We start from the raw sequence: 144179 nt of genomic DNA, 5'->3' as shown, positions 1-144179 counted from the left end.
TTTTCTGATTTTTTTTTGTGATCAGCAAGGGTTTGAACCCAGCCCGAGCGGATGGGATGAAAGTCTCCTCAGAAGTGTGAGTGTTGGAATTCAAGGGAGTTCAGGGACTGTTTAACCCACAGTGTGAAGCATCTTAACTGGAACACATTGGGTGGGCTCAGACCGGCCACATGTATGATTGGTGTCGCACTGGTTGTCACACAGCTTGCTTTACTGAGGTTGGGCTCAGCGACATTGCCAGAGTATTTAAAGGGGAAACTTTGCTCTGCACCTACCCCTAAGAACAACTACTTGCATTTCTATAGCACCTTCAACATAGTAAAATGTCCCAAGGAGCTCCCAAGAGTCTTGATGGGATGCTGCAGAATGGAATTTACCCAGAACTTGACCTGCAGTATGTGCAACTTATAATAGAATGGCCGACGTCACTGCTGTTGGAGAATCCCAGAAGTGGTACTGGATGGCTGGGATCCTGTTGTTGGCAGATTACGCTTTGGGTGGAATGGCAGAGGAAAATCTACCTCTACAATATCTACATAAATAAAAAATATTGTCCATAGTTCACCGCTGAGTCTCACAGATCTGATTGGTCAATGTTAACTGTTATGTATGCAACACCTTGTAACCAGCATTCTACCGCCACCAGAGAGCACATCTGTTGGAGTCCCAAGGGATCCCAGCATACCTTGGGAGCACTGCATATAAGCAGGCCTCCCATGCTGTGCCGGCACTCTGGAGTCAGAATAAAGAGACTAAGGTCACACTTACTCAAGTCTACAGTACTCAGTCACATTGCGGCAATGCAATACTTGCTCTCAACTGAACAATGCACCCAGGGAGGCACCGCTAAGTTTGTGGTCATGGCCCTCCAAACCATGGTCTAGGATCCACGTTGACTTCACTGGCCCATTTCTAGGCAAAATGTTTTTGGTTGTTGTGGATGCTTATTCAAAATGGATTGAGTGTGTAATAATGTCTGTAAGCACGTCCACTGCCACCATCGAAAGCCTACGAGCCATGTTTGCCACACACAGCCTGCCTGATGTCCTTGTCAGCGACAATGGGCCGTGCTTCACCAGTGCTGAATTCAAGAAATTCATGATCCGCAATGGGATCAAGCACGTCACATCTGTCCCGTTCAAGCCCGCATCTAACGGCCAGCAGAACAGGCAGTCCAAACCATCAAGCAAAGCTTGAAATGCTTGTCGGAAGGCTTCCTGTAAACCTGCCTGTCCCGAGTCCTGCTCAGCTACCGTAGAAGACCCCACTCACTCACCGGGGTTCCCCCTGCTGAACTGCTCATGAAAAGGGCACTCAAAACAAGGCTCTCTCTAGTCCACCCTGATCTCCATGATCATGTCGAGGGCAGGCGGCATCAACAAAGCATGTATCATGATCGCGCAAATTTGTCACGCGATATTGAAGTCAATGACGCTGTATTTGTACTCAACTATGGACATGGTCCCAAATGGCTTGCTGGCATTGTCATAGACAAACAAGGGAGTAGGGTGTTTGAGGTCAAACTTGCAAATGGACTAACTTGCAGAAAGCATTTGGACCAAACCAAACTGCGATTCACAGACAGCCACAAGCAACCACCAACTTCGACCCTCCGATACACACACAAGTGGCAACCGACATCACGGTTGACCATGAAACTGAACTCATCATCCCCAGCAGCCCAGCAAGGCCAGTTGCGCAGCAGCCCAACGAAGGCCCAACCAACTCACCTGTACCTGAATTTGCACTGAAACGATCGACTAGGGAGCGGAAAGCCCCAGGTCGTCTCACCCTGTAAATAAGTATAATATTGACGTTGAGGGGGGAATGATGTTGTGTATGCAACACCTTATAACCAGGGCACATCTGTTGGAGTCCCAAGGGATCCCAGCATCCCTTGGGAGCACTGTATAGAAGCAGGCCTCCCATGCTGTGCCGGCACTCTGGAGTCAGAATAAAGAGACTAAGGTCACACTTACTCAAGTCTACAGTACTCAGTCACATTGCTTTATTTGAGACATAACATTAACCATGTATCCATTAATGCTGCATTGTTTACATGATTACGATAGACAATTTGACTGACTCTCCGCCTGAAAATCAATCCAGGGTCTTGTCTTAAAAGCACTGAGACCCAAAGCGAAGAGATAGTTGACCCCCTTCTTCTCTGAGGTATTGGCGACTGGTAAAATCCATCTATTTGGAGGGAGACTAAAATAATTGCCCACCTGAAGCAATACATGTGAAGTCTCCAGCTACCACCTGATCCCCTTACTTTGTACTTGTTATAAAGTGCTGGAGAGGCTAGTACTCCACAGACTAGCCCCCATCATCGAGCCAACCATTCCTGAGGAGCAAGTGGGCTTCAGAGCAGCCGTAACCGCTGCGAGCAAGTTCTAGCTTTAACAACGCACATCGACGCAAGCTTCCAGCGCCAGCTCAAGACCACCGTAGCACTCGTGGACCTGTTGGTGACGTATGGCACAGTATGGAAGCAGGGCTGCTTTTCAATCTCTCCGCCATTTTACCCCGCACAACAACGATCCATCTTCTCAACTCCATGCTTAACAACCGACGCTTCCGTGTGTACTCTGGCACCCAGAAGAGCAGATATAGGACATTGGACATTGAACTCCCCACAGGGTTCTGTCCTGGAACCCGTGTCATTCAATGTTTACACCAGTGATCAGCCCGAAACAGAGTCCCGTAAGTTCGTATACACTGATGACATTGCCTTGGCCACGCAAAACACAAATCACTGAGGAGACCCTGACCAGTGATTTACAGAAGATGGAGGCCTACTTCCACCGATGCCGACTCCGGCCAAACCCGCAAAAGACCGTCACTTCGACTTTCCACCTCAACACCCATCGACCAAACCAAGCCTTGAAAGTCTCTTTTTGCAACGCAGAGGTGAACCATGCGAAAAAAACCTCCTATTTAGGAGTCACGTTTCATCACACCCTGTAATCTAGACAATATCTCCAGGATCTTGGGAAGAAACTAAAGAGTAGGGTCAATTTGATCCAGAAACTCGCCGGATCCGCATGGGCGGCAGACGTTCAAACCCTCCGTACGGCCGCACTCGCCCTGGTATACTCTACAGCGGAGTACTGCTCTCCGGCATAGCTATCAAGTCCGCATGTCAAATCCGTTCCTGTCCAGCTGAATTCTACTATGAGAATTATCACTGGTACGCTTTATATAAGAACATAAGAAATAGGAACAGGAGTAGGTCATATGGCCCCTCGAGCCTGCTCTGCCATTCATGGCTGATCTGATCATGGTCTCAGCTCCACTTCCCTGCCCACTCCCCATAACCCCTTATCCCCCTATCGTTTAAGAAATTGTCTATTTCTGTCTTAAATTTATTCAATGTCCCAGCTTCCACAGCTCTCTGAGGCAGCGAATTCCACAGATTTACAGAAATTCCAGGAAATTTCTCCTAATCTCAGTTTTAAATGGGCGGCCCCTTATTCTAAGATTATGCCCTCTAGTTCTAGTCTCCCCCCAACACTGGAAACATCCTCTCTGCATCCACCTTGTCAAGCCCCCTCATAATCTTATACGATAAGATCACCTCTCATTCTTCTGAATTCCAATAAGTAGAGACCCAACCTACTCAATCTTTCCTCATAAGTCAATCCCCTCATCTCCGGAATCAATCTAGTGAACCTTCTCTGAACTGCCTGCAAAGCAAGTATATCCTTTCGTAAATATGGAAACCAAAACTGCATGCAGTATTCCAGGTGTGGCCTCACCAATACCTTATATAGCTGTAGCAAGACTTCCCTGTTTTTATACTCCATCCCCTTTGCAATAAAGGCCAAGATACCATTGGCCTTCCTGATCACTTGCTGTACCTGTATACTATTCTTTTGTGTTTCATGCACAAATACCCCCAGGTCCCGCTGTACTGCAGCACTTTGAAATCTTTTTCCATTTAAATAATAACTTGCTCTTTGATTTTTTTTTCTGCCAAAGTGCATGACCTCACACTTTCCAACATTATACTCCATCTGCCAAATTTTTGCCCACTCACTTTTATCGGCACCAACAGCTTGGCTCCCCATGCTTGCAAACATTGCACCACCACACCTATGCCGCGAACATGCAGTCTCCAGAGAATACATCCGCTATACCAACAAAGACATGATGATCCAGGCCGACTTGAACAACCTACCACCAACCCGTTTGGACTGTCGACAAAGCCCTTCAGCGATCTCCTCTCAGCCTTGATGAATGATGGCAAAATGCGACATACGGAATGGATTCCTTATCGAGGACCCCACAGTACAACCTGAAGGATCAAACCTTCCTCGCAAACTGGACAACCATCAACCACTTCAGAACTGGTCATGGTGGTCAGAAGATGAAAGCATCCCCATCATGTGACTGTGGAGCTCCTAATCAGACCCTGGAGCATATCATTGAGCACTGCCCTCAGAGGAAATTCGTAGGCAGCCTACAAAATATCCACGCTGTTACACCGGAAGCTTTGGTCTGGATATCTGACTTAGACATTGACATTTGATTTGCTACTACTGTATGAAAGAAATCCTGGGCCAGGATTCTGCCTGCATGCTCCATTCCACCCCTTCCCCTGACTCCTCATTCTCCAAGAGAAAACCCTAACACCCAGTCTGCCTTAGCATTGCCAGCCCTCCAGAGTTGTTCTCGAGTCTCCAGGCATTAAAGTTTAATCTCACGGACGCTGCTGATAGCAACCCAGGAGAAAATTTATCGGGGCATTAAAAAGAGCTGACATGTGTTTTAAAAATTTTCTTTGAACACTTAAATTCATTGGCTATAAAAATTTTGCTGATATGAAAAGCGGTGTTTGACTGATAGTCAAAAAACATCCAATTGTGTAAAAGAGTCTGTTCACATTCCAATTGGCGCGGGAAGACAGTGCGTCTCGAGGATGGACATGTTGGGCCACTAATGGTGGAAGCATGGTGGGGGGGGGGGTGCTGGTTAGAGCCGGCAGGTCATGTGATGAAATTTCCTGTAATGTGTCTGTACTGTTTCTGTCAGTGTCGCGTAAGGCGAGCGATAACTCTGATTCTCCAGCTAGCTTCAACACTACACCAAGAAATATGGCTAAAGGTCAGAGCTTCAGAATCCAAATCCTTTATTAATAAATGCAGTTTAAAATTGTTGATAAAGAATAAAGACACATCTAGAATTCTTGTAATACAATAATAACAATTGAATAAAAACAGCAATAAAGAGAAGTTACTTATCTCTTACTGTACGTCAAAGATAAAATACAATAATTTCAGAACGTTTGATAAGGAGCAGTTACTTACATAACTGTACTTCTGGGAAGGTTTGCAACTACAGAAGATTCGTTTCTGATTAACAAAAGTTACAGATAGTTCTAGCTAAAATGGAGGCAGCGCCATGCTTTTTTCTATCTCTCTCTCCCTGTCTTTCTGCCTGTTTGTGTCCAATCGGAAAATGCCACCCAGTGGCGGGAATATATCATGACAGCTACGGTGGTGACAATCAGTCAAGAAGCTCCAACCATTACAATGTCAAACTGGAGTCAGCAATCCTGCCCCCTCTGAGCTCGACTTCAGGCTCCAGATTCCATTCCAAATCTAAGGCCACTCCTCAGGGTGAAGCCCCTAGCTCCATCCAAGCCTAAAATCAAGGCTAAATGCCAGACTCCATCCTAATAGTTCATTCACAGCCTGAGGGCCTTGTTGTCTCCTAGCCCCCTGGCCCCAGTGTTAAGAGCCTGACGAGGCCAGGACATCATCTTCAACGTGCGACTTCAAGCAGGGGTGACACACTGATGTGCTTAAACACAACTTACACCACTGCTGTGGCTATTTGCCAAGAACACAAAGAAAGGATTGCCAGAACACTTCGTCATGAAGGTAAGAGCCTCCAGGTCAGAAATAATAATTAGGCAGTGCTCAGGTTCAGGGCCCCTGTCACTCACAGCGCCAACAGCAACTGCCACTAATTAATGGTGGCATTCATTACTAAAGCATCAACAGCAGCAAAGTAATTAGCCATTGATTGCCATGCATCTCCGTGGCCAGTGAATGTTAATATTCATCTCATTCCCAATTGATATTGCAGTTGCTTGGTCTCTTAAGTGCTGTGCATAATGATCGTTGTTTTTAAGACAAGCACTCACCAGTCTTGTCTAAGGAACTTCAGCAGAAATGGAAATGCCACAGATGGAGAATAGCTGCCAGTTTACTTTACAGCAGTCCTGAGAGGTCAGGCTATATTTACCCATCAGTGCAACCACCTCTGTCCAAACATTACATCGTATTCGATGCAGCACCTGTCACAGCATTTCAACTTACTCCTGCTAAATTCTGTTTCATAATTAGCTGGGAGGGAGAGTGGGGGCGGTGCGCTGCAGGCCTTCTCTGCTAAACTGAAGAGAATGTGATCACAGAGCCTCACTTGTAGTGAGGTGTGTGGGTAAAGCCTGACTGTTCACCTTGACTCAAAGGCTGTTCCTCTGGGTCCTGCAGGCAACCCAGTGAAAGGCAGTGGAGCATGGACCTTATGGCGGTGAATGAAACTGTGAGGGAGATGCCGTCTTTTGGGCGAGACGTTAAACCGAGGGCCCCGTCTGCCCACTCAGGTGGACGTAAAAGATCCCGCGGCACTTTTTCGAAGAAGAGCGTGGGAGTTTATTCCCAGTGTCCTGGCCAATATTTATCCCTCAATCAACATAACAAAAAACTGATTATCTGGTTATTATCACATTGTGGTTTGTGGGAGCTTGCTGTGCGCAAATTGGCTGACGCGTTTCCTACATTACAACAGTAACTACACTCCAAAAGTACTTCATTGGCTGTAAAGCACTTTGAGACATCCGGCGGTGGTGAAAGGTGCTATATAAATGCAAGTCTTTCTTCTTTCTTTCTTTTTAACTGCATTTTTATAATGCCCCTCAATGCAGCTGGTAATGTCTGTGGGTAATGGAAGGGCCTCACTTTTTAAAGATAATAACTGAGTCCAGGGCAATCGTATACTTCTACCATAAAATCAAGTATGTGGTCGGTCAATGTTTGTGCTACAGGAGGGAACCGAGAGTTACGGTGAGACAACAATATTTATATAGCACCTTTACCGTAGTTAAAAAGTCCCAAGATGATTCACAAAGGGTCATCAAACAATGTTTGACACTGAGCCACATAAGGAGATATTGGGACAGATGATCAAAAGCTTTGTCCAAGAGGTAGTTTTTAAGGAGCATCTTAAAGGAGGAGAGAGAGAGCGGTGGAGAGGCGGAGAGGTTGCGAGAGGGAATTCCATCCTAGGCAGCTGAAGGTACGGCTACCAATGGCGGACAGGTAGAGCTGCTCCTTACTAAGGTGTCCTGGGCCTGCTCAGTCAGCTCCATTCTGAGAGCACAGTGGGCGGAGGCATGTCCTTCAAACAAAACTATGGGCTCAATTTCCCCCAGTGATTTGCGCCATTTTTTTGGCGCGTGCCGCTTTTTTGGGCCTAAATTTAAAAATCCAAGTTTCCCCAAAGATTGTGCACCAGCGTAACTCAGTTACAATTTTTTTAGGTTAGTTTTTTTTGCGTCATAAGGGGGTGTAACCTGATGTCTGCGCCAGTTTTTCACTTTATGCAAATTTGGCCAATTTACAATTCTCTTCGGATGGCGTATGTGACCATTCCCAAACAATCTTCTGGCACTTAAGAAAAACCAGCGCACATCAAAAGATCGGCGCAGAAAGACGCCATTGTTTTTCGGCGAAGTTTTGGAGGGAATCAAGAACAAGTAAACATGCATCATCAAGCTTACATTTTTCCAACTGAAAAAGCAGAAAACGGAAATTTCGTGCAATTCTTTAATCTTGGATTTTTAAAAAAGAGCCACACCACCACTGAACATCTCCAAACCGGGCTCGAGGGTCGGAGCGTCAACCGGCAGAATCAATCCCTCGCCCGGACACAGGAGGTCGGGACTCGGCTTCAAAAGATGCCCAGGAGGTGTGGGGGATGGAATCCGAACTGAAGGCATGAGAAGCTTTACACTATGCCACTATGCAGCAAGCAACATCAAATGAAGCCCGGGTGAGGGGGTGTCCTGATTTAAGCAAGCCCATTGCGCATGCTCAGACCTAGGTGTGGTCCATACTAAGGCGTCGACCTTGTCCTGCCAGCTGTTTTGAGCTTCTTGCAAAGGTACAATTTAATTATGGGGGCAATACTGACAATGCCATAACTCATGCAAGCCTTCTGCATTATGGGGCTGCGGAGGACACAATTGATTCGACGTCATCGCATGCGGGACCTCACAGCACGTAGGACGGCCTTACCCACGTCGGGTATATCGAGACAGGCGATCATACCTGCACCTGAGCGATGCAGACTGTGTAAGAAGGCTGAATTTCTGCAAAGAAGTTGTAACTGAGATCTGTGAGTTGGTAAAATCCCTAGAAGGACTGCTTTGTCAGTTGAAGTGAAGGTTACAGCTGCACTTTCATTTTATGCATCTGGATCATTCCAGGCTACAACTGGGGATGTGTGCACCATTTCTCAACATGCAACACATATCTGCATTCGGCAGGTGACTGCTGCACTATATGCCCGGAGGAATGACTACATAAAGTTCCCCATGACCGCCTAGGCAATGTGTGAAAGGGCTGTGGGCTTCTCCAGGATGGCTGGCTTCCCAAAGGTACAGGGCTGCATTGATTATAACCACATCACCTTGCGAGCACCTTTGGAGGATTCCGAGATGTATAGGAACAGAAAAGACTTCCAATCTGTGAATGTGCAGCTCATGTGTGATGACATGCATCGCATCATGTCAGTTGATACAAGATACCCTGGGAGCACCCATGATGTGTTCATCCTACGCGAGAGCATTATAACTGCTATGTTTCAGCAGCAGCTAGAAGGGCAGAGCTGGCTGCTGGGGAACAAAGGGTATGGCCTCGCCACCTGGCTCATAATGCCACTTCGCGTAACCCGGACGGAAGCTGACCAGGAATACAACATGTCGCACACTGCGATGTGCAGCATAATAGAGAGGACCATTGGCATCTTGAAACAGCGTTTGTGATGCCTGATCCATTCTGGAGGCTACTTGCAATACTCCCCTGAGATTGTTGGGCAGTTCACTGTTGTATGCTGCATGCTGCATAACTTAGCCATCATGAGGCAGCAGCAACTGTAGTAGAAGACCCACCTGAGGTCAGAGTGGTTGATAATGATGAGGACGATGCAGACGATAAGGAGGAGGATGAGGACGAGGAAGCCATGCAACTACCTGAACCCAGAGCACGATGGCGGAGGAGGGAGGGTCGTTGCCCCTTCAATGATTGCTCGAGCCTTGCGCCAGCAGCCCATCCATAAACGCTTTACTGCCCGAAGGCTCAGCGACAACTATTCCACATGGACCATGTTTACAGTTTGGATCTGTTCCGTAATGTGTTGAGTTAATGGAGCAAATAATGGGAATGATTCTTCTTTACTTCAAAAAGTTGTGTCAATAATGGAACAAATAATGGAAATGATTCAGTTATAATTTAAAATATATTTTATTCAAAACTTTAACAAACACTTGTTTGTATTTAACTTTAATAAAAATATTCTTGCATCAAACTTCAAAGTTTTCAGTTAAGATCACTTACAAACTCTAAAATCACTTCCAAACTTTTAAACTTGCAAATTTACATAACCTACAAAATGTTTTAAATTTGAGAACAGTTACAACAATAATAATAACAACAACAGCAGCAAAGAAAGGCTGCACCCATCTCTCCACCACCTTATTCTAAGACCGTCCGCTGCGCTTGGTCTTATTGACTCCACCCCTGCCCGCAGGCGATGATGCAGCGTTTCTCGGGTTGGCACCAAGCTTATTCTTTCGGACATCTTGGGAGATGTGCATTTCTTGATGGGGGAGTGGGAGGCGCGGGGGCGGGGGAGGGTGCGGGGGGGGGGGGGCGGGGGTGGCAGCCGATATTGTGGAAGGCCCGGCTTGGGGCTCTTCAGAGGCTGGTCTGGGGATTGGAGTGGGAGAGTCAGTTGACTCAATGGGCGCGGGGACTGGGCGTGTTCCCTTATTGCAGTAGCTAACTCCACCATTCCCTCCCTCATGTGCCCTGACAGTGTCTCAGCCACCTGCAACATTCCCTCCCTCATGTGCACTGACATTGTATCCGCTGCCTGAGATATTCCCTCCCTCATGTTCCCGGACACTGTTCCCATTTCTCGTGAGAGTGTTGTTACTTCTCCCGACCTCATCACCCACCCCGCTGATGGTGTCCAGGAGTGACCGTGTCAAGTCAATGATCTCCGCACTCATTGCCATCATCTGAACCACATCTGTTAGATCCTGCAACTCAGGAGCGCGCTGTCGAGCTCTCCTTCCCCTCCTCACCCTGGGTGTGGCTCGCTGCATCCCACTGGGACCCGCAGCCTGGGACGGTGGGGCTCTGGTGTGCCTCACTGCACCCCATTGGGACCCGCAACCTCGGACTGTGGGAAACCATGGAATGTCCCAGCAACACTCGCACCGCTCAGGAAAGGGGCTGGCACCTCAATGGGCGGCACCTGCATCTCCTCCAAAGTGAGTATAACAGTGGGGGCTTCATCCATCACCTCCCCCTCACCCCCACGCTCTTGATCTGGAAGGTGGGATTGGAAGATGTTCTCCTCTTCAGGCTCGTCCACATCTGAATCTTCTTCAGCATCGGCTTCAGCCTCGTCAGGGTTGACCTCAAATTCTGCAAAATATAACAGAACAGACAAATGGTTAGCAGCAGAGTGGGGGGGGGGGGATGGGGCAGGGTGGCATGAGTAGGCTCACACAGTGCAGGCTCATTTGAAGGACCACGTTGAATGATAACACATTACATCAACCGAAGCGTAGCTGACGGAGACCTCCCCATGAACCGAAGCATAGCTAGCCCGCACAGTACTTAACATTTAGCAAAGCCAGGACTTACCCTCTCCCTCGAGTGTGGGCCCAGCTTGTGCAGTGGTGGTTGCTTTTCTCCAGGCAGGACCCATCAAAGCAGCGCCCCTCTCTTCCAAAGGTGTCGGCGGGTGCAGATTTGCCGGGCCTCCTCCTGTTCGTGTTCTTTCCCTTTTGTTGTGTGCCACCTTCCTCTGCAAAGATGAAAATATAACTTTTTAGAGAGGGTGTCTTTCTGCCGGGTGGGACATCTATAGATGGTCACATTTACAATTGTAATTCCATTGAATAAATGAAAATATTACTTACACTAACTACTTGACCAAGGTCCTGCCACTTTTTGCACTGGCCTCCAGACCTCAGGGTGGTCACCGTTGCACAGTAAACTCAAGTTGGTTCCAGCGTTTCTTCATTTCTTTTGGTGAAACTTTTATGTGACCTCTGCTGGTGTCCAGCTCGTGCCATCTGGCCTCAATTATAGTAACCAGGGCCTCCACTTCAATCTGTGAGAAATTCTTGGTCCTTGATGCATTGCATCTTGTATTGCAGCTCCGATTTTTCCAATGATAATTAAAGTTCTCACACACAGCTGGCTCTTTAAAAATGACCGAATTGCAGACCGGGAGCTGCACTGGGCATGCACGCCCATAGCAATCACGTCAAAAACCTCCCTTTCCTTTCCGCGCCTGCGCAGAAGTGGGTCCATCGTTAGGTTTCACCACCGGAAGCAACGCCAATTTCAAAAAATAGAATGGGGAAAGTTGCGACTTATTTTTTTGGAGTAGTCGGGGCCCAAAAAAAAGGCACAGCTCTGGCAATACGCCATAAAACGGCATTGGGGAAAATTGAGCCCGTAATACATCCCCGCCCTGGGGTTTGAGTTAGTGAATGTACTAACTCATGAGCAACAGGTTTTCAGATAAATGTGGGCCTGAAACTCCTACTTCTGTGGGCAGACGGACTGTCCTTGGAGAAGGGCCAAGTTGGACAGTGACAGTCGGCTGCTCCTGAGTGGGCAGGCTCACTGCCACCTTCTCGAGGGCAATGAGGGGTGGGCAATAAATGCCAGACTGGCCAGCGACGCCCACATCCCCATGGTGATTGCCATTGGGTCAAAGGTCAGGGATCTGATCGTGGAAGTCGTTGTGAGGGACTCCATTGTGGCCTCAGCACAAACTCACAACCAAGGGAAACTGCCAAGGCAGAGTGACGAATGCCCTTTGTATTACAAATGATCAGGCTAGGATGCAGAGGAAGATTTGCCACAAAAATGGATGAGGCGTTCGTATGCTAATATCAGCAACAGTCAATCCGAGGCTATAAATTCTGCACCCTCCAGTGGACAGGAATGGTAAATACTGCGTTGTGCACTGTGAGTAGCACCACTGCCAAATACAATCAGATGCAGCCATTAACAAACAAATGTTTATTAAAACTGACATTAATTAAGGGGAAGTGCACTCTGTTGGATTGTCACAGTATCAGAACTGTAACAAAATGTTACACAGCGTAATTGGTTTAGTGATCATCATTTATAGTGATCATCATTTATAGTAATCATTTGCCTGTAATGTTCAAACTGTTCTCACCAAGGCTGCACCTCATATGTCTCTGTTTCTGATTAGTGCAATTTGGTTGTATTAATCAGATTAATGGTACTGTGACTCTAATCAAATTTGTAAGAGGACTTTTGATGGAGTGGATGGGCAGAGACTGTTTCCAAGGTGTAATGTCTGTAAGCTTGTAATGTTTGTAGCTCCACACTGTGGATGTAGACGTATTGTGTACTGCAAGTGCAGGGTTAATAATAAACAGAACCAGGCAGATTTCCGGAGGCTTCCGAGAGAGCTGCCTGCCATGCTGGAAGCTGTGTGTGCTGTGCTCTATGAAGATATCACATTTGGCGGCGAGATGGGATATTTTTCGGATGATTTAAAGCTTAAATTTTGTTGGTGAAGGATTCAGCCAGCCGACAGAGAGACTTTGGAAGTTTCCATCTTTGGAAAAAAGCTACAAAATCCGAGGTAAAATACAGCACACAGTGTGAACAGCTAGACATTAAAATGGCAGGTGTATTGGGACATTTGGGTGAATATAGACATGATCGGGAACATTTTAAAGCATATGTGGATCGGCGAGAATTGTATTTCATTGCAAATAACATAATCGAAGTTCCAGACAATGCAGTCCAGAATCAGGCTGTGTTGGAACGTAAGAAAGCAATCTTCTTATCGGAGGCAGGTCCGGCATTCTATGACACTCTTGTAAATCTGCTTGTGCCTGATGAGCCAAAAGACACAATGCTTAAAGAGATTTTAATGAAGCTGGAGCAGCACTATAACCTCAAACCGTTCGAAATTAGTGAAAGCTATCGTTTCGGGATTCGGAATCAAAAAGCTGATGAAAGTATCAGTGATTACATCATTGCATTAAAGAAGCTATCGATGCACTCTAATTTTGGAAACTTTCAAAACCAAGCATTACGGGTTCGTTTTGTTTGTGGGGTGAAAAATGATGCAATCAGAAGGAAGTTATTCACAACGGATGACTTGACTTTTGAGATTGCTTGTCAGACAGCGAGGTCAATGGGCATGGCCGAACAATATTCCTGAGAATTAAATAATGATTACGGTTGTCAGTCAACCGAGGTAAATTACCTGCAAGTTCAAAGTAAAAGACGGGCATGGCCGAAAGTCTCAGAAACTTGAAAATCTACCAGAGCGTCGAAGTCGTGCTATTGGTGCCTGGGACAACACATTGCTCAAAGTTCTCCATACATGAAGGCAGAGTGTTTCTTCTGCAGAAAAGCTGGGCATATTGCGAAGGCATGCCGACGGAAGGGTAAACCAATTTTTAAAGCTATGAGTCCAGCGTTCAAAGCTATGATTAGAAACCCAAAGAGACTACATAGCATGGAAGAACAACAACAGGACGAGGAGATGTTAGAGTTACACGTCATCAGGAACACAAGGTTAACAAACAGTGATTCGGAAAACATCAAAATCCACATAAATGTTGCGGGATTCAAGATACCAATGGAAATTGACACAGTTGCATCCATGAGTGTCGTACCGGGAGTCACTATATCGCGACAAATTGCGCGATTTTCAACTGCAGAAATCCAAGATAGAGCTGCAAGGCTACTCGGGAGAGAAAATTCCTGTGGTAGGTCGTGTCACCGTACCAGTGAAATATAATGATCAATTTCAGAACTTGCCTCTCTTAGTATTGAAAGGAGACAAGTCTGCCTTACTAGGAAGAAATTAGTTGAGCTCACTGAAGCTGGATTGGAGTCAGATTTTCTGTGTGGAAGCAAGAATTTCATCAACGGATGAGGTTATCAAGCAGTATCCGATGGTGTTCTGCGAAATGGGCAGTCCAATCCAAGGCTTCAAGGCGAGTGTCAGGGTACAGAAGGACACTAGATCGGTTTACAACAGGTCACGTTCTGTACCATGTGCATTAAGGAGAAAGTTGAGCAAGAACTCAAAAGACTAGAGACTGAGAACATTATTTGTAAGATCGATCGATGTAATTGGACTACACCCATTGTTGTTGTACCTAAGTCCGATGGTAAGGTAAGATTGTGTGGTGATTATAAAGTAACCGTAAGCCAGGTTCTAGAGGGTAATGTCCCCAATACATTGCTGAATATAGAAGATTTGTTCACAACACTGACAGCTGGTCAGATCTTCTCAAAACTGGATCTTACGAATGCCTACTTACAGCTTGAACTAGATGAGGAGTCCAAGTCATGTTTGACTATAAATACTCATCTAGGCCTTCTTCAATTTAATAGGCTACCGTTTGGAGTGTCTTCCACCCCTGCCATATTCCAAGGGGTGATTAACCAGATCTTGCAAGGTATTGAAGGGGTAGTATGTTATTTGAATGACATACTAATTTCAGCACCAAATAGGCAAATTCATAATAACATATTGAATGAAGTCCTTAAATGGCTAGAGAAGCACAGAGTACGAGTGTCTGCTCGTAAGTGTGAGTTATTTAAAAACTCAGTAGAGTACTTAGGGTACAGAGTAGACAAAGATGGGTTACATCCAACCATGGAAAAATTGGATGCAATTAGAAATGCACCCACTCCCAGGAATGTCACTGAACTTCGTTCATTCTTGGGTGTTTTAAACTATTATGGGAAGTTCCCACCAAATTTGGCTACAGTATTACATCCACTGAATGAACTTTTGAAAAAACAGGTCCATTGGAAGTGGTCGAAAGAATACGATACAGCATTCAAGGAGTGTAAAAGCAAATTGGTAGAGAGCACCATATTAGTTCACTATGACATATTTAAGGAGATTAAGCTAGCATGTGATGCCTCTCCGTATGGAGATGGGGCAGTAATCTCTCATGTATTAAGTAGTGGGGAGGAGAGACCAATTGCTTTTGCTTCACGCACTCTCAGTGCCAGTGAGAGTAATTATGCGCAAATTGAAAGGGAAGCTTTGGCATTAATTTTTGGGGTCAAGAAGTTTCACAAATACTTGTATGGTCATAAGTTTACCATCGTTACGGACCATAAGCCCCTAACAGCAATCTTCCATCCAAAGTCCCCAGTTCCAACATCAGCTGCAGCCCGAATGCAGTGATGGGCTTTGATTTTGTCAGCGTATATATATGATATTGAATACAGAAGATCAGCTGATCACAGTAATGTTGATGCAATGTCTAGATTGCCTTCCCCATCACAGGTTACACCTGATAGGGAAGAAGTGTTTTATTTTTCATACATTGATGAACTGCCAGTCACAGCCGAAGAGATTGGTAGAGCAACCAAACGTGACCCAGTGATGTCAAAGGTGTAGGATTATTTTGCAAATGGATGGCCAAACCAGGTAACAGATAAAGATATTCATCCATTCTTCAGTCGATAAAGATTGTATCATGTGGGGTGCAAGAGTGGTTATACCAAATAAATTCAGGTCCAAATTATTAAGAGACCTCCATGACCAACACCTGGGAATGTGCTTGACCAAGAGTTTTGCACGCAGTTATTTATGGTGGCCAGGTCTTGATAAAGATATAGAGTACATCGTGAGTCAGTGTATGACATGTCAATCGGTAAGCAAGCAACCATCACCAGTACCATTACAGCCATGGGAATGGCCTCCCAGGGTGTGGCAAAGGCTACATATTGATTTTGCTGAGTTAGATGGACAACAATTGTTCATTGTAATTCAAAGTGGGTTGAGGTGTTTCCAATGTGGAAAATAACAACAAGTAAAACATTGGACATTTTACGAAAATTATTTTCTTCATTTGGTCTCCCTGCAGAAATTGTTTCGGATAATGGACCACAATTTCGTTCAGAAGAATTTGCACAATTCACAAGCAAAAATGGTGTGAAACATACCAAGGTTCCACCATACCGTCCTGCTTTGAATGGTGCAGCAGAGCGCACTGTACAAATTGTAAAACGTGCCCTCAAAAAACAAATGTTAGATCCAAATCCAAGGAAACGACAGTTGTCATTGGATTACAAATTGGCTAATTTTTTGATTACATATCAAAATACTCCTCATACAACTACTGGTAGAACACCAGCAGAGTTGTTTCTCAAACGACAGCCATGAACCAGATTCTTGTTGTTAAAGCCAAATTTGGCACAGTCCGTAGAAGAGACACAATTAAGACAGAAAGAGAATCATGATAGAGATAGAGTAAAAGAGAGAAGTGTGAAATTAAACCAGAAGGTGAGAGTGAAGAACCATCACCATAAATGGATAAAGTGGTTACTAGGAAGAGTGGTGAAGATATGTGGTCCTCGCACATATTTGGTAAAGATGTTTAATAATGGACAGGTTAGGTTTGTTCATATTGATCATATTTTACCTACAGACATGGAAGGAGTTGAAGGTGGGAATGATTCAATTGTTTTTGATTCATCAGATAGTTTTGATACACCAGTAGCAAATCCTAAATCCAATGTACTGGAAACAAATCCAGGAGAGAATCAGAATGAAAGTCGAGTCCAAGTCCGGAAAACAAAGAGCCTGAAGTTAGAGTGAGTTCAAATGAAAATCAAGGAAATTCCATGGAGGAAAACGTTTCTCAGGATGAGCCTCGAATGAGTGTGAAATCGACACCATGTTTGGAAGGTTCTGTTTGAGAGCGAAGGTATCCTCTTCGAAACAGAAAACAAGTGGTAAAGATAAATTTGTAAATATGCAAAAAAATAAGTTTATATCCTGTGTTATGTATAAATATGAAAGTTATGTATGATGTTTGTTCTAATAACTTCTTCATTAAGGAGGGAGAAGTGTAATGTCTGTAAGCTTGTAATGTTTGTAGCGCCACACTATGGATGTGGACGTATTGTGTACTGCAAGTGCAGGGTTAATAATAAACAGAACCAGGCAGATTTCCGGAGGCTTCCAAGAGAGCTGCCTGCCATGTTGGAAGCTGTGTGTGCTTGTGCTCTGTGAATATATCACACAAGGGCAACAGAGTCGGGAACCAGAGGACACAGATTTAAAATAATAAAAATCAGGGTGGGAAAATGCTGAGAATGTTTTTAACACAGTGAGTTGCTATGATCAGAAATGCACTGCCTGAAACTGGAGATGGGGAGGGGTGATTGCGTGGAACCAGATTCAATAGTAACTTTCAAAACGGAATTGGATATATTACTTGAAAAGGAAACATTTCTAGGGCTGTAGGGACTGAACAGGGTAGTCGGATTAATTAGATAACTCTTTCAATGAGTTGGAACAGACACCTTGGGCTGGATACTTATTTCTGCTCCTTCCTGAATTTTCATCACTCTACCATTGTCAGCCATGTCTTCAGCTGCCTGGGCCTTTAGCTTTAGAACTCCCTCCTTGAACCTCTCTGCCTCTCTAGCTCTCTCTCCTCCTTTAAGAATGTCCTTGAAACCTGCCTCACCTGTCCTTTTATCTCCTAATGTGGGTCGGTGCCAAATTTTGTTTGATAACGCTCCTGTGAAGCAGCTTGGCATGTTTTACTCTGTTAAATGTATGTCTATTTGTTTACTGTGTCTACGCTCCTTAAATTCTGTCCTTTTGGACATCCTTCATTATAACTGCTCAACCATCGGTGGCTGTGCCTTCAGCTGCTTGGGTGCTAAGCTCTGGAACTTGCTCCTTAAACCTCTCCGCCTCTCGACCTCTCTTTCCTCCTTTAAGACGCTCCTTAAAACCTACCTCTTTAACCAAGCTTTTGGTCATCTGCCTTCATTTCTTCTTTTGTGGCTTGGGGTCGAACTTATCTGTTTTGCCTTGTAACACTGTTGTGAAGCGCCTTGGGATGTTTTACTACATTAAAGGCACTATATAAATAAAAGTTATTATCAAATGTGCTATTTAAATGTAAGCTGCTGTTGTTGATTCTTTGATTCTATTCGGGGAGATTTTCCCACTCTGTGCCAGAAATCTGTTTGCTGGGAGATTTGGGCTCACGGGACGCCTGCTTTTAAAGTGCTGGTTAGAAAATCATGCGCAAGCACATTCACAATTTCTGATATGCGAGCTCAGCAGGTGAGGATTACTCGTCGGAAGTGTGAAGTTGAACAATTAGCTCTGCAGTCTCATGTTCCAGCGCAAGGGAAACAGCTTGTTCGTCCACACTCACTCTGCAAATAATCATTGAAGTTCTTTCCTGATTTGGAACGCTAGGCCTGCTGAACTGAAGCTCGCAGAAACTGGCTGCCAGTTTTCAACCTGGTCTCTTCCAGCTGAAAGGTTAGCTGCTTTTATATTGTACGAGGCTCGGGCTGCTGCTTTCTGATGCACAGGTCTCATACAGTCGGGGGAAACAACGCAAATCTCTCGGATTCACTCTCCTAATGCTGGGGCCTCGGAATTCTGATCGCGTCCAAGGCAGAATTCCCAGACTGTGGCCAGAAAATGGGGTGGAGCTTGTTCCCATTGGAATTCCCTCCTGTATTTTTCCTGTAGCGTTTTCCAATGGACATATCTTCCACCTCCCCCACCCCACTACCAACCCTCCAGGTCAAGAGGGCATCCATGGCTTCTGGAATTATGCCCAGCATACCCTTATAAAAAGAAAGAAAGATGTTATGTATGTAAACTTTACAAGTGTGTAAGACTTGCCACCAGGTGGCGCACCTGTGGGAGACCCAAGCGTCACCTGCACAGCCCCGGGCAAGCAGGTATCAAAGGCAGTCTACCATGCTGCCTCCCCACTCTGGAGTTACATTAAAGAAATCAAGGTCACAACAGTTTGAGCTTACAGCATACAGTCTTGTGGAGTTATTCTGAACATAACAAAAGACTTGCATTTATATAGTGCCTTTCACGACCACCAGACGTCTCATAGCACTTTACAGCCAATGAAGTACTTTTGGAGTCTAGTCACTGTTGTAGTGTGGGAAACCCAGCAGCTAACTTGTGCACAGCACGCTCCCACAAACAGCAATGTGATAATGACCAGATAATCTGTTTTTTTGATATGTTGATTGAGGGATAAATATTGTCCCAGGACACCAGGGATAACTCCACTGCTCTTCTTCGAAATGGTGCCGTGGGATTTTTTTATGTCCACCTGAGAGGGCAGACGGGGCTTCGGTTTAATGTCTAATCTAAAAGACGGCACCTCTGACAGTGCTGCGCTTTCTCAGCACTGCAGTGGAGCATCTGCCTAGAATTAGGTGTTCAAATCCCTGGAGTGGGACTTGAACCCACAACCTTCTGACACAGGGGTGAGTGTGCTACCCACTGAGCCATGGCTGACACAGTAAGACATATGACTTATATGACATATAAGGACTCTGGGGAAATAATGCCAACTGAGAGATGCTGTTTGTATTATGTCTGTACCTATGAATGACTCCACGAGGCAATGTGATGTACTCAAACTGCAGTAACCTTGGTCCTTTACTCGTAACTCCAGAGTGAGGCAGCCGCATGGTAGCTCCCCTTTTATGCAGCCACTGCCACCAGGGCAGGAAACCCCGGTCTCCACCAGTTGCACCCTCTAGTGGTGCCAGCATAGTATATACACTGTGTAAACCTTATTGATGGTAAACAGGTCTCCATCTTATGCAACTATACAGTGACTACACAGAGAGTATATCTATAGTCTGTATATATAATATCACTCTCCCCCAAGTCCTTTGTGCCAATTACCTTTGCACTATGTGCTCTTGCTTAGCTCTCCCCAGACTTAAGTGCCAATAGCCCTTGCACCTTGGCTGTGCTTTGGCTTGGCTCTCTCTCTGTTAACCCCCAAGTCCTTTTGTCACAACGTTGGGTAGTGGTTACCAGTTTGGATGGTTTGATGATGCAGTGGAGGTTCCAGTGGGTTCTGGGTGTGATCCATGTGTGTGTCCATGGCTACATATATCCATTTTCCCCTCCCCCCTACCACAGCGCGATCATGCAGCTGGCCCGTTACATTAACATACAGGATCAGACGCAGTGCAAGTGCAAAGTTACAGTTTGTATCGTGACACCTTGGTTCAGTGACTTACATTCGTTACGGTCATGCGCCAGGATTGGGTAGATTGCATTCATGGTTCAGTCATGGTCAGTACTGAGGTAGCAGTGCAGGTATGTGAGGTCGCTAGTTCCAGAGCAACCGGACGGGGTCCTGGTCGTCTGATGGTGGGGCAGTGCCCCCTGCTAGCGGGGAGGGCTTGGATCGCTCACCTTGCCACGACTCAGGGCCTTTGCCGCTGCCTAGTGGTGGGCAGAGCCACAGATGTGTGTGGCCTCCCTGTCCTTCTTTGAGGGCTGCAGAATCTTCTGCCTGCTCTCTAACGGTGTTGGGAACCTGGCTGTTCCAGGTCCCATTTGGGGAACTCGTTGGTTCCTTTCGCTCCCGGACATGGCCGAGGTAATGACTGGGTCTGGGGGCTGCGCCGTGTCCACCCGGGGGGTGGGCAATGATGGCCGACTGCACGTATTGGCGCCATTTTCGTTTCCAGGACCGTGGTGAATAGTGCCATCGGGTGCCTGCAGCGTGGGATAGACCTGGGGCAGGGTATCAGGATCAGTGCCTTCACCCTCCTGAGGTCGCTGGCCAGTAACTCGTGGGGTCTCCTGGGGCAGGGCATCAGGATCAGCGCCTTTATCCTCCCGAATTCACTCGTTTGCTACTTTTGGGGCCACTCTATTCCCGACATCTCGCGACATTCTTAATCGGTTCGTTACATTGGTTGCCATGCATACAATGTCTCTTTAAGTTCAGTTGGTTACAGGTCTCCTTTAAGAGAACCCTGCCACATAAGAACATAAGAACATAAGAATTAGGAGCAGGAGTAGGCCATCTAGCCCCTCGAGCCTGCTCCGCCATTCAAAAAGATCATGGCTGATCTGGCCGTGGACTCAGCTCCACTTACCCGCCCGCTCCCCATAACCCTTAATTCCCTTATTGGTTAAAAATTTATCTATTTGTGATTTGAATACATTCAATGAGCTAGCCTCAACTGCTTCCCTGGGCAGAGAATTCCACAGATTCAGAACCCTCTGGGAGAAGAAATTCCTTCTCAACTCGGTTTTAAATTGGCTCCCCCGTATTTTGAGGCTGTGGCCCCTAGTTCTAGTCTCCCCGACCAGTGGAAACAACCTCTCTGCCTCTATCTTGTCTATCCCTTTCATTATTTTAAATGTTTCTATAAGATCACCCCTCATCCTTCTGAACTCCAATGAGTAAAGACCCAGTCTACTCAATCTATCATCATACGGTAACCCTCTCATCTCCAGAATCAGCCTAGTGAATCGTCTCTGTACCCCCTCCAAAGCTAGTATATCCTTCCTTAAGTAAGGTGACCAAAACTGCACGCAGTACTCCAGGTGCGGCCTCACCAATACCCTGTACAGTTGCAGCAGGACTTCCCTGCTTTTGTACTCCATCTCTCTCGCAATGAAGACCAACATTCCATTCGCCTTCCTGATTACCTGCTGCACCTGCAAACTAACTTTTTGGGATTCATGCACAAGGACCCCAGGTCCCTCTGCACCCCAGCATGTTGTAATTTCTCCCCATTCAAATAATATTCCCTTTTACTGTTTTTTTTCCCAAGGTGGATGACCTCACATTTTCCGACATTGTATTCCATCTGCCAAACCTTAGCCCATTCGCTTAACCTATCTAAATCTCTTTGCAGCCTCTCTGTGTCCTCTACACAACCCGCTTTCCCACTAATGCCACGCCACGCTGCACCTCGCTGCAGCAGGGACGCCATCTTGCCTCTGTCCTCGAGGTCAACTGCCTTGATCCTTCTCTCCCCCGATTCTGCCACAAATGCAAGAAGAGTGCCTGTGAATTCGATCTTCCTCCCCAGGAGTCCTGCCACTGGAGCCGGGAAGGCACTTTTTGCTCGTCCCTGTCGGATCATTGCCAGGCAGTCATGATGGACAGTCTGTGCCTCAGGTCCTGCGCTGGTCTGTTCTCTGGTGCCTGGCCCAAGCGAAGGTGAGGTTTTGCTCTGTCTCTGAGCACGGGGGACGTCGATTGCTGGAGTGGTCTTCCCATTTCCACTGGATCTTCACCATTCACCTTCTTCCGAGTAGCGTTGGACCATCACCTGCAACAATCCACAGAGGTAACTTGTGCACCACGCCATTATGTATTACACTTACATCTGCACTACCAAGGACTGGGATCAACTCCTTGGTGAAGGTGCACAACTTTTCCTGTACTGGAACCAGCTCAGGTCGATTTTCGTTCCATAGCCTCTCAAAGGCATCCTGGCTCATCACTGACTGGCTCACCCCCGTGTCCACTTCCATAAAGACTGGAACGCCGTTTATCTTGACTTCCATCTTCACTGGAGGACAATCGGTGGTGCAGGTATACACTCCATACACTTCTTCTTGGGGCTGAGCTGCCTCTCTGGCCAAATCATCATACTCCCCACTGGATTCAAAGTCATCTACCGGCTCCTCTGTGAGTTGTATTTCTTTTACACATATGCTGGAGGTGGCCCTTCGTGTTACAGGCTTTGCATATGTTCTCAACAAACTGACACTGGTGAGCCCTATGGTTTCCTCTGCTTTGCCAGCATGGTGCTACTCGATTAGCACTCCTCGGCGGACTCTGAGTTCTGGAACCCTGAGGTCTGTGCTCTCTGCCCTGGGCAGAGCAACGTTCTACAGTCTTGCCTGTGAAAGGCACCATTCTGTGTACAGTACTTGCCGGGTTTGAGACAACACGATGAATAATTTGCTTGGTGCCGCAGGTCGGGATCATGAACGCCTGACTGATGCTGATGGTCTTCTGCAGGTTGACTGTGGTGTCGGCAGATAATAGCTTGTGAAGGAGGCCCTCGTGGCCAATTCCTATAACGAAGATGTCTCGCAATGCTTCGTTGAGGTGCGTGCCGAAATCACATGGTGCCGCAAGTCTCCTGAGGTCGGCAGCATATTTTGCAATCTCCTGGCCCTCAGGTCTGCGGTGAGTGTCGAATCTGTGCCTGGCCGTGAGGATGCTCTGTTTTGGTTTAAGTTGGTCACAATTAGTTCAGTCAGCTTATCGTATGTCTTATCCTTGGCCATCATGGGTGCCAGCAAGTCCCTGATGAGGCGGTAGACCTCGGGCCCACAACTGGTCAGCAGTATAGCCTTGCGCTTCTCCGCCGATGCGTCCATCTCCCCTGCCAGGTCGTTTGCCACAAAATATTGCTCGAGCCTTTCTGTGAAAGCATCCCAATACTCGCCCTCTGCAAAGTCTTTTAGTATGCCAAAGGTAGTCATAATCGCATGAAAGTCCGTATTCTCGTCGCCAATTATTATGTCTGTAATGTACTTATGAATGACATGAGGCAATGTGATGTACTCAAACTGTAGTGACCTTGGTCCTTTATTCGTAACTCCAGAGTGAGGCAGCTGCATGGTGGCTCCCCTTTTATACAGCCCCTGCCACCAGGACAGGAAACCCCGGTCTCCACCAGTTGCACCCTCTACTGGTGCTAGCATCTATATACACAGTGTAAACCTTATTGATAGTACATCAGGTAAACAGGTCTCCATCTTATGCAACTATACAGTGACTACACAGAGAGTATATCTATAGTCTGCATATATAACAGTTTGTTGCCCTGAGACCCCATAAAAGGCTCCACAACTGTTGATGCTACATGTAATTGAATTTGGAGGAGATTAATTACATTTCAAAAATGCCCCCATACTCCGCGAGATGCTGAAGAGTTGGGTTCTCCGTGGACCTGCTCTGATCCATCGTCACAGCATGGCATTGCTTCAATGTGCCAGCCAGCAGATGATGAGTCCTTACTGATGCGATGCTCCTGCCCGGTGTATGTAAATGATGCCACCCCCCCCCTGTAATACAGGATGAGGTCTGGGACTCTCCACTTGGGTGGACATAGGAGTCTGCCAACACTCATTTGGCAGTGGAACGTCCCGAGTGGGATTTTGGGAGCTGGGCCTTCTTTGTCGCCAGTCTCAGTGAACCCCACAAGATTACTCTGGTGGTGCCAAGGCAGATTCCCAGCAGAACTCCTGGACAGTGGGTGGAAAATGGAGTGTGCGACCCACACATCAGAAGCTGGCAATGCCAGCATGGTACTTAACCCAACATAAAAACATCTTCGGAGTTACTCAAAGCTTGAGTCCCGATGATTTGCCTCTCCCCGCCTGGCCACCCGATGGACCCTCCTCAGAGGGACATAAGCAAGGTCTCTTTGGGGCATGAGATGGCTCCAAGATGCTTAATCCAGTACCTGAGCCAGGCAAGGATTGAAGTACTCATCATCATCATACCCTCATAGGCAGTCCCTCGAATCGAGGATGACTAGCTTCCACGTCAAAAAGTTCACAGGTGTTTCAATGAAGGACCTAAAATTCCAGGTCCCGAACTAAATCTTAAAGGGTGGAAGAAGCCTGTGCGTGGATTTTTTTAACGTGTGGTGACCGTTGCACACCAGCCACCACACGGGCTTGACAGAGCTAGGTCTTGGTCCAGTAGCAAGGATTAACCAAGATGACTGGAGACCAGCTCCGCTGCACGGACCTAGTGAGCACACATATCACAGTGTGGGCTGGCCCGTGCTGCCCCTGGGCCCTCACCTCTCCTGGGCCCAGAACTCACGCCTCTCCTGGGTCCTGATCACGTCCCTCTACAATCTCTCGCCGCTCCTTCGCCCTGACCTCGCCGGTCCTGCTGTACCTGTTCACACTCCAATCACCGACCTGGACCTTGGTGATGTACCTTTTCACTGCTGTGCTCTCCTGCTCCAGCACATGCTGCTCCCTGGAGTGGTATGCCTCCACGCTGCTCCTTCCACTCCCCGGCCTGCTCCGATGGTGCTCGCAGGCCAGGGGCCGCGCAGACTGTTGTCCAGCACGAAGTGACTCAAGGGCACTGTTGGTTGATAAGCCAGACTGGCATTTGGGAGAGGTGAACGACAGTAGGCTGAAAGGCCTTCTCTCATCCCTGAGTGTCCTCATGTCTCATGGATATTGACAGACTGTCCTCTGAAATTCAACTTGTGTGGTTGCAGGCTTTATCGCGTGGGCTGTCCGTTATACACCCAGCACAATGTTCAGTTCTGCTGAAGTCAGTATCACGCCGGGTATAAGCTGGGCGGCCTGATGTGACACCGTTGGCCTTTCGCTACGGCCCAGGACGGATTTCTACCCCTTGGAGGCCAGCATTGTGCTCCCCACTGACTCTAAGCTAAGAAACACATTTACTGCTCAGGGTGTGTTCCGCGCAGTTACTTTCTAACCAATGTCCCCATGAAGTGAATCGTCTCTGTACCCCCTCCAAAGCTAGTATATCCTTCCTTAAGTAAGGTGACCAAAACTGCACGCAGTACTCCAGGTGCGGCCTCACCAATACCCTGTACAGTTGCAGCAGGACCTCCCTGCTTTTGTACTCCATCCCTCTCGCAATGAAGGCCAAAATTCCATTTGCCTTCCTGATTACCTGCTGCACCTGCAAACTAACTTTTTGGGATTCATGCACAAGGACCCCCAGGTCCCTCTGCACCGCAGCATGTTGTAATTTCTCCCCATTCAAATAATATTCCCTTTTACTGTTTTTTTTTCCAAGGTGGATGACCTCACATTTTCCGACATTGTATTCCATCTGCCAAACCTTAGCCCATTCGCTTAACCTATCTAAATCTCTTTGTAGCCTCTCTGTGTCCTCTACACAACCCGCTTTCCCACTAATCTTTGTGTCATCTGCAAATTTTGTTACACTACACTCTGTCCCCTCTTCCAGGTCATCTGTGTATATTGTAAACAGTTGTGGTCCCAGCACCCCACTAACCACAGATTTCCAGCCTGAAAAGGACCCATTTATCCCGACTCTCTGCTTTCTGTTTTCCAGCCAATTCTCGATCCATGTTGTTGAACAGGTATTTAGGGCAGCTCACTTTTTTGAGAAACATTAAAGTTTTCATTACCTCACAGACACCGAGGTCAGCAGTGCACTTCTGGGATATTTGCAACTGCCAGAACTGGTTTTAAGAGCAATGAACAAATTGACAGCAGTGGGTAAAAGTGTGCAGCTCTCTGATCGGGAGAGTGCAAGAGTTTAAGCACGCTGTCCACACATTTATTTTTTGCTGTGAAGGCTTTGAAGGATCTCGGCCCAATCACGCTTTCCCCTGGATATCTTTCTGCACCCTTTAACGATCTGCCGGCACGAGAACAACATGGCTGCACAGCCATGGTGATGGGCACTGCATCGTGGCAACATGTCGCACAAGAAATAGAACGTGGGCAGCATGGTGGCACAAGGTGGCTGTGTCATATAGTGGTATATGGCAGCATGGTGGCAGAGTTATGAAGCAGCATTGTATCATCATGCCAGCACAGGAGCATAGGAACAGGAGGAGGCCATTCAGCCCCTCAAGCCTGTTCTGCCATTCAATTAGATTATGATCTGTACCTCAACTCCAATTACCTGTCTTTGCTTCACATCCCTTGATACCCTCACCAAACAAAAATGTAGCGATCTCGGGCGTGAAACTTTCAATCGACTCAGCATCCACGTTCTTTTGGGAAAGAAAGTTGCAGATTTCCACGACCCCTTGTGCGAACAAACGCTTCCCAATTTCACTCCGAACTAATTTTAAGTTTGTGCCCTGTTGTTCTGGACTAAACCATCAAAGGAAATACTGACGTTCTGGGCCCTTGCGAAGTTTCTACAGACCCGGGACGGCATTGGAAAAGCCGGTTTTCAGCGTGCAATGCGCATGCGCTGAAAACCGGCTTTTCCGATCTGTCAAGCTGGAGCTTGACATTTGCATGGGCAAGATTGCGGGATTTACCCATATCTTGCCCAGCAAATGTCCTCAAAATTCTTGCGCCTGATAGAAGCAGGCGCATTGCCTACTTTTACAGGCGAAAGAGTTTAAAAACATATCAAAAACATGATTAAAATAACATATTTATGTTAAAACCCTGCCCACTCAGAATAATGTTATTTTAAACCCTAACCCTAACTTTTTTTTAAAATCGGCAAATTTTTTTCTTTAAAAAACATTTATAACAACTTTAATTTCTATTAGTGTATTATGTGAGGTGCTTTTTAAATGTTTTATGTAGTGTTTGTGCGTTTTGGGGTTTTCTCATTCACAGTAATAGTAACTTACGAATCTCCTATTACTATGAATGAGAAAATACTTATCTGTGATTGGGTGTCCAGGCCCACATGACTCCTGCGGACGCCCCAACGTGAACGCGCTGCGACGCGCAGTCACGAGAGGCCTCCGGACCGTGATCTCAAGTGGGCACAACAGCGTAAGGTGAGTGCGCCTTTTCTGTCCTTTCTACAGTGGTTTGCCCACGGGAAGGCCTCGAGAGGAATTTCTGGGCCATTTTCTCTACACCGACCCTATTGAATCCCTTTATCACTTTAAATACCACAATTTCAACACCCCTCAACCTTTTAAACTCAAGGGAATACAAGCCAAGTTTATGCAACCTGTTCCTCACAGGCACAGTGGTGGTGGAGTCACGGAGCGGTCCACGGGGCAATGTGATAGGGAGGTCATGACATGGTCCACGGACAGCACAGTGTTGGAATTACAGAGCACTGGAATGTCCCTCAAACATAGCGAATTCTCATTCTCAACTGTCCTATAGTTGAGGAGTGATTGAGGTCAAGTCCCTCCCCATCCTATCCTCATCCAACATCCCCACACATACTCTGGAGGACATAGACAGACTGGTAAAATGGGAAGACACATTGGGTAAATTTCATTGAATGCAGAGAAGCGTGAAGCGGTACATTTTGGTTGGAAGAATGAGGAGAGGCAATATGCACTAGATGGTACAATTTTAAAGATGATGGAGGAACCCAGAGACCTACATAGGGACATACATCTTTGAAGGTGGCAGAACAAGCTGAGAAGGCTGTTAAAATAGCATGTGGGATCCTTGGATTTATTAATAGAGGAATAGAGTACAAAAGCAAGGAAGTCATGCTAAACCGTTATAAAACACAGGTCAGGCATTAGCTGGAGTATTGTGTTCAATTCTGGGCACATCCCTTTCGGAAGGATGTCAAGACCTTGGAGAGGGTGCAGAAGAGTCAATTGGTTCCAGGGATGAGGGACTTCAGTGATGCGGAGAGACTGGACAAGCTGGAGTTGTTTTCCTTGGAGCAAAGAAGGCTAAGAGGAGATTTGATGGAGGTGTTCAAAATCATGAATGGTTTTGATAGAGTAACTAAGGCGAAACTGTTTCTAGTGACGGAAGGGTCGGTAACCAGGGGACACAGATTTAAGGTACACGGCAAAAGATCTAGAGGTGAGATGAGGAAACATTTTTTTTACGCAGAAAGTTGCGATCTGGAATGCGCCGCCTGAAAGGGTGGTGGAAGCAGATTCAATAGTAACTTTCAAAAGGGAACGAGATAAATACTTGAAGAGAAAATCATTACAGGGCTATGGGGAAAGGGCAGGGTAGTGGGATTAATTGGATATCTCTACCAAAGAGTTGGCACAGGCACGATAGGGCAAATTGTCCCCCTCTTGATATATCATTCTATGATTCAATACTTCCAGCAGGAGTCACAAGATAGTGAAGGAGAACGGATACTAAGGTCAATTGTAGCACCTTTACATTTGTTCAACTAGCTCATGACAGACCAGGGATTGAACCTGAGGCCTTGCTATTCTGTAAGGCTTAGTACAATTCAGGGCACAGTATTTATCCAATAAAAACCAGCTGGCTAACCTAGTGTTCTAAACTACTTCCTGATTTACTGTCAAAGATAAAAATCCTGACTTATACTGGAGCAGCATTCCTGATGTGACATTTACTGTTATTATTATTGCATGCAGCACTGCAAACTATCATTATATTTATTGAAATTCAGTAACTTAAAAAAATCATTATCAATCATTATTATTAAATCTATGCTTCTATGAATTTCACTTTAAAAATTGATTTTAAAACATTGCTTCATTCTTCACCGGTGGGATAAAATGACTCTCTTACCTCAGGGCATCAATAAGTTAACTGTGCTGCAGAGTTCTGATATTGGGTTGCTTTCTACGCCAAGGTTAAAAGCATGATTGAAGTAAGCTAGCCAGAATGTAGAGGAACTCATCATAATGGAGACTCAGATGATGGCAAAACAAACATAAGCGAGCAAATCACTGAACTACTGAGCATACTTTGAGGTACAAAGGTCACTGAGCTAACAGTTGTACTGTTAGATACAATGATCACTGAGCTAACAGATCTACAGTTAGATACACAGGTCACTGAGCTCACATGTGTACTGTTAGATACAATGATCACTGAACTAACAGGTGTACTGGCTATCAAGGGAAATCAGGGATAGTATTAAAGCCAAGGAAGTGGCATACAAATACAGAAATAGCAGCGAACCCGGAGACTGGGAGAAATTTAGAACTCACCAGAGGAGGACAAAAGGTTTGATTAGGGCAGGGAAAATAGAGTACGAGAGGAAGCTTGCAGGGAACATTAAAATGGACTGCAAAAGCTTCGATAGATATGTAAAGAGAAAAAGGCTAGTAAAGACAAATGTAGGTCCCCTGCAGTCAGAATCAGGGGATGTCATAACTGGGAACAAAGAAATGGCAGACCAATTGAACAAGTACTTTGGTTCGGTATTCACTAAGGAGGACACAAACAACCTTCCGGATATAAAAGGGGTCAGAGGGTCTAGTAAGAAGGAGGAACTGAGGGAAATCCTTATTAGTCGGGAAATTGTGTTGGGGAAATTGATGGGATTGAAGGCCGATAAATCCCCAGGGCCTGATGGTCTGCAACCCAGAGTACTTAAGGACCCCAAGAAAGAATGCAAAAGGCAGGAGGCAACAGAGCTGAGTAGCACTGGGGTAAGTGTAAACCACAAGGTGATAGGAAGGGACAATATGTATGAATATAAAGAGGCTGCAGGAGGGGTCAAAACTAAAAATCATGGTTTAAAAACTAGTATTAAAACACTCTACCTAAACTCACGCAGCATTCGAAATAAAGTAAATGAGTTGACGGCACAAATGATTACAAATGGGTATGATTTGGTGGCCATTACAGAAATGTGGTTGCAGGGGGGCCAAGACTGAGAATTAAACATACAGGGGTATCTGACAATTCGGAAGGATAGACAAGAAGGGAAAGGAGGTGGGGTAGCTCTGTTAATAAAGGATGATATCAGGACAGCTGTGAGAGATGATATTGGCTCCAATGATCAAAATGTTGAATCATTGTGGGTGGAGATTAAAGATAGTAAGGGGAATAATTCACTGGTGGGCGTAGTTTATAGGCCAGCAAATAATAACTTCACGGTTGGGCAGACAATAATCAAAGGAATAATGGAGAAATGTGAAAAAGGAATGGCAGTAATCATGGGGGATTTTAACCTATATATCTATTGGTCAAATCAAATCGCACGGGGTAGCCTGGAGGAGGAATTTATAGAATGCATACGGGATTGTTTCTTAAAACAGTATGTTACAGAACCGACAAGGGAGCAAGCTATCTTAGATCTGGTCCTGTGTAATGAGTCAGGAATAATAAACGATCCCTAGTAAAAGATCCTCTCGGAATGAGTGATCACAGTATGGTTGAATTTGTAATACAGATTGAGGGTGAGGAAGTAGTGTCTAAAACGAGCGCAATATGCTTAAACAAAGGGGACTACAGTGGGATGAGGGCAGAGTTGGCTAAAGTAGACTGGGAACACAGATTGAGGAACAATTGAGCACAATTGAGGAACAGTGGAGGACTTTTAAGGAGCTCTTTCAACGTGGTCAACAAAAATATATTCCAGTGAAAAAGAAGGGTGGTAAGAGAAGGAGATAACGAGCCGTGGATAACCAAGGAAATAAAGGAGAGTATCAAATTAAAAACCAATGCATATAAGGTGGCCAAGGTTAGTGGGAAACTAGAAAATTGGGAAAATTTTAAACGACAGCAAAGAATGACTAAGAAAGCAATAAAGAAAGGAAAGATAGATTACGAAAGTAAACTTGCGCAAAACATAAAAAGAGATAGAAAAAGCTTTTACAGATATATAAAACGGAAAAGAATGACTAAAGTAAATGTTGGTCCCTTAGAAGATGAGAAGGGGGATTTAATAATGGGAAATGTGGAAATGGCTGAGACCTTAAACAATTATTTTGCTTCGGTCTTCACAGTGGAAGGCACAAAAACCATGCCAAAAATTGCTGGTCACGGGAATGTGGGAAGGGAGGACCTTGAGACAATCACTATCACTAGGGAGGTAGTGCTGGACAGGCTAATGGGACTCAAGGTAGACAAGTCCCCTGGTCTGATGAAATGCATCCCAGGGTATTAAAAGAGATGGCGGAAGTTATAGCAGATGCATTCGTTATAATCTACCAAAATTCTCTCGACTCTGGGGAGGTACCAGTGGATTGGAAAGCAGCTAATGTAACGCCTCTGTTTAAAAAAGGGGGCAGACAAAAGGCAGGTAACTATAGGCCGGTTAGTTTAACATCTGTAATGGGGAAAATGCTTGAAGCTATCATTAAGGAAGAAATAGCGGGACATTGAGATAGGAATACTGCAATCAAGCAAACGCAACATGGATTCATGAAGGGGAAGTCATGTTTAACTAATTTACTGGAATTCTTTGAGGATCTAACAAGCATAGTGGATAGAGGTGTGCCGATGGATGTGGTGTATTTAGATTTCCAAAAGGCAATCGTAAAGGTGCCACACAAAAGGTTACTGCAGAAGATAAAGGTATGCGGAGTCAGAGGAAATGTATTAGCATGGATCAAGAATTGGCTGGCTAACAGAAAGCAGAGAGTCGGGATAAATGGGTCCTTTTCGGGTTGGAAATCAGTGGTTAGTGGGGTGCCACAGGGATCGGTGCTGGACCACAACTGTTTACAATATACATAGATGACTTGGAAGAGGGGACAGAGTGTAGTGTAACAACATTTTCAGATGACACAAAGATTAGTGGGAAATCGGGTTGTGTAGAGGACACAGAGAGGCTGCAAAGAAATTTAGATAGGTTAAGCGAATGGGCTAAGGTTTGGCAGATGGAATACAATGTCGGAAAATGTGAGGTCATCCACCTTGGGAAAAAAAACAGTAAAAGGGAATATTATTTGAATGGGGAGAAATTACAACATGCTGTGGTGCAGAGGGACCTGGGGGTCCTTGTGCATGAATCCCAAAAAGTTAGTTTGCAGATGCAGCAGGTAATCAGGAAGGCGAATGGAATGTTGGACTTCATTGCGAGAGGGATGGAGTACAAAAGCAGGGAGGTCCTGCGGCAACTGTATCGGGGATTGGTGAGGCCGCACCTGGAGTACTGCGTGCAGTTTTGGTCACCTCACTTAAGGAAGGATATACTAGCCTTGGAGGGGGTCCAGAGACGATTCACTGGGCTGATTCCGGAGATGAGGGGGTTACCTTATGATGATAGATTGAGTAGACTGGGTCTTTACTCGTTGGAGTTCAGAAGGATGAGGGGTGATCTTATAGAAACATTTAAAATCATGAAAGGGATAGACAAGATAGAGGCAGAGAGGTTGTTTCCACTGGTCGGGGAGACTAGAATTGGGGGCACAGCCTCAAAATACGGGGGAGCCAATTTAAAACCGAGTTGAGAAGGAATTTCTTCCCCCGGAGGGTTGTGAATCTGTGGAAATCTCTGCCCAAGGAAGCAGTTGAGGCTAGCTCATTGAATGTATTCAAATCACAGATAGATAGATTTTTAACCAATAAGGGAATTAAGGGTTACGGGAAGCGGGCGGGTAAGTGGAGCTGAGTCCACGGCCAGATCAGCCATGATCATTTTGAATGGCGGAGCAGGCTCGAAGGTAGATGGCCGACTCCTGTTCCTAATTCTTATGTATTCTTATGTTATGTTCTTATGGCCTTGGAAATAGCGGATGCATTGACAGTCATTTTCCAACATTCCATAGACTCTTGATCAGTTCCTATGGAGTGGAGGGTAGCCAATGTAACTCCACTTTTTAAAAAAGGAGAGATAAAACAGGGAATTATAGACCGGTCAGCCTGACAACGGGTAGTGGGTAAATTGATGGAATCAATTGTAAGGATATCATCGCAGCGCATTTGGAAAGAGGTGTCATGATAGGTCCAAGTCAGCATGGATTTGTGAAAGGGAAATCATGCTTGACAAATCTTCTAGAATTTTTTGAGGATGTTTCCAGTAGAGTGGACAAGGGAGAACCAGTTGATATGGTGTATTTGGACTTTCAGAAGGCTTTCGATAAGGTCCCACACAAGAGATTAATGTGCAAAGTTAAAGTAAATGGGATTGGGGGTAGTGTGCTGACGTGGATTGAGAACTGGTTGGCAGGCAGGAAGCAAAGAGTAGGAGTAAATGGGTACTTTTCAGAATGGCAGGCAGTGACTAGTGGGGTGCCGCAGGACTCAGTGCTGGGACCCCAGCTATTTACAATATACATCAATGATTTAAATGAAGGAATTGAGTGTAATATCTCCAAGTTTGCAGATGAGTCTAAGCTGGGTGGTGGTGTGAGCTGTGAGGAGGATGCTCAGAGGCTGCAGGGTGACTTGGACAGGTTAGGTGAGTGGGCAAATGCATGGCAGATGCAGTATATTGTGGATAAATGTGAGGTTATCCACTTTGGTGGCAAAAACAGGAAGGCAGAATGGCGGCAGATTAGGAAAAGGGGAGGTGCAACGAGATCTGGGTGTCATGATGTATCAGTCATTGAAAGTTGGCATGCAGGTACAGCAGGCGGTGAAGAAGGCAAATGCTATATTGGCCTTCATAGCTAGGGGATTTGAGTATGGGAGCAGGGAGGTCTTGCTGCAGCTGTACAGGGCCTTGGTGAGGCCTCACCTGGAATATTGTGTTCAGTTTTGGTCTCCTAATCTGAGGAAGAATGTTCTTGCTGTTGAGGGAATGCAGCGAAGGTTCACCAGACTGATTCCCGGGATGGCAGGACTGACATATGAGGAGAGACTGGATCGACTGGGCCTGTATTCACTGGAATTTAGAAGGATGAGAGGGGATCTCACAGAAACATATAAAATTCTGGCGGGACTGGGCAGATTAGATGCAGGAAGAATTTTCCCGATGATGGGGAAGTCCAGAACCATGGGACACAGTCTAAGAATAAGGGGTAAGCCATTTAGGACTGACATGTGGAGAAACGTCTTCACTCAGAGAGTTGTTAACCTGTGGAATTCTCTCCCGCAGAGAGTTATTGATGCCAGTTCGTTGGATATATTCAAGAGTGAGTTAGAAATGGCCCTTATGGCTAAAGGGATAAAGGGGTATGGAGAGAAAGCAGGAAAGGGGTACTGAGGTGAATGATCAGCCATGATCTTTTTGAATGGTGGTACAGGCTCAAAGGGCCGAATGGCCTACTCCTGCCCTTATTTTCTATGTTTCTATGTTTCTATGTATTAGATACATGGGTCACTGAGCAAACAGGTGTACTATTAGATACACAAGTCACTGAGCAAACAGTTGTACTATTAGATACACAATCACTGAGCTAATTGGTGTACTATTAGATGGACAGGTCACTGAGCTAACAGGTGTACTGTTAGATACACAGGTCACTGAGCAAACAGGTGTACTATTAGATACACAGGTCACTGAGCTAACAGGTGTACTATTAGATACACAGGTCACTGAGCTAACAGGTGTACTGTTAGATACACAGGTCACTGAGCTAACAGGTGTACTATTAGATACACAGGTCACTGAGCAAACAGGTGTACTATTAGATACAATGATCACTGAGTTAACAGGTGTACTATTAGATACACAGGTAACTGAGCGAACAGGTGTACTATTCGATACACAGGTCACATGAGCAAAGAGGTGTACTATTAGATACACAGGTCAATGAGCTAACAGGTTTACTATTAGATACACAGGTAACTGAGCTAACAGGTGTACTATTAGATACACAGGTCACTGAGCAAATAGGTGTACTATTAGATACACAATCACTGAGCTAACTGTTGTACTATTAGATACACAGGTCACATGAGCAAAGAGGTGTACTATTAGATACACGGGTAACTGAGCTAACAGGTGTACTATTAGATACACAATCGCTGAGTTAACAGGTGTACTATTAGATACACAGGTAACTGAGCTAACAGGTGTACTATTAGATACACAAGTCACTGAGCTAACAACTTTACTATTAGATACAACGAACACTGAGCTAACAGGTGTACTGTTAGCTAGACAGGTCACTGATTTAACAGGTGTACTATTAGATACATAGGTCACTGAGCTAACAGGTGTACTATTAGATACAATGATCACTGAGCTAACAGGTGTACTATTAGATACAATGATCACTGAGCTAACAGGTGTACTATTAGATACACAGGTCACTGAGCTAACAGGTGTACTATTAGATACACAGGTCACTGAGCTAACATGTGTACTATTAGATACATCGGTCACTGAGCTAACAGGTGTACTATTAGATACAACGATCACTGAGCTAACAAGTATACTATTCGATACAACGATCACTGAGCTAACAGGTGTACTATTAGATACAACGATCACTGAGCTAACAGGTGTACTATTAGATACAACGATCACTGAGCAAACAGGTGTACTATTAGATACACAGGTCACTGAGCAAACAGGTGTACTATTAGATACACAGGTCACTGAGCTAACAGGTGTACTATTAGATACACAATCACTGAGCTAACTGGTGTACTATTAGATACACATGTCACATGAGCAAAGAGGTGTACTATTAGATACACAGGTCACTGAGCTAACAGGTGTACTATTAGATACACAGGTAACTGAGCTAACAGGTGCACTATTAGATACACAATCACTGAGTTAACAGGTGTACTATTAGATACACAGGTAACTGATCTAACAGGTGTACTATTAGATACACAAGTCACTGAGCTAACAGCTTTACTATTAGATACAACGAACACTGAGCTAACAGGTGTACTGTTAGCTAGACAGGTCACTGATTTAACTGGTGTACTATTAGATACATAGGTCACTGAGCTAACAGGTGTACTATTAGATACATAGGTCACTGAGCTAACAGGTGTACTATTAGATACAATGATCACTGAGCTAACAGGTGTACTATTAGATACAATGATCACTGAGCTAACAGGTGTACTATTAGATACACAGGTCACTGAGCTAACAGGTGTACTATTAGATACACAGGTCACTGAGCTAACATGTGTACTATTAGATACATAGGTCACTGAGCTAACAGGTGTACTATTAGATACAATGATCACTGAGCTAACAGGTGTACTATTAGATACAACGATCACTGAGCTAACAGGTGTACTAGAAACATAGAAACATAGAAAATAGGTGCAGGAGTAGGCCATTCGGCCCTTCTAGCCTGCACCGCCATTCAATGAGTTCATGGCTGAACATGCAACTTCAGTACCCCATTCCTGCTTTCTCACCATACCCCTTGATTCCCCTAGTAGTAAGGACGACATCTAACTCCTTTTTGAATATATTTAGTGAATTGGCCTCAACAACTTTCTGTGGTAGAGAATTCCACAGGTTCACTACTCTCTGGGTGAAGAAATTCCTCCTCATCTCGGTCCTAAATGGCTTCCCCCTTATCCTTAGACTGTGTCCCCTGGTTCTGGACTTCCCCAACATTGGGAACATTCTTCCTGCATACAAGCCCAGTTGATCCAGTCTTTCTTGATAGGTCAGTCCCGCCATCCCGGGAATCAGTCTGGTGAACCTTCGCTGCACTCCCTCAATAGCAAGAATGTCCTTCCTCAGGTTAGGAGACCAAAACTGTACACAATACTCCAGGTGTGGCCTCACCAAGGCCCTGTACAATTGTAGCAACACCTCCCTGCCCTTGTACTCAAATTCCCTCGCTATGAAGGCCAACATGCCATTTGCTTTCTTAACCGCCTGCTGTACCTGCATGCCAACCTTCAATGACTGATGTACCATGACACCCAGGTCTCTTTGCACCTGCCCTTTTCCTAATCTGTCACCATTCAGATAATAGTCTGTCTCTCTGTTTTTACCACCAAAGTGGATAACCTCACAATAATCCACATTATACTTCATCTGCCATGCATTTGCCCACTCACCTAACCTATCCAAGTCGTTCTGCAGCCTCATAGAATCCTCCTTGCAGCTCACACTGCCACCCAACTTAGTGTCATCCGCAAATTTGGAGATACTACATTTAATCCCCTCGTCTAAATCATTAATGTACAGTGTAAACAGCTGGGGCCCCAGCACAGAACCTTGCGGTACCCCACTAGTCACTGCCTGCCATTCTGAAAAGTACCCGTTTACTCCTACTCTTTGCTTCCTGTCTGACAACCAGTTCTCAATCCATGTCAGCACACTACCCCCAATCCCATGTGCTTTAACTTTGCACATTAATCTCTTGTGTGGGACCTTGTCGAAAGCCTTCTGAAAGTCCAAATATACCACATCAACTGGTTCTCCCTTGTCCACTCTACTGGAAACATCCTCAAAAAATTCCAGAAGATTTGTCAAGCATGATTTCCCTTTCACAAATCCATGCTGACTTGGACCTAACATATTACCTCTTTCCAAATGCACTGCTATGACATCCTTAATAATTGATTCCATCATTTTACCCACTACCGATGTCAGGCTGACCGGTCTGTAATTCCCTGTTTTCTCTCTCCCTCCTTTTTTAAAAAGTGAGGTTACATTGGCTACCCTCCACTCCATAGGAACTGATCCAGAGTCAATGGAATGTTGGAAAATGACTGTCAATGCATCCACTATTTCCAAGGCCACCTCCTTAAGTACTCTGGGATGCAGTCCATCAGGCCCTGGGGATTTATCGGCCTTCAATCCCATCAATTTCCCCAACACAATTTCCCGACTAATAAGGATTTCCCTAAGTTCCTCCTCCTTACTAGACCCTCCGACCCCTTTTATATCCGGAAGGTTGTTTGTGTCCCCTCAGTGAATACCGAACCAAAGTACTTGTTCAATTGGTCCGCCATTTCTTTGTTCCCCGTTATGACTTCCCCTGATTCTGACTGCAGGGGACCTACGTTTGTCTTTACTAACCTTTTTCTCTACATATCTATAGAAACTTTTGCAATCCGTCTTAATGTTCCCTGCAAGCTTCTTCTCGTACTCCATTTTCCCTGCCCTAATCAAATCCTTTGTCCTATAGGTGTACTATTAGATACACAGGTAACTGAGCTAACAGGTGTACTATTAGATACACAGGTCACTGAGCAAACAGGTGTACTATTAGATACACAGGTCACATGAGCAAAGAGGTGTACTATTAGATACACAGGTCACTGAGCTAACAGGTTTACTATTAGATACACAGGTAACTGAGCTAACAGGTGTACTATTAGATACACAGGTCACTGAGCAAACAGGTGTACTATTAGATACACAATCACTGAGCTAACTGGTGTACTATTAGATACACAGGTCACATGAGCAAAGAGATGTACTATTAGATACACAGGTCACTGAGCTAACAGGTGTACTATTAGATACACAGGTAACTGAGCTAACAGGTGTACTATTAGATACACAATCACTGAGTTAACAGGTGTACTATTAGATACACAGGTAACTGAGCTAACAGGTGTACTATTAGATACACAAGTCACTGAGCTAACAGCTTTACTATTAGATACAACGGACACTGAGCTAACAGGTGTACTGTTAGCTAGACAGGTCTCTGATTTAACAGGTGTACTGTTAGATACATAGGTCACTGAGCTAACAGGTGTACTATTAGATACAATGATCACTGAGCTAACAGGTGTACTATTAGATACAATGATCACTGAGCTAACAGGTGTACTATTAGATACACAGGTCACTGAGCTAACAGGTGTACTATTAGATACACAGGTCACTGAGCTAACATGTGTACTATTAGATAAATAGGTCACTGAGCTAACAGGTGTACTATTAGATACAACGATCACTGAGCTAACAAGTATACTATTAGATACAACGATCACTGAGCTAACAGGTGTACTATTAGATACAACGATCACTGAGCTAACAGTTGTAATGTTAGATACAACGATCACTGAGCTAACATGTGTACTATGCTTGACAAATCCTGCGTGACAATTATTCTGGATTTTTTTGAGGATGTAACTAGTAGATTGGACAAGGGAGAAGCAGTCGATGTGGTGTATTTGGACTTTCAAAAGGCTTTTGACAAGGTCCCACACAATAGATTGGTGTGCAAAATTAAAACATATGATATTGGGGGTAATGCACTGACGTGGATAGAGGACTTGTTGGCAGACAGGAAGTGGAGAGTCAGGATAAACGGGTCCTTTTCAGAATGGCAGGCAGTGACTAGTGGGGTGCCGCAGGGCTCAGAGCTGGGACCCCAGCTCTTTACAATATACATTAATGATTTAGATGAAGGAATTGAGTGTAATATCTTCAAGTTTGCAGATGACACTAAGCTGGGTGGTGGTGTGAGCTATGAGGAGGACGCTAAGCGGCTGCAGAGTGACTTGGACAAGTTATGTGAGTGGGAAAATACATGGCAGATGCAGTATAATGTGGATAAATGTGAGGTTATCCACTTTGGTGGCAAAAACATGAAGGCAGAATATTATCTGAATGGTGGCAGGTTAGGAAAAGGGGTGGTGCAACGAGACCTGGGTGTCATGCCACATCAGTCATTGAAGGTTGGCATGCAGGTACAGCAGGCGGTGAAGAAGGCAAATGGTATGTTGGCCTTCATAGCTAGGGGATTTGAGTATAGGAGCAGGGAGGTCTTACTGCAGCTGTACAGGGCCTTGGTGAGGCCTCACCTGGAATATTGTCTTCAGTTTTGGTCTCCTAATCTGAGGAAGTGCAGATAAGGTTCACCAGACTGATTCCTGGGATGGCAGGACTAACATATGATGAGAGACTGGATCGACAAGGCCTGTATTCACTGGAGTTTAAAAGGATGAGAGGAGATCTCATAGAAACATATAAAACACTGATGGAACTGGACACGTTAGATGCAGGAAGAATGTTCCCGATGTTGGGGAAGTCCAAAACGACAGTCTAAAGATAAGTGGTAAGCCATTTAAGACTGAGATGAGGAGAAACTTCTTCACTGAGCAAACAGGTGCACTGTTAGATACAATGTTCGCTGAGCTAACAGGTGTACTCTTAGATACAACGATCACTGAGCTAATAGGTGTACTATTAGATACACAGGTCACTGAGCTAACAGGTGTACTATTAGATACACAGGTCACTGAGCTAACAGGTGTACTATTAGATACAACGATCACTGAGCTAACAGGTGTACTATTCGATACAACGATCACTGAGCTAACAGGTGTACTATTCGATACAACGATCACTGAGCTAACAGGTGTACTATTCGATACAATGATCACTGAGCTAACAGGTGTACTATTCGATACAATGATCACTGAGCTAACAGGTGTACTATTAGATACAATGATCACTGAGCTAACAGGTGTACTATTAGATACAATGATCACTGAGCTAACAGGTGTACTATTAGATTCAACGATCACTGAGCTAACAGGTGTACTATTAGATACACAGGTCACTGAGCTAACAGGTGTACTATTAGATACAACGATCACTGAACTAACAGGTGTACTATTAGATGCAACAATCACTGAGCTAACAGGTGTACTATTCGATACAATGATCACTGAGCTAACAGGTGTACTGTTAGATACAATGATCACTGATCTAACAGGTGTACTATTAGATACACAGGTCACTGAGCTAACAGGTGTACTATTAGATACACAGGTCACTGAGCTAACAGGTGTACTATTAGATACACAGGTCACTGAGCTAACAGGTGTACTGTTAGATACAACAATCACTGAGCTAACAGGTGTACTATTAGATACAATGATCACTAAGCTAACAGGTGTACTATTCGATACAACGATCACTGAGCTAACAGGTGTACTATTAGATACAATGATCACTGAGCTAACAGGTGTACTATTAGATACAACGATCACTGAGCTAACAGGTGTACTATTAGATACAACGATCACTGAGCTAACAGTTGTAATGTTAGATGCAACGATCACTGAGCTAACAGGTGTACTATTAGATACACAGGTCACTGAGATTATCGGTGTACTATTCGATACAACGATCACTGAGCTAACAGGTGTACTATTAGATACAAAGGTCTCGAAGTTCAGCTGTTTGGCGCCACCATTAGCACCAGAGACGGGCATTAAGGTGCCGCTAAACACCTCCTGCATGGAGCACCACATTATCTGCTCGCGCCGTGACCTTCAGTGAAGGTTGAGCTGCGGTGCTGGCAGTTCGCGCTGCGCTCACTAGCCGGGCCCACTTGGTGACATCACCGAGTGTGCAACACCGCCTTGGTCCCATGTTTGGAAAATTTACTGTTTTGCCTGCGCTAGTGGCTGACACTGACACCGGTAGAGGAAAGTTGTCGGTCCAGCAGGGGAAAGCAGTCGGTCCCGGTGTGATTTTGTCCGCAGTGCAAGGTAAGTGATGACATTGCAGTTTTGCTACTTCTATTTATTTGATGTAGCAGAGGGGCAATGTGGTGATGTTTTTTGAAATTTTCACATGGATTTTTTTCTTTAGCTCCTGGCACTAGGTGTCCTAGGCCCAACTATCTTCAGCTGCTTCATCAATGACCTTCCCTCCATCATAAGATCAGAAATGGGGATGTTCGCTGATGACTGCACAATGTGCAGTTCCATTCACACAGATAATGGAGCAGTCCATGCCGACATGCAGCAAGACCTGGACAACATTCAGGCTTGGGCTGATAAGTGGCAAGTAACATTCGCACAACATGGTGACCAGGCAATGACTATCTCCAACAAGCGAGATTCTAACCACCTCCTCTTGACATTCAATGGCATTACCTTCGCCAAATCCTCCACCATCAACATCCTGGAGGTCACCCTTGATCAAAAACTTAACTGGACCAGCGACATAAATACTGTGGCTACAAGAACAGATCAGAGGCTGGGTATTCTGTGGCGAGTGGCTCACTTCCTGATCCCCCAAAGCTTTCCCACCATCTACAAGGCACAAGTCAGGAGTATGATGGAATACTCTCCATTTGCCTGGATGAGTGCAGCTCCAACAACATTCAAGAAGCTTGACACCATCCAGGACAAAGCAGCCCACTTGATTGGCACCCCGTCCACCATCTTAAACATTCACTCCCTCCACCACCGGCGCACCGTGGCTGCAGTGTGTACCATCTACAAGATGCACGGCAGCAACTCACCAAGGCTTCTTCAGCAGCACCTCCCAAACCCGCGACCTCTACCACCTAAAAGGACAAGGGCAGCAGGCGCATGGGAGCACCATCACCTCCAAGTTCCCCTCCAAGTTACACACCATCTTGTCTTGGAAATATATCGCAAATCCTTCATCATTGCTGTGTCAAAATCCTGGAATGCCGTCCCTAACACCACACAGCCTACAGTGGTTCAAGAATGCAGCTCACCACCACCTTCTCAAGGGCAATTAGGGATCGGCTATAAATGCTGGCCTTACCAGCGATGCCCACGTCCCATGAATGAATAATAAAAACCTTAGTATCCTAGAATCATAGACTAGTACAGCACAGAAGGAGACCATTCGGCCAATCGAGTTGCGCCGGCTCTTTCAAAGAGCAAACCAGTTAGTCTCACTCTCCCGTTCTTTCCCCATATCCCTGCAATTTATTTCTCCTTCATGTCTTTATCCAATTCTCTTTTGAAGGCTGCTATTGGATCTGTCTCCACCTGCCGATCTGTCAGTGCATTCCGAATCCTAATCACTCGTGGCGTAAAAAAGCTTTTCCTTGAGTCATCTCGAGTTCTTTTGCCAATCACCTCTTGTTATCGACCCTTCAGTCAATTTCTCTTCATTTACTCTATCTGAACTGCTCATACTTTTGAACACTTCTGTCCAATCTCCTCTTCGTCTCCTCTACTGTAAGGAAAACAACTCCTGCTTCGCCGGTCTATCCACGTAGCTGTAATCCCTCATACTTCCACCTCCAGAACATGGTCCGTCTCCGCTTCTGCCTCAGTCCATCTATTACCCAAGCCCTGTTTCTTGCCTTTGTCATTTCTGGACTCAGTGGGGGTGAAGTGTAACTTTGTCAGGGGCACCAGACAGATGGTAATGAACTGGCCCCCCAATGTACACCGCACCAGATTTCCTATCCATTGACTTCAATAGATAGGAACACCAGGACGGGTATATAACAGGCAGCTGATTCGCTACCATCTATTTTGCGCCCTCACGAAAGTTGAATTACTCTAATGCTTTCCTGGCCATTCTCCCATACTCCACCTTCAATGTTTCCAAAACTCTCCTGCCCCTCACCAAGTCCCATTTTCCCATCACCTTAGTCCTCGCTGACTTACATTGGTTTTTCGTACTCTAACGCTTCAAATTTCTTGCGTTTCTGCTATCTCTGTAACCTCCTCTCGCCATACATCTTGCTACAAACTCTCTATTCCTCTGACTCTGCCGTCTTGTGCACCCAGTCCCCTCTCCTTAATCCCACTGTTGGAGAGAAATGTCTTAACCTATAACCTTTGTAACTTTTATAATGTGTAGCCAGCTCCTCTGTCTTTCTCTGATGAATTATGGGACAAGGAGAGTAGTCAAGTAAAAAATGTATACTTAAGCAAAAAGCATGTTTAGTCTCAAGTCCGGTGACCCTGAGTCATGGAGATAGGGGAAGTAAGACAATGGGCGGTTGAAGAGGCAAACAGATGTATATCGCTTGTACTAATAACAGGAAGATAGTTCCTTGCTTTTCTGCTGATGCGGAGAACTAACCCCACTTGTGCGAGTGTATGCTAGTTAACCTTTGACTTACCACAATGTAAAGATAGATTGTCATAGCATTACCATATAGGGTAAGATGTACAAAAATGTTCGATAATTGGACAATGGTGTAAGGTGGTGGGACCGCCCCCAAAGGTATAATTGTAACTTGAAAACTTCGCTCGGAGAGAAGGAGTGGCAAAGCTGTGGAGTTTCCCACTTCTCCCAGAGCGCTCTGCATGAATAAACTGTGACGTTTCCCTCACTGTTCTCAGACTCGGCGTGAAATTTATTTCCCTTACAGATTTGGCGCTGCGAACAGGGTGAATATGGTCGCTTCGGGTCGCCTAGCCGGTGGAGAGGGACGAGTAGTCAAGGTTTGACCGTCCAGTCAATTGAGCCCCGGGAAAGGGCGACTCCCGAGCCCCGAATCACCAAAGAACAAAATGTCCGTGAACGGTGAGAAAAACCACAGTTGAACCGCGGGTTAGAGTCTAAGCTAGCATGTTGAGAGTGGTGTGTGTGTGTGTGAAAGAAACAAATGTTCCCCGCCACCTTGATTGTCACAAACTATCTCAGTCACCTAATTAAGAGGGCGAATGCCCCACGTGAAGGCCAAGGATTAAGGTCGAAGGGAACAAACGAGAAGACAAAGTGGAACGGTGAGTGAAGTAGGGACTAATCTCCTTGCAACTTTGAGTCACACAGGTCGGGACATTGGGGGTCGTGTGTAGAACAATTAATGTGGTTGTAGTAAGTTGCGGGTGCAGCTGGAAAAGATCGTAGTGGGTCGCGGAGGCGCCATTTTTAACGAATCGCCAGTGTGTTGAAACACCTCTGACGATAGAGACTTAAAGTCCTGAACGGACCGCTGACAGTAGTAAGACCGCGACGGGAAAGACTACGATGTCCGGTAAGGAAACGGAGTGAGGCCCCCCCGGGGTCCCTGACCAGACTGTACCTAGTCGACCAAAAGGGATTGATAGATAGAATGCAAAAGGAGGGTTGGGACCCGGCAAAGAAGGTACACGAACAACGGGAGTGGTGGGAGACACAGAAGCAAAAGAAAATGAAGAAAGTTGCTCTTTTGTTGGTACACCAGTTGGTCAAATTGACTGATGCGGTGGAGAATAAAATGACAGAATGTGTAGAATTAAGTGCTAAACTGACAGAAAAAAATAAGCGAATACGGGAGTTGGAAAAACAATTGGAAATGTACAATCCTCCCCGTTTTTTGGGGTTTAACGTAACAGCAGGCAAAATTGGAAGAGAAGGGCCACCCGGGTATCAGGAGGAAGAAGAAGTTAGTCCAACTGCCCCACCGGCAAGGGACGACTCAGACACCAAGGAGGCGAAAGCCGCCCCTCTGAAACGGGGGGGGGGGGGGGCGGGGGGAATGGCGGTAGCCCCTACCTCTAAATTTTGGCCATTTAGCCCGGCTGAAAAACAAATAGTCATGACCGAATTGGGACCCTTGAAGCCCAGGTCGAACAACGAGGCTTATTGGGCAAAATTAGACATGTTATGAGACCTACACGACCTACACCCCCGAGACATTCACGCCATAGTACGCACCAGTTGTCCACGAGACAAGTAGAGGAATCTACAGGGCGCTGGGATGTCGGACGGAGGATGGGCAACAGCGGTGACACATCTGGCTACTCGGGCCCAGCAGGTCGCTGTGTTCCTCCTCTTTAAAACAGCGCTCCAAACCGCCCTGGGCAATCCTCAGGTTAATTGGGGAAAAATCATGACATGTAAGCAAAGGAAGGGTGAGGGGAGTAGTGAATTCGGGGAACGATTATTCGAGGCCTATAAGGAGTCGTCCGGACAGGCCGACCCGCAACTGACAGATCCGCCCTTCATTCAGATGTATAAAGACGGGTTGTCCGCTAAACACCAAGCGGTAATAAAGTTGGGAGTAATGACCCACAATGTATACGATGAGGTTGTCCGCTGGGCATGTTCGGTGGATGCTCAGGATCATGAGGACAAGCCCACAGTGGTGAAACAGGAGCGGGTGGGGGCAGCAGGGACCACCTCCAAGGGGGGTGGGGCATGTTTCCAATGTGGGAGGATGGGTCACATGGCATGAGACTGTCGCTCTGCCAAATTATGTACATATTGCAATAAGAAAGGCCATGTAGAGGAGAATTGTTGGAAGAAAGGAAAGGGCGCGGGAACGTCCAGAAACACCTTGCGCGATAAAGTACCCCGGTAGAAAGACTATTTGGCATTGTGATGTTCCCATACGGGATAGGGCGCACCATGGATGAACTAAGAAACGTAGAGAGGGTTCTGGAACAAATAGCTAACGACACTGCCGAGGCAATGGAGAGCATAACAGCTGAAATGGTAGCCATACGTACTCCCGTACTTCAGAACCGAATGGCCCTAGATTACGTATTGGCCCAGAACGGAGGCACTTGAGCATTGATTGGGGCCAAATGTTGCACTTGTATACCCGATAATTCGGAGAATATAACCAACCTAGCCGACCATATAAGGAGAGAAGTGAGGAAACTAAGCACCCCGGATGGTGCAGTTGGCTGGCTGGGGGGATGGATGTCTAAGTTGGGACAAAGTATTGTACAGGGGCTGATTTTGATTGTGGGCATATGCCTGGCCTTGTACCTTGCGGTAATGATGATTAAGATATGTATGTCCAAGTTATGTACCATGATACCCATAGCTGCCGGGACTTACATCAATGATACAACAACCCGACTTCCACCCGCAACATATCAGAAGCTGCTCCTCCATTTTCAGCAGCACCACCAACTCCAGGCTCACCCAAGAATCCTGGCACAAGACAACGAAACAGTCCGAATGTAGGATTGGATTGTTCTTATCCGCATGAGATGGGAAAAGATCAAAAGAAGGGACTGTTGGAGAGAAATTTCTTAACCTATAACCTTTGTAACTTTTATAATGTGTAGCCAGCTCCTCTGTCTTTCTCTGATGAATTATGGGACAAGGAGAGTAGTCAAGTAAAAAATGTATACTTAAGCAAAAAGCATGTATAGTCTCAAGTCCGGTGACCCTGAGTCATGGAGATAGGGGAAGTAAGACAATGGGTGGTTGAAGAGGCAAACAGATGTATATCGCTTGTACTAATAACAGGAAGATAGTTCCTTGCTTTTTTGCTGACGCGGAGAACTAACCCCACTTGTGCGAGCATATGCTCGTTAACCTTTGACTTACTACAATGTAAAGATAGATTGTCATAGCATTATCATATAGGGTAAGACGTACAAAAATGTTAGATAATTGGACAATGGTGTAAGGGGGCAGGACCACCCCCAAAGGTATAATTGTAACTTGGAAACTTCGCTCGGAGAGAAGGTGTGGCGAAGCTGCGGAGTTTCTCACTTCTCCCAGAGCGCTCTGTACGAATAAACTGTGACATTTCCCTCACTGTTCTCAGACTCGGTGTAGAATTTATTTCCCTTACACCACCATTGGTGATCTTTCCTTCAGTCACCCAAGTTCCATTCTCTGGAATTCTCTCCATAAACAACTTATGTGTCAGCTTTTTGGTTCAGTGGTCTTCAGCACTCTTTTGTCAGAGTCCGAAAGTCATGGATTCAAGCCCCACTTCAGGCCTTGAGCACAATAATCTAGGCTGACACTCCAATGCAGCACTGAGGGAGTGCTACACTGTCGTAGGCGCCATCTTTCAGATGAGACATTAAACCGAGGTCATGTCTACCCCCTCTGGTAGATGTAAAAGATCCCAGGGCAGTATTTAAAGAAGAGCATTGACTTCTCATGGTGCTCTGGCCAATATTTATCCCTTAACCAACAAAACCGATTAATAATTTATTTCATTTGTGCTTGTGGGACCTTGCTGGTGCAAGTTGGCTGTTGCCTTTCCTACAACAAAATCTGTCTTGTTGTCAGAACCCTTGAGGAGAAGAAAAGAGTACAATCAGATCTTGATGTGATAGGGAAATGGGCCCACATCAGGTTGATGACATTTAATGTTGCTAAATGTAGTGTGATGCATATTTGGAGGGGCGGGGCGGGGGGAATAAGGAATGCGTAATGCCAAGCATGTGTATACCATAAATACAGAAAATGTTGGAAATACTCAGCAGGTCAGGCAGTGTCCGTGTAGAGAGAAACGATGTGAATGTTTCAGTTCGATGGCCATCATTAACTCTGTTTCTCTCTCCACAGGTGCTGCCTGGCCTGCTGAGTATTTCCAGCATTTTCTATTTCTTTCAGATTTCCAACATCTGCAGTATTTTTCTTTTGTATGTGTGTACATGCTTGGCTCTGAATGAAAGTCAGTTGAAAGGGAAAGAGACCTGGGTGTTATAGTGCATGAGTCTCTAAAGGTCCATGATCAGTGCTGAGAGGCTATTTCGAAAGCAAATAGGGTATCAGGATTTCTGGCTAGGACAATCCATTACAAAACAAAGAGCACCATCGTGTCCTTGTACAAGAACTTGGGTTGGGTCCCGTCTGGTATACTATGTCTAGTTCTGGTACCCTCACAGGGTGGGAAATATAATAAGCCTAGAAAATGTTCAGAGGAGGGTCACTAGATTTATAGCTGGCTTAAAAACCTTTAGCCATCACTATAGGCTTGGAGAACCGGGTCTTTATACCATAGAAAAGCATAGACTTGGGAGAGACTTGACCAAAGTATCTAGGATGATGAAGGGTCCAGACTGTGTACACGAAGACAGATTATTTGAATTCAATAACAAACAGGGGGACTTATGTACAAGCTACCTAAACATAGAACTGGGTCAGGAACTTTTTCTTTTCCCAGGGGATTAGTGACCTGCAGTGGATGAATTGCAAACATTCAAATGGGAACTGGACATGTTCCTGGAGGAGGCTGATTTTGCTGTGTACAGTAGTGAGGTGGGATGTTGGATGATGTACATCGTGGTCATTGTTATCACCTGGAGCTTGTTTCTGATCACCCTCGGTGTTTGGACAGGAATTTCCCAAAGCCTTCTTTCACTGAATTGGCCTTGGTTTTATATATATGTATATATATTTTTGTATCTTTCCCAGAGGATTATATGGCTGCTGGTGGACGAGAAATATTGGGGCTCGTGTTGTTTAGTTGCAACATGGCTGAATGGAACTGACTTAGTGAGCCAGCTGATTTTTCTGTCTGTCTTTGTCATATGTTCATAAACAGTGTAACACAGTAGCAAGTGCATTACAGGCAATAACCTAGTCTTAGTATTCAGATGATGTACAAATTGTAAATGCTTTTCTCACAGTTCAGGCTATCATTGAGACCTCTCAATTGGATTAAAGTAAAATCCAATTGATTCCACTGATACTCATAGCAGCTTCTATATAAACCATCTGAATTAAATTCTAGCCTGCGAATCACGGGGCCCGAAACTGATGGTCCTACCACTGGCTGGCGCCGAGTTTTCTCGGCGGTTTCCCCCTTTTTTCGGCGCTCTCCCCTCCGTGGGAGATTGGTGAGGCCCTCACGCCAGCGGGTTTGGAAGGACCGCTGGGGAGCATCCACTGGCGAGCGCCGACATGCAACGCCGAGAAAAGGTCCTCCCGCCCGGTCCCGCCCGAGATTCACCGAGCGGTCCTCCGCTCCTGCAGGAGAAAAGACCGCCACGTGGGAACAGGTCTTACCGGGACGGTAGGTATGAAGACCTGCAAGAAAAAAGATGAGTGAGATTTTTTTTTACTTTACTTGTTTTGCAGCGATTTTGTTTGAAAGGGTCCTCTGAAGGTTTTGTGATTTTTTTAGTTTTTTATGTTTTGAACATTTTTTGTGTTTGTTTCCCCCCCTCCCTGGGCTCGACTCCAGCCTGGGTGTAACTGTCTCCAGGATTACATTTGCCGCTCAGAATCCCACCTACCACCCTCTACCGCACACAATCGGCGTGTAACGCCCATTTTTGCCATCGGGCGCTTTTTTCCTTCTTTTTTGACCAAACTTCCGCCCAAAGTACCGTCAGGATCTTAGCGGTCTTTTCGATGGTAAATGGGCGGAATATGCCTTTAATCAATTTCGGCCCCGTAGAATAATACAGCACACAATGCGCCAGCATTTTGATAGAGCTTTTCAATTAGTTCCACAGCCCCTCTCTTTCCCCATAGCCCTGCAATTTTTTTTCCTTCAAATATTTATCAATATTCTCTTTTGAATGCTGCTATTGAATCCGCTTCCATCGTCCTGTCAAGCACTCCAGATCGCAACTGCTCACTATGTAAAAATATGCTTCCTCATGTCGCCTCTGGTTCTTTTCCATGGACAGGATTTTAACTTGGAGGCAGGTAGAGAGCAGGAGGGTTGGAATGCAGATGTCAAACCTGCGAGAGCGGTTTCGCACTGGCCCTGCCCAATTTAATGGCAAGGCCTGATTAACACTTTGTTATCTGTTTGTCGTCCGCAGCCAGCCAGATTGGGAGGCTGGCTAGCTGTTGGGTGGGTAGGCCTGGTGACTAGAGAGGAGGAAGGATTAAATTGTCGTCGTCAGAAGGCTGGGATAATCATCGTCTTCGGTGGAAGACCAGGATCCTCAGAGGTGCTCGGGTGCTGTGATTGTCGGGGGGGGGGGAGTGGGGGGCTATCAGCAGGTCGGAAGACCAGGATCGGGGGGGGGGGGGGGTTGGTTGGAGATCAGGATAGGGAGGTGGGATCATAGATCAATCTGAGGGAGAGATTGGAGGCCGGGCGTATCGGATGTTGGGGTGGAGGGGGGTGGGGGGGAGAATCGGAGGCCTGAGGGAGATGGGGGGGGGGGGGGAGGGGAATCGGAGACCTGTGGGAAGATTGGAAAGGTCTGGTAGCAGGTAAGTGGAAAGACACTTACCTCATGGATCCAGCAGTCCTCGCTTTCCATTAGCTGGCGGGTTCCCCGATGCCTGGGAAACCCACCCGCCCACAGTTAAATCTAAAATAGCGGATCACCATGAGGCACGGAGCTTGAGTATAATATGTCAAGTTCCGGCCCTACCTCCTGTGAGTGGATTGGCCGCCTGGCCCATGTCCCACTTCCATGAAAACCAGGACAGGGCTGGTTGAGGTCAGGAGTCACATTTTTAACACTTTTTAACCTGCCACCCGACCCCAAACCCACCCATTTTTGGGGGTTAAAATCACCCCTCCTTTTCTCCATGGAGCAAAGGCAACGAGCGATGCCTTCCCCGAGCAGAGCTTGGCTGAATGGGAGCTCCGGGGGCAGACAGAGCAGACAGAAACTCCTCGACCTTGGCTCGCAAGAACGTCACTCCGGGAGCGAGAGCTTGCTGAATTTGACCACGTCGATAAATCATCTGAATTGTCCGATTAGGTTGCAAACTGCAACTCGTTACTTCTCCATTACTCTGTCTATTAACCATCTGAACCCTTTTTATTATATTACAACCTAAATCTCACTTCGGAATAAAAAATGAATCTCCACAAATCACCGAAACCCTTTTGACTGGGTTACTGCTACATAACACTATCACAGTGAACGCAGCATGGCGAAACGTGCATCACTCTTCCCGGTGTATCGCTTGCGAGAGAGCTGAGGGCGATCTGCTCCTCCTCGACCTCTCCTCTGATTTACCCTCCAAGTTGCTGTCAGTGTGCAGTGTGTGAGCTAGGCCATTTAGGAAGTCACACAGACGTTTACCTTTTCACTGGTGCCGTTGACTCACAGGTGCACTGCTGGAGCAAGTAGGTGGTGAACCCCATCATCAGTCACAAAATCACAGCAACAAAAGATAACAGTATGCGACCTTTTTTGCAATAAAACTAGATTGCCAGCTGAGATCTGGCCATGTTATTACCACGACCAAATAATCCATCTTCTGCCTTATTCAACTTTATATTACGGTGGACTCGTAGGTTTTATAAATCATCAAGGCTTATCCAGGAGTATTAGTGCCACAGGGCGCCTCTGTGCATTACAATATACAGCCAGCATCTCATACATATATATATTTTTTCATGCTTTCTGACTCGCAAATCATTTTTATTGCAACTCTTAGGCTGCGTGTTCTATCAGCGAGCTGTCACCCACTCCGTTCTGCGAGGTCCCACGATGATATATTGCCAGCGTGATCCTGGAAGATCACATCGTGTCCTGCAAAGTCAAAAGCCATTTTCCAGCATGAAATATTTAGCATCACTGGGGACTGTCAGGAGCAATCAGAAGCATTTTCCTTCAACACGTTCTCACTGCTTTAGGCTGGAGTCAAATTGGGCTTTTGATTCGCGTAGGAATAGATCTTCAGGCTTTTCCGGGATGAGACATTTCTAATGAAGGAAAGTAGAGAAGATAAAGGAAAGATAAACAAAGAAGAAAGGGAAGAGATGAGAAGAGGGAGAGGAAGAGAAGAAAAAGAGCAAGAAGAATTCATTCGTTCCTGGGACGTGGGCGTCGCTGGCAAGGCCAACATTTATGGCCCATCCCCAATTGCCCTTGAGAAGGTGGTGGTGAGCCGCCTTCTTGAACCGCTGCAGTCCGTGTGGTGAAGGTACTCCCACAGTGCTGTTCAGGAGGGAGTTCCAGGATTTTGACCCAGCGACGATGAAGGAACGGCGATATATTTCCAAGTCAGGATGGTGTGTGACTTGGAGGGGAACTTGCAGGTGATGGTGTTCCCATGCGCCTGCTGCCCTTGTCCTTCTAGGTGGTAGAGGTGGCGGGTTTGGGAGGTGATGCCGTAGAAGCCTTTGCAATGATATTAATTGCTTTATAATGACAGGAGCATTCTGTTAGGTAACGCTCAGTGTTATATGTATGTTATGATAGCGTTGGATCTCTTTTGGCGTTGCTCATGGACACAATAATGTGGCTCACTTCATAGAGCATATAATTTAGGCGTTGCATTATTGAAGCGTTTGATCGCATTGAAAGGCTCAGGGAAAGCAAGATCTAGGAGCATTGAATATTGGCGGTCTTGGAGCAATTGGGTCCTACATTACATGGGGTGGGGGGGTGTTGTGTGGCTGGGGCCTGGCAGCAAGATGATCTGGCAGCACTGAGGTGGCTGGGTCTGTGGTCAGAAACAATGAGAGCCTTTGTTCCTTGTGCTTCTTTTAATGGCCAAACCAGAGTGCTGACTAAATATAGACAAGAGTTTGTTCAGCTCAACTTTATTTATTTTGACACCGGGGACTTGAGGAATAGATGAATGCACCATTTGCTGACGGCAGGCATGTCTTCCTTTTTGTCAGCAGCGTGGAAGCCCAGGAGACAATGGCAGAGTACAGGCTCGGAACATGAAGACTGGGAGTGGGCCTGACAGTATCAGGCCTGTGGTGAATATTGCAGCAGGAAAGGGAGCGAAGTAAAGCTGACTCAGGCCGAGGAGTAAAGCAAAGCAGGAAGAGGAGAGAAAGGAACGAGGATCCTGGGGCTTCAGTCGTACACTCACTAAAGTGGGAACCGAGGGGCACTATCCAGTAGGGTTGCCAACTCCCCCCAGGATTGGCCTGGAGTCTCCAGGCATTGAAGAAGAATTTCCAGGACACTGCTGCGCATAAACCCGGAGAAAAATCATAGGGCTATTAAAAAAATAGTATGTTTTTTTTTCATTTTCTTTGAACATTTCTGTTTGCTAATTCTAAAAATATTGGCCATGGGGAAAAAAAGGCTTTTTGACCGACAGTCAAGATCCATCCAATCGGGTAACGAAGAGTCTTCCCGCTTTCCAATTGGCCGTGGGATGGCATTGCGTCTGAGGATGGATGTTTTGGGTGACCTATAGCGAGAGCATGGGGGAGGGGCAGTTTGAGGCAGGAGGTCATGTGACGAGACCTCCAAGAATATGTTCAACCAAAGTTGGCGACCCTACCCTTGTATGCGAAGCGACCCTAAGAGAGATACTGGAGGCAAAGATTCTTGTACATAAGAAGGCGCTGCAGAAAATGATGCCTCTGAATCGCAATAAAAGTATGCACCTACCTGATGGTCCTGGATCCAAGGAGACTCGGGCTCCTGGGCCTGCGGGCATAGGCCTGCTTAAAGGCCCACGTATCCCAGGGACGCAAACGGTTCACAGGCATCCCTGGGATCATGTGGGCTGGCCCAACCAATCACAAAGGGGGATTCCCATTATGCTGATGAGGATTTCATTTACATAGAAACTTAGAAACATAGAAAATAGGTGCAGGAGTAGGCCATTCGGCCCTTCGAGCCTGCACCACCATTCAATGAGTTCATGGCTGAACATGCAATTATGTATGGAATCCCCATAAATTTAATAGAAATCACACAACAAATACATTTTTACAGCACGGAAATAAAAAAAATAATTACATGTTTAAAATGAATTAAAATACAATTTAATTAAACATTTAAAACAAAAATGTTATCTTTTGAAAAATAAATGTAAGTATTTTTCGAGGGGCCAAAAATAACACAAAGTTATTTTGCATGGTAAAATGATTTAAAAATTTTTATTTTTATACTTATTTTCACCCATATGCTGGTAAACCAGGCGTAAGAGTTTCACAGGCATTCGCTGGGCAGTAATAGCCCAACTCTCCACCAGCGAATATCCATTTCCTGGGGATGCGGAATATCTATCAAAAAGAATATTGACAGATTGCAAGTTCCAGGATTTTGCGCCTGTGCAGTTCATGCAAGTATGCGGAACTTGCGGGCCCCTTACGGGTGCGTGCACACCGCATACACGGTCATTGGCCCCGGAAAATCTAGGGCATAGTATTTAAGACAATTATCAAAGTTCACTTCACAAACAGTAGCCCCAATATCAATCTGAAGCCGGCTTCTGTGTGGGGGTCTGAATTGCACGGTGAAAATCCAGAAATCGACTCGCGGGGCGGAATCTGCGATTGCAACTCAGCTGAACCAATTGATTTCGACTTCCGGTCTCGTGACTGCAAGCTGCGCAACGAACGTGATGCGCACCCGCATGACGCAATCTCAGCTGTATTTAAAGGGACAGTCCACAAATGGAAAATGGAGGTGTTGAGGATGGATGGATGGTGGACGCGGAGCGAGCACAGCACCCAGATTCAATGCTGGAATTACTGCTGGGCGCAGTCAGGAGGAGGAGGCAGAGGAGGATGAGGAGGAGGAGAGATATACTTTTTCCCAGCAATGGGAAGAAGAAATCTGCTGCTCTCACCAAGGAAGAGGTAACTGAGGAGGTAAACAACAGGAGCGTTGTGCCCCGCTCATGGATACAATGCAGAAAACAGTTCAATCACCTAACCAGGTCAGGAAAGTTGAGTACATTTGCTGATTCAACTACATCCTGCTTTAAGCCTGACCGCCCTTTCACTCTCCATCACATCACTCCTCACACTCACTCACCTTTACAGAATTTACCAATATCTCGCAAAGATTCCAGGTACCTTTCCCCTGCAGACGAGAAGAATCCCTTTCTGGGCTTTTAAAATGAGTTTAAAGGGGCAGACGAAGCCTGCGGGGGATAAAAGGGGATGCATTCATGGAGACCCCCCCGCTCCCCCCCCCCAGTGTTTGGACTCATAGGAAAGGGAATTCAAAATGGACCTAAATTACAGAAGCTTGAGATCCCCTCAACATCTATGGGAAGGAGCATATCAATTTTAAGATTCTACAACATATTGGCTGCGAAAAAGAGTTACCAAATACAGGAGGTGGGGCCAACCTCTGAAGCAAATTCGTGTATTAAGGATCCCAGGCTATTTACCCCCTAAGAGATAATCGAATTACCCAATCAAGCACAATGGAAATCATGGTCAAGAAACTGGACAATCCTAAAACAATGCAAAACCAGTGATAGCACATTCTCACACCCTAATCGAGTTACTGCTGACAAAGGAGACATTTGAAAATCAATGGACAGAACAGTTTAAACAGAGCCCAAGAGATTTGATGGGAGATAACGGAGCCTTTTTTGGGATATATCTATCCCCCAGTTTTACAAGGAAAGACTAGCAGAACACAGACTCGAACAAGGACACAGATGGGAACACAGACACAGACACAAGCAGCCTGCTTCCTCTACAGTGAAGAAATGGAATAGTGAAGGAAACTACCAGAACTCATCAAGAACTGACCGAGCACGAGACCCACGAAACAGAAGGTTGTCAGCAACCAAATTGACAACCACTCTACAATCTACTTCTGAACGACCAACGGGTGAGAAATTTCCAAAAGGGACTAACTAAAACTATTCTGAACTAAAGAAAGTGGGTACTTACCCCATACATCCAAAACGCAACTTAGCGCATCAACGGACGCACCCCAACCGAAGACTACGCAGTCCGAAGTCCTCTACTCCGTCCGGGGTACGGCTCGAATAGAAAGCCAAGTGCAGCGAACCCCGAAACCGTGATTCACCGGCAACTGTCTAAAGGGATTGGTGAGCATAGCCCCTGAACCCACAGAGCTATAACTTAGGTAGTCAGGGGAATTGGGAGGGGGGAGGCTGGGATAACTTGTGTAAATGTATCTGCATTCTCCTCTTTACCTCATTTAGAGTTTAAGCTGTATTCTTTTCCCCACAGGCTATAATTTTACATTTTATTCAATGTGTTGTACCCTTCAGTGTGTATTGATCTGTGTGTGTTATTAAAGATGTGCCTTTTACTTCTTTTTAAACACAATAAAGCCATACCTGCTTCCTACCTTGAAACCGATTGTCTGTCCAAGTCTGTCACAGTCCCTTCATAATTCCAGTGTCTAGAACCAAGGGTGTGGGAGCGATTCGGAACCGCTCATATAAGGTCAGAAGGGAAAGCTGACCCACTGCAAACCACCCCTTACACATGGCGACCCAGATGGGACACTGGTACAAGGGACGTGATAAGAAAGAGACTGGTTTCAGGAAATGAAGCAAAATGGAAGAGGGGATTTCCTCGTTTGTGTTTAAGAGGGTAAATGTGGCTAAGGAGTGGGTACTCGATCTATTGTATGCTGAGCGTCCAGAAGATGCTGCAGCTCAATGGACCGAGGGCAAGGACCATAAAAAGTCGATAGAGAAGGCCATTTGGCTAATTTGCCTTCAGCGACAGATCCGGCTTCTAGATGAGGAGAATGAGAAATTAAAGGGAGTATTGAGACAGGCAGAAGAGAGGTCCAGCGCAAGGGCCACAGTCGGGGAAAGGCTGTGGACAGAGGTGGGACAGTTAAAGGAAAGTAGAGAGCTCACTAAAGAAAGGCACAAAACCCAATTGGACCTTTTACAGTGTCAGATTATTGAAGCCAAGGATAGCGAACTGGCATTGCGGGAAGAGAATTCCTGCCTCGCCAAGCAAGTTAAAGAGTACGGGGAGAGGGTGAGAGACATTCAGGTAGACTATAAGGTAGCCAGTATCAGGGAATTTGAGGCAGGAGACCACGGCTCCTGCCAGCAGCAGATCCAAAACTTGAATCTTGCTCTATCCCGGGCTAAAGGCATGGTGTTCCTGATAAACCCAGGTTTAGCCCAAGAACACCTGGTTGGGCAAGGAGAAACCCCTCAGTCACCGCCTGCAGCTCCAAGGAATGGCCCGGGGCAGCAGGGGTGTCAGCCAGAGTGCGGGACAGGCAAGGATTGCAAACTACCAACACCGGCAGCCCCGAGTTTTAACTCGGCTTGGCAGCAGGGGGAAGAGGGCGAGCCAATACAAGAAGGGCCGGAACCAGGGCCTTGCCCCGCACTCTGGCTGACACCCCTGCTGCCCCGGGCCATTTCTGGGAGCTGCAGGCGGCAGCAGAAGTTTGGCCCGCCTGATGCCAATGGGGCAGCAGGACCCCTAGAAAGCAACTTCATAGTCCCCCACGACACCCAAAAACTGAGGGCTATGGTAGGCCACCTAAGTAAGCTCACCCAACAGGGGGATCCCTCGGTACACTTCCTGGAAGTGGAACACACAGGGGATATTAACGGGTGCGATGATTCAGAGCAGGCTAAGCTGTTGCTCTTCTCGCTAGACACCAAGCTGTGCCATTCCCTCTCTGCAGACAGCAGAAAGGGGCGAAACACGTACGCCACGGTTAAGGAGGAGGTTCTCGAGGCCATGGGTATGAACGACGGGAGTCCTTTCTCCCGAGTGGAGAAGACAGTGCAGCTCGATGGGGAGACTCCACCGGCTTTCGCCGACAGGTTGTGGCCGGTCTACGAAAGGGCCTGTAGTGGGGTTCTTGACCGGGCCCACCTGAACCCTAACGAGCTGGCTCACTGGCTCCGCAGCCTGGTGGCAAACAGCTTACCTGGAGTAAAGGCAAAAGCCGAGATCTGGTTCGATCCAAGAGATCCCAGAACCACCGAGGAGACAGTGGTCAGACAGTTGACACTGGCTTACCGGAACAGTAGAGGGACAGAGGAGCCCTCCTCTAAAGGGAGGGTCCATGAGATTAAACCCAGCCAAGGCAAGAGAGAGTGGCATCAGGAAGGTGGGAACCCTCCCCACAAAGGGGGCGAGTGTTTTGGGTGTGGGAAAAGTGGGCACTGGAGGAAGGACTATAGGAACCTGTGGAAAGAGACGAAGGGAAAGGCCACTTCAGCTCCAGCCCGTAAGGCCGGGGCAGGAACACCGACTCATATGAGACACTCATAGCCGCCCTACAGACACTCATAAACGGACAGGGAGCAGTAGCTATCGCAACTGGTGCAGTAGCCGGTACAGTAAAACCCTCTGCTCCAACCCACCCAGATGCATGACTAGAGCCAGTGCAGCCTGTGTACCGGAGTTCCCTAGAGTACGATGCCTGGAAGAGACCGTGCGTTACGATGGAGGTGGAGAAAGTGAAAGGGACCTACCTGCAACATACCGGTGCTTCCAGCACCCTTGTATATGCAGATAACCCAGCTACCTCACCTCTATCGAACGGGGTCCCATACAGTCTAGTGGGGTTCACAGGCAATGAGCAAACTGGTTCGTTTTCCATCCCGCTCACCATTCAGTTAGGGACACTCAAAACCAAATGGAAGTGTGTCCTGATGAAATGGGAGCAGAAGGGAAAAGGGATCCTGGGGGCTGATTTTATCATTGGCCACCAGATCCTAGTGGATCTCAGGAACCACTGTCTATGGGGAGCCATAGTGACTGACAGGGAAGGTGAGGTGGCGGTGATCCCAGAAAAAGGGGTCAAGGGAACATTGTGTACTGTGAAGCCAAAAGAGGGTTATGACTTGGAATTACTAGTCAGTAACACCCCAGTGGAGTACCAGGCATATGTACGGGCACACCTTGCAGCATTTGCCACCCACAAACATAACTGTGGTAGGGTAACGGGGGTGGAAGTTAGCATAGTAGGGGACCCCATGACCCGACCACAAAAGCAATATAACTTCCCCAGGGAGGCAGAGGCAGACCTGACAACGGCGCTGGGATCACTGGTAGAGCAAGGGGTGTTAAGTCCGATAGTAACCCATGTGAACTCTCCACTGTGGCCGGTTAAGAAACCGGACAACTCATGGAGGGCCACCGTGGACTATCGAGTACTAAATAAGAATATCCCTGCCTGTGCACCCACTATAGCAGCCGTAGCGGATCTCATAGGGAGTATTCCAGCATCTGCGACCACTTTCACGGTGCTGGACATGCCAAATGGGTTCTGGTCCATTCCTTTAAAGCAGGAGGACCAGTACAAGTTCGCCTTTACCTTTAAGGGCCAACAATACACGTGGAACTGTCTTCCCCAAGGCTTCCACAATAGTCCCAGCATTTTTCACCAATGCATGGCGAACTGTTTAAAGGGCTTTAGCAGACCCCAGCAGTTGGTGCAGTATGTGGATGACCTGCTCCTGTTCACCGATCAGGGGGAGGAGCATGGCCCACTGCTGGCTGAGCTGCTGGAGCTGCTAAAAGAAGAAAGGTTTAAAGTAAACCCCAAGAAGGCACAGATCGGCCAGAAGGAAGTCAAATTCCTGGGGCTGACTGTGCGCGCTGGGGAAAGGGCCATAGACAAGGCTAGAAGGGAGGCAGTGCAGGAGTTACCAGCCCCCAACACAGTGACAGGGGTAAGATCCTTTCTAGGGCTCACCGGGTACTGCGGAGACTTCATTGAGGATTATGCAGCCACCGCAGCCCCTCTGCTCAGGCTCCGACACAAGGGTGTAGAGTGGGACTGGGATGAGGGTTGTAAGGCAGCATTTAATCAGCTCAAGAAGGACTTGCAGACCACGCCAGCCTTAGGAGCGATAGATGTAGGAAAGGAGTTTTTCCTGGAGGTGGCAGCCAGCGGGGACAGTGCTGCTTCAAGAGCGGCATGGCCAGCTGAGACCGGTGGTTTACTCCTCCAAGATCCTCACAGATGTGGAGAAGGGGTACTCCAACTGTGAGAGTCACCTCCTAGCCACACATTGGGCAGTGAAAAGATCCTTGATCTTCACGGGAGGGTCTCCTCTAACACTCCTAACCCACCACACACCTACTCAGATGCTCCTAGATGGGATGATTAAGGATGGGACGGTGAGCAGTGCCCGCATTGCTCGCTGGACCCTGCTCCTCTCCCAGATGGACCTCAGAGTAGAAGGCCCCCGCGAGCCAAGGCTCGCAGCCAACCTAATCTACCCAGGGAAAGCCCACAGGTGCTCCATAGAAGGGGTATGGGAGGTAAACATTGGCCTTCGGGCGGGGTTACACCCTACAGGCCGGGACATCTACGTGGACAGGTCCAGCACGGTATCTGCTGGCGAGCGACTCACTGGGTGCGGAGTCTACGACCCAAGGGCAGGTATTGTCCTGGCAATCAAGCTCCCCAGCACCATTCATGTAAGGAGTACCTGGCTATCTGGTCCCATCGCGGATACACGTCCGCTGACGGGAGACCCGTGGCAATCAAGCCCCTGCTGGAGAAAATCATGACAGCGGTGGGGAAGAAGGAAAGGTCTACATACATAAGGTGAAGGCCCATTCAAAAACCGAACCCCGTGCAGAGGGAAACCAACAGGCCGACAAACTGGCCAAAGAAGGTGCCCGCACGGGAAAGTTCTGGGACCCCTATGACATCGGCCGCATAGCAGCGGTCAAGAATAAGAACAGGGCAGCAGAGAGTACCCGGACTTAAAAACAGTTCAGGCACAGAACCCAGTCCTGAAAGCTGTCCTGAACGCGCTAGCTAGAGGAGAGAGAGTAGAAGGTCCGTGCGGCACAGCAGCCATTACCGTTAAGGAAGGCATGCTGTTTAAAGAGGGACAATGGGTCGTGCCACAGCAGCACCAGAGGGAAGTCCTAAAACTAGCCCATGAGGGTCCAGGAGCGGGACACCCCGGGCCTGAGACCACCTGGCAACGGGAGGACGTCCGCGAGTTCTGTGCGAACTGCCTGGTGTGTGCTGCGAACAACCCTGACCCCCAGAAAAGGAAGGTGTCCCTAGGACATGTCAGGAGGGTAGAGGGACCATGGCAGTCACTCCAAATTGACTACATCGGGCCCCTACCCACCGCCCAGGGAGGCAACAAATACTGCCTAGTCCTGGTGGACGTGTTCTCAAAATGGGTTGAAGCCTTCCCCTGCCGAGCAGCCACCGCACTAGGGACAGCTAAGATTCTAGTGAGGGAAGTGTTCTCCCGGTGGGGACTCCCACAGTATGTGGAGTCGGACCAGGGGAGCCATTTCACCGGGCAGATAATGCAGGCAACCCTTAAGGTGCTCGGCATTGAGGGGAAATGGCACGTTGCCCACAACCCACAGTCATCAGGTATTGTGGAGCGTTTAAACCGCACCATTAAAGAAAGGCTGCAGAAGGAAACGGGAGACTCACCCCAAAAGTGGGTGGAGGTCTTACCGTTGGTCCTAATGGGGATCCGAGCTAGCCAGTCAAAGAGCACCGGGTATTCCCCATACGAGCTCATGACTGGCCGGATCATGCGGACCCCCACCCATGTCCTAGCCCCGGTGCTCACAGAAGATCAGCTCAGAGAGGTGAACTGGGACCGGTTTGTCAGGAACCTGTTTGAACACCTCAAACAGATTCACTGGCAGGCTGCTAGTAACATGGGCAGACAGCATCAGGGGAACCGATTGCTGCTAGAACCCAGCAAACACCACGAATGGGAGATAGGGGACCAGGTCATGGTGAGGAACTATGCTCGGGTCGGGGTTTTTGAAACATTATATATGGGGCCATACAGCATTGTGGACAAGGCAAACCCGATGGTCTATGCCATAAAGCTGCCCCACCGTGCTAAGTGGTTCCACATCAACCAGTGCAAGCCGTACAACCCAGGGTCAGCCAAGCACAGAGGGCAGCCGGGAGGGGTGAACCATCCTCAGGACAGGGATCCTCCGTTGGCCGCCCCCGACAGTGGAGAGCCCATAGGGAATGTGGCAGGCTCAGAAACCGTGCCTATAGGGGCGGTGAATTGCAGTACTGGAGGGGCTATCCCACCCATCGTTTGGGATTCGGATGCACCCCCAGTAACCCAAGCCCTGAGAAGGACCCTGTGTACACCACCGTGGTCACCGGCATCTGAGCCTCAGCGATTCTACCCTAGGAGAAGGGCAGCCCGACAGGAAAGGCCGAAGGTCAGAAGTACAGGATGCTCAGAGTAGGGACCACCAGCCAGCCGCCTCCAGCGGTGAGAGTCTCACAGGAGCAGTAACAACGAGCTGTTCCAGAGACAAGGGTCTCCAGCTCACCGGCTGCGGGGAAACCCAAGCATCCAGGCGGCTATCAAGCCGCACAAGTCATGGGCCTGACAGGGACTAACCAGGCCACCCGGAGATGGGTGGCGGTTGTATATAGCTCTAATTTTAGTTTCAGGCAGCTGACTGCACCATTTTATATTTTAAGGTTTAGTTTAGAATTAAGGGTAATGTTGCAGTAATGTTTAAGTGATTGTTTTGAGTTTGTCAGCCAGCCTGAGAGCAGTTCTCAAGGGCAGGATCCAGGATCCAGACATTACCGGGTGATGGACAAACCTCAGGAGACCAATTGATGTTGTTTAATTTTAATCTAGGTTTTTTTCTTCTGTAATGTGGTTGTACGTTGCCTATATGCTGGTGAATATAATGTAACTGAAATGGAATGTAACTGTGCTGAAATGCAATTGTAGTGATTGAACCCCCTCCAAGCTGGGAGGGTGTAAATGTAAAAAGTTTGTATCTGTAAAGGGAAAAGTGTGCATCTATGGTGATGTTGCATAAGTGTAATGCATTTTGGGTATTAGTTAGCTAATTTACAGGGAAGGTTATCTCTTGGGAGTCAGGAACTTTGCTCACCTCGAAGATGATACCATAAGTGATATGGTATCACAGGGGGGAATGTAGAATTTACCAATATCTCGCAAAGATTCCAGGTACCTTTCCCCTGCAGAGGAGAAGAATCCCTTTCTGGGCTTTTAAAATGATTTAAAGGGGTAGACGAAGCCTGCGGGAGATAAAAGGGGATGCATTCATGGAGACCCCCCCCAGTGTTTGGACTCATAGGAAAGGGAATTCAAAATGGACCTAAATTACAGAAGCTTGAGATCCCCTAAACATCTATGGGAAGGAGCATATCAATCTTAAGATTCTACAACATATTGGCTGCAAAAAAGAGTTACCAAATACAGGAGGTGGGGCCAACCTCTGAAGCAAATTCGTGTATTAAGGATCCCAGGCTATTCACCCTCTAAGAGATAATCGAATTACCCAATCAAGCACAATGGAAATCATGGTCAAGAAACTGGACAATCCTAAAACAATGCAAAACCAGTGATAGCACATTCTCACACCCTAATCGAGTTACTGCTGACAAAGAAGACATTAGAAAATCAATGGACAGAACAGTTTAAACAGAGCCCAAGAGATTTGATGAGAGATAACGGAGCCTTTTTTGGGATATATCTATCCCCCAGTTTTACAAGGAAAGACTAGCAGAACACAGACTCGAACAAGGACACAGATGGGAACACAGACACAGACACAAGCAGCCTGCTTCCTCTACAGTGAAGAAATGGAATAGTGAAGGAAACTACCAGAACTCATCAAGAACTGACCGAGCACGAGGCCCACAAAACAGAAGGTTGTCAGCAACAAAATTGACAACCACTCTACAATCTACTTCTGAACGACCAACGGGGGAGAAATTACCAAAAGGGACTAACTAAAACTCTTCCTAACCAAAGAAAGTGGGTACTTACCCCATACATCTAAAACGCAACTTACCGCATCAACGGATGCACCCCAACCGAAGACTACGCAGTCCGAAGTCCTCTCCTCCGTCCGGGGTACGGCTCGCCTAGAAGGCCAAGTGCAGCGAACCCCGAAACCGTGATTCACTGGCAACTGTCTAAAGAGATTGGTGAGCATAGCCCCTGAACCCCCAGAGCTATAACTTAGTTAGTTAGGGGAATTGGGAGAGGGGAGGCTGGGATAATTTATGTAAATGTATCTGCATTCTCCTCTTTACCCCATTTAGAGTTTAAGCTGTATTCTTTTCCCCACAGGCTATAATTTGACATTTTATTCAATGTGTTGTACCCTTCAGTGTGTATTGGTCTGTGTGTGTTATTAAAGATGTGCCTTTTACTTCTTTTTAAACACAATAAAGCCATACCTGCTTCCTATTTGTAACCGATTGTCTGTCCAAGTCTGTCACAGTCCCTTCATAATTCTAGTGTCAAGAACCAAGGGTGTGAGAGCGATTCGGAACCGCTCATATAAGGTCAGAAGGGAAAGCTGACCCCCTGCAAACTACCCCTTACACTTTTCAGCAGCATCCAGCCTTCACTTTCTCTGCATTTCATTGTCTCCCTATTTATTCATCCACCATTGACACTCACCCCAATCCTTGTGCACCTCGTGATACATGTGTCTCAGCGTCACCCCCACCGAATGCCCTGCATGCAATGGGTAAGGACCTCACCTTCACTCACTTACAGGTCTGTTTTTATGCTCCTTGTAGGAGGAGAATGCAAGATACAAGTGGGAGGGACAGGATTGGAGGTGGGCAGCCACAAATAGTGCTGCCCAGTCGGAGATAGAGAGAGAGGGAGCTTGCAGATATCTGGTGACAGAATTACATACATTTCTGACAGACATATGCCGACTATATTTCATCAATGACTGAAAGAAACAAAGACTTGCATTTATATAGCGCCTTTCACGACCTCAGGACATCCCAAAGCGCTTTACAGCCAATTAAGTAATTTTGAAGTGTATCACTGTTGTAATGTAGGTAACGTGGCAGCCAATTGCGCACAAGCAAGCTCCCACAAACAGCAATGTGATAATGGCCAGATAATCTGCATTCGTTATGTTGATTGAGGGATAAATATTGGCCAGGGCACCGGGGATAACTTCCCTGCTCTTATTCGAAATAGTACAGGGGATCTTTTACGTCCTCAGTTTAGTGTCTCATCCGAAAGATGGCACCTCCGACAGTGCAGCACTCCCTCAGTACAGCACTGGGAGTGTCAGCCTGGATTTTTGTGCTCAAGATTCTGGAGTGGGACTTGAACCCAAAATCTTCTGACTCAGAGGCGAGAGCACTACCCACTGAGCCACGGCTGACCTATGAGAAGATTACGGTGATTGTCAAGATTGTGACTTTGCCACAACTAAATCAGACCCTTTTCTCTCGTCTTCAAGGGCCTTTACACGTACAGCAAGTGTCGCAGGACATCCAGGAGGGTGATTCCTCAGAGGATCTCATTCCTACTGAGGGTGCACCATCACTGGATCTACAGCCAGGCACCAGTGCAGAAAGTCGCACTTCAGTGGTTTCAATTAGAGAGTTAGTTGGCTTTTCACCTGGCGACTCACATCTCACCAGTGAGCACAAGCAACCACTGCTGACAGGGACAGCTGTGGAGAGTCCACGTCAGGGAGCGCAATCCTCTCCAAGCTCTGCTCGGCTGGTCACAGACGCTGAACCCCGCGAGCTATCGCTGAGAAGGAAAATGCTAAAGGTGCATCGGCAATTTCACCGGTGCTGAACGACGCACAGTCTCTACAATAGTGGAGAGGATGGAGAAGTCCAACTCCATCGCCAGTGGATTGGCGGGGCAGGGAATTGCGAGAATGTCTGCTATGGAGAGAGAGAGTCTGCCTCCATGGAGCTTCAAGCTTGGCGCTCAAATGACTCCATGCCGGCCATGATCACCTCGGATGCCAACTTGTCTGCCGTCTCAAACTGGATGCCTTACCCGTGGCCCTGCAACCTGCCATTGATCTCCAGCAATCTGCTCCCCAACAGAGTGGTCGGAGTGGTGTGGCGCTGGTTAAGGACGGGGATGATGGCGGATGGGACATGGAAGAGGGAACTCCACTCAACGCACTCCCACTTCTCACCTGTTGCCGTCCCCTCCTCGGTCAGGACCTGACCTGTTGCCTCGTCTCCCGAGATGCAGGTGGAGCAGTCTTTTACGGGGCCCCCGCGGGCTCCGAAACCCAGAGGGTGTAGGCCAAAAGCGTCTCATCAGTCCGGGCAGAGATCTGAGCAACCTGCCTGTACTGCTGCTGAAGCCACAGACGCTACACAACATAGAAGCTGGAGGAAATATCAGTTGAAGAAATTGTAATTCACCAAGGGTATGCACATGGATGTTTGACAAACGTTACGTTGATAAGTTTCCTATTTTTCATAAGGCCACATAAAATGTAATGATTTGCACATCTTACCCATTATTGCATCCAGAGGGCCAACTCACCCTTTCACTTGCTTCATGATGAATGTCAATACATGCCGGGGCCCATTGGGCAGAGGTGCAGTGGGCGGATGAGTGGTTGCAGCTGAGCACCTCGAGTCTCGTCGCCGAGAGCATGCAGGAAACAAGCGCAGGCAGCGGGAGGAGCGTGCGGCAAACCAGTCCCACCCACCCTTTCCTTCAACCACTGTCTATCCCACCTGTAATTCCCCTATTGGACTGTTCAATCACGTAAGAACTCACTTTTAGCGTGGAAGCAAGTCTTCCTCGATTTCGAGGGACTGCCTATGATGATGATGATGATGAGTTGCAGGACTGTTTGGTGCAAAAGAAGGGGTGGGGTTGGTGCTGGGTGTGGAAGCGGAGCGCAGGATTTCATCTGTTATGTTTCACATTCGGTGCACCTTCTCGGATATTAAGGCATCCCTGGCAGCGACGTGTCTCAGATCCCCTCTGGCAAATGTTTGGCAGAATGTGCTTGTGTGGATACAACTGCTCTGGCGCTCGGTGCCGCATCTTCACCCTGCTTCTCCTCCTCCTCTATGTTCTCCTCATTCGAAGATGAGTGATGAGCCCTCTTGTCCTCCTCCACCTGCAAACCTCCCTCCTGCGGATCTCTCTCTTGTGTATGTGCTGATCCCACCATAGCACCTCGTCACTTCTGTGGAGCGTGATGGTCGGCCAGTTCCGATGTGCTGTCAAACACGTCCACGGCACCTCCCACTCTGATCTTGTCAGGTTGAAATTCTCCACAGTTGAAAAAAGTTGTATCCATACAAGCACATTCTGCCAAACATTTGCAGAGGGGAACTGAGACACCATAATAAGAACATAAGAACATAAGAATTAGGAACAGGAGTAGGCCATCTAGCCCCTCGAGCCTGCTCCGCCATTCAACAAGATCATGGCTGACCTGGCCGTGGACTCAGCTCCACTTACCTGCCCGCTCCCCGTAACCCTTAATTCCCTTATTGGTTAAAAATCTATCTATCTGTGATTTGAATACATTCAATGAGCTAGCCTCAACTGCTTCCTTGGGCAGAGAATTCCACAGATTCACAACCCTCTGGCCCATTCGCTTAACCTATCTAAATCTCTTTGCAGCCTCTCTGTGTCCTCTACACAACCCGCTTTCCCACTGAGCTTTGTATCATCAGCAAACTTGGATATATTACATTTGATCCCCTCATCCAATCATTGATATAGATTGTGAATAGCTGGGGCCCAAGCACTGATCCTTTCGGCACCCCACTAGTTACAGCCTGCTAACCAGCTGCAGTAAGTGAGGTTTTATTGTGATGGGACAATCACAAGTTTAAATACCCACCAGCACTGTTGCTAAAACTCGCCTCTGTTTCCCTAGTCAGTTTCCCGAGCCCCAGGAATCTCGTCCTGCTCAAGTAAAGCTTGAAGCCAAGTTAAATACAATTGTAAAAATACCTCATTAATGTATCTTCAGGACGTTAATTGCATCAATAAGCACCCAACCACAACCAATTAAGAAATTCCTGACTTGGGCGAGTAGGTTTCTCACGTGCCGCCATTATACCTCTGACATCCTCTGACATCACTCACTGAAGGGCACTGACCTCTGACATCACTCACTGAAGGGCACTGACCTCTGACATCACTCACTGAAGGGCACTGACCTCTGACATCACTCACTGAAGGGTACTGACCTCTGACATCACTCACTGAAGAGTACTGACCTCTGACATCACTCACTGAAGGGCACTGACCTCTGACATCACTCACTGAAGGGTACTGACCTCTGACATCACTCACTGAAGAGTACTGACCTCTGACATCACTCACTGAAGAGTACTGACCTCTGACATCACTCACTGAAGGGCACTGACCTCTGACATCACTCACTGAAGGGTACTGCCCTCTGACATCACTCACTGAAGGGCACTGACCTTTGACATCACTCACTGAAGGGCACTGACCTCTGACATCACTCACTGAAGGGCACTGACCTCTGACATCACTCACTGAAGAGTACTGACCTCTGACATCACTCACTGAAGGATCCTGATGTCTAACATCACTCACAAGGGTACTGACCTCTGACATCACTCACTGAAGAGTACTGACCTCTGACATCACTCACTGAAGAGTACTGACCTCTGACATCATTCACTGAAGAGTACTGACCTCTGACATCACTCACTGAAGGGCACTGACCTCTGACATCACTCACTGAAGGATCCTGATGTCTAACATTACTCACAAGGGTACTGACCTCTGACATCACTCACTGAAGAGTACTGACCTCTGACATCACTCACTGAAGAATACTGACCTCTGACATCACTCACTGAAGGGTACTGACCTCTGACATCACTCATTGAAGGATACTGACCTCTGACATCACTCGCTGAACGGTACTGACCTCTGACATCACTCACTGAAGGGTACTGACCTCTGACATCACTCACTGAAGGATATTGTCCTCTGACATCACTGATGGCGCGTAGGAGTCGGGTTGTCCACCTGCTCTAAAAATCAATACTTTTTACACCCCACTCGCTCCCAACCCACCTGTTCTTGGGGGCTAAAATTCACCCCAGTGAATTTACTTGTATAGATTCTCTATTTGGAACAGACCTCAACCAACCAGAGTATTTGCAGAATATCCAAGTGCTTTCCATTGATCAATGTCAAGGGTGAAGACATTCCTCACAATGTGACCCCTGTTACCCAATGGGACTGCAGACCCTATAGGCTGGAACTTGTAATCACAAGACTAACAATCTTCTTTAATTGCAGTTTTATTAAATGAGTTTAAAATTTCACAAGAAATGCTGTCCAGTGGAACTCCTGAACACGTCAATGAACTCTTGAACACGCATTGACCTGACCGATTCATCCCCCAACTTTGTTGATCTCCTTATCCTTTTCCGGTTGGAAATCAGTGGTTAGTGGTGTGCCACAGGGATCAGTACTGGGACCACAACTGTTTACAATATACATAGATGACCTGGAAGAGGGGACAGAGTGTAGTGCAACAAAATTTGCAGATGACACTAAGATTAGTGGGAAAGCGGGTTGTGTAGAGGACTCAGAGAGGCTGCAAGGAGATTTGGATAGGTTAAGCGAATGGGCTAAGGTTTGGCAGATGGAATACAATGTCGGAAAATGTGAGGTCATCCACCTTGGGAAAAAAAACAATAAAAGGGAATATTATTTGAATGGGGAGAAATTATAACATGCTGGGGTGCAGAGGGACCTGGGGGTCCTTGTGCATGAATCCCAAAAGGTTAGTTTGCAGGTGCAGCAGGTAATCCGGAAGGCGAATGGAATGTTGGCCTTCATTGCGAAAGGGATGGAGTACAAAAGGCAGGGAGGTCTTGCTGCAACTGTATAAGGTATTGGTAAGGCCGCACCTGGAGTACTGCGTGCAGTTTTGGTCACCTTACTTAAGGAAGGATATACTAGCTTTGGAAGGGGTACAGAGACGATTCACTCGGCTGATTCGAGAAATGAGGGGTTAACTTATGATGATAGATTGAGTAGACTGGGTCTTTACTCGTTGGAGTTCAGAAGGATGAGGGGTGATCTTATAGAAACATTTAAAATCATGAAAGGAATAGACAAGATCGAGGCAGAGAGGTTGTTTCCATTGGTGGGGGAGACTAGAACTAGGGGGCACAGCCTCAAAATACGGAGGAGCCAATTTAAAACCGAGTTGAGAAAGAATTTCTTCTCCCAGAGGGTTGTGAATCTGTGGAATTCTCTGCTCAAGGAAGGAGTTGAGGCTAGCTCATTGAATGTATTCAAGGCACAGATAGATAGATTTTTAACCAATAAGGGAATTAAGGGTTATGGGGAGAGGGCGGGTAAGTGGAGCTGAGTCCACGGCCAGATCAGCCATGATCTTATTGAATGGCGGAGCAGGCTCGAGGGGCTAGATGGCCTACTCCTGTTCCTAATTCTTATGTTCTTATGTTCTTATTTGCTGAAGGATATTCTCCTGACATGACTCATTAAACTGTACTGTCCAATGAAACACTTCATCGAATATTTTCTCCCTGCTGTCGGCCACTGGGAAAGTTATCGCTAGAATCCTCCTCAACCGTCTTCTCCCTGTGGCTGAGGAGCTCCTCCCAGGGTCACAGTGCGGATTCTGTCCACTACGGGGCACAACGGACATGATCTTCAGAAAGCAACAACTGCAAGAGAAATGCAGGGAACAGCACCAACCCTTATACATGGCCTTCTTTGACCTCTTAAAGGCCTTTTACACTGTTAACCGCAAGGGACTATGGAGTGTCCTCCTCCATTTCGGCTGCCCCCAAAAGTTTGTCACCATCCTTCACCTGCTCCACAACGTCATGCAGGCCGTGATCCTGACTAACGGATTCACGACAGACTAAATCCACATCCGGACCGGGATCAAGCAGGGCTGTGTCATTGTGCCAACCCGCTTCTCGATCTTCCTCGCTGCAATGCTCCATCTCACACTCAACAAGCTCCCCGCTGGAGTGGAACTAAACTATAGAACCAGTGGGAACCTTTGGTATTGTCCTCTGACATCACTGACTGAATGGTATTATCCTCTGAGCACTTACTGAAGGTTATTGTCCTCTGATATCACTCACTGAAGGGTATTCTCCTCTGATAGAAGAATTCAGGAAAGAGCATATTTAAAAGCAGCAAGAGAAATATCAAGGCTTTAGAGCAGTGCAGAGTTTTTGGTCAACAGAAGCATAGTGGGTCAGGAAGGAGCAGAGAGAGTAGCAAAGGTAATAGAGCATCACTGACTAAGGTGACATCAGCGAAAAACAGAAAATAGTCAAAGCTAAAGGCACTATATCTGAATGCGCAAAGTAATTGTAACAAAATAGATGAATTAATAGCGCAGATAGAAATTAATAGGTTTGATCTAATAGCCATTACGGAGACAAGGTGACCAGGGTTGGGAATTAAATATTTCAGGATACTTAACTTTTATTAGAGAGAGGCAAAATGGAAAAGGAGGAGGGTAGCCCTGATAATAAAGGATGGGATAAAGACAGTAGAATGAAAGGATCTTAGCTCAGATAATCAAAAGTAGAATCAGATTGGGTGGAGCTAAGAAACAACAAGGGGCAGAAAACATTGGTGGAAGTTGTTTATAGGCCCCGACACTGTAGTTGTAATGTGCGGCACATATAATTCAAGAAATTAGAGGTGCATGTAACAAGGGTAATACAGTAATCATGGGGGACTTTAATCTACATATAGATTGGACAAACCAAATATGCAGTAATAGTGTAGAGGTCGAATTCATGGAATGTATACAAGATGGTTTTCTAGATCAGTATGTTGAGGAACCAACTAGGGAACAGGCTATTTTAGATCTAGTATTGTGCAATGAGAAAGGGTTAATTAGTAATCTTGTAGCAAAGGGGCCTTTAGGGAAGATTGACCATAATATTATAGAATTTTGTATCGAAACTAGGGTCTTAAATCTAAACAAAACAAATTACGTAGGTATGAGGCAAAAGTTGGCTAAGGTCGATTGGGAAACTACATTAAAAGGTATGATGGCAGCCAAGCAATGGCTAGCATGTAAAGAATTAATTACAACAAACATACATTCCTTTAAGGCACAAAAAAAACACAGGAAAAGTGGTCCAACCGTGCCTAACAAGAGAAGTTAAAGAGAATATTAGATCAAAGGAAGAGGCTTATAAAGTTGCCAAAAAGAGCAGTAAACCTGAGGATAAGGAGGATTTAGAATTCAGCAAAGGAGGGCTAAGAAATTTATTAAGAAAGGGAAAATAGAATGAGAGTAAACTAGTGAGAGACATAAAAACAGATGTAAAAGCTTCGATAGGTATGTAAAAAGGTAAAGATTAGCGAAAGTAAATGTGGGTCCCTTATAGGCTGAGACAGAATTATAATGGGGAAATAAGGAAACGGAAGAGAAATTAAACAAAGACTTTGGGCCCAAAATTGATGGCCTTACCACCCATTACTGCCGATTGCCATCCACTGCCACCGACATTCCTCCTGAAGTTGCGACCAGTACCACTTTCCATTTGATGTGGAGTGGGCCGGAGGGGAGAACCGCCAGGAACTGCCTGCTGACATCAGCGGACGGCCGAATGGAAAACTGACCTACCGCCCACCGAGATGCCAGATTGATGCGGGTGGGAGTCGGCGCCAGAACGGGGAAGGACCGCTGGCTGGAGGCCGATCTGTCCCCGATGTTGAGTATGAAGATCCTGAAAAAAAAAGGTTAGTAAACATTTTTTAAGTTTTTCTTTACAGCGACTTACCTGGATGGAGTCCCCGGAGGTGCTCCGATGGCTTTTTTTGTTGATAATTTTGCTTTTCCGGTCTTCGACCCTCCGTGGGCCCGACTCCATCCTTGGTGGTACTTGGACGGCAAGCGTCTCTGCCGCCGAGATTGGGAACTGCTGTCGGCTGCCGCCCGGATTGGCCACCCGCCGCCCTTTCAAGGACCTTTTTGAGGAAAACCCCGCCCAAAACACCGGCAGGTACCTCGGTGGCCATCGGTGGTCCTTTGGGCAGCACTTGGGAGGGTGGGGGGCCTTCACCAATTTTGGCTCCTTTGTGTGTCTCTTCACGGAAGGGGTCACAATAAACCTCCCGGAAATAGTGGAGGACCAAGGGTCTTGCGAGAATTAGGAACTGAAAGAAGTTATTAGTAAAAAAATAGTACTGGAGAAATTAATGGGACTGAAAGCCGATAAATTCCCTGGACCTGATAACCGACATCCTCAGGTTTTAAAAAAGGTGGCTATAGAGATAGTGGATGTATTGGTTGTCATCTTCCAAAATTCCATAGATTCTAGAATGGTTCCCGCAGATTGGAAGGTAGCTAATGTAACCCTGCTATTTAAGAAAGGAGGGAGAGAGAAAACGGGGAACTGCAGACCAGTTAGCCTGATATCAGTAAAAGGGAAAATGCTAGAATATTATTAAGGATGTAGGAATAGGGCACTTAGAAAATAATAATAAGATTGGGCAGAGTCAACACGGATTTATGAAAGGGAAATCTTGTTTGGCAAATCTGTTGGAGTTTTTTCAGGTTGTAACGAGTAGAATAGATATGGGGAACCAGTGGGTGTGGTGTATTTGGATTTTCAGAAGGCCACACAAGAGGTTATTAAACAAAATTAGGGCTCATGGGATTGGGGGTAATATACTAGCATGGGCTGAGGATTGGTTAACGGACAGAAAACAAAGAGTAGGAATAAACGGGTCATTTTCGGGTTGGCAGGCTGTAACTAGTGGGGGGTGGGTACAAGGATCGGTGCTTAGGCCCCAACTATTCACAATCTATATGGGGATCAAATGTAATATATCCAAGTTTGCTGATGATACAAAGCTAGGTGGGAATGTAAGTTGTGAGGAGGATGTAAAGAGGTTCAAGGGGATATAGACAGGCTAAGTGAATGGGCAAGAACATGGCAAATGGAATATAATGTGGAGAAATGTGAAGTTATCCACTTTGGTAGGAAAACTGGAAAAGCAGAGCATTTTTTAAATGGTGAGAGATTGGGAAATGTTGGTGTTCAGAGGGACCTGGGTGTCCTTGTACACGAATCACTGAAAGGCAACATGCAGGTACAGCAAGCAATTAAGAAAGCAAATGGTTTGTTGGCCTTTATAAAGCAATTATATAGGGCCCTGGTGAGACCTCACCTGGAGTATAGTGTACAGTTTTGGTCTCCTTACCTAAAGAAGGATATACTTGCCACAGAGGGAGAGCAACACAGGTTCACCAGACTGATTCCTGGGATGGGGGGGATTGTCCTATGAGGCGAGATTGAGCAGACTTGGCCTATATTCCCTAAAGTTTAGAAGAATGAGAAGTGATGTCATTGAAACATACAAAATTCTTACAAGGCTTGATAGGGTAGATGCAGGGAGGATGTTTCCTCGAGCTGGGGAGTCTAGAACCAGGGGTCACAGTCTCAGAATAAGGGGTCGGCCATTTAAGACTGATTTGAGGAGAAACTTCTTCACTCAGAGTGGTGAATCTTTGGAATTCCCTACCCCAGAGGGCTGTGGAGGCTCAGGGGCCGAAATTGCCCCTTTCAATCAGAACCGTGACCGCCTCAAAGAGGCAGCCCATGGGTCGGTAAGGGCACCAAGGGGCAGCCGTTTTGTAAATTGTCCAACTTTATTTTTGGAGCGGTGTACAGGAACCACCCCGGCCGTCTTTTCGCCCTGTCGGGCACGCGCCGACCCCTTGCTGACCGGCGGCGACCCCCTTTCCGCCCCGCGTGAGAAATAGCCCCTCGGGAGCGGATCGGCTGCCGGTCGGTGCTATCGACAACATTCCCGTGCGGGAAGCTTCCTGTAGCTGGGCGTCACGTCCGCCCTTAAAGGGGAGGGCGCACTGCTGCGGCCGCCATTTTATTTTAATTGTCCGCCGATTCCAACGTCGACCCGACAACGGTGGCCACGGGTTCGGTCGGGCCGCCAACAGGCAGTCCAGTACCCCCTTTTGGGTACCGCTCGGCCAAAACCCTTCCTGGTTGCCCAGTGGGTGCCACTAAAGTAGCTGCAAAGCTCGCAGTGGCCATCTCCTTTAACCACTGATAACTCGGAGCGGTGGCCGACCTGACAGAACGTCACTTCCGCCCAGCACCCGAACCGACATCTGCCCCCAAAAAATAATTAAAGAGCTGAATATTGCCGGATTCTCTGCCTCATAAGGTGGCCAAGGTTAGTGGGAAACTAGAAGAGTGGGAAAATTTTAAACGACAGCAAAGAATGACTAAGAAAGCAATAAAGAAAGGAAAGATAGATTACGAAAGTAAACTTGCGCAAAACATAAAAACAGATAGTAAAAGCTTTTACCGATATATAAAACAGAAGAGAGTGACTAAAGTAAATGTTGGTCCCTTCGAAGATGAGAAGGGGGATTTAATAATGGGAAATGTGGAAATGGCTGAGACCTTAAACAATTATTTTGCTTCGGTCTTCACAGTGGAAGGCACAAAAACCATGCCAAAAATTGCTGGTCACGGGAATGTGGGAAGGGAGGACCTTGAGACAATCACTATCACTAGGGGGGTAGTGCTGGACAGGCTAATGGGACTCAAGGTAGACAAGTCCCCATGGTCCTGATGAAATGCATCCCAGGGTATTAAAAGAGATGGCGGAAGTTATCGCAGATGCATTCGTTATAATCTACCAAAATTCTCTGGACTCTGGGGAGGTACCAGCGGATTGGAAAGCAGCTAATGTAACGCCTCTGTTTAAAGAAGGGGGCAGACAAAAGGCAGGTAACTATAGGCCGGTTAGTTTAACATCTGTAATGGGGAAAATGCTTGAAGCTATCATTAAGGAAGAAATAGCGGGACATCGAGATAGGAATAGTGCAATCAAGCAGGCGCAACATAGATTCATGAAGGGGAAATCATGCTTAACTAATTTACTGGAATTCTTTGAGGATATAACGAGCAAGGTGGATAGAGGTGTACCGATGGATGTGGTGTATTTAGATTTCCAAAAGGCATTCGATAAGGTGCCACACAAAAGGTTACTGCAGAAGATAAAGGTACATGGAGTCAGAGGAAATGTATTAGCATGGATCGAGATTTGGCTGGCTAACAAAAAGCAGAGAGTCAGGATAAATGGGTCCTTTTTGGGTTGGAAATCGGTGGTTAGTGGTGCCAGAGGGATCGGTGCTGGGACCACAACTATTTACAATATACATAGATGACCTGGAAGAGGGGACAGAGTGTAGTGTAACAAAATTTGCAGATGACACAAAGATTAGTGGGAAAGCGGGTTGTGTAGAGGACACAGAGAGGCTGCAAAGAGATTTAGATAGGTTAAGCGAATGGGCTAAGGTTTGGCAGATGGAATACAATGTCGGAAAATGTGAGGTCATCCACCTTGGGAAAAAAAAAACAGTAAAAGGGAATATTATTTGAATGGGGAGAAATTACAACATGCTGCGGTGCAGAGGGACCTGGGGGTCCTTGTGCATGAATCCCAAAAAGTTAGTTTGCAGGTACAACAGGTAATCAGGAAGGCGAATGGAATGTTGACCTTCATTGCGAGAGGGATGGAGTACAAAAACAGGGAGGTCCTGCTGCAACTGTACAGGGTATTGGTGAGGCCGCATCTGGAGTACTGCATGCAGTTTTGGTCACCTTACTTAAGGAAGGATATACTAGCTTTGGAGGGGGTACAGAGACGATTCACTCGGCTGATTCCGGAGATGAGAGGGTTACCTTATTATGATGGATTGAGTAGACTGGGTCTTTACTCATTGGAGTTCAGAAGAATGAGGGGTGATCTTATAGAAACATTTAAAATAATGAAAGGGATAGACAAGATAGAGGCAGAGAGGTTGTTTCCACTGGTCGGTGAGACTAGAACTAGGGGGCACAGCCTCAAAATACGGGGGAGCCAATTTAAAACCGAGTTGAGAAGGAATTTCTTCTCCCAGAGGGTTGTGAATCTGTGGAATTCTCTGCCCAAGGAAGCAGTTGAGGCTAGCTCATTGAATATATTCAAGTCACAGATAGATAGATTTTTAACCAATAAGGGAATTAAGGGTTATGAGGAGCGGGCGGGTAAGTGGAGCTGAGTCCACGGCCAGATCAGCCATGATCTTGTTGAATGGCGGAGCAGGCTCGAGGGGTTAGATGGCCTACTCCTGTTCCTAATTCTTATGTTCTTATGTTCATGGATTGGTGTGAAGAAAACACTTAAAAATAAGTAAGCCCACCCCATTCGGGGCGGTGGGCAATTTAACCCTTCAGTCTTTGAGTATATTCAAGACAGAGATCGATAGATTTTTGAATATTTAGGTTTTCAAGGGACATGGGGAGCGGGCAGGAAAGTGGAGTTGAGGTTGAAGATCAGCCATGATCTTATTGAATGGCGGAGCAGGCTCGAAGGGCTGAATAGCCTACTCCTGCTCCTATTTCTTATGTTCTTTTGTTGTTATGACATCACTCACTGAAGGATACTGTTCTTTACGTCACCCATCGAAGGGTATAATCTTCCGACATCAGTCACCAAAGGGTACTGACATCTGACATCAATCACTCAAGGGTATTATCCTCTGACATCATTCACTGGGTATTATCCTCTGACTTCATTCACTGAAGAGTATTATTCTGTGACATCACTCATTGAAGGGTATTTTCCTCAGACAACAACAACAACAACTTATATTTATAGAGAGCCTTTAATGTAGTGAAATGTCCCAAGCATGGCTGATCATGCAACTTCAGCAACCCATCCCTGCTTTCTCTCCATACCCCTTGATCCCTTTAGCCATACGGGCCACACCTAACTCCCTTTTGAATATATCGAATGAACTGGCCTTAACAACTTTCTGTGGTAGAGAATTCTACAGGTTCACAACTCTCTGAGTGAAGAAGTTTCTCCTCATCTCATTCCTAAATGGCTTACCCCTTATTCTTAGACTGTGACCCCTGATTCTGGACTTCCCCAACATCGGTAACATTCTTCCTGCATCTAACCTGTCCAATCCTGTCAGAATTTTATATGTTTCTATAAGATCCCCTCTCATTCTTCTAAATTCCAGTGAATATAAGCCTAGTCGATCCAGTCTCTCCTCATATGTCAATCCTGCCATCCCGGGAATCAGTCTGGTGAACCTTTGCTGCACTCCCTCAATATCAAGAATGTCCTTCCTCAGATTAGGAGACCAAAACTGTACACAATATTCAAGGTGTGGCCTCACCAAGGCCCTGTACAGTAGTGGCCTCACCAAGGCCCTGTACAACTGGAGTAAGACCTCCCTGCTCCTTTACTCAAAACTTCTCGCTATGAACGGCAACATGTCATTTGCCTTCTTCACCGCCTGCTATACCTGCATGCCAACTTTCAATGACTGATGTACCATGACACCCAGGTCTCATAGCACCTCCCCTTTTCCTAATCTGTCACCATTCAGGTAATATTCTGCCTCCCTGTTTTTGTCACCAACGTGGATAATCTCACATTTATCTACATTATACTGCATCTGCCATGCATCTGCCCACTCACCTAACCTTTCCAAGTGACCCTGCAGCCTCTGAGCATCCTCCTCACAGCTCACACTGCCACCCAGCTTAGTGTCATCTGCAATCTTGTTGTGTGAGGCCCCCTGGGGAAGAGTGACCATAATATGATAGAATTCTTCATTAAGATGGAGAGTGACACAGTTAATTCAGAGACTAGGGTCCTGAATGTAAAGAAAGGTAACTTCGATGGTATGAGACGTGAATTGGCTAGGATAGACTGGTGAATTATACTTAAAGGGTTGATGGTGGATAGGCAATGGCAGACATTTAAAGATCACATGGATGAACTTCAACAATTGTACATTCCTTTCTGGCGTAAAAATAAAACAGGGAAGGTGGCTCAACCGTGGCTAACAAGGGAACTTAGGGATGGTGTTAAATCCAAGGAAGAGGCATATAAATTGGCCAGAAAAAGCAGCAAACCTGAGGACTGGGAGAAATTTAGAATCCAGCAGAGGAGGACAAAATAAGGGCAGGTGTCAAAAAGCTTGCTCAAAAAGGTCGGTTTTAACAAGCGTGTGGAGGAGGAAAGAGAGGTAGAGAGGTGGTGAGGTTTAGGCAGGAGTTCCAGAGTTTGGGGCCGAGGCAACAGAAGTCTCGGTCACCAAGGATAATCAGAGATACTCAAGAGTGTAATCAGAGATGCTCAAGAGGTCACACACAAATTGCACAAAGGATCTTAGGAATTGGAAGGCATTTTATTCAAGAGCTACAGTTTAAGCATAATCACATACTACATGCGATTGAGATAGATATAGTAGACATACAACCCGTGACAGATGAGAGCGATCTACGGCCCAGGAATGGAGCAGAGCGACCGGACGGGCAGAAGGATGGTGAGGGAGAATGGTGGTCTCGGATTGGGGGCATCCCTGCAGCCTGCAGCAGTGGTCACTTCTGTTGGGTCGTCCCTCGAGCTGTTGGAGGTGTCAGGCCATAGCCGGCATCAATCCACCCGAGAGGCTAAACTTGAGCAAGGTGTAAGGCCGTAGCTGGCATCGATCCACTTCGGGGAAGCCATAGCCCCTAACTGCCTGTCCTTCTCTCGGTCGCCCGTTTTTATACCTTATTTCCCTGGGCTGGTGGATCCCTGGTGCTAATCATTTTACCCATTCCATGGTCCAATTACAGGGCCGAGAGTACCACTGACAGCCCCCTCACATCTTGCTGAGGTCAGCTATTTCCTTATCTCTGTTCTACATGCCTTGTTGTGTTTCTAAAGACATCTTGCTTATCTGACTGGTTCCGTGCTGTCTTCCTTATCAGCATAGCTACGCTGTGAAGGCTTGTTTTTCTGCCTTGACCTTAGCTCTCTGTGTCTGCTGAGCTGGCACAAGTACTTCTTTTATAAAATCATTATTTCTTTTAAATTCGCAGTTTCTTTGGAGTCATGATTTCTTACAAGAGGGCAGAAGTGGAGGAGCACAGGCCTCTCGGAGGGTTGTGGGGCTGGAGGAGATTACCAAGATTGGGAGGGGCGTGGCCATGGAGGAATTTGAAAACAAGGGTGAGAATTTTGAAATCAAGGCGTTGTTTAACCGGGAGCCAATGTAGGTCACCGAGCACAGGGGTGATGGGTGAGCGGGACTTGGTGCCAGTTAACACAGGAGCAGCCATGATTTGGATCACCTCTAGTTTACGTAGGGTAGAATGTGGGAGGCCAGCCAGGAGTGCGTTGGAATAATCAAGTCTTGAGGTAACAAAGGACGAGGGCTACAGCAGCGGATGAGCTGAGGCAAGAGTGGAGACGGTGACATCACTAACTAAAGGGCATTATCCTCTGACATCATTCACTGAAGGATATTATGCCCAGACAACACCAACAATCACCTTGTATTTATATAGCGCCTTTAATGTAGTGAAACGTCCCAAAGCACTTCGTAGGAGTATTATGAGACAATACATTTGACACCGAGCCACATAAGACGATATTAGAGCAGGTGACTGAGGTAAGTTTTAAGGAGCGCCTTGAAGAAGGAAAGAGAGATGGAGAGGTGGAGAGGTTTAGGCAGGGAGTTCCAGAGCTTAGGGCTTAGGCAGCTAAAGGCACGGCCGCCAATGGTTGAGTGATTATAATCAGGGATGCTCAAGCGTGTAAGATTTGTAAGAGTGTAAGACCTCAATGTGTGGTTGTGGTCGTGGTTTCTACCCCGCTATTAGCGATGGAGACCAGTCTGACGTTTAGGCTCCCGCGCTGCCTTAGCGCGGGTGACCACACACTCTGGTATCGTCTCACCTGCCTCGCCATCCTTGTATGGTGGAGGCGGAGCAGAGGGAGCAAAGGGAGTGAGGTCCTCAGCTGTGTTGTCCCAGCAATGGCCGAGATCTCTCGGTTTGATTTTGGAGACAGCTGCCACTGCTGCCCGCTGTTGGCTGGTTGGTGCCTGGAGCTGTCGGGGTGTGGTCTGCTTCGGGGGAGGCGATGCTTTGTCACTGGTTTAATTCCCGTTAGGCGCCTCTTGCATCATCGAACTCCTCACTCAATCTGATATTTTCTGTTAGGCAGAGGATCACCTGCAACGGCTCCGCTTCCCACTCCCACATCGTTACCTCTGGTGACCCCCAAGGATCTATTCTTGGCTCCCTCCTATTTCTCATCTACATGTTGCCCCTCGGCGACATCATCCGGAAACAGAACGGCAGTTTCCACATGTACGTTGATGACGCCCAGCTCTACCTCACCATCGCTTCTCTCGACCCCTCCACGGTCTCTAAATTGTCAGACTGCTTTTTCGACATCCAGTTCTGGATGAGCAGAAATTTTCTCCAATTGAATATTGCGAAGACCGAAGCCATTATTTTCGGTCCCCGCCACAAACTCCATTCCCTCGCCACTGACTCCATCCCTCTCCCCAACTTCTGTCAGAGGCTGAACCAGACTCTTCACAACCTTGGTGTCACATTTGACCCTAAAATGAGCTTTCGACCACATATCTGCAGCATAACTAATTCCACATATTTCCACCTCCGTAACATCTCCTGTCTCTGCCCTTACCTCAACTCATCCGTTGCTGAAGCCCTCATCCATGCCTTTGTTACCTCTAGACTTGACTATACCAACACACTGCTGCTGGCCTCCCACATTCTACCCTACATAAACTGGAGGTGATCCAAAACTAGGCTGCCCGTGTCCTAACTCGCACCAAGTCCCGCTCAACCATCACCCTTGTGCTCGCTGACTTACATTGGCTTCTGGTTAAGCAACGCCTCGATTTCAAAATTCTCATCCATATCTTCAAATCCCTCCACGACCTCGTTCCTCCCTATCTCTGTAATCTCCTCCAGCTCCACAACCCCCGACATGTCTGCGCTCCTCTAACTCTGCCCTCTTCAGCATCCCTGATTATAATCGCTCAACCATTGGTGGCCGTGCCTTCTGTTGCCTAGGCCCCAAGCTCTGGAACTCCCTGCCTAAACCTCTCCGCCTTTCTGCCTCTCTTTTCTCCTTCAAGACACTCCTTAAAACATACCTCTTTGACCAAGCTTTTGGTCACCTGCCCTAATTTCTTTTTGTGCGGCTCGGCGTCAAATTTTTTCAAACTATTCCAACACACTCCTGGCTGGCCTTCCACATTTTACCCTACGTAAACTAGAGGTGATCTGTCATGTATGTATGCTTGGGGATACTAGCCACCAGGTGGCGCCACTGTCGGAGGTCATTGGGCTATACGCACGTGTGTGCGGCCCAGGTATAAAATGCCAAGCCATCATGTAATATAATCACTTGGGGCCCTAATAAAGCGGAGCAAGGATTGTACCTGTGTTAGTTTACAGTATTCAGTCTATCGAGTTATTACATACATAACATTTGGTGACGAGGTAACTTAAGAACCTTCACATGCAAAAATGAGCACAATTGGAATTCTGGAGAGATTCGTGGAGGGAGCGGACTGGGCAGATTTTGTAGCTCGCCTGGACCAGTACTTCTTGGCCAACAAAATGGAGGCATCCACTGACGCAGTTAGGCGCAGGGCGGTCTTCCTCATGGTTTGCGGTCCGAAAATCTATGCACTCATAAAGAATCTTCTCTCGCCTGCAAGTCCAACAGACAAGGACTATGAGGAATTGTGTGCTCTGGTATGTGACCATCTCAAACCAGAAGAAGGCATCATCATCTCACGATATCGATTCGTTCTGAGGGCCAGGATGTGTCAGAATTCATTGCCAACCTAAGACGTCTAGCTGGACCGTGTAAGTTCGAAAACGCGTTGGGAGACATGCTGCGGGACTTCTTTGTAATTGGCATCAACCACGAGATGATGCTGCATAAGTTACTGGCGGCGGAGTTGGTGGATTTGAGCAAGGTCATCATGATTGCCCAGGCATGCATGACGATGGACAAAAACTTAAAGCAGATATCATCGAAAAATCGGAAGTCGGCAAGTACAGTAAGCATGATTGGATCATCGTTTGGCAGAGCTGCATATGGCAGGGCCTACTCGGCGAAAACAGTGGCTGTCCAAAGTCCGTCAATGGGAATGAATCCGATTTCACCGTGTTGGCGTTGTGGGGGAAATCATCGGCCTCATCAGTGTCGGTTTAAACAGTACATTTGTAAAGGCTGTTCGAGACTGGGGCATCTCCAGCGCATGTGTCCGCAATTGAGCAAGCTTACTGCAACACACCACGTGGAGGATGATGACCACTATAGTGCGGATCCGGATATGCAATTCGAGATACCAGAGGAGGAAATGTGTGGACTGTATTCGTTCCTAACAAAGAGCCAACCGATAATGATTAATGTGAAACTTAACGGTGTGCCAGTACCGATGGAATTGGACACGGGTGCGAGTCAATCAATAATGAGCCAGAGGACATTCAACAAGCTGTGGGATGCTAAGGCTGTGAGGCCTAAGCTGAGCCCAGTCAATGACAAGTTGCGCATGTACACTAAAGAACTTATAACGGTGATTGGAAGTGCAGTAGTCAAGGTGTCGTATGATGGTGCGGTTCACGATTTACCGTTATGGATTGTTCCAGGCAATGGTCCAACGTTGTTCGGCAGGAATTGTCTCGAAAAAATCAAATGGAATTGGAACGATATCAAAACATTGTCGTCGGAGGAAGATACTCCATGTACTCAAGTGCTGAGCAAGTTCCCTTCGCTGTTTGAATCAAGCATCGGCAATTTCACAGGAGCCAAGGTGCAGATCCACGTGGACTCGGATGCAACATCCGTCCATCATAAAGCTCGGGCAGTTCCGTACATGATGAGGGAGGAGGTCGAAATCGAACTGGACAGGCTCCAAGGTGAAGGGGTCATATCACCGGTTGAATTTAATGAAAGGGCCAGCCCCATTGTTCCTGTGTTGAAGAGTGATGGCACTGTCAGGATTTGTGGAGACTGCAAGGTTACGATCAACCGAGTTTCGAAACAGGATCAATACCCGTTACATAGAAACATAGAAAATAGGTGCAGGAGTAGGCCATTCGGCCCTTCGAGCCTGCACCACCATTCAATATGATCATAGCTGATCATGCAACTTCAGTACCCCATTCCTGCTTTCTCTCCATACCCCTTGATCCCTTTAGCCGTAAGGGCCACATCTAACTCCCTTTTCAATATACTAACGAACTGGCCTCAACAACTTTCTGTGGTAGAGAATTCCACATGCTCAAAACTCTCTGAGTGAAGACGTTTCTCCTCATTTCGGTCCTAAATGGCTAACCCCTTATCCTTAGACTACATTCTTCCTGCATCTAACCTGTCCAATCCTGTCAGAATTTTATCTGTTTCTATGAAATCCCCCCTCATTCTTCTAAATTCCAGTGAATATAAGCCTAGTCGATCCAGTCTTTCTTCATGTGTCAGTTCTGTCATCCTGGGAATCAGCCCGATGAACCTTCGCTGCGCTCCCTCAATAGCAAGAATGTCCTTCCTCAGATTAGACCAAAACCGTACACAATATTCAAGGTGTGGTCTCACCAAGGCCCTGTACAACTGTAGTAAGACCTCTCTGCTCCTATACTGATGACCTGTTTTCAACGCTAGCCGGAGGGAGGTCATTCACTATACTTGATCTGACATCAGCCTACATGACACAGGAGCTGGTCGAGATGTCGAAGAGACTGACGTGCATTAACACGCACAAAGGACTGTTTATTTATCACAGGTGCCCTTTTGGAATTCGCTCGGCTGCAGCAATATTTCAGAGGAACATGGAGAGTCTACTGAAGTCCGTTCCCAGAACCGTCATGTTCCAAGATGACATCCTGGTCACAGATCATGACACCGCCGAACATCTGAACAATCTGGAAGAGGTTCTACATCGTCTGGACAAAGTGGGACTCAGACTGAAACTTTCGAAGTGCGGCTTCATGGCACCGGAAGTCAAATTCCTGGGGAGGAAAATTGCTGCTGACGGCATCAGGCCTACGGACTCGAAAGCCAAGGCCATGCAAAATGCACCCAAGCCTCAGAATGTGACGGAGCTACATTTGTTCCTTGGACTACTCAACTACTTCGGTAATTTCCTACCTAGATTGAGCACTTCATTAGAGCCACTGCATATGCTGCTAAGAAAAGGCGACAACTGGGTTTCGGGTACGTCTCAAGATAGAGCTTTTGAGAAAGTGCTAATCTGCTTTGCTCTAAAAAGCTGCTGGTACATTATGATCCATGTAAGCATCTAGTATTGGCCTGTGATGCTTCGTCATATGGAGTTGGTTGCGTGCTCCATCAAGCTAATGAGTCGGGAAAAACTATAACCTGTTGCGTATGCTTCCAAAATTTTGTCAAAGGTGGAAAGAGCGTACAACATGATAGAAAAAGAAGCATTAGCCTGTGTGTATGGGATTAAAAAAATGCATCAGTACCTGTTTGGTCTTCGATTTGAACTGGAAGCAGATCACAAGCCACTCATTTCATTGTTTTCGGAAAACAAATACCAATGCATCGTTCTCCATCCAGAGGTGGGCGCTGACATTATCTGCCTATGATTATGTCATTCGCCATAGACCTGGCACTGAGAATTGTGCCGATGCACTGAGCTGTCTGCCACTGCCCACACCGGAGGTGGAAATGCCACAACCGGCGGACCTATTGTTAGTTATGGATGGTTTTGAGAGTGAAGGAACCCCTGTCACGGCTCAGCAAGTTAAGACCTGGACCAGGCAGGACCCGATATTATCAGTTGTGAAACGTTGTGTCCTTAGTGGTGATTGGTCTGCCATACCCAAGCAAATGGTGATGAGACCAAACCTTACAATCATCGCAAAGACGAACTATCCATTCAGTCAGATTGTTTAATGTGGGGTAATCGTGTTGTTATGCCTAAGAAAGGCAGAGAGAAATTTGATCTACATAGCATTCATCCCGGTATTGTCATGATGAAAGCCATTGCCATGTCTCATGTATAGTGCCCTGGAATTGACTCTGATCTGGAATCATGTGTGCATCAGTGCAACACTTGCATACAGCTAAGTAAAGCATCAGCGGAATCACTGCTGAGTCTGTGGACGTGGCCGTCTAAACCATGGTCCAGGATCCACATCGACTTTTCAGCTCCCTTCAAGGGAAAGATGTTTTTATTTGTGGTGGATGCACATTCCAAGTGGATAGAAACATAGAAACATAGAAAATAGGTGCAGGAGTAGGTCATTTGGTCCTTTGAGCCTGTACCGCCATTCAATAAAATCATGGCTGATCATTCCCTCAGTACCCCTTTCCTGCTTTCTCTCCATACCCTTTGATTTCTTTAGCTGTAAGGGCCATATCTAACTCCCTCTTGAATATATCCAATGAACTGGCATCAACAACTCTCTGCGGCAGGGAATTCCACAGGTTAACAATTCTCTGAGTGAAGAAGTTTCTCCTCATCTCAGTCCTATATGGCCTACCCCTTATCCTAAGACTATGTCCCCTGGTTCTGGACTTCCCCAACATCGGGAATATTCTTCCCGCATCTAACCTGTCCAGTCCCGTCAGAATCTTATACGTTTCTATGAGATCCCCTCTCATCCTTCTAAACTCCAGTGAATAAAGGCCCAGTTGATCCAGTCTCTCCTCATATGTCAGTCCAGCCATCCCTGGAATCAGTCTGGTGAACCTTCGCTGCACTCCCTCAATAGCAAGTGTATAATCATGTCATCCAGTACATCCACAGCTACCATTGAGAGCCTTCATGTCTTGTTTGCCACTCATGGTCTGCCCGACATCGTTGTAAGCGACAACGGACCTTGCTTCACAAGTCTGGGGTTACAAGAGTTCATGAAACTCAATGGTATCAACCATGTGCGGTCAGCACCATTCAAACCCACATCTAATGGTCAAACAGAGCGTACTGTCCAAACCATCAAGCAGAGTATGAAACGTGTAACTCAAGATTCACTGCAGACTCGCTTGTCATGCATATTGCTTAGTTACAGGACAAGACACCACACACTTACCTGGGTCCGTCCTGCTGAACTATTGATGAAGAGGGGTCTCAAGACCAAGCTCTCTCTTGTCCACCCTGACTTGAACGATCATGTTGAATACAGACGTCAAAGTCAGCAGTGGTATCATGATCGCGCTGCTGTGTCACGCGACATTCCTGTTAACGATCCTGTGTATGTACTAAATTATGGTCAAGGTCCCAAATGGATCGCTGGTACTGTTACAGCCAATGATGGTAACAGAGTCTTTATCAGCATGCTCAAGAATGGGCAAACATGCAGGAAACATGTTGATCAGATAAAGCTGCGGCACACGGGTGAAGTGGAACAGTCTGAGGAAGACACAATCAGTGACCAACCAACCTACCCTCAGTTATCAGAGGACTCCGCTGTCATCAATGAATCTGGACTTTCAATCCCTGATGTGGTCATTACCACTCCCATCAGATCGGCTACCCAGCCCCCAGTCATAACAGACTCAGAACATTCGCCCAAGGCTGGAGTTTAACTGAGACGATCAACTCGGGAGTGGAAAGCCTCGGAGCGTCTCAATTTGTAAAAAGACCGTTACTAATATCTTAAAGAGGGATATTGTCATGTATGTATGCTTGGAATTACTAGCCATGAGGTGGCGCCACTGTTGGAGGTCATTGGGCTGTACGCACTTGTGTGTGCGGCCCAGATATAAAAGGCAAGCCATCATGTTATGTAATCAGTTTGGGCCCTAATAAAGCAGAGCCAGGTTTGTACCTGTGTTAGTTTACAGTATTCAATCTATCAAGTTATTACATACATAACACGATCGAAACCTCGGCTGCCTGTGTCCTAACTCGCACTAAGTCCCACTCACCCAGCACCCCTGCGCTCGCTGACCTACATTGGCTTCCAGTTAAGCAACGCCTCGATTTCAAAATTATCCTTATTTTCAAATCCCTCCCAGGCCTCAACCCTCCCTATCTGTGTAATCTCGTCCAGCCCCTCAGCCCCTGAGATGTCTGCGCTCCTCTAATTATGTCCTCTTCAGCAACCCTGCTTATAATCGCTCAAACCGTGGTGGCCGTGCCTTCTGGTGCCCGAAGCACTGGAACTCCCTGCCTAAACCTCTTCGCCTCTCTACCTCTCTTTCCTCCTTCAAGACACTCCTTAAAACATATCTCTGTGACCCTCACATAGAAACATAGAAAATAGGTGCAGGAGTAGGCCATTCGGCCCTTTGAGCTTGCACCACCATTCAATATGATCATGGCTGATCATGCAACTTCAGTACCCCATTCCTGCTTTCTCTCCATATCCCTTGATCCCTTTAACCGTAAGGGCCACATCTAACTCCCTCTTGAATATATCTAATGAACTTTCTGTGATAGAGAATTCCACAGGTTCACAATTCTCTGAGTGAAAATGTTTCTCCTCATCTCGGTCCTAAATGGCTTACCCCTTATCCTTAGACTGTGACCCCTGGTTCTGGACTTCCCCAACATCGGGAACATTCTTCCTGCATCTAACTTGTCCAATTCTGTCAGAATTTTATATGTTTCTATGTGATCCCCTCTCATTCTTCGAAATTCCAGTGAATATAAGCCTAGTCTACTGTATATGTAGGCACTCTGTTAATGACTCCACGAGGCAGGGGTATGGTACTTACTGTGAAGACTGAAGTCCTTTATTGCAGCTCCTAGAGTGAGGACACCAAGAGGTGAGCTCCCTTTTATACTGAGTTACCTGCACTGTGCAGGTAACCCTTAGGTCTCCAGCAGCAGCACCCTCTGGTGTGCAGGTAAGGTGTATACAGAGTAAAGGTACATTCAGTGTTACAATACATCATAACATTGTTGGCATGCATACATAACAACACTCCCCACTAAGCACTTTCCAAGTCCTTATTGCTATGACCTGGGGAGGTGATCAGTAGTGGGTTGTGGTGAGGGTTGTGTGGTGCCAGGTGTGATCCCTGTGCTTGAGGCTGGCCTCATACATTTCCCCCCCCTCACACACAGACCATGTGGGTGTCACTGTTGTGGGATCCCTCAGTGGTGGAGCCAGTGCAATGGTAGGGTACATACACTGTAGAGTGGGTAAGTGTTGGTGTGTGGTGGTGGGCAGGGCCACAGGACTGTGTGGGCTCCTTGTCCTCTATTGGTGGTGGAAGTCTGGTCATCCCAGGGTCTGCCAGGAAAGCTGGAGGGTACTGGCCTCTCACTCCTGGTGCTGGCCCTGGTGGCCAGGGGGTGTGGGGCTGGTCTGGGGCAGGTTGCCAGTGGTGATGGCTGTGCTGCCCATTGATCGCTGTCCCTGCAGTGGGTCTGCTCCCACTGGGTGTGTGTGAGCCCTTCCTGGGGCATCACATTTGTCCCAAAAGTCCAGCCTACATGGTCAGGTAGCCCGCTGGACCTGGGGTTCTCCCTCGGAGGGATTCCTCTGGCATTTACATTGTACCTGTAGAACCTGGTGTCCTTTAACAGTCTACATTGGCTCCGATCATACATAGTCAAATCTACACTGTTATCTCTCTTCACATTGTTACTAACAGCACTTACATCATTTTCTTGTATCTCGGTGTCTCCATACAGGGTTACATTTGTCATTTTAAAATTTCTATCATCATCATTTAACAGTACAGACTTATTCTTACCATCACTTACACAAGCATTCATTACATGTTTTTCATCAGTTACTCCGGCATCACAATTCCACGTTACATTATCATACCTGCATTTGCTAACTGCATTTTTAAGTTTAAAGTCCTTGTCATCTTTAGAGTGAAGCTGTCCCTTTCATTTCTTTGGGTTACCGGTCTCCTTTAAGAGGGCCTTCCAATCCGGTTCGCCGTTCGGTGCCACGTGTCGCTCCTCCAACGCTGCTCCTCGTGGTCTGGTCGCGGCCATTTTGATTCCAGGTTCTTCGCCTCGTGGTGTGACCGCCATCTTTTTGCTCTCCTCGAGGTAGGCTGTGGTGATCGTTCTCTTCTCAGGGTCAGCCACAGACTTCGGGAATCCACTTTTTTCGCCGATCTTCTTCTCTCGGAGTCCTGCCACGGCCCAGAAGGAGAGGTCTGGACGTTCGGTTTGGGTGATCTCCCCATGGTGTTGTAACGTGGTCGCCGCGCAGTCGAGCTGGATGGTAGGATTTCTAGATGCAGCGATGGATCCAAGTTCGGGGCTGCGTGGGATGTCGATCGCTGGGGCCCGGAGACCGTCGTCACTTCGGCCGACTTCTTCCCAGCAACATTGGACCATCGCCGGCAACAATCCACAGGGAGAGCTTGTTCATCACGCCGCCCTGGGAGATCTGGGCATCCACGCTGCCAACGACTGGGATTTTACCTTTGGTGTATGTGAGCAGCTTCGCCTGGACAGGAGACAGATTTGGTCGTTTGATGGGATTGATCCAAAGTATTTCAAAGGTCGTGTGGCTCATCAAAGACTGGCTCGCCCCTGTGTCGATCTCCATCAAAACTGGAACTCCTTGATGTCCACTTCCATCTTCTACGGGGAACTCTCGGTGGAGCAGGTATAAATTCCATACTCTTCCTCCAGAGGTTGAGCTTCGCCTTCTTCTGTGTCGGAGCCCAGGTGATCAGCCAACTCTTCAGCGACGCAATGAGTAAAGCTTTTTCTGCACATTCACTGAAGGTTGCAGCCTTTGCAGGTATAGTCTTTGTAGCGACACTGGTGGGCCCTATGGTTTCCTCCACAGTGCCACCACGGGGCTAGCCGTTTGGCCCCATGTGGCGGACTCAGGGTTGCGGGACTCAGGGCAGCATTTCTGCCTTTAAAAGTCCGCCGTTCTATTCACTGCGCTCGTCAGTTTAGAGTCCTGGGTGTGGGTCATCATTCGCTTGGACCAAAATCATGTCGGCCTGGCTCACTTTAATTGCCTTCTGCAGGGTGACTGTGATGTCCGCAGAGAGCAGTTTGTGGAGGAGGCCTTGGTGGCCGATTCCGATAATAAATATATCCCTTACTGCTTCGATAAGGTGGTCACCAAAATCACACGGTGCAGCCAATCTTCTTAAATCTACAGCACACTTAACAATTTCTTGGCCTTCGGGTCGTCAGTGAGTGTAAAACCGGTGCCTGTTTATGAGGTTGCTTTCTTTGGGTTTTATTTGCTCTTGTATTAAGGTTACAAGTTCCCTATAGCTCTTGGTTGTTGTCTTCGCTGGGGCTAGCAAGTCCCTGACAAGGCTGTGGATAGTGAGCCCACAACTACGAAGCAGAATGGCCCTGCGCTTGTTCAGCAGTGTAGCTGGTGAGTCCCCATCCATGTTGTTGGCTATGAAGAAGTGTTCTAATCTTTCCACGAAGGCGTCCCAATCTTCCCCATTGGTGAATTGTTGGAAATTGCTGAGATTTGACATGTTGTGCATGTAGTTCGTGACCTCGTCACCAGTTACTGTATATCTGTTAATGACTCCATGAGGCAGGGGTATGGTACTTGAACTGTGAAGACTGTAGTCCTTTATTGCAGCTCCTAGAGTGAGGACACCAAGAGGTGAGCTCCCTTTTATACTGGGTTACCTGCAGTGTACAGGTGACCCTTATGTCTCCAGCAGCAGCACCCTCTGGTGTACAGGTAAGGTGTGTACAGGGTGAAGGTACATTCAGTGTTACAGTACATCATAACATTGTTGGCATGCATACATAACATAGTCGATCCAGTCTTTCTTCATATGTCAGTCTCGCCATCCTGGGAATTAGTCTGGTGAACCTTCGCTACACTCCCTCAATAACAAGAATGTTACTCCTCAGATTGGGAGACCAAAACTGCACACAATATTCAAGGTGTGGCCTCACCAAGGCCCTGTATAACTTCAATAAGACTTCCCTGCTCCTATACTCAATTCCTCTCACTACGAAGTCCTACATGCCATTTGCTTTCTTCACCACCTGCTGTACCTGCATGCCAACTTTCAAAGACTGATGTACCATGACACCCAGGTCTCGTTGCACCTTCCCTTTTCTTAATCTGTCACCATTCAGATAATATTCTGTCTTCCTGTTTTTGCCAACAAAGTGGATAACCTCACATTTATCCACATTATACTGCATCTGCCATGCATTTGCCCATTCACCTAACCTGTCCAAGTCACCCTGCAGCCTCTTAGCATCCTCCTCACAGCTCACACTGCCACCCAGCTTAGTGTCATCTGCAAACTTGGAGATAGTACATTCAATTCCTTTGTCTAAATCATTAATGTATATTGTAAATAGCTGGGGTCCCAGTACTGAACCTTGCGGAACCCCACTAGTCACTGCCTGCCATTCTGAAAAGGACCCGTTTATTCCCACTCTTTGCTTCCTGTCTGCCAACCAGTTCTCTCACCTGTGTTAATTTCTACTTATGCGCCTTGGGGTCAAATTTTTATCACATAAAATCTCCTGTGAAGTGCTAAGGGATGTTTCAGTATGTTCGAGGCACTATATAAATAAAATTAATGTTGTTGCTTTACTTTTAACACGTTCTCTCCCTCTCCCTTCTTTCAGGGAGTCCCCGACCCAGTCTAAACATTGGTCACGTTCAGTCGACCAAGTCTTTCCGGTCTCCCAAACCGGAACCTTACGACTTCCAACACTGTGATTCCACTTCTGATACCTCTGTAAAATTTGGATCTGAGGTCACACACAGATTACCCAAAGGGTCTTAGCATTTGGAAGGCATTTTATTAAAGAGCTACAGTTTAAGCATAATCACACACTGCATGCGATTGAGATAGATATAGTAGACATACAACCCGTGACAGATGAGAGCGATCGATGGCCTGGGAGCGGAGCGGAGCGACCAGACGGACAGAGGGACAGCGAGGGAGAACGGTGGTCTCGGATTCGGGGGATCTCTGCAGCCTGCAGCAGCGGTCACTTCTGTTGGGTCGTCCCTCAAGCTGTTGAAGGTGTCAGGCCGTAGCCGGCATCGATCGACCTCGGGGAAACCGTTACCCCTAACTGCCTGTTCTCTCTTGGTCGCCGATTTTTATACCTTATTTCCATGGATACCTGATGCTAATCATTTTACCCATTAATACAGAGACTAGAGTCCTGAACTTAAAGAAAGGTAACTTCGATGGTATGGGACGTGAATTGGCTTGGATAGACTGGCGAATGATATTTAAAGGGTTGACGGTGGCTTGGCAATGCAGACATTTAAAGATCACATGGATGAACTTCAACAATTCTACATCCCTATCTGGCTCAACCGTGGCTAACAAGGGAAATTAGAGATAGTGTTAAATCCAAGGAAAAGGCATATAAATTGGCCAAAAAAAGCAGCAAATCTGAGGACTGGGAGAAATATAGAATTCAGCAGAGGAGGGCATAGGGTTTAATTAGGAGGGGGAAAATAGAATATGGGAGTAAGCTTGCAGGGAACATAAAAACTGACTGCAAAAGCTTCCACAGATACGTGAAGAGAAAAAGGTTAGTGAAGACAAATGTAGGTCCCTTACAGTCAGAATCAGGTGAAGTCATAATGGGGAACAAAGAAATGGCGGACCAATTGAACAAATACTTTGGTTCTGTCTTCACTAAGGAAGACACAAATAACCTTCTGGAAATACTAGGGGAACGAGGGTCTAGCGAGAAGGAGGAACTAAAGGAAATTCTTATTAGTCAGCAAATTGTGTTAGGTAGATTGATGGGATTGAAGGCCGATAAATCCCCAGAGCCTGATAGTCTGCATCCCAGAGTACTTAAGGAAGAGGCCCCAGAAATAGTGGATGTATTGGTGGTCGTTTTCCAACAGTCTATAGACTCTGGATCAGTTCCTATGGACTGGAGGGTAGCTAATGTAACCCCACTTTTTAAAAAAGGAGGGAGAGAGAAAACAGGGAATTATAAACCGGTTAGCCTGACATTGGTGGTGGGGAAAATGTTGGAATCAATTATTAAAGATGTAATAGCAGTGCATTTGGAAAGCAGTGACAGGATCGGTCCAAGTCAGCATGGATGTATGAAGGGGAAATCATGCTTGACAAATCTTCTAGAATTTTTTGAGGATGAAACTAGTAGAGTGGACAAGGGGGAGCCAGTGGATGTGGTGTATTTGGACTTTCAAAAGGCTTTTGACAAGTTCCCACATAAGAGATTAGTGTGCAAAATTAAAGCATATGGTATTGGGGGTAATGTACTGACATGGATAGAGAACTGGTTGGCAGACAGGAAGTAGAGAGTTGGAATAAACGGGTCCTTTTCAGAATGGCAGGCAGTGACTAGTGGGGTACCACAAGGTTCAGTGCTGGGTCCCCAGCTATTTACAATATACATTAATGATTTAGACGAAGGAATTGAATGTAATATCTCCAAGGTTGCAGATGACACCAAGCTGGGTGGCAGTGTGAGCTGTGAGGAGGATGCTAAGAGGCTGCAGGGTGATTTGGACAGGTTAGGTGAGTGGGCAAATATATGGCAGATGCGGTATAATGTGGATAAATGTGAGGTTATCTCCTTTGGTGGTAAAAACAGGAGGGCTGATTATTATCTGAATGGTGACAGATTGGTAAAAGGGAGATGCAACGAGATTTGGGTGTCATGGTATATCAGTCATTGAAGGTTGGCATACAGGTACAGCAGGCAGTAAAGAAAACCAAAGCATGTTGGGCTTAAAGCGAGATGATTCGAGCAGGGAGGTCTTACTACAGTTGTACAGGGCCTTGGTAAGGCCACACCTTGAATATTGTGTAAAGTTTTGGTCTCCTAATCTGAGGAAGGACATGCTTGCTATTGAGGGGGTGCAGCGAAGGTTCACTACACTGATTCCTGGGATGACAGGACTGACATAGGAAGAAAGACTGGATCAACTAAGCATGGAATTTAGAACAATGAGACGGGATCTCATAGAAACATATAAAATTCCTTCAGGATTAGACAGGTTAGATGCAGGAAGAATGTTCCCGATGTTGGGGAAGTCCAGAACCAGGGGTCACAGTCTAAGAATAAGGGGTAAGCCATTTAGGACCGAGATGAGGAGAAACTTCTTCACAGAGAGTTGTTAACTTGTGGAATTCTCTACTACAGAAAGTTGTTGAGGTCAATTTGTTAGATATATTCAAAAGGAGTTAGATCTGGCCCTCACGGTGAAAGGGATCAAGGGGTATGGAGAAAAAGCAGGAATGGGGTACTGAAATGCATGATCAGCCATGATCATATTGAATGGTGGTGCAGGCTCAAAGGGCCGAATGGCCTACTCCTGCATCTATTTTCTATGTTTCTATGTTTGTATGTTTACCCATCCCATGGTCCAATTACAGGACCGAAAGTACCACTGACAGCCCCCTCACATCTTGCTGAGGTCAGCTATTTCCTTATCTCTGTTCTACATGCCTTGTTGTGTTTCTAAAGACATCTTGCTGTCTTCCTTATCGGCATAGCTATGCTGTTTTTCTGTCTTGACCTTAGCTCTCTGTGTCTGCTGAGCTGACACAAGTACTTCTTTTATAAAATCATTATTTCTTTTACAATTCGCAATTTCTTTGGATTCATGATTTCTTAAAAGAGGGCAGAATTAAAGGGGAACAGACATCTCGGAGGGTTGGAGGAGATTACAGAGATTGGGAGGGGTGAGATCATGGAGGGATTTGAAAAAAATGTGAGAATTTTGAAATTGAGGCGTTGCTTAACGGGGAGCCAATGTAAGTCAGTGGGCATAAGGATGATGGGTGAGCGGGACTTGGTGCGAGTTAGAACACAGGCAGTTGAGTTGTGGATCACCTCTAGTTTACATAGTGTAGAATGTGGGAGGCCAGCCAGGAGTGTGTTGGAATAGTCAAGTCTAGAGGTCATCATCATCACAGAGCAGTCCCTCGGAATCGAGGAAGACTTGCTTCCACTCCTAAAATGAGTCCTTTGGTGGCTGAACAGTCCAATGCGAGAGCCACAGTCCCTGTCACAAGTGGGACAGACATTTGTCGGGGGAAGGGGGGGTGGGACTGATTTACCACACATTCCTTCCGCTGTCTGCGCTTGACCTCTTCATGCTCGTGGCGTTGAGATTCGAAGAGCACAACGCCCTCCCGGATGCACTTTCTCCACCGAGGGCGGTCTTCAGCCAGAGAGTCCTATGTGTCAGTGGTAATATCGAACTTTACCAGGGAGGCTTTGAGGGTGTCCTTGTAACATTTCCGCTGCCCACCTTTGGCTTGTTTGCCATGAAGGAGCTCCGCGTAGAGCAATTGCTTTGGGAGTCTGTTGTCTGGCATGCGAACTATGTGGCCTGCCCAGTGAAGCTGATCGAGTGTGGTCAGTGCTTCAATGCTGGGGATGTTAGCCTGGGTGAGGACACTGATGTTCGTGCACCTGTCCTCCCAGGGGATTTGCAGGATCTTGCGGAGACATCGTTGGTGATATATCTCCAGTGACTTGAGGTGTCATCTATACATCGTCCATGCCTCTGATCCATACAGGAGGGTGGGTATTACTACAGCCCTGTAGAGCATGAACTTGGTGGTAGATTTGAGGGCCTGGTCTTTAAACACTCTTTTCCTCAGGCACTGGTGCACTGGAGGCAGTGCTGAAACTCCGCATCAATGTCTGCCTTTGTTGATAAGAGGCTCCCGAGGTATGGGAAATGGTCCACGTTGTCGAGGGCTGCGTCGTGAATCTTGATGACTGGGCGACAGTGCTGTGTGGCGAGGACAGGTTGGTGGAGGACCTTTGTCTTGCGGATGTTAAGTGTAAGGCCCATGCTTTCATTTGCCTCGGTAAATACATCGACTATATCCTGGAGGTCAGCCTCAGAATGTGCGCAGATGCAGGCATCGTCCACATACTGCAGCTCAACAACAGAGGTTGGGGTGATCTTGGACCTGGCCTGGAGGCGGCATAGGTTAAACAACTTCCCACTGGTTCTGTAGTTTAGTTCCTCTCCAGCGGGGAGCTTGTTGACTGTGAGGTAGAGCATGGCAGCGAGGAAGATTGAGAAGAGAGTTGGAGCGATGACGCAGCCCTGTTTGACCCCGGTCCGAACTTGGATTGGGTCTGTAATGGAACTGCTGGTAAGGATCACGGCCTCCATGTTGTCATAGAGCAGGCGAAGTATATCGACAAACATTTGGGGGCATCCAAAACGGAGGAGAACGCTCCAAAAGCCCTCACTTTTGACTGTGTCAAAGGCCTTTGTAAGATTGGAAAAGGCCATGTATAAGGGCTGGCGCTGCTCCCTGTATTTTTCCTGTAGCTGTCTCACTGCAAACATCATGTCGGGTGTGCCCCGTAGGGGACGAAATCCACACTGTGATTCCAGGAGGAGCTCCTCGGCCACAGGGAGAAGACAGTTGAGGAGAACTCTAGCGACAACCTTCCCAGTGGCTGATAACAGGGAGATTACCCTGTGGTTGCTGCAGTCGGACTTGTCCCCCTTTTTTAAGATGGTCACGATCACTGCATCTCTGAGATCTTCCGGCATGCTCTCCTCCATCCAAATGAGAGAGATGAGGTCATGTTTCCGCGGCAACAGCACTTCTCCGCCATACTTTAGCGCCCCAGCAGGAATTCCATCTGCACACAGAGCCTTGTTATTCTTGAGCTTTTTTATGGCTTTGCCGACCTCGTGTTGTAATTGGGGTTTCACTGAGGTGGTGGCAGGTCGCATGCTGCGGGATAGAGTGACAGGATCGGTCCAAGTCAGCATGGATTTATGAAAAGGAAATCATGCTTGAGAAATCTTCTAGAATTTTTGGAGGATGTAACTAGTAGAGTGGATAAGGGAGAACCAGTGGATGTGGTGTATTTGGACTTTAAAAAGGCTTTTGACAAGGTCCCACACAAGAGATTAGTGTGCAAAATTAAAGCACATGGGATTGGGGGTAGTGTGCTGACGTGGATTGAGAACTGGTTGGCAGACAGGAAGCAAAGAGTAGGAATAAATGACTCCTTATCAGAATGGCAGGCAGTGACTAGTGGGGTGCCACAGGGTTCAGTGCTGGGACCCCAGCTATTTACAATATACATTAATGACTTAGACGAAAGAATTGAATATAATGAGGGAATGATCATCCATGATCTTATTGAATGGCTGTGCACTCTTGAAGGTCCGAATGGCCTACTCCTGCACCTATTTTCTATGTTTCTATGTTTGTATATAATATCTCCAAGTTTGCAGATGACACTAAGCTGGGTGGCAGTGTGAGCTGTGAGGAGGATGCTAAGGAGCTGCAGGCTGGCTTGGACAGGTTGGTTGAGTGGGCAAATGCATGGCAGATGCAGTACAATGTAGATAAATGTGAAGTTATCCACTTTGGTGGCAAAAACAGGAAGGCAGCATATTATCTGAATGGTGACAGATTAGGGAAAAGGGGAGGTGCAACGAGGCCTGGGTGTCATGGTACATCAGTCATTGAAAGTTGGTATGCAGGTACAGCAGGCGGTGAAGAAAGCAAATGGCATGTTGGCCTGCATAGTGAGATGATTTGAGTATAGGAGCAGGGAGGTCTTACTGCAGTTGTATAGGGCCTTGGTGAGGCCACATCTTGAATATTGTGTACAGTTTTGGTCTCCTAATCTGAGGAAGGACATTCTTGCTATTGAGGGAGTGCAGTGAAGGGTCACCAGACTGATTCCTGGGATGGCAGGAGTGACATTTGACGAAAGACTGGATCGACTAGGCTTATATTCACTGTAATTTAGAAGAATGAAAGTGGATCTCATAGAAACATATAAAATTCTGACGGGATTGGACAGGCTAGATGCAGAAAGAATGTTCCCGATGTTGGGGAAGTCCAGACCCAGGGGTCACAGTCTAAGGATAAGGGGTAAACCATTTAGGATCGAGATGAAGAGAAACTTCTTCACTCAGAGAATTGTGAACCTGTGGAATTCTCTACCACAGAAAGTTGTTGAGGCCAGTTCATTAGATATATTCAAAAGGGAGTTAAATGTGGCCCTTATGGCTAAGTGATCAAGGGGTATGGAGAGAAAGCAGGAATGGGGTACTGAAGTTGCATGATCAGCCATGATCTTATTGAATGGTGGTGCAGGCTCAAAGGGCCGAATGGCCTACTCTTGACCTATTTTCTATGTTTCTATGAGAACACACGACTCAAAGGCAGAGTCTCGATTGAGGAGATCTTCAAAGTGCTCCTTCCAGCGGGCTCTGACAGCCTCGGTGTCCTTGATGAATCTTTCCCCGTTCTTGGCCAGGAGTGTGGTGGGGCCTTGGGAGTTTGGACCGTAGGTGGCCTTGACTGCAATGAAGAATCCTCACATATCGTGGCTGTCAGCCAGTTGTTGTTTCTCCTGTGCTTTCTGCATCCACCACTTGTACTTTAGGTCTGGGTTTTTTCTTGGACCTCAGCCTTGAACCATCTGTAACGTTGCTTTGCAGCTCCCAAGTTGGGTTGTTGCTTGAGTCTCAGAAAAGCTCTGTGCTTACGATCTATTAGTTCTTGAATCTCCTGATTATTTTCATCAAACCAGTCCTGGTGTTTTCTGGTTGAGTGACCTAGTGTCTCTTCACAGGCACTGGTTACGTAGACCTGGAGGGCAGACCAAGCGCTGTGGTATTCAGCATCTCAGGATCATCAAGGCACGCCAGATTAGCTGTGAGCCGCTGGCTGTATAGGGCTCTCTGAGCTGGGTCTTTAAGTGCCCCGGTATTAACTCTTTTGCGGCACTGCTTCTGCTGTCCCTTCTGCTTTGGGGCTATGTTTATATCGATGATGGATCGGATTAGATAATGGTCGGTCTAGCAGTCGTCAGCTCCTGTCATGGCGCGGGTGATGCGCACATCCTTGCGATCCCTGGCTCGGATGATGACATAGTTGAGCAGGTGCCAGTGTTTGGAGCGAGGGTGTTGCCACGATGCCTTGTATTTGTCCCTCTGGCGAAACAGGGTGTTGGTGAATGCAGAGTTCGTGTTCTAGACATTTTGTCAGGAGTAGGGTACCGCTGGAGTTGGCTTTCCTTACCCACTCTCTGCCAATCGCGCCTCCCCTCTCTGCCAATCGTCTTTGCCGACCCTGGCATTAAAGTCACCTAGGAGGATCAATTTTTCGCCCGTGGGGATGCGGGACAGGGATGTCTCAAGGTTAGAATAAAAACCCTCTTTAGCCTCATCCGTTGCATCGAGTGTCGGGGCATACACACTGATGACTGTGGTGTATTGGTTCCGGGATAGGGCAAGGCGAAGGGTCATCAGGCGTTCGTTAATCCCGCAGGGGAGTCTTTGAGGTGGCTGACCAGTTCATTTTTGACGGCGAAGCTGACTCCATGAAGGCGGCATTCTTCCTCTGGTTTTCCTTTCCAGAAGAAGGTGAAACCTCCACCATGTTCCTTGAGCTGGCCTTCCCCTGCCCGCCAGGTCTCACTTAGGGCGGCGATGTCAATGTCAAAATGTCTAAGTCCCCGGGCAACTATGGCGGTGCGGCGTTCTGGCCTGTCACTGTTGGAATTGTCCATGAGGGTCCTGACGTTCCAGGTCCCGAACTTCATACTGATGAAGTGGAAGATGCCTGTGCGCGAGTTCTTTTAACGTGGGGTGGCCGTGCACATCGGCAACCACACGGGCTTAGCTAAGCAAGGTCTTGGTCCAGTGGCAAGGGGGTCCAAGACAACTGGAGACCATGCACAGCTCGATAAGCCTATTACCTACGGTGAAGTGTTGGCCGCAAGCTCGGCGCCGGGTAGTGCCATTGATGGTAGATGGCCCGAGGCTAGGTTGGGGGTCAGGCATTGGGAAGGTCAGCTGTCCACTGGGGTTCCTTCCAAGGTTAAAAATTTCCCCAAAGGTTTCCAAGCTGTTTTAAAAGTTTAAGAGTTTAAAAGTATTTCCAAATTATTTTTTAAAAAGTTACACCGGTTGACTGAAGGTTTAATGAAGAGATAAAGTTGATAAAAAAAAGTCTAAAATGTAAATCAAATTGTTTAAAAGTTAGAAAAAAAAGAAAAAAAAGTTCTCCATGTTGATTAAAAATGCAAAAGTTTTCACAAATTGTTTAAGAAGTTAAAAGTTGATTAAAAGTTTAAAAAATTGAGTCCCTTCGGCCGGTTCAGTGCCGGCCCTGGAGTCCCTTCGGACAGTTCAATGCCGGCCCTGGAGTCCCTTCGGACAGTTCAGTGCCGGCCCTGGAGTCCCTTCGGACAGTTCAGTGCCGGCCCTGGAGTCCCTTCGGCCAGTTCAGTGCCGGCCCTGGAGTCCCTTCGGACAGTTCAGTGCCGGCCCTGGAGTCCCTTCGGCCAGTTCAGTGCCGGCCCTGGAGTCCCTTCGGCCGGTTCAGTGCCGGCCCTGGAGTCCCTTCGGCCGGTTCAGTGCCGGCCCTGGAGTCCCTTCGGCCGGTTCAGTGCCGGCCCTGGAGTCTCTTCGGCCGGTTCAGTGCCGGCCCTGGAGTCCCTTCGGCCGGTTCAGTGCCGGCCCTGGAGTCCCTTCGGCCGGTTGAACGCCGTCCTCGAAGTCCCTTCGGACAGTTTGATGCCGGCCCCGGGCAGAATGTTTCACAGTCGTCGCAAGAGGTCCAGCCGGGAGGCCCAAGTTGCAAGACTGCAGTACAGGGCAGGACACAGGGGCTGGAATCACCACTACACCTGCTCTCTCCCCTGCTCCCAGGCTGGGTCTGTCCTCCGCTCCCGGACTGGGTCTGCCATCTTTCTTGATATGTCCTTACTATACAGTATAAATGCACATGAGGCCCATACTTGAGAGAAGGTCACTTTGTGACCAGCTACCTTTATTACCAAAACCTTAAGAGACCAGACGGTGGGCGGAGCTTCCCCTTTTATACCGGAAAGTCCAGGTTAGGAGTGTCTCCCACAAGTTCGCCCCCTGTGGTCAGTGTTCTCAAGTACAACTTAGGTCAGCTTATACATGGGTTACAATGACAGTTGAATACATGACATCAGCTCCATCCGCCCAAAGTCTTATTGGGATCACAGGTTAATTCTCTCTGCTGGTTTACGCTCCCTTGTAGAGCGCCTGAGTTGGGGCTCCGGTTGTTGGGTGCTGGCCTGAGTGTCTGCTGTTTGCGGTGCCTCAGGCCTGTCCGGACTGCCCACAGTGACTGGGCTTTCCTCCACTTGGTTCCGGTGTTCAGTCACCTGTGGTGGAGTAATCTCTACATCGTGTTCTTCCTCTGATTCTTCTATGGGGTTGCTGAACATCCTTTTAGTTTGATCCACGTGTTTGCGGCAGATTTGTCCATTGGTAAGTTTAATTACCAAAACCCTATTCCCTTCTTTGGCAATCACAGTGCCTGCAAACCATTTGGGCCCTGCAGCATAATAAAGGATAAAAACAGGGTCAATGACATCAATACATTGCGCCCTCGCATTCCTGTCATAGTAGTCACATTGTGACTGACGCCTGCTCTCAACAATTTTTTTCATAATCGGGTGTATAAAGGATAACCTGGTTTTGAGCGTCCTTTTCATTAGCAGCTCTGCGGGTGGAACCCCTGTGAGTGAGTGTGGTCGGGATCTATTGGCCAACGGGAGGCATGATAAGCGGCTTTGTAGGGAGCCCCCTTTGTAGGGAATCCCCTGTTTGATTATCTGCACTGCTCGTTCCGCCTGGCCGTTTGAGGCCGGCTTGAACGGTGCCGTTCTAGAAACATAGAAACATAGAAAATAGGTGCAGGAGTAGGCCATTCGGCCCTTCTAGCCTGCACCGCCATTCAATGAGTTCATGGCTGAACATGCAACTTCAGTACCCCATTCCTGCTTTCTCACCATACCCCTTGATTCCCCTAGTAGTAAGGACTTCATCTAACTCCTTTTTGAATATATTTAGTGAATTGGCCTCAACAACTTTCTGTGGTAGAGAATTCCACAGGTTCACCACTCTCTGGGTGAAGAAATTCCTCCTCATCTCGGTCCTAAATGGCTTCCCCCTTATCCTTAGACTGTGTCCCCTGCTTCTGGACTTCCCCAACATTGGGAACATTCTTCCTGCATCTAACCTGTCTAACCCCGTCAGAATTTTAAACGTTTCTATGAGGTCCCCTCTCATTCTTCTGAACTCCAGTGAATACAAGCCCAGTTGATCCAGTCTTTCTTGATAGGTCAGTCCCGCCATCCCGAGAATCTGACATGGTTGATTCCATTGCCTGCCATGAAGTCCTGGAATTCAGTGCTTGTGAAATATTGGCCATTGTTGCTGACCAAGACATCCGGTAGACCATGGGCAGTGAACATTGCCCATAGACTTTCTACCGTGGCAGAGGATGTGCTTGAATTTAAAATGGCACACTCAATCCATTTGGAGTAGGTGTCTACTACAACCAAAAACATTTTTCCCATGAAAGGACCTGCGTAGTCCAGATGGATGCGTGACCATGACTTGGCGGGCCAGGACCAGGGGCTAAGGAGGGCTTCCCTGGGTGCGTTGCCCAGCTGAGCGCACATGTTGCACCTGTGAACACAAAGTTTCAGGTCTGCATCTATCCCTTGCCACAAAACGTGTGACCTGGCAATAGCCTTCATCATGATAATGCCCGGGTGCTCATTGTGAAGTTCTCTGATAAACACCTCTCTGCCCATCTGGGGCATGACTACTCGGTTTCCCCACAGTAGGCAATCGGCCTGAATTGAGAGTTCATCCTTGCGCCTATGAAACGGTTTAAATTCCTCAGGGCATGCCCCGTACATGGCTGCCCAGTCCCCATTCAGGACACATTTCTTAACTAAAGACAGTAGCGGGTCTTTATTTGTCCAGACTTTAATCTGACAGGCTGTCACAGGTGAGCCTTCGCTTTTGAAAGCTTCAACAGCCATGACCATCTCAGCATCATGCTCAGTTGCCCCATCAATGGTGGCTAGTGGGAGCCTGCTGAGTGCATCGGTGCAGTTTTCAGTGCCAGGTCTGTGCCGAATTGTATAGTCAGAGGTGGCTAACGTGAGTGCCCACCTCTGTATACAGGCCGATGCATTCACATTTATGGCCTTGTTGTCGGCCAAAAAGGACGTTAGGGGTTTGTGATCTGTCTCCAGCTTAAATTTCCTGCAAAACAGGTACTGGTGCATTTTTTTTTACTGCATATACACATGCAAGTGCTTCCTTTTCTACCATCCCGTAGCCCCTTTCTGCCTGGGACAGACTTCTGGAGGCATAAGCTACCGGCTGTAACTGACCATTGGCATTAACATGCTGCAACACACACCTGATCCCATAGGATGACTCATCGCACGTTAAAACAAGTTTCTTACACGGGTCATATAACGTTAACAGTTTGTTGGAGCATAACAAATTGCGTGCTCTATCAAAAGCCCTTTCCTGGCTGTCCCCCCAGACCCATTCGCGACCTTTGTGTAGGATCACGTGTAGCGACTCTAACAGCGTGCTCAATTTGGGAAGAAAGTTACCAAAATAGTTCAGGAGCCCCAGGAACGAATGCAGCTCCGTCGTGTTACGGGGTCTGGGTGTTCTCTGGATCGTTTCCGTTTTGGACGCAGTAGGTCTGATCCCATCTGCTACTACCCTCCTCCCCAGGAATTCTACCTCTGGAGCTAAGAAGCCGCACTTCACCTTTTTCAGTCGCAGCCCTACCCGGTCCAGTCTGCGTAGCACCTCCTCCAGGTTGTGGAGGTGTTCTTCAGTATCACAACCCGTGATGAGGATGTCGTCTTGAAAAACCACCATCCTTGGAATCGACTTGAGGAGGCTTTCCATATTTCGCTGAAAGATTGCGGCGGCCGAACTAATCCCGAACGGACATCTGTTATACTCAAACAACCCTTGTGTGTCGTGATGGTGGTCAACTTCTTCGACTCATTCGCCAGCTCTTGGGTCATTTAAGCTGAGGTCAGGTCCAATTTTGAAAAATGTTTGCCACCAGATAGCCATCGCAAAGAGGTTCTCCGCTCTCGGTAGCGGGTACTGGTCTTGGAGTGACACACGATTGATGGTGGCCTTGTAATCGCCACATATCCTGACCGACCCATCCGACTTGAGCACCGGCACGATCAGGCTTGCCCAGTCACTGAATTCGACTAGTGAGATGATGCCTTCCCTCAGCAGGCGGTCCAATTCGCATTCTATCTTTTCCCGCAACACGTATGGCACTGCTCTGGCCTTGTGGTATACTGGCCTGGCGTCCGGGGTTATGTGAATCACTACCTTGGCCCCCATGAAAGTGCCGATGCTGGGTTGAAATAATGAGTCAAATTTGTCCAGGACCTGTGAGCATGATACTTGTTTCACAGAAGAAATTGCATTGACATCGCCCTATTTCCAGTTCATGACAGCAAGCCAACTCCTCCCCAGTAGTGCGGGACCGTCCCCCGGGACAATCCAGAGTGGCAACCTGTTCTCCGAATCTTTATTGGTCATGACTATCGTGGCGCTGCCTAGCACCGGAATGATCTCCTTTGTATATGTCCGTAGCTGCGCGTCAATCGGCAATAATTTTGGCCTCCTAGCCTTGGACACCCACAACCTTTTGAACTGTTTGATACTGGCTGGCCCCCCTGTCTAGCTCCATTGATACTGGGATGCCATTGAGGAGCACTTTCATCATTATCGGTGGCGTCCTGGTATATGAACTGTATATGTGCTCCACATGAACTCGCTGAACTTCAGCTTCCAGCAATTTCCCCCAGTATTCATTTGGCCTCGTAGGGCTTACATCGGGCCCATCCTCCTCGTACATCAACCTGGCTGCAGGCTTCCTGCACATACGTGCCAAGTGACCGCTGACGTTGCAGTTTCTGCAGGTATATTGCTGATACCTGCAAGCTCTGGCAGTGTGCTTGCCTCCACACCTCCAGCATGAGCTGGAGGCCCCATTGTTGGAAACAAAAGGTCCATTACCAGTCGATTGTCTCTGACTGTCTCTGTAATTGTCCTTAAGCGCACCATTAACAGGTATTGATGGCCCCATTACTGGCCGCATTGTCCATTGCGATGGCATGAATCGTCGTTCAGCTAGCCATTGTCTCTGTTGAATTCCCCCTTTGGGTTCGACTACATGCTGGGGCATGTCTGATTGCCCTTGTCTGCCTCGAGAACTGTGTGCCACGTTAACAACGTTGACTCCCTGGTCATTTGCCGCATTTGAGTCAAGATTTTTGTCATACATCATTCTGGTCTCTTCCTCCCCTGAGATAAATGTCTGGGCTATCAGAGCCGCTGCTTCCAAGGTCAAGTCTTTGGTCTCAATCAGTTTCTTGAAAACCCCAGCGTGCCCGATGCCCTCAATTAAAAAAGTCTCACAGCATCTCTGCTCTGCATGCATCTGGGAACTTACATAGGCTCGCCAGTCGCCGGAGATCTGCCACGAAGTCTGGAATGCTTTGCCCTTCTCGCCGCCGGTGCGTGTAAAACCGGTGTCTCGCCATGTGCATGCTGCTCGCCGGTTTAAGGTGTTCCCCGATCAACTTACTGAGCTCTTTGAACATCTTGTCCGCCGGCTTCTCTGGCGCTAGAAGGTCCTTCATCAGGGAGTACGTTCTGGATCCACAAACCGTCAGGAGATGAGCCCTGCATTTGTCGGCCGACTCCTGTCCCAACCATTCCTTAGTGACAAAACTTTGCTGTTGTCACTCAATAAAGTCGTCCTAATCATCACCAACATAGTACCTCTCTTCTGTGCTGCTAGTGGCCATGCTCGCGTGGTTTAAATCCCAGTTTCTCGTCGCCAATGATATGTCCATATTATACAGTATAAATGCACATGAGGCCCATACTTGAGAGAAGGTCACTTTGTGACCAGTTATCTTTATTACCAAGACCTCGCATGATGAAGGTGGGTGGAGCTTCCCATTTAATACCTGAAAGTCCAGGTTAGGAGTGTCTCCCACAAGTTCACCCCTTGTGGTCAATGTTCTTAAGTACAACTTAGGTCAGCTTATGTATGGGTTACAATGATAGTTGAATACATGACATTTCTAGAGGTAACAAAGGCATGGATGATGGTTTCAGCAGCGGATGAGCTGAGGCAAGAGTGGAACTGGTGACATCACTAACTGATGGGTACTGACCTCTGACATCACTCACTGAAGGGCACTATCCTCTGGCATCACTCACTGAAGGGCATTATCCTCGGACATCACTCACTGAAAGGTACTTGTTAAGTCCTGACTCTAATGTACTGACTTACACGAGACACATGCTGAAGTCAGGGTCACTCAGGACCTGCTCCTTTAATTCCAGCTCTGCAGTGCTGCACTTGCCTGAGACCTCCCTTTATATACCTCAGTGGGACAGGTATGGAGTGTCTCCTGCAAGTGCACCCCTGGTGGTAAGGTATGCTTATTGTTACACGTCATATCCAGTTACAGCCATGTTTCGCATGGTAAGATACAGTTATATTCAGTAATGTGAGATACATGACATCACCCTCCCCCAAGGTCTTATCGCCTTTATAGATTCAGTCTCTCAGGTGGCCTGCGATCTCGCATGGAGCGTCTTAGTTGTGGTTCAGTTGTTTGCCTTGGTGCCTGTTTTTCGTTCGGTGTGATTGCTGGTATCTCGCCTGGGCTGTCTGTTGAGACTGCTCTTTCCTCAGGTTGTTCCACCTGTCTGTCCAACAGGTGTGGTGTGAGTTCCACATTGTAGTCTGCCTCTGGTTCTCTGGTGTTATCAGTGAATCTACTTTTTACTTGGTCGATATGCCTCTGGCAGGTTTGGCCATTGTCCATTTGTACAACCAGTAGCCTGTTTCCCTCTTTGTCTGTTACTGTCCCTGCAAGCCATTTGGGACCCCAGCCATAGTTTAGCACAAACACTTTGTCCCCAATCTCATTCTGTCTCCCCCTCGAATTTCGGTCATGGTACTCAGTTAGCTTTTGACGCTGAGCCTCAACAATTTCATACATGTCTGGGAGGATTAACGAGAGCCTGGTCTTTAAGGTTCGTTTCATCAATAGTTGCGCAGAGGGAACCCCAATCAACGAATGCGGATGAGATCTGTATGCCAACAGAGTCGCGACAGGCGGCTCTGCAGCGTGGGACCTTGGATTCTGAGCATGCCTTGTTTAATGATCTGCACTGCTCGCTCCACCTGGACATTGGAGGCCGGCTTGAAAGGTGCCGTCTTAACGTGATTTATACTGTGGTCAACTATAAAATCCTGAAATTCTGCGCTGGTGAAGCACGGACCATTATCACTGACCAATATGTCAGCAATGCCGCGCGTTGCAAACATGGTTCTAAGGCTCTCCACAGTGGTGGAGGTGGTGCTCGAGTTTAAAATGGTGCACTCGATCCATTTTGAAAATGCATCAACGACTACAAGGAACATTTTGCCCATGAATGGGCCCACATAGTCTACATGCACCTGCGACCACGGTTTGGTGGGCCAGGGCCAGGCGCTTAGGAGGGCCTCCCTGAGGGCATTACTGAGTTGGGCACAAATGGTGCACCAAGTCCGCGTCAATGCCAGGCCACCAGACATGAGATCTGGCTATGGCCTTCATAAGGACGATCCCCGGGTGCTCGCGATGGAGCTCCCGGACAAACGCCTCCCTGCCTCATAAGGGCATAACTACTCGGTTGCCCCACATCAGACAGTCTGTCTGTTGTGAGAGTTCATGCATGCGCCTATGGAAGGGTTTGACCTCCTCGGGGCAGGCATCGCGAGCCTCTGCCCAGTCACCGGTTAAAACGCATCTTTTAATGAGAGATAACGTGGGGTCACTGGTCGTCCAGGCTCTGATTTGGCGAGACGTCATGGGCGAACCTGTGGATTCAAAGGCATTGATTGCCATGACCATTTCACAGTCCTGTTCGTCGGACTCTTCTGTGGTCGCCAGGGGTAGCCTGCTAAGCGTGTCGGCACAGTTGTCTGTGCCTGGTCTGTGCCTTATCGTGTAGTCGTAAGCCGCCAGCATGAGTGCCCACCGCTGAATGCGCGCCGAGGCGTTGCTGTTGATTGTCTTGCAGTCGGATAGTAGGGACGTGAGGGGTTTGTGGTCGGTTTCTAACGCAAACTTGGCCCCGAAAAGATATTGGTGCATCTTTTTGACACCGTACACGCACGCGAGCGCCTCCTTCTCAACCATACCGTACCTGCGCTCCGCCTGCGAAAGTGACCTGGAGGCATAAGCAACGGGCTGCAATTTACCCGCATCATTGACGTGCTGTAAACCGCACCCGACCCCGTACGCTGACACATCACACGTAAGGACTAACTTTTTACCTGGATCAAAAAACACTCTTGGAACATAGAAGGTTGCGTGCCTTATTGAAGGCGCGTTCTTGGGCGCCCCCACAAAACCAATCACACCCCTTTCTGAGTAGCACGTGGAGAGGCTCCAGCAGTGTGCTCAAGTTCTGCATAAAGTTCCCAAAGTAATTGAGTAGCCCGAGAAAGGCGCGCAGTTCCGAGATATTCCAGGGCCTGGGTGCCAGGCGAATCGCTTCGGTTTTGGATTCGGTTGGGCGGATTCCATCAGCGGCAATCCTTCTGCCCAAAAATTTAACCTCAGGCGCAAGAAACAGACACTTGGATTTCTTAACTCTTAGGCCTACCCGATCCAATCGACTTAGTACATCCTCAAGATTGCGGAGATGAGAGTCGGTGTCCCTGCCTGTGATGAGTATGTCATCTTGAAACACAACCGTCCCCGGGATGAACTTAAGCAGACTCTCCATGTTGCGCTGGAATATAGCAGCTGCCGACCTGATGCCGAATGGGCATTGATTGTAGACAAAAAGGCCTCGATGTGTGTTAATGGTGGTGAGTAGCTTAGACTCTTCGGTCAGTTCTTGTGTCATATATGCAGATGTGAGGTCAAGTTTCGAGAAAAGTTTTCCTCCAGCCAACGTGGCAAATAGGTCCTCCGCTCTGGGCAGCGGGTATTGGTCCTGTAGGGAGACTCTGTTTATAGTAGACTTGTAATTCCCACAGATTTGCACGAATCCATCAGGCTTCATGACGGAGACGATGGGACTTGCCCAGTCGTTGAATTCCACGGGAGAAATTATGCCTTCCTGCAGAAGCCGGGCCAGTTCGTTTTCAATCTTTTCCCTCATCACATAAGGCACAGCTCTAGCCTTGTGATGGACCGGTCTGGCATTCTGTGTGATGTAGATTCTAACTTTAGCCCCTTTGAAGGTGCCCACACCTGGCTGAAAGAGTTGTTCAAAACGGCTTCGAACTGTTAAGCAGGAGGTCCGTTCCTCTCACCACATGGCGTGAACATCATCCCATTTCCAATTAAGTTCTGCTAGCCAGCTTCTCCACAACAGGGCTGGGAGATCACCGGGGACAATCCACAAGGAAAGTCGGTGCACTGTCCCTTTGTGTGTGACTGAGAACATGGCGCTGCCAAGGACTGGGACGATTTCTTTAATATAGGTCCTTAGTTTGGTGTCGACCTTTGTGAGTTTTGGTCTGTTGCTTTTGTGCGGCCACAGCTGTTCAAATTGTTGAACACTCATGAGGGATTGACTGGCCCCCGTGTCCAGTTCCATGTTGACGGTATCCCGTTGAGTAGAACCCTCATCATTATTGGAATCATCTTGGTGTAAGAACAGTGGACATTGATCGTGTTAACCCACTGTACCTCGGCCTCCCGTGCACTGTTCCAACCGTCTTCTGGTCCACTTTCCGACCCTTCCGATTCGTATACCAGCCGAGCTGCTGTTTTTCTGCACATGCGAGCCAGGTGCCCTGTGTGGTTGCAGTTTCTGCAAACGGCATGCTGAAATTGGCACACCCTGATTGAGTACCTTCCCCCACATCTCCAACACAGACCATTTCCATTGTTTCTGAAGGATGAGCTGCGTCTGGCTGATCTCCCTTGAGCTCCTCTCAATCTGTTGTTGATTGCTTGCATTATGGGTTAATGAAGTGTGATCGGCCGTTCATGTGGCCCTTGATTTTGATGGCTTCTGGCGCCACTGTCTGCTATTGAAGTCCTGCTCTCCTGCCTATGTCTGTGTGTGGGGGTAACGGTTTGTTTCACAATGTGAACCCTTTGTTCCGATACCACGTTGGTTGTCGTACCCGAAGTATAGATCAGCCTCGTTTCTTCTTCGCCTGCCAAGAACGTCTGTGCGACCAGTGCTGCTGCCTCTAGAGTCAAGTTCTTAGTCTCTATAAGCTTTCGGAATAAGCCTGCATGGCCTATTCCTTCAATAAAAAAGTGTCTCAGTACTTCTCTCCTTATTTCATCCGGGAACTCACATGAACTAGCCAGCCTCCGAAGTTCTGCCACGAAGTCGGGTATGCTTTGGCCCACACAACGTCTGTAGTTGTAGAACCTGTGTCTGGCCATGTGTCGGCTGCTCGCTGGCTTCAGGTGGTCTCTCACCAGTGTGCTCAACTCCTCAAACGACTTGCTTGCTGGTTTCTCGGGTGCCAGCAGGTCTTTCATTAAAGCGTATGTTTTCGAGCCACAGCTGGTCAAGAGATGGGCTCTTCTCTTGTCTGCCTTATCGTCGCCCAGCCAGTCTTTGGTCACAAAGCTTTGCTGGAGCCTTTCTATAAAGTCATCCCAATTGTCTCCAGCACTGTATTTCTCATCTGAGCTGTTGGTAGCCATTCTATGGATTCTGTGATCCCGTAACTCGTCGCCACTGTTAAGTCCTGACTCTAATGTACTGACTTACACGGGACACATGCTGAAGTCAAGGTCACTCAGGACCTGCACCTTTAATTCCAGCTCTCCAGTGCCGCACTTGCCTGAGACCTCCCTTTATATACCTCAGTGGGACAGGTATGGAGTGTCTCCTGCAAGTGCACCCCTGGTGGTAAGGTATGCTTATTGTTACAGGTCACATCCAGTTACAGTCATGTATAGCATGGTAAGATACAGTTATATACAGTAGTGTGAGATACATGACAGTACTGACCTCTGACATCACTCACTGAAAGGGACTGACCTCTGACATCATTCACTGAAAGGTACTGACCTCTGACATCACTCACTGAAAGATATTGTGCATTGAGTGTGCACACTGAAGGACATTGTTCTCTAACATTAGTCACTGAAATGTAGTGACCATAAATGATGACTGGGTAATAACAAAGGAGGCTTTTCTGGATCATGTACCAAGGAATTTGAAGCTGGGATCCTTCAGATCAGGCTTTCGGTTATAAATTATATGGTGGGTGTTTATTGCTCTCAATGTTTAAATTAGTGCCACTTAACGTTTAGAATCTCCTGACAGCAAGCTCCAAAAAATAATTTTTTGTTTTACAAAATGTCACGTACCCACCCACCTTTATTAGCCGAGGCATAGAATATAAGAGCAGGGAGATTATGCTTGAACAGTATAAAACATTAGTTAGGCCGCAGCTGGAGTACTGTGTACAGTTCTGGGGCTCATTTTCCCACATGCCCGATTTTTGGTGCAGTTGAAGATGTACATCTGATATGTTAGTGGCCGACCGCGCCAAAAAACAGTTCCAAGTTTCGCCGGAATTATCTTTGAATTTGGAGCAGCGCAGATTGGCCTTCAGCTCTGTGGGTGGAGCTTAAGGCCTGCGCCCAAAACTGATGTTGCCAAGGTAACGAGGGACGCTCAGAAGGGCTGAGGCTGGGAATTGAAACTGACGCCACTCCTATCCCGGGCCGAATAGCCCCTGCCCCACCACCGGTGTTGCTGCTATCCCGGGCTGAAAGGTCCCTCGCTGCTTTCCCTAACACCTCCCCCACCCCCACTGGTGCCGTTGCTATCCCGGGCCAAAAGGCACCCCCCCATCCACCCCCCTGCTGCTCCTATCTTGGGCCAAATGGCACCAAAATAAAATTCCCGCTTTTCATGTGATGGGTGTGGTGTGCCCGCGCACTTTCTGAGCTGATTGTGAGTAGAAAAATCGGAGCGGCTGCAATATGGATCATGAGTCCAGGAATTTTCACGCAGATGAAACTGAGGCCCTGGTTTCTATCATTGAGAGCAGATGGCACGAGCTTCAGAACGAAGGTCCAGTTAAAATAAAGCCCAGAGAAATGAATAGACATTGGGACAAAGTTGGAGATGATTTCTCTGTAATGGTGACCACCCCGAGGACCAGCAGGCAGTGCAAAAAGAAGTGGCAGGACCTTGTCCAAACAGTGTATGTAAGTAATATTTTCATTTATGCACTGGAATTACAATTGTAAATGTGACCATCTGTGTGTGCCACTGCAGCAGACCCCTTCTCTTAAAAAGTTCTATTTTTTTATCTTTGCAGAGGAAGGTAGCGCACAACAACAGAGAGTGAACACGAACTGGAGGAAGTTCGGCAACTGTGCACCCGCTGACATCCCTGAAGCGAGGCTTGCTGGTATGATTGGTGCTGGCTCTAGAAGGTCAACAACCGGAGCACAAGCTGGGCCCGGCTTACAGAGAGAGGGTAAGTCCTGTAAATTCCACAGTCAGGCTTTGCTAAATGTTAAGTCCTGCGTGGGCTAGCCACGTTTCGGTTTATGGGATGTCCTCTCCATCAGCTACGCTTCGGTTTATGGAATGTGCTATCATTAATCATGGTCCTTCAAATGAGTCTGCGCTGTGTGAGCCTACTCATGCCACCCTGCCCCCTCCCCTGCTGCTAACCGAGCGTCTGCTCGGTTATATTTTGCAGAAGCTGCGCCCATCCCTGAGGAAGCAGACAAAAGAACCATCATTCACAGAGGAGCCTGACCAGGAAGATCAGGACGAGGATAAGCAGGAGCATCAGAGAGAGTGGGAAAGCCCCAATGTTGCGACTGCGACACTGAATCTGGAGGAGGTGGTACCGCACGTGGATGTGCCAAGCCCTTTCCGGACTGCTACGAGCGAGGGGACATTTCGTGGTGTTCCACAGTCCGAGGTTGCAGGTCCCAGTGGGTTGCAGCGAGCCACACCCAGGGTGAGGAGGGGAAGGAGAGCTCGAGAGTGCTCTCCTGGAATGCAGGATCCAACAGACGTGGTTCAGCTCATGGCAATGAGTGGGTAGAGCATTGAGCTTACCCAATCACAACTGGACACCATGGGTGGGGTGGGTCATGAAATAGCGGGATTGTCATTAGAAGTAACGACACTCTCGGGAGAAATGGGGACACTGTCGCAACACATTCGGGAGGGAATGTCGGAGATGGTGGTACATTGTCGGGGCAGATTAGGGAGGGAATGTCGGAGGTAGGTGATACACTGTCGGGGCAGATTAGGGAGGGAATGTCAGAGTTAGCTGCTACAATAAGGGAACACACCCAGGCTCTCATTGGCCAGCGGTGAATGACGGAGTCAACAGGTGACTCCCACTCCAATCCCCAGACCAGCCTCAGGTGGTGTGCCGGTGCATCCACAGTCTGAGGAAGAGGCTGAGGAGGCCCAAGCCAGGCCTTCCACAATGCCGTCCCTTAGGGCCCACACCCACCAACAAGAACATCGCTGTCCACGAGATGCTCGATAAAAGCAACTTGGTTCCAGCGGGAGAAAGCCTGCGTCACCGGCCAAAGGTAGAGGCAGCATAGGCAAGCGTGGCGGTGGTCTTAGAGTAAGGGGGAGGAGAGATGGCTGCAGATAAAGCTGTTTGCTGCTGTTGTTGTTACTGTTGTTCTTATGTTATTGTTATTTAACTGATATTAATTTAAAAGTTAAAAATTTTTAAGACATGTAACTTGAAAAGCTTAAAGTTTGTAAGTGATCTTAATGGAAAAGTTTAAAGTTTGTAACAAAATTATTTTTTATTAAAGTTAAGTACTAGTGTATAAATGCTTAATAAACTTAATTCTTTTTTCAATTGGACCAGAATTATGTTGAGGATCTACGAGGGAACAGGCTGTCCTAGATTGGGTATTGTGTAATGAGAAGGGGTTAATTAACAGTCTTGTTGTGCAGGGCCTTTAGGGAAGATTGACTATAACATGATTGAAGTTCTTATTAAGATGGAAAGTGAAGTAGTCCAATCCGAAACTAGTGTCCCAAATCTAAACAAAGGAAACTACGAAGCTATGATGAATGAATTGGCTAAGATAGATGGGAAGATTCATTAAAAGGCATGAAGGTGGATAGTCAATGGCTAACATTTAAGGAACGAATGCATGAATTGCAACAGTTGTACATTCCTTTCTGGCGTAAAAATACAAAAGGAAAAGTGGCCCAACCATGGCTAACAAAAGAAATTAAGGATAGTTTTAGATCCAAAGAGGAATTATACAAAGTTGCCAGAAAAAGTAGCAAGTAGGATTGGGAGCAGTTTAGAATTCAGCAAAAAAGGACCAAGAGATTGATTTGAGAGGGAAAAAAATAGAGTATGAGAGTAAACTTGCAAAGAACATAAATACCGACTGCAAAAGTTTCTACAAGTATGTAAAAAGAAAAAGATTAGTGAAAACAAATGTAGGTCCTTTACAGACAGAAACGGGAGAATTTGTAATGGGGAACAAGGAAATGGCAGAACAATTAAATAAATTCACGGAGGAGGACACAAATAATGTCCTAGAAATGCTAGGGAACCAAGGATCTAGTGAGCAAGAGGAATTAAAGGAAATGATTATTAGTAAGAAAATAGTGCTGGAGAAACTAATGGGACTGAAGGCCGATAAATCCCCATGGCCTGATGATCTGCATCCCAGAGTACTAAAAGGTAGCCATGGAAATAGTAGATGCATTGGTTGTCATCTTCCAAAATTCTATAGATTATGCATGGAACAGTTCCTGCAGATTGGAGGGTGGTAAATGTAACCCCATTATTAGGGAAAGAGAGGGAGAGAGAAAATGGGGAACTACAGACTGGTTAGTCTAACATCAGTAGTAGGGAAAATGCTGGAGTCTATTATAAAGCATCTGATAACGGCACACTTAGATAATATCAATGGGATTAAACAAAGTCAACATGGATTTATGAAAGGAAAATCATGTTTGACAAACGTACTGGAGTTTTTTGAGGATGTAACTGATAGAATAGATAAGGGAGAACCAGTGGATGTAATGTATTTGGATTTTCAGAAGGTTTTTGATAAAGTCCCACATAAGAGGTTAGTGTGCAAAATTAAAGCACATAGGATTGGGGATAATGTATTGACATGGATTGAAAATTGGTTAACTGACAGGAAACAGAGAGTAGGAATAAACGGGTCTTTTTCGGGGTGGCGGGCAGTGACTAGTGGGGTACTACAGGGATCAGTGCTTGGGCCCCAGCTATTCATAACATATATAAATGATTTGGATGAGGGAACCAAATGTAATATTTCAAAGTTTGCTGACGACACAAAACTAGGTGGGATTGTGAGTTGTGAGGAGGATGCAAAGACGCTGTAAGGCGATTTAGATAGGTTGAGTGAGTGGGCAAACACATGGCAGATGCAGTATAACGAGGATAAATATGACATTATCCACTTTGGTAGGAAAAACATAAGGACTAAGTATTATTTAAATGGTAATGGCTTGGGAAGTGTTGATGTACAGAGGGACCTGGGTGTCCTTGTACACCAGTCATTGAAAGTAAACATGCAGGTGCAGCAAGCAGTTAGGAAGGCAAATGGTATGTTGACCTTCATTGCAAGAGGATTTGAGTACAGGAGCAAGGATGTCTTACTACAGTTATACAGGGCCCTGGTGAGACTGCACCTGGAGTATTGTGTGCAGTTTTGGTCTCCTTACCTAAGAAAGGATATACTTGCCATAGAGGGAGTGCAGCGAAGGTTCACCAGATTGATTCCTGGGATGGCAGGACTGTCGTATGAGGAAAGATTGGGTCGACTAGGCCTGTATTCACTAGAGTTTAGAAGAATGAGAGGGGATCTCATTGAAACGTATAAAATTCTGACTGGGTTGGATAGACTGGATGCAGGGAGGATGTTTCCACTGGCTGGGAAGTCTAGAACAAAGGGTCACAGTCTCAGGATACAGGGTAGGAAATTTAGGACCAAGATGAGGAAAAATGTTTTCACTCAGAGGGTGGTGAACCTGTGGAATTCTCTACCACAGAAGGCTGTGGAGGCCAAGTCACTGAATTTACTTAAGAGGGAGTTAGATAGATTTCTAGAAACAAAAAGCATCAAGGGATATGGGAAAAAAGCGGAAATATGGTGTTGAAATAGAGGATCAGCCATGATCATATTGAATGGTGGTGCAGGCTCGAAGGGCCAGATGGCCTACTGCTGCTCCAATTTTCTATGTTTCTATGTTTCTATGAATATTATTCTTTAAATTAATGCAACAAACAGTCAACCAACGTTGTGAATGATCAAATGTGCTGCTCAGCCTTAATGCAGCAAAGCGTTCAAGGATTAGCCGCTGACGCAAATCTCTAGTCATGGCTATAGGTGCTCGAGGGCCCCTCCCTCCTCCGCCGTCATCCTGCGGTTTGAGGTGGTGGCATGGCTTCCTCCTGCTGCTGCTCCTCCTCCTCCTCAGCCTGCTCATCGTCCTCCTCATCCCCTGTCGCCTCACCTGAGGTTGCTCTTCAACTTCCAGTGCCTGGTGCCTCATGATGGCTAAGTTGTGCACATGCAGCACACCACAGTGAACTGATCGACCATCTCTGGGGTGTATTGCAGGTAGCCTCCAGAATGGTCCAGGCATCGGAAACACTGCTTTAGTATTCCAATTGTCCTTTCAATGAAGCTACGTGTGGTTATGTGGGACATATTGTACCAACGCTCGGCTTCTGTCCGGGTATTGCATAGGGGGTCATGAGCCAGGTGGCGAGGCCGTACCCTTTGTCCCCCAGCAACCAGCTCTGCCCTTCTGGCTAGAAAATGGTAGATATAGCACTCTCACGTAAGATGAATGCATCATGTGTGCTCCCTGGGTATCTGGCATCAACTGCCATGATGCGATGCATGTTGTCGCAGACCAGCTGCACATTTTGTGAGTGGAACCCTTTCCTGTTCCTGTAAACCTCTAAATCATTCAAAGGTGCTCGCAAGGCGACGTGGGTACAGTCTATCACACCCTGCACCTTGGGGAAGCCAGCAATTTTCGAGAAACCGACAGCCCTGTCACACATTGCCTGGGGAACTTGATGTAGTTGAAAAAGGAGGGAGAGAGAAAACAGGGAATTATAGACCGGTCAGCCTGACATCGGTAGTGGGTAAAATGATGGAATCAATTATTAAGGATGTCATAGCAGTGCATTTGGAAAGAGGTGACATGATAGGTCCAAGTCAGCATGGATTTGTGAAAGGGAAATCATGCTTGACAAATCTTCTGGAATTTTTTGAGGATGTTTCCAGTAGAGTGGACAAGGGAGAACCAGTTGATGTGGTATATTTGGACTTTCAGAAGGCGTTCGACAAGATCCCACACAAGAGATTGATGTGCAAAGTTAGAGCACATGGGATTGGGGGTAGTGTACTGACATGGATTGAGAACTGGTTGTCAGACAGGAAGCAAAGAGTAGGAGTAAATGGGTACTTTTCAGAATGGCAGGCAGTGACTAGTGGGGTACCGCAAGGTTCTGTGCTGGGGCCCCAGCTGCTTACACTGTACATTAATGATTTAGATGAGGGGATTAAATGTAGTATCTCCAAATTGGCGGATGACACTAAGTTGGGTGGCAGTGTGAGCTGCGAGGAGGATGCTGTGAGGCTGCAGAGCGACTTGGATAGGTTAGGTGAGTGGGCAAATGCATGGCAGATGAAGTATAATGTGGATAAATGTGAGGTTATCCACTTTGGTGGTAACAACAGAGAGACAGACTATTATCTGAATGGTGACAGATTAGGAAAAGGGGAGGTGCAAAGAGACCTGGGTGTCATGGTACATCAGTCATTGCAGGTTGGCATGCAGGTGCAGCAGGTGGTTAAGAAAGCAAATGGCATGTTGGCCTTCATAGCAAGGGGATTTGAGTACAGGGGCAGGGAGGTGTTGCTACAGTTGTACAGGGCATTGGTGAGGCCACACCTGGAGTATTGTGTACAGTTTTGGTCTCCTAACCTGAGGAAGGACATTCTTGCTATTGAGGGAGTGCAGCGAAGGTTCACCAGACTGATTCCTGGGATGGCGGGACTGACCTATCAAGAAAGACTGGATCAACTGGGCTTGTATTCACTGGAGTTCAGAAGAATGAGAGGGGACCTCATAGAAACATTTAAAATTCTGACGGGGTTAGACAGGTTAGATGCAGGAAGAATGTTCCCAATGTTGGGGAAGTCCAGAACCAGAGGTCACAGTCTAAGGATAAGGGGTAAGCCATTTAGGACCGAGATGCGGAGGAACTTCTTCACCCAGAGAGTGGTGAACCTGTGGAATTCTCTACCACAGAAAGTTGTTGAGGCCAATTCACTAAATATATTCAAAAGGGAGTTAGATGAGGTCCTTACTACTAGGGGATCAAGGGGTATGTCGATAAAGCAGGAATGGGGTACTGAGGTTGAATGTTCAGCCATGAACTCATTGAATGGCGGTGCAGGCTAGAAGGGCCGAATGGCCTACTCCTGTACCTATTTTCTATGTTTCTATGTTTCTATGTCCCTGCGGGTATACGCTGCAATCGTGACCTGTCGAATGCAGTTATGTGTCGCAAGCTGCGAGATGCAGCATACGTCCCCAGTTGAAGCCTGGAATGAGCCGGAGGCATAGAAGGCTAGTCACCATGACCTCTATGGGTCGTGCAGTCCTCCTCCCGCTTCTAGGCTGCACGTCTGCCCTGATCAGTTGGGAGATCTCGGTGATCACCTCCTTCCGAAATCGCAGCCTGCAAATGCAGTCTGCCTCACTCAGGTGCAGGTATAAGCGCCTCTCCCTGAACATCCGATGCGGGTAAGGCCTCCTTGCCATCATTCTTCGAGCTCTCTGGTTCCTGAAATATTCTTGTCTTATTAATCTTCTTCTTTGCACAGCGCTGAAGCAAAACGCTCTTACTGCACGAGGCATTGCTTGGATCGTCCCATTGGTTTTTCTTAGCTGCAAACGAAATGAAACTACTCGCAGAAAGCACTTATACCTTCCCTCTGCCTGCAAAAGGTTGACGCTCCAGTCCATGGACCACACCCTGGTCTGCGCATGCGCAGCGGTAGGCTCAGTTTCCATGGTGACGTGATGCTCAAGGCAGAGATTTAGGGCACACAAAGCACAAAATACACGGGATAAAATGAAGACTGGGGCAATATTCACTGTTTATTGTTAGCTCTTCACCAAACTGCTTTTGTCCCCTCTCCGATGATCACTGGGCTCAAGGGAGGAGCGTCAGTCGGCAGGTTCGGTGGCCAAAAGGCCCCGCCCCAGGTGTCATCCTGGGCTGAATGGCCCACCCGCGCCCCCCGCCGGTGTCATGTCTTCACCTCCGCTGAAGCAACAGCGTCTTCTCTGTGCCGATATTTTCTTCTCTGTGACGATTTTCTTAAGTGTTGGTAAGATTTTTCAGAAGGGTGCAATGTGCCATTTTAGAAACAATCGTACTTGGCCAAACGCACTTAAATGGCCAGAAATGACGCACCCGGCAGGTTCAGCCCCCAGTGACGTCAAAAAATCGGGAACTAAAAAAATCGGATATACCTACTTTAGAACGGCGCAGAATGGTGGTGAAAATTCAGCTGCTGGTCACCACATTACAAGAAGGATGTGATCGCACTGGAGAGGGTACAGAGGAGATATACGAGGATATTGCCAGGACTGGAGAATTTTAACCAAAGGAAAGATAGGATAGACTGGGATTGTTTTCTTTGGTACAGAGATGGCTGAGGGGAGACTGAATTGAGATGTATAAAATTATGAGGGGTGTAGATAGAGGGGATAGGAAGGACCTATTTCCCTTAGCAGAGAGGTCAATAAGCAGGGGGAAAAGATTGAAAGTAATTGGTGGGAGGATTGGAGGGGAGTTCAGGAGAACCTTTTTCACCTAGAGGGTGGCGGGGGTCTGGAACTCACTGCCTGAAAGGGTGGTAGAAGCAGAAGCCCTCATCTTATTTAAAAAATGCTTGGATGTGCACTTGAAGTGCTGTAACCTACAAGTCTACGATCCAAGAGTTGGAAAATGGAATTCGGTTGGATAACTCTTTTTCGGCCGGCACAGATACCATGGGCCAAACAGCCTTTGTCTGTGCCATAAATTTCTATGATTCTGATAGTTCAGTCGGCAGCTGACCCACACGGACCATAGGGTTCCATGTTTGATCCCTGGTATGTGTCAAGTTGGCCAATCACAACCAAAGTGGTAACAAAAGATTACTGCACAAGATAAGAGCTCACGGGGTTGGGAGTAATATATTAGCATGGATCGAGGATTGGCTAACTAATAGAAAACAGAAAGTCGGGATAAATGGGTCATTTTCAGGTTGGCAAACTGTGACTAGTGGGGTGCCACAGGGATCAGTGCCGGGGCCTCAACTATTTACAATTTATATTAATGACTTGGATGAATGGACCGGGTGTAACATAGTCAAATTTGCTGATGATACAAAGATCGGTGGGGAAAGCAAGTTGTGAGGAGGATGTAAAGAATCTACAAAGGGGGCTAGATAGGCTCAGTGAGTGGGCAAAGATTTGGCAGATGGACTATAATGCAGATGGGAAAATGTGAGGTTATCCACTTTGGTAGGAAAAATAAAAAAGCAAATTATTATTTAAATGGGGAGCGATTACAAACTGCTGCAGTACAGAAGGATCTGGGGCTTCTTGTACATGCAATGCAAAAAGTTAGCATACAGGCGCAACAATTAATCAGGAAGGCAAATGTAATGTTGGCCTTTATTGCAAGGGGGATGGAGTATAAAAGTAGGGAAGTCCTGCTCCAACTGTACAGGGCGTTGGTAAGACCACACCTGGAGTACTGCATACAGTTTTGGTCTCCTTATTTAAGGAAGGTTATACTTGCATTGGAGGCTGTTCAGAGAAGCTTCACTAGGTTGATTCTGGAGATGAGGGGGTTGACTTATGAAAATAGGTTGACTAGGTTGGGCCTATACTCATTGGAGTTTAGAAGAATGAAAGGTGATCTTATCAAAACATATAAGGTTCTGAGCGAGCTTGACAGGGTAGATGCAGAGAGGATATTTCCCCTCATGGGGGAATCTAAAACTAGGGGGCATAGTTTTAGAATAAGGGGTCACCCAGTTAAAACAGAAATGAGGAGGAATTTCTTCTCTCAGGGGGTCGTGAATCTTTGGAATTCTCTACACCAGAGAGCTGTGGAGGCTGGGTCTTTGAATATATTTAATAAGAACATAAGAACATAAGAATTAGGAACAGGAGTAGGCCATCTAGCCCCTCGAGCCTGCTCCGCCATTCAACAAGATCATGGCTGATCTGGTCGTGGACTCAGCTCCACTTACCCGCCCGCTCCCCGTAACCCTTAATTCCCTTATTGGTTAAAAATCTATCTATCTGTGACTTGAATACGTTCAATGAGCTCGCCTCAACTGCTTCCTTGGGCAGAGAATTCCACAGATTCACAACCCTCTGGGAGAAGAAATTCCTTCTCAACTCGGTTTTAAATTGGCTCCCCCGTATTTTGAGGCTGTGCCCCCTAGTTCTAGTCTCCCCGACCAGTGGTAAAAACCTCTCCGCCTCTATCTTGTCTATCCCTTTCATGATTTTAAATGTTTCTATAAGATCACCCCTCATCCTTCTGAACTCCAACGAGTAAAGACCCAGTCTACTCAATCTATCATCATAAGGTAACCCCCTCATCTCCGGAATCAGCCTAGTGAATTGTCTCTGTACCCCCTCCAAAGCCAGTATATCCTTCCTTAAGTAAGGTGACCAAAACTGCACGCAGTACTCCAGGTGCAGCCTTACCAATACCCTGTACAGTTAAGGTGGAGATAGACAACATTTTGAATGATAAGGCAGTCAAGGGTTATGGGGAGCAGGGTAAGTTGAGGGTTCAGGCCAGGATCAGATCAGTCATGATCTTATTGAGTGGCAGAGCAGGCTTGAAGGGCCAAATGGCTTACTCCTGCTCCTATTTCTTATGTTCTTGTTTTTTTATGTTCTAGGTCCGCTACAATCAACAACAACAACTTGTATTTATATAGCACCTTTAACATAGTTCACAGGAGTATTATAAGACAAAAATGTTGACACCGAGCTATATAAGGAGAAATTAGGGCAAGTGACCAAAAGAGGTACGTTTTAAGGAATGTCTTGAAGGAGGAAAGAGAGGTAAAGAGGAGGAGAGGTTTAGGCTGGGAGCTCCAGAGCTTGGGGCCTAGGCAACAGGAGGCACGGCCACCAATAGCTGAACGATTATAATCAGGGATACTCAAGAGGGCAGAAGTAGAGAAGCGCAGATATCTCGGGGGGGTTGTGGGGCTGGAGGAGATTATAGAGATGGAGGGGCGAGACCATGGAGGGATTTGTAAACAAGGATGAGAATTTTCAAATTGAGGCGTTGCTTGACTGGGAGTCAATGTAGGTCAGCGAGCACATGGGGTGATGGGTGAGCGGGACTTGGTGCGAGTTAGGACACAGGCAGCAGAGTTTTGGATCACCTCAAGTTTATGTATGGTAAAATGTGGGAGGCCAGCCAGGAGTGCATTGGAATAGTTAAGTCTAGAGGTAACAAAGGCATAGATGAGGTTTTCAGCAACGGATGAGCTGAGGCAAGGGCGGTGACGGGCGATGTTACAGAGGTGGAAATAGGCGGTCTTAGTTATGGTGCGGATGTGTGGTTGGAAGCTCATTTCACCAATATGACACCAAGGTTGTGAACAGTGTGGTTCAGCCTCAGACAGGTGTTAAGGAGAGGGATGGAGTCAGTGGCTTAGGAATGGAGTTTGTGGGGGGAACCGAAAACAATGGCTTCAGTTTTCCCAATATTTAATGGGCCACAAGGCCCATTGGGCTCGGGAGGGAACACATCACAGGCTTCCTGCTCCTAGCTAGTTTCCACTCCTGGAAGTGCACATGTGACTCTGGATAAAGTTGCAATTCGAGTCAACATTGATGTCAAGTAGCCTGCTGATAATCATTGTCGAGCCTCACACATCAATAATGGCCACTTGGGTCACTTACTTGTACACATAAGAAATTTGTTGAGCGAGAGAACAAAAAAATCGCAATTAGCAATACTGTACTTGCAAATTGGAATTGAATAATAACTATCATTGCGTAATTAGTACAAATTATGCAAGGTAGTCTAACTGTCAAATGCAAGGCAGCTGGAGTTGGACCTGAGGCATGGTGTTATAAATCCTGTTTCAGGTCAGAGTGTATCTGACAAACTAACCTCTCCATTACTTTCAATGGATTCTCTGCTGTGGAAAGCGTTTTATGGATCTTTCTAACTGCTCTATAAATATCAATAAAACTCATATGTGATGGTGATGAAGCAGGGCTAATGGAATTTTTTGTTTCTCTATCGTCCAATGCATCAATGAATCTGGACCTATTTACCCTACATCGTATGAATAGCTACTAAATCTTCACAAATTGTGACTGCCCCTGTTTTTGAAATCGACACAATCTATTTAACAGGTTGATCGTTCAACATAAAACTCATCAATACACAACATCACCACAGTGTCTTTGCTTGGTCACCGCTCCACTCTCTCTTTGCACCCACATGAACATGTTAACCACGCACTCAACCACCCCAGCCACCACCCTACCCCACCCACCTGTCCCCCACCCCACCCCTGCCTTTCAGTTCACAATAGTTCTTGAATCACATAACAATCTCTGTGGGACCAACATTCCTCTTGTTTTGAGAAACAGGAGACAAGCCCAAGTTTCATCATTACAACCGAACCACTAACAAAATGCGTGGCTTGGAAATGTGCCTCCTGAGAATGTGATTTCATTAGTGGTATCGATATCAAGCAGCTAATAACTACGGGCTCAATTTCCCCCGGTGATTTGCGCCGTTTTTTTGGCGCCGTCACTTCTTTTGGCCTAAATTTTAAAATTCAAGTTTCCCCAACGATTGTGCGCCAGCGTAACTCAGTTAGTTGCGATGTTTTTAGATTAGGTATTTTTTGCTTCATGGGGGGGCGTAACCTGATGTCTGTGCCAGTTTTTCACAGTTATGCAAGTTTGGCCAAATTACATTTTTCCTACAACGGCGGATGTGATCACTCCCCAAAAAAACCTTCTGGGCACTTAAGGAAAACCCGCGCACATTGAAAAATCGCCGCAGAAAGACGTCATTGCTTTTAAGCGAAGTTTTGGAGAGTCAAGAACACATAAATATGCATCATCAAGCTTAACTTTTTCCAACTGAAAACACAGAAAATGGAAGTTTCATGCAAGTTTTTAAGTTTGGATTTGTTTTTCAAGTGCCACGCCACTATCGAATGTCTCCAAAAACCGGGCTCGAGGATCGGAGTGTCGCTCGGCTTGAAAAGAAGCTCAGTGGCAGGGTGTGTGGTGTGGAGGGGGGGGGGGGGTGGAAGCTGAACTGAAGGGATGAGAACTCTTACACTTTGCCACTATGCATCAAATGAAGCCCGGGGGGGGGCGGGCGGGGCGGGGGGGGTGGTGGTGGAAGAGGGTGTTTCCTGTTCTAAGCAAGCCCATTGCGCATGCTCAGACCTGGGTGCGGTCCTCACTAGGGCGTCGACCTTAGGGAGAGAGAGAACAATGAACCTTGTCCTACCTCCCATTTTGAGCTTCTTGCAAAGCTACAACTTAATCATGGGGGCAATATTGACAATGCCATACCTCGTACAAGCCTTCTGCATGATGGGGCTGCGGAGGAGACAATTGATTCGACGTCATCACATGCGGGACCTCAGAGCATGTAGGATGATGGGTAGGAGGCCTTACCCACGTCGGGTATATCGAGACAGGCGTTCGTACCTGCACCTGAGTGATGCAGACTGTGTGAGAAGGCTGCGTTTCTGCAAAGAAGTTGTAACCGAGATCTGTGAGTTAGTAAAAGCAGACCTGCACCCTTGAAGCGTCATGAGGACTGTTTTGTCAGTTGAAGTGAAGTTTATAGCTGCACTTTCATTCTAAGCATCTGGATCATTCCAGGCCACAACTGGGGATGTGTGCTCCATTTCTTAACATGCAACACATATCTGCATTCGGCAGGTGACTGCTGCACTATATGCCTGGAGGAATGACTACATAAAGTTCCCTATGTCCGCCCAGGCAATGTGTGAATGGGCTGGGGGCTTCTCCAGGATTGCTGGCTTCCCACAGTTACATGGCTGCATTGATTGTACCCACATCACCTTGCAAGCACCTTTGGAGGATTCCAAGATGTACAGGAACAGAAAAAGCTTCCACTCCATCAATGTGCAGCTTGTATGTGATGACATGCATCGCATCATGTCAATTGATGTAAGATACCCTGGCAGCATCCATGATGCGTTCATACTAAGCGACAGCATTATATCTGCTATGTTTCATGCCTGGACCATTCCGGAGGCTAGTTGCAATACTCCCCTGAGATTGTCGGTCAGTTCACTGTTGTGTGCTGCATGCTGCATAATTTAGCCATCATGAGGCAGCAGCAGCTGGTAGGAGAAGACCCACCTAAGGTGAGAGTGGCTGATGATGATGAAGAACATGCAGATGACGAGGTGGAAGAGGACGAGGAAGCCATGCAACTACCTGAACCCGGAGCACGATGGCGGAGGAGGGCGGGCCGTCGTGCCCCTTTAACGATTGCTCGAGCCTTGCGCCAGCAGCTCATCTGTGAATGCTTTTCTGCCTGAAGGCTCAGCGACAACTATTCCAAATGGACTCTGTTTGGACCTGTTCCGTAATGTTGTGTTGTGTTAATGGAACAAATAATGGAAATGATTCAGTTATAATTTAAAATATATTTTATTCAAAAGTTTAACAAACATTTGTTAGTACTTAACTTAATTTTAATAAAAATATTCTTGTATCAAACTTTAAAGTTTTCAGTTAAAATCACTTACAAACTTTTAACATCACTAACAAACTCTAAGATCACTTAAAAACTTTAAGATCACTTAAAAACTTTTAAACTTGTAAATTTACATAACTTACAAAAAGCTTTTAATTTGAGAACAGTTAGAAACATAGAAACATAGAAAATAGGTGCAGGAGTAGGCCATCCGGCCCTTCGAGCCTGCACCACCATTCAATTAGATCATGGCTGATCATTCACCTCAGTACCCCAAAACAGTAACAACAACAGCAGCAAAGAAAGGCTGCACCCATCTCTCCACCACCTTATTCTAAGACCGCCCGCTGCGCTTGGTCTTGTTGACTCCACCCCTGCCCGCAGGCGATGGCACAGCATTCCTCGGGTTGGTACCAAGCTTATTCTTTCGAACATCTCGGGTAATGCGCACTTCTTGATGGCGGGGGGTGGGGGGGGGGCAGGCGGTAATGTGGAAGGCCCGGCTTGGGCCTCTTCAGAGGCTGGTCTGGGAATTGGAGTACGAGTGGCAGCTCATAACACAAAAATATTTCAGAACTATTCAAATGTAAACTTCGGTTGGAGGCTATTTAGGGCGCTAATGGCGGCTTGCGGTAAATTCTGCGCCGGGAAATGGTTTGCGCCTGCAGCCACAACATTCACCAGCTGGGCCCCGAGTGTGGGGCGGAGCGCTAAGGGAGGCATTACACACCTCTTTTAGGGCGCTAGGCCAGCTGAGCAACTGCAAATCCCGAGCCATAGAGCGGCCTTGGAGCGGCCTAAGAGAGGTTTCCCTGGAATAAAAAATAATTTAAAAATAACACGATAAACATTCCTAATACCTTGCTCACCCCACATAAACATAAATCGCAAAAAATAAATGAATAACAACAATTGCGCTTACCTGATGTACTCATTCCTTCCCTCAACGCTACCGGGACAGCTCTGACTGCCCGCTTTCCCAGGAGATGTCACTGGGGCACTACAGGGCGCTACAGGGTCAGCGCCAATCAAAAGTCCTTGCGATGTCGAAACCGGGAGCGTTGCACGCCAGCTCGACGCCCTCTGGTGGTACTGGTCAGTGCCCCCGGCACTTGCACACTGAATGTACCGAGCGGTGCAAATGCCTTTAGCGCCTCTCGTCTGCCACTTTCCTGGGGTGCTGAGCTAATGAATTTCTACCCCTCTCTGTTATACATGCTATCTTCATTATAAGGTCTGCAGTTGTGACATCACCTTTATTACACACTCTATTCTCATGATGAGGCTCTGAGCTGTAACACTACCTCCATTATATGGCAACAAAATGTCAACTCCCAACTTTTTACATTACATTTCACCCTGCGGTGTACCCAGCTAAAAGCTGGCAATAGACAGCACTCACTTGTTATATATCTTGTGTCAAATTCTGTAACGGGTACTGGATGAGCCAGAGGTGCACCACAGCAGAGGAACCAATATTTGAAAGCAGGGCAAGTTGTCTTGGTGATGGAAGATCTGCTACATATTTGCCTAACATGTCAGATGAGTGCAGCAGCTGTATGAGTAATATCCGTTCTCAGTACAAATAGTGGAAATACACATTAATCTGCACTTCTACATCAGAAGATACAGACGGCTCGGCGCTCAATAACCCACCAAAGGGCTGCAGCTGAGAGAGCAGGCAATGCATTTCCAGGCACTGTCCATTCGAAGTTATGTGGGAGGATGACTCAACCTCCAAGTTTCTCACCCCATGGGAAAGTTCATGGCCTGAGATCTGAGTTCCAGCTGCGTGGTGCGGGAGAGAAGTTGTGGGGTGGGGGGGGGGGGAGGTGGGGGAATGCAATGGTAGCTTCTTATTGTCCATAAGAGCACCTACTAATGTCAGCGGTGACTCAGTGGGTGGCGCACTCACCTCCGAGTCAGAAGGTTGTGGGTTTAAGTCCCACTCCAGGGACTTGTGCACATAAATCTAGGTTGACCCTCCAGTGCAGTGCTGAGGGAGTGCTGCAATGTCAGAGGTGCCGTCTTTCAGATGAGACGTTGAACAATGGCCCCATCTGCTCTCTCATGTGGATGTAAAAGATCCCAGGGCACTGAAGAGCAGGGGAGTTATCCCCGGTGTCCTGGCCAATATTTATCCTTCAATCAACGTGACAAAAAGAGATTATCTTGTCATTATCACATTGCTGTTTGTGGGAGCTTGCTGTGCGCAAGTTGACTGACGCTTTTCCCCCACTACAACAGTGACTACTCTCCAAAAGTACTTCATTGGCTGTAAAGCACTTTGAGATGTCCAGTGGTTGTGAAAGGCGCTATATAAATGCAAGTCTTTCTTTTTTTTTAAAGTCTAATATGCTGCAACAAGGTTCAGCTTTTGAACAATGGCTTCAGAGATCTGGATGATGTTAGAAGATGTAGTACAGAGAACTATACTGGGACTTGAACCGAGAGCCAGCTCCAGATCCACACGCCCAGTGTCAGCTGACCAGCATTATCTGTTTCCAAACAAACAATGTGGCCAACCTTGGTTTGTACTCCTAATTCAATATTACAGAGAGCATGCCTGGAATAATCTACCTTCGTGAAACAAACAGCTCTGACCTTTCCATGCAATTAAATGTTTATTTAAGGTGTTGTATTGAATGCAAATATACCAATTGACCCACTCCTGCCAGTGGGCAATTCTCTGTAAGGTTACAAAAATAAATCAACTCTCCCTCCCCCCCCATGGTCTCCCTGACTTCATGAGTGCATAATGCACAACATTAACATTTAAAGGCCAATTTAAAAGAAATTGGTTAATTACTCTGTTGTATTTAATTAACACGTTTTTGTAATTATTTTCCGTGCTTGCCAATGTTTTCGTAGATGCCATGTAACCTTTATAGAAGCAAAGATTTGATAATACTTGTAAAGTGAGGGAAACATGAAATGCAACAGAATATCATAATTATAGCAAAATAGCCAAATTATAATAAAATGCTGCTCCATTGGAGCCTCCGGGAGAAATTATCTTGTTTTCATTAATGGCCCAGTCAAAGGGAACAGTAGGCGCAGTGGTGATTATTGGTGGAATTAATTAAACAATCTTTATTTAATAGGTAGTGAGTTGCATCTAACAGCAGGTGGTAGATGGTTAGATGTGTAACTATTCTTGTATAATAGGTAGCATAGCTAGAGGCAACCATGACACTGTCTCATTAAATTGATCTTGATGTTTGCTGAGAGTACAAAGATGCTCTTGAGAATTTATGCCGGGATCCTATGGGATCCATCTGCACCTTTCCTGAGAGGGAGTGGGACCGAATGCATCTGAATTACCCTAATCCATCTGGTGTTGGTTAACTCAGTATTTGAGTTTCTGTAAAGAGAGTTCTCGATAACATGACCGAGAAGAGAGTTCCACAGACACAGAGGAGAAACACCTCAGTCGCACTCTGGGCAAATGGTTTGGATTAACGCAGAATGTTGAGATGCTTTTATTCTCCTGGCATAAACATGGAGGTTTGGCTGAACGTTAGTGGGAGTTGTGTACAGACCTCCAAACAGTAGTAGTGATGTTGGGGAGGGCATCAAACAAGAAATTAGGCGTGCATGCAATAAAGGTGTAGCAGTTATCATGGGTGACTTTAATATGCATATAGATTGGGCTAACCAAACTGGAAGCAATACAGTGGAGGAGGATTTCCTGGAGTGCATAAGGGATGGTTTTCTAGACCAATCTGTCGAGGAACCAATTAGGGGGGAGGCCATCTTAGACTGGGTGTTGTGTAATGAGAGAGGATTAATTAGCAATCTCGTTGTGCGTGGCCCCTTGGGGAAGAGCGACCATAATATGGTGTAATTCTACATTAGGATGGAGAATGAAACAGTTAATTCAGAGACCATGGTCCAGAACTTAAAGAAGGGTAACTTTGAAAGTATGAGGGTGAATTGGCTGGGATAGATTGGCGAATGATACTTAAGGGGTTGACAGTGGATGGGCAATGGCAGACATTTAGAAACTGCATGGATGAACTACAACAATTGTACATCCCTGTCTGGCATAAAAATAAAAAAGGGAAGGTGGCTCAATTGTGGCTATCAAGGGAAATCAGGGATAGTATTAAAGCCAAGGAAGTGGCATACAAATTGGCCAGAAATAGCAGTGAACCCAGGGGCTGGGAGAAATTTAGAACTCAGCAGAGGAGGACAAAGGATTTGATTAGGGCAGGGAAAATAGAGTACGAGAAGAAGCTTGTAGGGAACATTAAGACGGACTGCAAAAGCTTCTATAGATATGTAAAGAGAAAAAGGTTAGTAATGACAAACGTAGGTCCCCTGCAGTCAGAATCAGGTGAAGTCATAACGGGGAACAAAGAAATGGCAGACCAATTGAACAAGTACTTTGGTTCGGTATTCACTAAGGAGGACACAAACAACCTTCCGGATATAAAAGGGGTCAGAGGGTCTGGTAAGAAGGAGGAACTGAGGGAAATCCTTATTAGTCGGGAAATTGTGTTGGGGAAATTGATGGGATTGAAGGCCAATAAATCCCCAGGGCCTGATGGTCTGCACCCCAGAGTACTTAAGGAGGTGGCCATGGAAATAGCGGATGCATTGACAGTCATTTTCCAACATTCCATAGACTCTGGATCAGTTCCTATGGAGTGGAGGGTAGCCAATGTAACCCCACTTTTTAAAAAAGGAGGGAGAGAGAAAACAGGGAATTATAGACCGGTCAGCCTGACATCGATAGTGGGGAAAATGTTGGAATCAATTATTAAGGATGTCATAGCAGCGCATTTTGGAAAGAGATGACATGATAGGTCCAAGTCAGCATGGATTTGTGAAAGGGAAATCATGCTTGACAAATCTTTTGGAATTTTTTAAGGATGTTTCCAGTAGAGTGGACAAGGGAGAACCAGTTGATGTGGTGTATTTCGACTTTCAGAAGGCATTCGACAAGGTCCCACACAAGAGATTAATGTGCAAAGTTAAAGCATGTGGGATTGGGAGTAGCGTGCTGACGTGGATTGAGAACTGGTTGGCAGACAGGAAGCAAAGAGTAGGAGTAAATGGGTACTTTTCAGAATGGCAGGAAGTAACTAGTGGAGTACCGTAAGATTCTATGCTGGGGCCTCAGCTGTTTACATTGTACATTAATGATTTAGACGAAGGGATTAAATGTAGTATCTCCAAATTTGCGGATGACACTAAGTTGGATGGCAGTGTGAGCTGCGAGGAAGATGCTATGAGGCTGCAGAGTGACTTGGCTAGGTTAGGTGAGTGGGCAAATGCATGGCAGATGAAGTATAATGTGGATAAATGTGAGGTCATCCACTTTGGTGGTAAAAACAGAGTGACAGACTATTATCTGAATGGTGGCAGATTAGGAAAAGGGGAGGTGCAACGAGACCTGGGTGTCATGGTACATCAGTCATTGAAGGTTGGCATGCAGGTACAGCAGGCAGTTAAGAAGGCAAATGGCATGTTGGCCTTCATAGCGAGGGAATTTGAGTACAGGGGCAGGGAGGTGTTACTACAGTTGTACAGGGCTTTGGTGAGTATTATGTACAGTTTTGGTCTCCTAACTTGAGGAAGGATATTCTTGCTATTGAGGGAGTGCAGTGAAGGTTCACCAGACTGATTCCGGGATGGCGGGACTGACATATCAAGAAAGACTGGATCAACTGGGCATGTATTCACTGGAGTTCAGAAGAATGAGAGGGGATCTCATAGAAACGTTTAACATTCTGACGGGTTTAGACAGGTTAGATGCAGGAAGAATGTTTCCAATGTTGGGGAAGTCCAGAACCAGGGGTTGCAGTCTAAGGATAAGGGGTAAGCCATTTAGGACCGAGATGAGGAGAAATTTCTTCACCCAGAGAGTGGTGAACCTGTGGAATTCTCTACCACAGAAAGTTGTTCAGGCCAATTCACTAAATATATTCAAAAAGGAGTTTGGTGTAGTCCTTACTACTAGGGGGAATCAAGGGGTATGGTGAGAAAGCAGGAATGGGGTACTGAAGTTGGATGTTCAGCCATGAACTCATTGAATGGCGGTGCAGGCTTGAAGGGCCAAATGGCCTACTCCTGCACCTATTTTCTATGTTTCTATGTTTCTAAGTGCCAATGACTGTTAGTGGTACAGTACAGTGGTTATAATCTTCCAGGACTGAGATTCCAGCCAGTTCGGAGACTGGCACGGAGCAAGCTATCTTCATGCACTAACAGCAATGTTGTCCTTGGGCTGCAATGCCTTCAGGAGCAAGAAATGGGTTTTCTCTGTAGCTCAGAAAGGGTAACAATATTTCTACCACTCGACTGATGAAAGCACCTCTGGGCCCGGACAACATCCGAGCTTTAGTGCTGAATACGTGTGTATCATAGCTAACTGCTTCCCCGGCCAAGCTGTTGCAATACAGCACTGACACTTGCATCTACCTGACAATGTAGAAGACCGTTCAAGTCTTCTGCCCAAGCCCAAATCTGCAGGACTATTGGGAAAGAGCAGGGAGTGGGACTAATTGGATAGCTCTTTCAAAGAGCCGGCATAATATGCCGGATGGCCTCCTTCTGTGCTGTAAGGTTCAAATCGTGCAAATAGGCCAAAAATGTGCATTCTTTCCAGCGTGGGCAGTAAATATGGGTTTTGAGATCACCGGATTATCGCCCATTTCCAAAACCCTAACTTTCCATTTTTTTAAATGGTTACCGCGAGCGATCTGAAATGGGCGTTAGCGGTAAAATTTTTTGGCCTTCTGCCGGAAAGTGTCGCTGACCATAGCAATGGCATGGCAGTTCTCGTTTACTGCGTTTCAGGAGGTCAGGGGTCATCATTACATGCGCAGAACAGGAGACAGAGAGAGAGGGAGCAGAAAGGGACTGAAAGCGTGTGTGGGTGTGGTGTGCGCTTGTTTGGCTGTTGTGGGAGGCACGAGGGAGATTCACCAGCAGCCTACTAAGCACCAAGAAGGTAGTTGGCACCGAGTTTTTGTTCCACAAATAATACATAACATGGAAGGGATGGAGGAGGCCCTGGAGCTGTTAGCCAGGAGCACTGGTGGCAGAGGGCTCCCAGTGGTCCTGGAGCGTGGCACTGCACCCCAAGGTGCTGCACCCCCATTGCCAACCACACATGAGAGCCAGGAGGAAGATCTTGCTTCTGGCTTGGAGCACGTTCCCACCTCGGGACTGTCCTTTCCCATATCCAGCCAACCATGTTTCTGCCACCATATCCCCTCAAGAAGCAGTGCCTGAGCAGCTCCTCGGCCACACGGCTTGGAGTCAGGAGGGGAGGGGGAAGAGGTAGAGGTGGGAGGAGAGGCGGCGGGGGGTGGGAGGAAAGTGAGGTGCATGGCTGCAGGTGATGTCTGGGGCATATTTTTAGGTTGCTGGTGCTATTTTGGTGGGAGGGTCGAGGCAAGGGGTGAGGGGGCTACCTTGTTGGTTTGCATTTGTGTTCTGTTTTGTTTGAAATAGGGACCATTGTAATGATGATAACTTTGTTGTGGGGTGGGGCGGGGGAGGGGTCAGGAGTTTTTTACAGTTATACTTATGATTTCAGACAAATGGTCGGATTAAATGTTTTTTATTTAACAAAACCATATTGGGCATTGTCTCAGATAGCTGCAGCGTTACACACTGGTGATTCCTTAACATGAAAGGGTATAATTGAATCAACTTAAACTTTAACTGTCACCAAGGTGATGCACACCACTGATGTATGACCTGCACACCAGCAGTGTTGCAGCTTTGTAAATACCACCAACGTGCTTTCAAGCAAAGCGCTCATTTATGAGCTGCTGACATAAGAGTCTTGCAGCTATGTAGCCACCACGGGCCCTTTCCTGTGATCTAGAGGGGGACGGGGGCATTGTTTCAGCGTCAGCCTGATTGTCTGGCCCGAGGTCAGCGTCTGCCTCCTCGTCCTTCTCTTCCTCTCTCTCCTGAGGTGGACCGGCAAACCCTTCTGGCAATTCTTGTCCCCTCCTGATAGCCAAGTTGTGCAGCATGGAACACACCACCACGAAATGAGCTACCTGCTCAGGGTGGTATTGGATCTCACCTCCTGAGTGGTCCAGGCATCTAAAGCGTTGCTTAAGCACTTCAATGGTTTCCGCGACAATATTGCGAGTGGATCTGTGGCTCTCGTTGTATCGCCTCTCGGCTTTTGTGTGGGTGTCACGCCTGGTGTCGAGGCCATACCAAGCATCCAACATTGACCTTGTGGTAAACATGGCAGATACAGCGCTCTCACACAGGATGTGAGCATCATGGATGCTGCCTGGAAATTTAGCATTCACTGCCATAATAATTTGCTGGTGGTCAACAACCAGTTGCACATTCAGGGAGTGGAATCCCTTGCGGTTCCTAAAAACCTCTGCATCCTGAAAAGGTGCCTGCATCGCGATGTGCGTACAGTCGATTGCTCCCTGCACCTTGGGGAAGTTAGCAATTCGGTGGAATCCTAAAGCCCTTTCAGTCTGAGCCTCCCTGGTCATAGGAAAGCTGATGAAGTCCATCCTGCATATGTAAAGGGCTTCAGTAACTTTTGTGCTACAGCAATGTATGGCATGCTGAAATATAGCACAAATGTAGCTAGCTGAGGCCTGAAAGGAACCCGATGCGTAAAACGAAAGTGCTGCGGTGCCCTTGACCTTGACGTACAGTGCGGTCCTGATGGTGCTGGCAGGCTGCAGGTCTCCCCTAATGAGCTGGCATATCTCACTGATAACCTCCTTGTGGAAGTGCAGTCTCCTAAGGCAGGTGGTGTTGCATAAGTTGAGGTAAGACTGCTTCTCCCTGTAAGTGCGGGGGGGTGTAATGTCTGGTCCTCCTCATCAGTCTGGCATGTCTTACATTGGGCACATAATGCTGTTGAATGTACCTACTGTCATCTCGTGGCATATGCGTGGTCATCAAGCGAGGCTAAGAAATGACAGGCCCCATTCCAGTAGCTATCATTATTACACCGATTGTTCACAAACAATAAGTATCCTTTCCACTGAAAAAAAGTGGACGAGCGGTATTATTTTTTATCGCCGTTACGTACATGCTGAAAGTAACGCTCACCGACAAGTGACCGAGAAATGGGCATTACTTTCCATTTTGTGGCTAAATGGGCGATATACCTCATTTCAGTGTTAAAATGGACATTGAGTGGGTGGTGTGCATGCAAAAATAATGGAAAATCTAGCCCTATGAGTCTAGATATGTCATATTCAAAGAAACAGGATAAATCTATCCTGGCCAGTTACTGCCCTATCAGTCTTCACCCAATCAGCAGTAAAGTGATGCAAAGAGATACCAATAGAGGCTTAAAGTAAGCTCTACTCACCAATAACCTGCTTGCCTACACTCAGGTCAGGTTGCGTTGGAACCACCTGGCTTCAGATCCCATCCTTGATTCGGACATGGGCCCAAGAACTGAATGCAAGAGGAGAGTTCAGAGTAGTTACCCTTGACATAAAGGCAGTAGTCCACCAATTATGGCTCCTTGGTGCATCATAGCTAACAGTGGAGTGGCTACCTATGGTATGCCAAGGAGCCCTCGCAAAACTAGGGTCAAAGGGAAAACCCTTCAGTGAACAGAAGTTTTACTTGACATGATGGTAGATGGTTATATTTTCTGGAGGCTAGTCATTGCAGTGCAGGGCATCACTGTAGGAGTTCCTTAGGAAAGCGTTCTCAGTCCAACTAGCATCAGCTGCTTCATCAATGACCTTCTATCCTCATAAGGGCAGGCATGGGGCTGTTTGCGGATGATTCCGCAATGGTCGGGTCCATTCACAACTGCTGCAACAGCCCATGAAGGCCCACAGCAGGACCTGGATAACATCCAGATTTGGGCTCACAAGTGGGAGATAATATTCATGCCACCTAAATACCAGGTAATTGTAGTGTATTTGCTTCATGGGTTCTTTGATTAAGAATTCACATTTGCTGTGAAGAACTAGCTAGTTTATTAGCGAAGGTTTAACAATCAAACTGAACACAACCAGTTCATCCACCAGGCTCACAACTGCACACCTCATTGTGGAGAACCTGAACTCAATTAACTGGAGTTTTATTGAGTCTTGTGAACATCATGTGATTGGTTAAGTCATTCACAGTGCAACAACTCCACAACTATTTTAGAATAACGTAAAATCAAGCACCCACTTTTGGCAAGGGCACCAGACCAACAAATTTCAAATTAACCTTTTACAGTAACTAACATCAAATTAACATTTGGTTGCCGGGGGTGATGATGCACTCCAGTCCCTCTGGCGGCCACCTCTCGTGGAAGGCCGCGAGCGTACCGGTGGACACCACGTGCTCCATCTCCAGGGACACCCTGGCTCGAACGCAACCACAGAAGAGAGGCAGGCAGTCGGGCTGAATGATCCCCTTGACCGCCCGCTGCCTGGACTGGTTAATAGCCACCTTGGCCATGCCCAGGGGCAGTCCTACGAGGAGGCCTTCCGACTTGCCCGCTCCCCTCCGCACAGGGTGCCCAAAGATCAGGAGCATGGGACTGAAGTGCAACCAGAATTTGAGGAGCAGCCCTTCAAATATTGGAACAGGGGCTGCAACCTGTCATACTCCATATAAACATGGAACATGGACTCTTCCATATTGCAGAAATGATAGGCGGCCTGGGAGTCCGTGAACCGACTTAAAAAGTGGTTGTACTGGACTGCCCCGTGCAACACCCTCCAGACCAAGTCCCCAATAAATAAAGGGAGGACTCCCATGTAGAGAGCACTCAAATAGGGACCCCCGCCTTCTCCAGACGGCAAGACAGTGCGCATGTCCGGATGGCAGATGAGTATAGCAAAGTGGGGAGTGTGCAAGAGCAGCCTGTACAGGAATCTCCTCCGCGCAGAACTGAAGGGCACGGAGGGGATTTCCCGGAGGAGGCTTAAGTTGTGAGGCGCATGCTCCCGATGGAGGTTTCAGGGCTTGGCGTTGATGAGGAATTCCGTCCGGACAGGGGTCAGTTCGGATGGGATCGCCCCACGTGCTTGAGCATCGTTGACACACCTTGTGGAGTCAGGGCCCAGCGCCATTTTTAGCGACTCAATGGCATTGGCCATGCGCCAGACATCGGCCCAGGATAGGCGCTGTGCCAGCATGTCTGGCGCCATCCAGCCCGCTCCTCTGCCATCGAGCAGGTCCCTGACCCTGGTCACCTTGCCAAACACAGCCCTCTCGTCCGCCTGCCACCTAAAACCGCGCTCGTGGAGGTATGGATTCCTGAGCAGCGGCTCTTGAAGGACAGCCGCCACTCCAGATGGGGAAGAACTGCACTTGGTGGCAACTCTGTTCCAGACCCTGATAAGTTCCTGGTAAAAGACAGGCAGCCCCCGCATGGAGGTACGGACCACTCCCAGGTTTACAAACAGGAGCTGCGTATCACAATTGAGGCAGTACTGCTGGCAGAAGAAATACGTTGCCAGCGCACACCAACCAGGAGGATGCTCGACGTACAGTTATCTGTGCAGGGTCTGAAGACGGAAAGTCGCAGTTTGGTTGCTCACGCACACCACCGCCTGATGGCCCTCCCTAAGCAGGACACTCAGAACTGCAGCAGCGACCCAGTGCTTTCTGTTGTTCCAGAAGAAGTCAACGAGCTTCTTCTGTATCTTGGTGACTGTTGTGTCTGGAGAAAGAGTCAGACTGAACACTGTGAGCTCAAAGTAAAGTGTGACCATAGCCTTTTATTGCAGGTCTCCAGAGTGCCTCTCCAACCTGTGAAGCCTCCTTAAGTACCTGTGCTCCCAAGGGATTATGGGATCACTTGGAACTGCAGGGGATGAGCTCTCTGGTGGCTGTACAGAGTAAATACAAATATACATAAATAAGAACACTCCTGCCCAAAGACAATAGTGTAACTATTTACAACGTGAGTCGATCTGGGACCCTTCTTGCTCTGGTTGATCGTCTCGGTGTGAAAGCTGGTGTTGTTGAATCATTTATAGTGCCCTCGCTGGGCTGCTGTGCAGCTGGCCTTGCTGGGCTGCCTGGTGTGTTGGGCCCTGCTGGGCTGCTGTGGATGATGGGTTAGGCTTTGTGGTCAACCGTGGTGCCGGTTGCCACTGATGTGTATGTTGGGGGATCAAAAAAGGTAGGGTCCAAGGTGGATTGCTCAGGATAGTGGTCCAAGTGTTTCCGGTGAATGAGTCCATTTGAAAGTTTGACCCAAAACATGAAGGGAGGACCTTGAGACAATCACTATCACTAGGGAGGTATTCCTGGACAGGCTAATGGGATCCAAGGTAGACAAGTCCCCTGGTCCTGATGAAATGCACCCCAGGGTATTAAAAGAGATGGCAGAAGTTATAGCAGATGCATTCGTTATAATCTACCAAAATTCTCTGGACTCTGGGGAGGTACCAGCGGATTGGAAAGCAGCTAATGTAATGCCTCTGTTTAAAGAAGGGGGTAGACAAAAGACAGGTAACTATAGGCTGGTTAGTTTAACATCTGTAGTGGGGAAAATGCTTGAAGCTATCATTAAGGAAGAAATAGCGGGACATCTAGATAGGAACAGTGCAATCAAGCAGACGCAACGTGGATTCATGAAGGGGAAATCATGTTTAACTAATTTACTGGAATTCTTTGAGGATATAACGAGCATGGTGGATAGAGGTGTACCGATGGATGTGGTGTATTTAGATTTCCAAAAGGCATTCGATAAGGTGCCACACAAAAGGTTACTGCAGAAGATAAAGGTACGCGGAGTCAGAGGAAATGTATTAGCATGGATAGAGAATTGGCCAGCTAACAGAAAGCAGAGAGTCGGGATAAATGGGTCCTTTTCGGGTTGGAAATCGGTGGTTAGTGGTGTGCCACAGGGATCGGTGCTGGGACCACAACTATTTACAATATACATAGATGACCTGGAAGAGGGGACAGAGTGTAGTATTACAAAATTTGCAGATGACACAAAGATTAGTGTGAAAGCGGGTTGTGTAGAGGACACAGAGAGGCTGCAAAGAGATTTAGATAGGTTAAGCGAATGGGCTAAGGTTTGGCAGATGGAATACAATGTTGGAAAATGTGAGGTCATCCACCTTGGAAAAAAAAACAGTAAAAGGGAATATTATTTGAATGGGGAGAAATTACAACATGCTGCGGTGCAGAGGGACCTGGGAGTCCTTGTGCATGAAACTCTTTTGAGTTTACCTGCAAAAACATAAACATTAAAACCATGCCACCCGACCTGGGTGACACAGCAGACATTTTCAAGGCCCCTTTTTTTTTTTCTTTTTCTTTTTTTGGTTTTTTTTTTGGGGCGCTAAAATCAAATTTTTCCAGTGCCCCCTATAAAAGGGGAGGGGGACACTAAAAGCACCGGCAATGAAAACAAATTAAACTTTAAAACGTAAAATCAAATTAAAATTTGGTTGCCGGGCGTGATGATGCACTCCAGTCCCTCCGGTGCCCACCTCTCGCGGAAGGCCGCGAGCGTACCGGTGGACACCGCGTGCTCCATCTCCAAGGACACCCTGGACCGGATGTAAGAGCGGAAGAGAGGCAGGCAGTCAGGTTGAACGACCCCCTCGACCGCCCGCTGCCTGGACCGGCTGATGGCACCCTTGGCCGTGCCCAGGAGCAGTCCTACGAGGAGGCCTTCGGACCTACCCGCTCCCCTCCGCACAGGGTGCCCAAAGATCAGGAGAGTGGGAATGAAGTGCAGCCAGAATTTCAGGAGCAGCCCCTTCAAATAATAAAACAGGGGCTGCAACCTTGTGCATTCCATAAAAACATGGAACACGGACTCTTCCAGACCGCAGAAATTGCAGGCGGCCTGGGAGTCCGTGAACCGGCTTAAAAATTTGTTGCACGGCACTGCTCCGTGCACCACCCTCCAGGCCAAGTCCCCGATGAATAGTGGGAGGACCCCTGCGTAGAGTGCCCTCCATCGGGGACCCCCGCCTCCTCCGGACGGCAAGATGGTACGCCATGGCGTGTCTGGACGGCCGGCGAGGATGGCAAAGTTGAGGGTGTGCAGGAGCAGCCCGTACAGGAAACCCCTCCGCGCGGAACTGAAAGGCACGGAGGGGATTTCCCCGAGGCGGCTCAAGTTGTGAGGCGCCGGCCCCCGAGGGAGGTTCCGGGGTTTGGCGCCGATGAGGAATTCCGTCCGGACGGGGGTCAGTTCGGACGGGATCTCCCCACGTGCTTGAGCCTCCTCGATGCACCTAACGGAGTCAGGGCCCAGAGCTGTTTTTAGCGACTCGATGGCATCGGCCGCGTGGCGGACGTTGGCAGAGTTTAGGCGCCGCGCCAGCGTGTCTGGCGCCATCCAGCCCGCTCCTCCGCCATCGAGCAGGTCCCTGACCCTGGTCACCTCACCAGCCACAGCCCTCTCTTCCGACCGCCACATGAAACCTCGGCCGTGGAGGTACGGATTCCCGAGCAGCGGCTCCTGCAGGACGGCCGCCACTCCAGCCGGCGGAGAGCTGCGCTTGGTGGAGACTTTGTTCCAGACCCTGATGAGTTCCCTGTAAAAGACAGGCAGCTCCCGGAGGGCGGTCCTGGCACCCCCCAAGTTCACAAACAGGAGCTGCGTGTCATAATTGAGGTCGCGCTGCTGGCGGAAGAAATACCTCGCCAGAGCACACCACCTAGGAGGGGGCTCGACGTAAAGATATCTCTGCAGGGTCTGAAGACGGAAAGTCGCGAGCTGGGCGGTGACGCACACCAACGACTGACCGCCCTCCTCAAGCGGGTGACTCAAGACCGCAGCAGAGACCCAGTGCTTCCTGTTGTTCCAGAAGAAGTCCACCAGCTTCTTCTGTATCTTGGCGACAAACGCAGGGGGAGGAGTCAAAGTGACCAGCCGGTACCACAACATTGCGGCCACCAGCTGGTTTATGACTAGCGCTCGACCCCTGTAGGACAGCACTCGGAGCAGTCCTGTCCAGCGCCCTAGGCGAGCGGCGACCTTGGCCTCCAGCTCCTGCCAGTTCGCCGGCCAGGCTCCCTCGTCGGGGCTAAGGTAGACTCCCAGATAGAGGAGATGGGTCGTGCTCCAGGCAAAAGGCCTGAGCTCCTCCGGCAGGGAGTCCACCCGCCACTGACCCACCAGGAGTCCGGAACATTTCTCCCAGTTGATCCTGGCGGAGGACGCGGCCGAGTAAATCTCCTGGCACTCACGCATCCTCCGCAGGTCAGCGGGATCCTCTACCGTGAGGAGCACGTCATCGGCGTAAGCCGAGAGGACGACCTCCACGCCCGGCCCTTGCAGAGCCAGTCCCGTCAACCTCGTCCGCAAGAGGCGCAGGAAAGGCTCCAGGAAAGGACATGGGGCATCCCTGGCGCACCCCTCTCCTAAAGCGAAGGGGCGCCGTCAAGGACCCGTTAACCTTAATCAGACACTCCGCGGCGGCGTACAGAAGTCGGATCCGGGCGACGAAATGCGTCCCGAACCCGAAAGCGCGCAGAGTTCCGAGCAGATAGTCGTGATCCACCCTGTCGAACGCCTTCTCTTGGTCGAGGGATAGGAAGGCGACCGACAGACCAGCCTCCTGGGAACAATGGATGAGGTCCCGGACCAGATGGATGTTATCGTGGATTGTCCGGCCCGGGACCGTGTAGGACTGGTCGGGGTGGATCATGTGGTCCAGCACGGCACCAAGGCGAGCAGACATCGCCCTGGCGAAGATTTTGTAGTCCGTGCTGAGGAGGGAGACCGGGCGCCAGTTCTTAAGGAGGCGGAGATCGCCCTTCTTAGGCAGCAGGACGATGACTGCCCTGCGCCAAGAGAGGGGCATCTCTCCGGTCGCCAGACTTTCCCCCAGGACCCGCGCGTAGTCGCTCCCCAGGGCGTCCCAGAACGCCCTGTGGAACACCACGGTCAGCCCGTCCAGCCCCGGGGATTTTCCCCTCGAGAGCCGGGCGAGGGCACCGGTCAGCTCCGCCAGGCTTAGCGGAGCTTCCAGATTTTCGGCGCCCTCCAGGCTGACCTTCGGCAGGTCCTCCCACAAAACTCTACGCGCTTCCTCGCTGGACGGATCCGGAGAGAACAGAGCCCCGTAATATTCACGGGCCCTGTTGTTGACGCCCTCCGGATCCGAGACGAGAGAGCCGTCGTCGGCCAGCAGCGTCAAGAGCTGCTTACGGACACTCTGCCTTTTTTCCAGCGCGTAGAAGAAGGGGGAGCCGCGGTCCAGATCCCGCAGGAACCGGATCCGCGACCTCACGAACGCGCCTCGGGACCCGACGAGCTGCAGGTCCTTCAGCGCGGCCTTCTTCGCTTCGTACACCGTCCGCAGGGCCGGGTCCTGGACGACTTGACCGAGACGGGCTTCCAGGTCGAGCACCTCCTTGTGCATGAATCCCAAAAAGTTAGTTTGCAGGTGCAGCAGGTAATCAGGAAGGCGAATGGAATGTTGGCCTTCATTGCGAGAGGGATGGAGTACAAAAGCAGGGAGGTCCCGCTGCAACTGTACAGGGTATTGGTAAGACCGCACCTGGAGTACTGCGTGCAGTTTTGGTCACCTTACTTAAGGAAGGATATACTAGCCTTGGAGGGGGTACAGAGACGATTCACGAGGCTGATTCCGGAGATGAGGGGGCTACCTTATGATGATAGATTGAATAGATTGGGTCTTTACTCGTTGGAGTTCAGAAGGATGAGGGGTGATCTTATAGAAACATTTAAAATAATGAAAGGGATAGACAAGATGGAGGCAGAGAGGTTGTTTCCACTGGTCGAGGAGACTAGAACTAGGGGGCACAGCCTCAAAATACGGGGGAGTCAATTTAAAACCGAGTTGAGAAGGAATTTCTTCTCCCAGAGGGTTGTGAATCTGTGGAATTCTCTGCCCAAGGAAGCAGTTGAGGCTAGCTCATTGAATGTATTCAAATCACAGATAGATAGATTTTTAACCAATAAGGGAATTAAGGGTTACGGGGAGCGGGCGGGTAAGTGGAGCTGAGTCCATGGCCAGATCAGCCATGATCTTTTTGAATGGCGGAGCAGGCTCGAGGGGCTAGATGGCCTACTCCTGTTCCTAATTCTTATGTTCTTATGGTATTATGTTGCAGGTCTCCAGAGTGCCTCGCCAATCTGTGTAGCCTCCTTAAATACCTGTGCTCCCAAAGGATTATGGGATCCCTTGGAACTCCAGCGGATGAGCCCTCTGGTGGCTGTACAGAATAAATACGTATACATACAGTGACAAAAGCAGCGGGAGGGGTCAAAATGACCAGCCGGTACCACAGCATAGTGGCCACCAGCTGGTTTATGACTAGCACTTGACCCGTGTAGGACAGCACTTGGAGCAGTCCTGCCCAGCGCCCTAGGCGAGTGGTGACTTTGGCCTCCAGCTCTTGCCAGTTCACCGGCCAGACTTCCTCGTCAGGGCTAAGGTTACTCCCAGATAGAAGAGATGGGTGCAACAGCTCCACAAACCAGGTGCATACATTGCAGTAATGATCAGCTCGAACAAGTGAAAGACAGTCACCTCCCCTTGATCTTCAATGGCACCACCATCACCAAGCTCCACACTACTAACTTGTTGGGGATCATTATTGACCAGAAGCATAACAGGACCCACCATATCAACACCATGGCTATAAAAGCAGGGCAGATGCAGGGTAC

This window comes from Pristiophorus japonicus, chromosome 4 (assembly GCF_044704955.1).
Source record: "Pristiophorus japonicus isolate sPriJap1 chromosome 4, sPriJap1.hap1, whole genome shotgun sequence".
Lineage (NCBI taxonomy): Eukaryota > Metazoa > Chordata > Chondrichthyes > Pristiophoridae > Pristiophorus > Pristiophorus japonicus.
Note: the sequence above shows the minus strand (reverse complement) of the source record.